This window comes from Lepisma saccharinum, chromosome 9 (genome assembly GCF_977018435.1).
Source record: "Lepisma saccharinum chromosome 9, izLepSacc3.1, whole genome shotgun sequence".
Classification (NCBI taxonomy): domain Eukaryota; kingdom Metazoa; phylum Arthropoda; class Insecta; order Zygentoma; family Lepismatidae; genus Lepisma; species Lepisma saccharinum.
The window spans coordinates 1,889,608-2,033,786 of NC_139237.1; the positions used below are offsets into that span (position 1 = coordinate 1,889,608).

Consider the following 144,179-nt stretch of genomic DNA (forward strand, 5'->3'; position numbering starts at 1 on the left):
TGAGTGGAGTAGTCCTGTAGTTCCTGTGCAGAAAGCAGATTGTAGTCAACTGTCCTGACTACAGCAAAACTGTAAATTCAAAAGTAGATACTTCGCAATATCCACTTCCAACCTATGATGAGCTTTATCGTAAGTTAGGTTCACATAAGTGGTATTGAAAGATTGACTTAGATATCAGCTTTTCGTCAATTGTTAGTTGAAGAGAATTCTTAATGTGAATGAAGAACATTTATATGTGTCCTCGTTGTGAACAAAGGACATTTATATGTGAATAAACATTTGCCTTTTGGAATGAAAATAAGTTCTCACGTATTTCAACAAGCCATGGAAACTACACTTCATGGTATTGATCGAGTGGCATCATTCATTGGCGATATTCTTTTAGGAGCAGATACATTGTACAAACAATGATTGTTACAAACCAGCAGTACTGGTTTTGGAAACATTGATGAAGTACAATGTGAAGGTCAATTTCCAAAAGTCTAAGTTCTTTGTCCATGAAGTTAATATTTTGCAAAGGAAATTCACGGAACATGGAATTTTACCTGCAAATGAACATGTTCAGGCTGTGTTAAAATGTAAGGTACCTGAGAACAAAAAGGAATTGGCAACTTTCATGGGCTTAGTGGAGTATCATACACGATTTTTGTCTAATTTAAGTTCTTCAAGGATACCTAATCTTTATTTATTGCAAAAGAAGTGTGTTGAATGGTTTTGGAATGGAGAATGTGAGAAGGAATTTCAACTAGTTAAAACTAGTTTCTCCACCTGTTTTGGTATCTTTTGACACTTGTGTCATTAGTTTTAGTCACAGATGCAAGAGGCTATGGGATAAGTTGTCAGTAAACAAATGAAATAGAAGGAGTGCTGAAACCTATTCCACGTTTTTTAGCTACTTTTACAGATAGTCAAAACAGCTGTTCCCAAGGTGACAAAGAAAGTTTGGCAGTAGTGGAAGTCATCAAACATTTTCATACTTATTTGGCCAGAAACAAATTTAAAATTCTAACAGATTCTTCAACAGGCAAATCGATATTACATCCTGAAAAAGCTATTCCTCCAATGGTCTATGGGATGGCAGAGGTGACCAATTATGATTATTCTATACATTGCACCTAGAATGTAGGAATGGCTGATGTTTTCTCCACATTACCTGCAGCACATTTATTTTTTGCAAAATGAAAATGAGACATTAATGAGTGAAGAACCTTTAAGAGTTAATGAAATAAATGAAGCAAAGAAACAAGATGAAAAATTGTTACTAACATATGAGTACACAATGATGGATTGGAGGAATATAGCATGTAAAGAACTTAATGGAGAATTTAAAATTTATTCTCAAAATAAAAATATCTCAAATTGCAGTAATGGAATGTTATGCCATGGAGTCCGAATTGTGGTGCCAAAAGAGTTAAGATTGAAGGTTCTACAAGACTTTCACAAATTTCATTCTGGGGTTGTGAGGTGAAAAAAGTATTTTTGATGGCCAAGCATGAACCAGGATATAGAAAATTACGTTCTGTCGTGTGATGTGTGCAGAAGACATTGAAGAGCACAAAATAAACAAGAGTATGTTTCATGGAAACCAGAAAATGAACCTTTGCACAGAATTGATGTACATCATATTTTCTGCTATGGATATAAATTTCTAATTCTCATGAATTAATTTAGTAAATATGTAAATATTTGGCAAGTCATTAATCTAACAGCAGAAAAAACTGTAGAGAAGTTAACCATGCATTTTCCACATTTGGAATACCACATGCCATATGTTCTGATGGTGGCCCTCCATTTGCAAGCAAAGATTTCGTGACACTCACAGAATACAGTTACTGCATAGTCCACCGTACTGACCATGTGCAAACGGAGAAGTTGAAACACATGTGCAAATAATTAAAAGGTACATGACTTCAACAGGGAATGTTCCAAAAGGCAATGTCAACAGACGCAATAATTCAGTGGACAGATTCTTAGAGAGAATGTTATTCTATTACAACAATAAGGTTAATGCAACTATGGGAAGATCACCAAACGAAATTATATTATGATATAAAGTGAACACCAACAAATTAATTAATAATGAAAGAACGAAAGTTATTTATGAGGCAGATATTATGAGGAGGATCGGTAGTTCATTATTATTGCCCAGAGAAGAAGCAATATGAAAAATGAATGATAGCAGGACAATTATCACACTTTATTTCCAAACTTAAAAATTGAAATTACACAAGAAATGTTCATTTTTCATTTTTGAAGCTGCCGATTTCCAGAAGAAATGGGAGGAAATGGGAACGGTGAATGCATGAAATCTTGTGCAGAAGGATTTGGTGGTGAGCATCAAGTTGCTGACATGGACTATACGGAATTGCCTTCTGTGGCTCAATGTAGTATGAACAATGAAGAAATGGGGCAAGGACGTATGCAGAGCCCAGAGGAACCAGGATGTTCAAAAGATTGGTGTAGACAACAGTCCACTGCAGTATCATTTCTGGGTCATTCCATGTCAAATCAACCAATTTTTTAAAAAATGGTAAAAAAAAAAGGTAAAGTGCTCCCCTGTCCATAACACCACACCATGAAGGCGTATGACCATTTCAGAAAAAAAAACATTTTTAGTACATACGTTTGTACATGTTTCTAGATATCAAAACTAATGTTCAAAAAAAAAAAATTTTCTTTAGTTCTCCTGGGGCAGCCATTTTTCCAACATGGCGCATGGCTTTTTTTGCTCATGTGGCAGTATACAGAAACCTTAATATCTCAAAAAACATTAAAGCTAGAGACCTGAAACAAAATTCATTTTGTAGCTAATGAAGTATACTTCCTATGATATTCGGGTATGTTTTGCTTGAAATTGCATCGTAAGTACGAAAATTATGGTGGAAAATGGGGTAACAATAGTTAAAAAATTGCATTTTTAAGTCCGATTTTTTTAATGAAGGGGTTTAGTCTAAGGCTTGATTTTTTTTTCATGTGTAGACCTACCTGCAGGGTGTCTGTACATAAAATATCAGTGTTTAGAAATGCACCCCTTTTTTACTCATGAACCTAACTCTCAATAAAAATCTCAACTTTTAGATTCAACTCGTTTTGGTCAATATGAGGTAATATATGTCACCTAATTTCTGACGTTGCAAAGTAAGGTTAAACTACATTCCATACTTAGAATAATGAAGTCTTTTCTTTTTCTTTTTTAAATTTGGGTTAAATAAAGGCTCAGAAAATATAGCAACATAAGGTTTTAATACTTGACTTACCATAAATTGAAATTACAAGGTATGACAATTGAAAATCTGCGAAATTTAATTGCGAAAGGTTTGATTTCTTAGGTACCCATGACCAGTTGGTATTGTCAGCTCCAAAACTGAGCTTCCCCCATATTTTTATCAATGTACATGCAGCTTAAGATAGGCAGTGGCATGCCCAGGAATTTCGAAAGGGAGGGGAGGGGTGTTACATATATATTTTAGTATACAGCCCTGTTTTCGCCACATTATCCTGCCTTTGACATAATTGTTTATGAAATACTAGGCCAAAGGTATTGGGTTATGACCCCCACAAACCCCTCCTTGGGCACTCCACTGAAAGTGTCAAAGCTGGTAGAATATATTATCTTTTGTTTCCTTTATTTTCCACTTTTTTTTCTTCCAAGGAAAGACATTCGTTGAAATAGATGTGTCATGCACAGCAGAAGATTCAGAGACATGTTTTGATAGGATGTGAGGCAAGCCTGGAATTGATCTGTGCATGTACAATCTCTGCTGTCATTCTTCCTTTGCCTAATATGCCGAGAGTAGTGACTTGTGAATGTTGTTATCTGTGACAGGAAATGGAGTGTTCTGTAATATTTTTAACTGGAGAGGACTGTCATAAATACCCTTTTGGTAAAGTTCCCAAAGACCTAACTAATCTTTACAAAGTCAGTGAAAATGATAAGATTTCTTAGGGTAAGACTACAGGTGTATGGCTTAGAGACAATATGCAAATACCATTAAATATAGCTTTTTATATGGTAAAGTATGTTGTGATCTTCAGAAGTATCACTTAAAGAAAAGGTTAAGTAAAGTAAGGTAAAAAAAGTGTCAAGAAAGCCTTATACCAGTTAAATCAATATGCCTGATATGTTGGAGTAAAAGTTTCATATGTGGAGAAAGTAACTCACTTAAATGCCAGAATTGAAATCATGTCTTTGTGCCAAGGCAAGGAAAGCTAAAGGAAATGCATGAAGTCTGTTCTGTTTTTTATGCATCTCCCATTTCAAAACTGAGGAGGCTGATTGCAGAAAAACAATAAAGTGATCTTGCTGGAAAAACTATTCACATCCTACAAGGAGTGCAAAGGAAACTGGAAAGTTGCTTTTCACTAAGTATTAAAACTGAAGAAAAGGAAAGCAAGTGTGACAATCCTTTGCGTGGCCAGTACAATCATATAATTGAAATTACAAGAAGAAAAATGTAAATGAGCAAAAAACTAATCTTGAAAAGGTCAGAATCATCAGTTTGATTGCTACCACTTGATCAAGAAAACATATGTGATGAACTGAAGGTTTCTGATAATTTACTTAGGAACTTAGTGAAAGAACAAAGAATCCTGCCTGATTTAACAAAGAGAATGAATAGGACACTGGAGCTGACAACACCAACTGGTCATGGGTACCTAATAAATCAAACCTTTTGCAATGAAATTTCGCAAATTTTCAATTGTCATACCTTGTAATTTCAATTTATGGTAAGTCAAGTATTAAAACCTTATGTTACTAAATTTTCGGAGCCTTTATTTAACCCAAATTTAAAAAAGAAAAAGAAAAGACTTCATTATCCTAAGTATGGAATGTAGTTTAACCTTACTTTGCAACGTCAGAAATTACAGGGTCTGTCCTTAAAGTAGTAGGACTGAGTGAATTTAAAAAAAAAATATTGACAGAAATAATACATACGCTTAATATTCTTTGAAATATGATCCTCCTGCAACAACAGACCGCTGCCAGCGGGATTTCCAGTTTGTATACGCTTCCTGGAAGGCAGAAACTGGAATGCTGTTCAGCTGGAAGGACAAGGAAGGACAAGCAAGAAAAGAAAGAAACACCATGGTGGAATGAAAGAACTAGAGAGGCAGTGAAAAACAAAAATGATGGACTTAGAAAATGGTTTAAAGTTAAATCACAAAATGCATGAAAAGAGCACGTGAAAATGAAGAAAGAGGCAAGAACAGTAGTAAAGGAGGAAAGAAGAAAGTGGATGGAAGAAATTCTAGAAGAAGATGTAGATGGGAACAAGAAAGTATTGTATGGATTAGTGAGAGAAAGGAGAAGAGAAAGAGGAGACAGGTGTAAGCTAAGGGATGAAAGGGGAAACATGGTAGAAGAGGATGAAGAAATAAGGAGAATGTGGAGAAATCATTTCGAGAAATTGCTGAACATGAAAAAGTGAAGGAAAAAGAAAACAGGAAGGAAAAGGTGAATCTCACATGGGAAGTTCTGAAGAGAGGTAGAACACTGGAGTAGATTAAGTGCCAGTGGAAATGAGAAGCAGGAGCGATTTGTGTGCAGTGGCTGTTCAGTGTTGAAAACAGTGTAGCAAGAGAGAGAAGTGCCAAGAGATTGGACAATGGGACTAATAGTTCCCATATTCAACAAGGGGAATGTAAAAACTACAGAGGAATAACACTTATGTGCCACTCAGCAAAGGTGTATGAGAAATTATTAGAGAAAAGAACAAGGGAAGTAACAGAGCTCAACATGAGAGAGGAACAGTATGGATTTAGAAGAGGCAGATTAACAGTAGATCTGATAATCAACATAAGGCAAATGCAGGAAAGGTACTATGAGTATGGAAATGATTTGATTATGGCATTCCTAGATATAGAAAAGGTATATGATAGCATGGACAGAACAAAGATTTGGAAGACTCTAAGAGAGAAAGTAGTCTAGGAAGAGATAGTGTGTAGAGTACAGAGTACATACAAGGCCAACCAGAGCTGTGTGAAGACACCAGTAGAAAGAACGGAGTGGTTCAGTATAAGTAATGGAATAAAACAGGAAAGTGCTCTTTTCCCACTGCTCTTTATAATTACAATGGATGCAATTAACAAAGAGGTGGGAAGAAGATAGGAGAGGAGGAGATGAAGGCCCTGTTGTTCACTGATAACTTAGTAATATGGGGGAACAGGGAAGATTTCATTGATTGATTGAATTGCTTCATTTTACTTTGCTTCTTGTGCCACTTTTAGCTAATTTGTGAAGATGAGGATGAGTGATGATATAGGGAACAGGGAAGAAGTAGTACAGAGATAGCTAGCTTGATAGTTGGAATAAGGAAATCACAAGAGTAGGAATGAAATTCAGTGTAGAAAAGAGTGAGGTGCTAATAACAACAAGAAACAGAGCCAGAAATGAACCAAGAATAAAGATGGACACAGAAGAGTTGAGGGTAGTGGAGAGCTTCAAATATCTAAGAGGCATAATAGAGAGAAGTGGAAGAATAAATGAGGAGGTAAACAGAAGAGGACAAATGGGTGGTGGATTGTATCAAAGCATTCAAAGATTAATATGGAACAGGGATGTACGTACCTATGAAATGCAAGAGGTAATATATAACACATACTATGTGCCAATAATTATGTATGGAACAGAGACTTAGACAATGACAGAGAGAGACAAAAGAAAGATGCACACAGTGGAGATGAAATATTTAAGGAGTATAATGGGGAAGACTAGAAGGGATAGAATAAGGAATGACGATATCCAACAAACAATGGGTGTGGTGAAGCTTCAGGACAGGATAGATCAGGCACAGATGAGATGGTTGTGACACATGAAGAGGATGGAATGCAGAAAGACCACCATTAAGAGCTTACAATGCACAAGGAGTGGGATAAGGGCAAGGGGTAGACCAAGATGTCGGTGGAAAGAGCAGATAGCAGGGAGTGTTAGGAGAAAAGGACAAGATTGGAACACCATGAAAAGAGTGGTGAAGACTAGGGAAAGCTGAAACAAAAACCACTTATTTCTTTCTTTGGGTCCCTCTATACACCTGCCAAGTTTCATGGAAATCGGAGGTGGACACAGGGGTCAGATCCTCACTTCAATTTGTCCTCATCTTGACATTTGAGAGGGTTTTTTTCCCCCTAAAGCAGTTTTGTAGCTGAAACAAAAAAACACCTATTTCTTCCTTTGGGCCCCTCTATACACCTGCCATGGAAATCGAAGGGGGGACACAGGGGTCAGATCCCCACTTTAATTTGTCCTCATCTTAACATTTGAGGGGGGCTTGCCCCCTAGAAGAGTTTTTTAGCCAAAACAAAAAACACCTATTTCTTCCTTTGGGCCCCTCTATACACCTGCCAAGTTTCATGCAAATTGGAGGGTGACACTTAGATAACCTCCCTTGTTAGTGCATCTTTCAGTGGGCCAAGGGTGTGCCGCCATCTTGTGTAACTGTTTCCCAGCATCTCATGCATGAGGCAGGCATGCCAGGCCCAACTATGAATAGCTTAGAGATGCCTTCACAAAATAACGAACATACAACAAATTGTTGTCAACAATCACAGTCATATTTAGATTTTTTTACTACTTTTCCAGTTATTTATTGAATGCACCTTGTATAAATCTCTGATATTTTTATTTTTGTGGTCTGTTTCAATTTCGTTAATTTTGCTTTTCAAGTAATCTCTCTTTTTACTTCTAAACATTTAGTGAACTTCTCACTTTATTCTCTTATACAAAATAATTCTTTAAATTTGTATCATCAGTTTATTTAACCACCTAAGTTTAGCTTGCTTTCTTGTTTCTATTAGATCAAGACATTCATTATCAAACCACGGCTTACTTTTTATTGCTTTATCGTATCCTCTACTTTCTTTACCTTCTGATTCTATTGCACTATGTACATGCTCCCAATTCTTATTTACGCCTGTTTCATTTACATTTTCATCATCATTTAAATCCTGCAGAATGTTGAATCTATTTGACAGTTTAATTTGATAATCTTTCTAAATTCTTTCACCAGCAAATTGTCCTGTATTAAATTTAGAACTTTTAGATTTTGTTGCTTATAATTTATCACTGCGAGTCTTTCTCTTAATTTAACTAACTAACTCTCTAGCCTTCTTAAACCCGAAGGTTCATGGCTGCAGCAACACAGGCCTTCCATCTTTCCCTATCTTGAGCAAGTTCTATATACTCTTTTCCATCCCTACCAATTTCCCTTAGGTCCATCTCAACGTTGTCCCTCCATCTTCGTCTTGGCCTTCCTACAGGTCTCTTACCATCAGGTTTCCCAACAAGAATCCTATAAACTCCTCTTTCCTCTCCCATTCATACCACATGGCCTGCCCACCTAAGTCTTCTTGATTTAATGGACATTTCCACTTTGACATGAAAAACGTTTTAAATCCATTCATTTTACAGATAATGACACAAACATGAGATGTGCAAAATATCTCGGCGATATTTGTTTTGGTTCTCGAGAAACACGCCTTCAAACACCGCTGAAATTCACCTACTACGTCACGGATTTGAAAACGTCCTCTCTACAGACAGGAGGTCCTCTGACGTCATCACTTAGAAATGCGTGCAGGCGGGGCTTCTGCTCGTCCCCTCAACTTAGCATGAGCCGCGGAAGCGACAGAAAATTCACTTGTTACTGTGTAAAACAAGTATCTTACAACTTCCAGTGCAAAAATCTGTGCGACATTTCTTGGAGATGAATTAAGCCCTAGCAGTATAGTAGTATTTACTATAATTCAGCCACTCGGTAGAGGGTTTTCCCATTAGGGTGACAAAGCAAACCTTGTAACACAGTAACAGTCAATGGATGAACACGTGAACAGCCTTGTTCATTGCGAATACGTAGGTTGGTTCTGACTGGCAAGAACTTAATGATATAGGAAAGCCTTTTCTGGAATTACAATTATTTTCGTCATAATATTTTCTTCACAATTTTTAAGTGATAATACTTTTAGAACACACTGGTTTACACGCCAATTTCTGCAATATAAGAGGTGATACGGTATAAAAAGGTACAGTGAGTTTTTAAATTTCCTGCAGTAAAGGACAGTTTTCTTCAGTTAATATATATATATTGCAAATTTTTGTATTTATCCTACTTTTACGTCGCTTTTCCGTTCACTTTGTTTAACCGCAACGATGAGAACGCATGGTTAATTTATTATGTATCATCTAACATCACATTTCTTCCTACTTTTGGCTAATCGCTACAATGAAGATGAATAACTACAAGCTGTATTCGAAGTCGGGGTGCAGGAGGACACCCCTTTCCCCACACACACTACCACACACAATCTAAGTATCACCCAACTTGCCATGATAAGAGACGAACTTTTTCTTCTGTCCCATCTCATTTCGAAAACATTCACTTGTCCCATCTCCTTTTATGAGACGAGACGGAAAATGTCTCGTCTCGTGAGCAACACTTTCATTAACAATAGAAGCATCCCCCTAGGTGTCCCCAAAGTCTTGAGCAAACATCCTCCCATGTAACAATTTCCAGTTCAATGAAATGTTACTCACAAGGAAACAGTCATGCCCAGGTCGAGAGTCAAACCTGGAACATGCGACTTCCTCAGATAAATCATGAATTTTGTGTAAAATAATTACAACGCCAGTTCATTCCTGGTAATTCTGAATCTGCAGTTTGGTTTGCATATATAAGCAGGATAATATTTAGTTTTCGAGGGCTGTAACGTCGAAACGAGGAGTCAAAAAAAATATATTGAGAAAGGTTTTTTTTGTATTTATAATGATAAGCCTTTGCATACGTTGTTAATTCTATATTTTTCTAGACTTGAGACGAGAACGAGAATTGCCCTCCCAAACCGAGACGGATGTTTATAAATTGAGACGAGACTGTCAATGAGACATTTACAAATAAACACGGGACAGACATTTACAACTCTCAACGAGAACGAGACCAAGGCTGCCATGTCTCGTCTCGATAGGATCCTTAGTGGTGAAGTTGTGAACCAGCCAATTAATGCGTTCGGGGTAACGAGATGAGGCGGCTTTTTTCGCAGTACAAAATTCAAAATAATTATATCGTACCATTTCAGTATGGGATATTGTTATACACATGGGCGTATATATAGTTCACGGGTAGAGGGATGGATCAACTTTTGGTATGATTAGAGTTGCATTATTTCGTAAGTGAAAATCCAGGACACTGCTGGCCGGAAGCTTGTTGGGGAGCATGGGGGGAGGGGATGTTGGACCCGACAAAGTTGTGTGTTTGTAGTCACGAAGTATTGATACTTTTCTGTTCATCTTGTGTCACTACGTTTTTAAGAACCAAATTCCTTTAATATGATTCGAGGGGGGAAAAATAACTGATTTGACAGTCTCAATGCAGTTTCTTATCGCAGAAATTCCGAAACTATCAGGAAATTGCAGATATTGGTCTGCAGTCCCATCTGGTGTCTGGAATTACGAAATTTCCTTCCCATCCGTATCCCGTCATATACGTCTCTAATTTAAGAGAATGAAATAAGTCCGAAGGAATTTTTTATGAACAAGCGGATAGAACAAGCAAACTGGTAATTTTAATGAACCCGTTGAATCCTACTTAAATAAGTCCATGGTTTTACACATTATTTTCTTGTAATAATTATACATAAACTAAGTATAGATATGTACTGTGCAACTAATGTAATCTTCTCAGTGTATTTTCTCTTATCTGCACAAAAATATTTGATCATAATTTGCGCAACAGAAATGGAACACAAACTGAAATTGCTTTATGAAAAAGAAAGTTAAATAGGCTTTATAAATAAAGTGAAGAATGTGAAAATTCCTATTTTGCACTACATAGGTTACGGTAAATATCGATAAATATAAGTTTAGAAAATATTTTTGAGTGTCTGGTCAGCAACCAATTTTATAAGCAATATTTTTCGCATGGCCTGAGAACACACACGCAGCTGAACCCTTTCATTTATCTTGCACGTGAGCAGCACGGATATTTCATAGAAGAATGATCATTACAAAGCATAGCTTTCCTTTCTCCTATCGCTCCTTCTTCCATTATTTAAATCGGTACAAATTTGTAAAACTGCTGCACGTGTTCGCTCACCGTGGGCTACCCATCCGGCTGGACGCTCGAAGCAGACGACAAACGAGCTTTCCCTAAGGAGTGACGTAGTAACATGGCGGCGGCGTGTTTTCAGCACAACGCTAGCCTAGCAACTTTGGAAGTCTCGTTTCTGCCTTAAACTGGACGCAGAGAAACGCGAGAACTTGCAAGGGTCATTTTTCCAAGGTGTAGTTTTTAAAATTGTTGTAAAAAAAATTGAGTGGAAATGTCCATTATTCTAATAATATCTGGACATGAATACAAATTATGTAGTTCTAAATTATGTAACCTTCTCCACTCACCTGTCTCCTCATCCCTTTTAGGTCCAAAGATTTTCCTAAGGATCTTATTTTCAAATACTCTCAATTTATGTTCCTCTTTCAATGTAAGGGACCAAGTTTCACATCCATATAATACTACAGGCAAAATTACGGTTTTGTATATTTTAACTTTTAGTTTCTTAGATATTAAACGAGAAGACAAAAGTTTATGAAGAGAGAAGTAACATGCATTTCCTGAATTAAGCCTACTTTTTATTTCCTCTTTAATATAATTTTCATATGTTAATATTACTCCTAAGTATTTGAATTTGGAAACTGATTCAAATGAGTTGTTATCAATAATTAGATTTTGATTATTACCTAACACTTGGTTTCGGCCTGTAAGCATATATTTAGTTTTCTCTTTGTTAACTTCCAAACCTATCTCTTTAGCAGTTTTGAAAAATATTTTAGCATTATTCTTAATTGTATTCACATCATCCCCCAGTAAGTCTACATCATCTGCATATGCTAACAACTGAGTCACACCATTTAATTTTAGTCCTTCTTTAGTTTCTTTTACCTTCCTAACAGCATATTCTAAGGCAAAATTAAAGAGCAATGGAGATATGCATCTCCTTGTTTTAACCCATCATGAATTGTAAATTTGTCAGACATATTAATACCCACACGAATTTTACTTTCTGTTTCACTGGTGCATATTTTTATCATACTAACAAGCTTAATAGGTATTCCAAACTCTACTAATATATTATATAATTTATCTCTTTTGACCGAATCATATGCTTTTTTGAAATCAATGATTTTGATTATATTCCCTTTTTTTCAAGTGTCTGTCTGATGTGAAAAATTTGATCTGTAGTTGATCTGTTACGTTTAAATCCACATTGATAATTACCTATAATTTCATTAGCATATGGTGTTAGTCTTGTTAAAAGAATGTTAGACAATATTTTGTATGTTGTTGAGAGTAGAGAAATTCCACGGTAATTATTGCAGTTCATTTTATCACCTTTTTTAAACACAGGAACAATTATGGATTCTTTCCTGTTGAGGGATTTCTTCTTTATTCCATATTAAACAAATTAATTTATGAATTTGACATATTAATGAATTTCCATCATATTTAATTAACTCAGCTGGTATTAAATCAATGCCAGGTGCTTTATTATTCTTTAGCCTTTTAATAGCATCTTTAACTTCAGTCAAGTTAGGTTCTGGAACTAAAGGTTCTGCTGTGTGTACTTCATTTACTTCTGATTTATCTCCTACATGGACATTTAAAAGATCATTAAAGTAGTTCTTCCATCTATTTAGAATATCGCTTGGGTCAGCTAGAAAATTCACGTCTTTATCTTTTATCAAGTTTACTTTAGGTTGCCACCCCTTTCTAAACTCATTTACACCTTTATATAAATCTCTGATATTTTTATTTTTGTTGTTTGTTTCAATTTTGTTAATTTTGCTTTTCAAGTAATATCTTTTTTTTACTTCTAAACGTGCGGTTAACTTCTCGCTTTATTCTATTATAATTGTTTAGATTTGTATCATCAGAGTTATTTAACCACTTAAGTCTAGCCTGATTTCTTATTTCTATTAGATTATGACATTCATTATCAAACCATGGCTTAGTTTTTCTCGGTTTATGGTATCCTATACTTTCTTTAGCTGCTGATTCTTTTGCATTACGTATGTGCTCCCAATTCTTATTTACGTCTATTTCATTTATATTTTCATCATCATTTAAATCCTGCAAAACATCAAATCTATTTGACAGTTTAATTTGGTAATCTTTCTTAATTCTTTCATTAGTAAACTTTCCTGTATCAAATTTTATAACTTTTAGATTTTGTTGCTTATAATTTATCACTGAGAGTCTTTCTCTTAATTTAGCAATTACTAAATAATGGTCACTGGCACAGTCAGCACCTCTATGTGTACGAACGTCAATTATACTAGTATGCCTTCTCTTATCAATGAGAATATGATCTATCTGATTATGAGTTTTACCATCTGGAGAAGACCAGGTATATATATGGATATCTTTATGTTTAAAAGTGGTACTTTTCACAATTAAATTCTTTGAGGTTGCAAAAGTAATCAATCTTATACCATTATCATTACTTAATTCATGAAGACCTTTTTTTACCAATCGTGGGTTTAAATGTCTCTTCTTTGCCAATCTGTGCATTACAGTCACCTAACAGAATTTTCATATCATAATGAGAAAATCATAATTGTTCCTGTTTTTAAAAAAGGTGATAAAATGAACTGCAATAATTACCATGGAATTTCTCTACTCTCAACAACATATAAAATATTATCTAACATTCTTTTAACAAGACTAACCCCATATGCTAATGAAATTATAGGTGATTATCAATGTGGATTTAAACGTAACAGATCAACTACAGATCAAATTTTTTACATCAGACAGACACTTGAGAAAAAGTGGGAATATAATCAAAATGTCCATCAGCTATTCATTGATTTCAAAAAAAGCATATCATTCGGTCAAAAGAGATTAATTATATAATACGTATATTAGTAGAGTTTGGAATACCTAAGAAGCTTGTTAGTATGATAAAAATATGCACCAGTGAAACAGAAAGTAAAATTCGTGTGGGTATTAATATGTCTGACAAATTTACAATTCATGATGGGTTAAAACAAGGAGATGCATTATCTCCATTGCTCTTTAATTTTGCCTTAGAATATGCTGTTAGGAAGGTAAAAGAAACTAAAGAAGGACTAAAATTAAATGGTGTGACTCAGTTGTTAGCATATGCAGATGATGTGAATACAATTAAGAATAATGCTAAAATATTTTTCAAAACTGCTAAAGAGATAGTTTGGAAGTTAACAAAGAGAAAACTAAATATATGCTTACAGGCCGAAACCAAGTGTTAGGTAATAATCAAAATCTAATTATTGATAACAACTCGTTTGAACCAGTTTCCAAATTCAAATACTTAGGAGTAATATTAACAAATGAAAATTATATTAAAGAGGAAATAAAAAGTAGGCTTAATTCAGGAAATGCATGTTACTTCTCTCTTCATAAAATTTTGTCTTCTCGTTTAATATCCAAGAAACTAAAAGTTAAAATATACAAAACAGTAATTTTGCCTGTAGTATTATATGGATGTGAAACTTGGTCCCTTACATTGAAATAGGAACATAAATTGAGAGTATTTGAAAATAAGATCCTTAGGAAAATCTTTGGACCTAAAAGGGATGAGGAGACAGGTGAGTGGAGAAGGTTACATAATTTAGAACTACATAATTTGTATTCATGTCCAGATATTATTAGAATAATTAAATCAAGAAGACTTAGGTGGGCAGGCCATGTGGCACGAATGGGACAGGAAAGAGGAGTTTACAGGATTCTTGTTGGGAAACCTGATGGTAAGAGACCTGTAGGAAGGCCAAGACAAAGATGGAGGCACAACGTGGAGATGGACCTAAGGGAAATCGGTAGGGATGGAAAAGAGTATATAGAACTTGCTCAAGATAGGGAAAGATGGAAGGCCTGTGTTGCTGCAGCCATGAACCTTCGGGTTTAAGAAGGCTAGGGAGTTAGTTAGTTAGTTAATGAGAAAATTTATCAAAGACCTGTTCTAACTCTGTATAAAAATCATCTTTAGTATTATCATCTTTATCTTTAGTTGGTTCATGTATGTTTATTAAAATAATTTTACACCACCTACCCTGTAAAACTTCATATGATATCCTATCATTTATAAATTCTACAGTTTTAAGAGCCGAAATAATTCTATTATTTATAAAAAAAGCCTGTTCTAAAATTATGATTTTCAGTACCACCATAGAAAAAAGTATAATTTTTAGTTTTATAATTCCGTTCTCCTGGCCACCTAACTTCCTGGACAGCTACTACATCTAATTTATACTTAACTATCTCATTAACTGTACACGGAAATGCCCCAGGCCGGTAAAGGCTCAGAACATTCCAGGTGCCTAATTTAATATCCTTATTCCTAATGTACATCTTATCCTTAGTCCAGGGACCTCCCAAAGTAGTCCCCACCCGAAGATCCGAATGGGGGACTATTTTACCTCCGGAATATTTTTACCTTGGGAACATCCATGGCCTTATATTGCTGTTTCTTGACATGTCTTTTTACAGTGCAGAGTTGTCAGCTCTACGCCTAACCCCCAATATGAATGGAGGAACTACTACACAAGACAAACACAAACACATTAGACAGCACAATTACTACACAAGACAAACACAAACACATTAGACAGCACAACTACTACACAAGACACACACAAACACATCACAACTATAACACAATATAAACACAAACACACCACAACTACTACACAATATAAACACAAACAAACTACACACCACAACTATTACACAAAACAAACACAAACAAATTAGACAGCACAACTACTACGCAAGACAAAACAAACATACTAGACAGCACAACTGCTACACAAACATACTAGACAGCACAACTACAACACAAGACACATACATACACACCACCGATACTACACAAGACAAACAGAAACACATTAGACAGCATAACTACTACACAAGATAAATACAAACACACTAGACAGCACAGCTACTACACAAGACACTCCCAACCACACTAGACAGCACAACTACTACACAAGACAAACCCACATACAAGCACACCACAACTACTACACAAGACAAACCCAAACACACTACACAGCACAACTACTGCACAAGACACACAAACACATAACAACCACTACACAAGAAAAAACACAAATGCACAACTACTACTACAGAAGCAGAAATTATGTTTAAATAAAATATTTTCTTCATGTGGTATGCATTTAGTTTTGAAAGATATGAAACGGATAGGGTATTGCTGCCACAACACTTCATTGTAGGAGCGGGTTGAAGGAAGACGTTTTAAAAATTAAATTTTATCCGACAAAAAAAAAAAAAATAAAAGAAATGACGGAAATCATTCAAAGTGTAGATACGAAATTTAAACCAGATATTTCAAAACATATGGCATGTATGTTGTTGAAAAGATAAGAAATGAGTATGCATTGCTGCCACAACACTCTGGGTTGAAGGGAGATGCTCTTTAAAAATTAACCATTATTTCACAAAATAATAGCAGAACTCCTTGAAAATATGTAGAAATAAAGTTTAAAATGAAATATTTCTCCACATGTGGCAAGCATTCAGTGGGAATGATACAAAACGGTAATGTATTGCTGCCACAACACTTCGTTGCAGGAGAGGTTTGAATGTATTCCTGCCACAACACTTTGTTGCAGGAGAGGTTTGAATGTATTGCTGCCACAACACTTCGTTGCAGAAGAGGTTTGAATGAATTGCTGCCACAACAGTTTGTTGTTGAAGTGGTCTGAAGGAAGCCGCTCTTTGTAAATATTAGTTATTCCACAAATTGATTGCATAATTCCTTGAGAAAATCCATTTAAAAGCAGAAATTATGTTTAAATAAAATATTTTCTTCATGTGGCATGCATTTAGTTTTGAAAGATATGAAACGGATAGGGTATTGCTGCCACAACACTTCATTGTAGGAGCGGGTTGAAGGAAGACGTTTTAAAAATTAAATTTTATCCGACAAAAAAAAATAAAAGAAATGACTGAAATCATTGAAAAGTGTAGATATGAAATTTAAACCAGATATTTCAAAACATATGGCATGTATGTTGTTGAAAAGATAAGAAATGAGTATGCATTGCTGCCACAACACTATAGGGTTGAAGGGAGACGCTCTTTAAAAATTAACCATTATTTCACAAAATAATGGCAGAACTCCTTGAAGCTATGTAGAAATAAAGTTTAAAATGAAATATTTCTCCACATGTGGCAAGCATTCAGTGGGAATGATAAGAAACAGTAATGTATTGCTGCCACAACACTTTGTTGCAGGAGAGGTTTGAATGTATTGCTGCCACATGTGGTTAATATTTAAGTATTTTCATATACCAGGTAAGCTTTCCAGCCTGACACAACTAAACATCTCGAAAAGTATGCATCCGATCAAAAAAAAGTTCTGAATGAAACCTGTTCGTCCCCTGGGGGTGGGCGAGGGGCAACTTCAAAATCTCAAATGGGAACCCCCACTTTGTATTGCAGACTCGGACCCTCCAGACAAAAATCCGCAGGTCTTGTCCTAAACGTGTTTGTGGAGTTGTGATAGATGACGCTGTAATCTCAAAAATGAAATATTGCAGAAATGGTAAAAAATGCCCTTTTAATCGCAAAATAACATGAGGCATGTTGAATTTTTATAAGAAACTGCATTTAGCATAACCCAGGAACAAGGATGTGGACGTAGCAGCATTGTGTTCCCATCGGGGTACAATTTACATAAGGGAATCAATTGCTGTTCTAAGGTAACAATAACCTCTAGAATCTACAAAAACCACATCTTTACAACTAAAAGAAATATATGTTTGGACTCGTTATTCTATCTACAATAACGTTATAAAACTAAGATTTTACTCATCCTTCCAGTATGAATAATATAGAACTATTCATACACAAACAAAAGTATTTAAATCACCCAAAAATTAACATCTCTTCCTGCATATACAAAACAGTCACCAGCGCTAGTTTCGCTGACGTCACAATATCTTGGGAGCCTTAGGAATAGGGTTACCGTAAAATAAGGTGGCAGCAAAAAAAAGTTATGACTGTATGCAACAAATGTTTTACCCCCCAGGTGCAAGAAAAGAGTGCACGAATGCTCCTAACGTGTGCAGAATGCATGAAGATCATACTGCTGTCTGTGGAGATAAATTCACATGTCATTGGAAATGATTTTAATTAACGACACCCCAAAACGAGATCCAGTGTCGCATGTGACAGTTGCACAATTACTCCAAAAGTTCCAGAAAGTCAGAATAAGTCACCAACAGGCAAGGATCAGGACATCCCAGAACTTCCACCAACACGTTAAGAGCATTCACGCACTATCCCCTCACACCTGGAAAATGAGCCACCCGTTACATACAGTCATAACTTTTCCCTGAATAAAGATAGATTTAAAAAACCTTCACCATTGTATTTGTCGTAAAATTCTAGACTGATTTGATACATCACCACCTTCCCATATAAAAATTTGGGAGCTTAATTCAATATGGCGAATGTCTGTACTAAAAGTAAGTAATGAAAATATTAGCATTTATTTATTTATTTTACCTAAAGTTTCAGATAAAGTACTGAATGACCACTGTTGCATAATCGATGCATATATTCCCATTGGGTCGTTTTCGACCCATTGTGCACTTCAACATTATTTAGTTAACTGTTTATTTTGTTACTACTTTATCTCTCTTATTTATGAGTTGGAATTAATGTGTATACTATAATTTTCATAATTATTTAAAGTTGATGCTGATTCTTCCAAATGATGACGTCTGCAGTTGGCTTTGAATTGGTGAGCACACTGATTGTGGGGAAAGCTAAAGTACCTTGTCAAAAGAAAATTATGTGCAATTTTAGTTTTTCATACTTTACCAAATTTCTTTTACAATAGGATTCCTAAAGAATGTTAGTTGTTGTTTTAAATTACAGTTTTGTGACATGTGTTCATTATCTCAAACAATTATGTGTTTTCATCAGGTGGGTCGTTTTTGACCCAATGGGAATATCGTTGCTAATAGAGTTTACACATTTTATGTACTGTCCTCTGGAATTCTTCACTTTATTCAACTAAGTTTTTATGTTTGTCAGTGGCATAGCATGGACATTTCGGGTGGGAACGCCAAGTCCAAAGGAAGAGTCGGCCCTTTCTTGCTTAATAATTTATTTATGGTATTAGTCGCCACACATCATTGCATGTTTTAGCTAGAAAATTAGATGCCTCACTATGCCACAGATGTTTTGAACTCTGGTGTTCTATACCTTTTTTTATATCTTTCTGCATGACGCAAGTCATTAAAAACCTACCTGAATCACAAGCGCCTCTGAACAACAGCAGACGTCATTGTTGTGGGCGATCCAACTACTGATTGATTTGGTTTATTGTATTTCGCTTTTCTACCACTTTTGGTTAATTGCAAATATGAATATGAGTGATGATATTGATGAAGGGACACTGACAAAGAACACCCGTCCGTGCTCACGCCAGGATTCGAACCAGGGACCTCTGTCGTCTTGGCGCACTGTGAAAAGCAGAGTGGATGATCCAAATATCGTACACTCACTCTACTGACGTAACAGTGCCGATTAGTAATTCAGACCACTGTTTATTACATCTTGAGAATGCTGATCAACATTTTAAAATAATTTTCTCCAGAGACCATTCGATGTTAAGAGTTTTCAAATGAATGCTAAACATTTCCATTCACACAATATTAAGTAGTTAGATAATAACGAAAAAATACAATAAAAAAATAATAGTTTTGCGGGTTAAGTGGTAGAGCAGCCACAGGCTGAATTTCTACCACGAGGACTTCACCAACTTATTTGACAAAAACTGTGTTGATCTTTTAGTTTCTAATACACATCGCTGTTCGTGCGATACATTATACAATGCAGTGGCCATTAAGAAGCAGTATATTTGAGATTGGTAAAGTTACGTCAGTCAATATTGCGTATTGTAGCATCACATAGCACGAGTTGCATGAGCGCGAAGAGCGAAGAACCGGGTAGGAATTCTGCCGCTGTCGTCTGCTTCAGAAGGCAGGAAGGGTCACATGAACCAATCACGGTAGACCTCTCGTACGCTGGCGTAAGAGAGACCATTTATGCACATGTTGTAGAAATCGAAGCTTTCCCTCCAGAAAGGCAGCAAGGAATATAGAATCCTGTACGCCGAACCTGCTCGGCGTCCGGCCGGGAAAGGCATTGAAAAGAGATGCTAGAACGAGTGTTGAGAGCAGAGCGTTGCAAGCGGATCGCGAAAAATAGCTATTATAATGCCATGAAGGTCAAACATATATGAAATTAGTCACGTTTTACTTTATAATCACAGCATTTAAGCATTTTTGAAATTTTAAATCTGGGAACGTCGGGCGTACGGGCGTACTATAACGCTACGCCACTGATGTTTGTAAGGTTTGCATGCATACTTCATATATTATACCAATTTATGCATTGTACTATTTCCGTAGTCCTGTACTCTGGCCTTGCAGTCTAAGGCATAATGCTTTGGGATCTGGCTACGGGGCACATGCAGGTTCGAGTTTCCTGGGGAAAATCTTTTCTCCTGAGATTTTGGCCTGTGTATGGTACTGGTGGCTACCCACCATCTTGAGGAAATTGGAAAGCTATGAATGACAAGCGTAACCTGATCATTGAAACCTAAAACAACGTCACCCCATAACTGGTTGGATTATCCCCACATCGGGTGAGTGATTGAGTAGGATCAGGGAAGAGTGAAGTTGTCTTTACTGACAGACCTCTGTCGCTAGCTGAGATACTTGATCACTTTGAAGAGGAACCACAACATAGAGGATATACTATTTTTCTTTGTCCTCTTGATGCAGGAGTGTAAACGAATGAAGATATGAGGAGAAGAAGATATACTGACAACTGATACTTTGTCTCGTCTTCCAAACTGACAAGTAGACATTCATCTGCTGCTGGAGGGAGAACAAATTTAGCAATTACTAAATAATGGTCACTGGCACAGTCAGTACCTCTATGTGAACGAACGTCAATTATACTAGTATGCCTTCTTTTATCAACGAGAATATGATCTACTTGATTATGAATTCTACCACCTGGATTTGGTTTGATTTGGTGTTTTAAGTCCACTTTATGCACAGTAAGGCTAATCGGGACTGGACCTACAGTTTAAAGTGGGATCCGAACCACTATGTGCCTCCACCGGGTATCGAACCCGGGACCCCTTGATTACAAGGCAACGACGCTACCACTGCGCCATCGGGGAGGCCCACTCTACCACCTGGAGAAGTCCAGGTTTATTTATTTACATATGGATATCTTAATGTTTAAAAGTGGTACTTTTCACAATTAAATTCTTTGAGGTTGCAAAACTAATTATTCTTATACCATTATTATTACTTGATTCATGAAGACTTTCTTTACCAATATTGTGGTTTAAATGTATCTTCTTTACCAATCTGTGCATTACAATCACCTAACAGAATTTTCATATCATAATGGGAAAATTTGTCAAAAACCTGTTCTAACTCTGCATAGAAATCATCTTTATCTTCCATTGTGAATGGATGTTTATTTAGTATTTGCAACTGTTTAAAAATTTTGTTAGTATTTTTTCGAGCAAGACTGTCTAGATGGTATGAGACTTTTCAAAAGCCATCTTGTCTCATGTCTCACCTCAACAAGGAGAAGAGACAGTCATTCAGTCTTGGCTCAAATTTCAAAAGGCCTGTCCCATATCATGTCTCATTTCGTGAGCAACACTGTAGGTCATGCATATATTTTATTTATTGTAATTGCAGCACAAAAAGCGAAGCTACCTTCCCTCCACCACAAGCAAGTTAATCCATCAGTGGCACCCATGGCCTTGTGCAACGCAACTTCATAAATTCAGGATAAAATTCTTCTTTTTCGAGGGTTTGTAGTGCCGAAATGTGGTGTCAAACACAAATGTTGATAAGAATTTTGTCTTGTGCTCTATACGCTGTGAAAATTTGTGCCTTGACATGCTGTATATGTTTCATATACTACACATTTCCAGGCTCGAAAATATACTGACAATTTGCCATCAAGACTGGACCTTACAACTAGAGGCGCGACCAAGAACATGCCAAATCTTGTCTCATCTTGATACCAGTCTATAGTACAGACGTCAGGATTAGTAATTTTTTTATATTGATCTACCAAACTTAATGCTTATATGATTCCTAAATTTGAATTAAGAATTTACAATGAGTTTGTAGTATACTGAAGAAAATTATTATGACATAGCGAACAATTGATTTAATTGTATTTACTTCTAGAACAACATTTCCTTCCTTTCACTCTAGACAAAGCTACAAAGATAATTGTGGAGCACGAAGCATAACATATGCATCTCAATCAGCTGTGCATTGAGCAAGCCTACCAAAAGGAAAGATCAAGCAGTGAAAGATTTTTTAAGAATTGAGCATGTAATGAAGTGCTTTGGCAAAGTGATGTAAATATTTTCTAAATACGAAGATGAAGTAAATATTTGTTCCAGGATGCTTATTACTTTGGTGTCTTATAGCAATAAATTATATTTATAGATATTATGGTTGCATTTCTGTTTGTGTATTATAGGAAATACTATTTAGTTTCTGTTGCTTACAGTTTGTCTCAAGCGCTGTGAAATCAAAGGTTCCGAGTTAGAACTGTAGTATAAGTTGCCAGGGAGGATTATCAGTGGATCAGGCTCCAATTCGTCTGGTGGCCACGTCAAGACCTATTTTTGTATGTAAAGTGATACAGATACATCTCCAACCCTACTTTGGCCAGTCAGCATACAAACGAGGAGCAGAGTAGCACACGCATTGGGAGAACTGTATGCCCACAACCATTCAGGGTCTGACAGTTGCACGTAAGCAGCACTGAAGGAGTTTTTCATTTTTTCATAAGGTGGAGCCTGGGCCACCACAACATAATCCTCCCTGGAAACCTACATACACAAATAGGTCTTGATGTGGCCACCAGACGAAGTGGAGCCTGGGCCACTGATAATCCTCCCTTGCAACTTCATATACAAGAGGTCCTTGTGACCAGCAGATGAGGTGGAGCCTTGGCCATCAAGAATTATCCTCCAGGGAAACCATTTATTCTCACTCTCTATACAGACACCATACAATTTAGTAGACTACACACTACCCTCAAGACGGAGGCAGATTTTAAAATTAACACAGTGGTTAAAAGTCCAAAACAAAGAATGAATGAATCACCACTGATCAGCTACAGCATTACCAGCTGTGCGTGCGTGTAGTTAAAATGTGGGATATTTTTAGATTTAAAATATGTTATTTATTGTTGTTATGGGGAATTGGAAAAGTGGTCATCGTATTTAAAACTGAATTCACTCCCCCCTCCAAGAGAAATGATTGGCAATTTGTCCCCTCCCTACAGGAATACATTCTGCCTCCACTTAATAGCATAAATACATGAAGACTTCATGTACCAACCAGAAGCATAAATAAAATGCACCTAACTCTTCACATATTATTTTATTCCAATTAATGATCATCAGTCGTATGTACCGTAATTGTTTGCAAGAATTTTTTTTAGCACAAAGTAACTGTCAAAGTAACTTAGAATTATTTTCAAGCATTAGTAACTGTAGCTGAGTTACTTTTTAAAATGAGTACCTGTAACTGTTATTTTTTGAAGGAAGCAAATGAAATTCAGTTACTTTTAAAAAGTAACTTCCCAAAGACTGCTTAAAACAAAAAAAAATGGTTGTTTTGTTTCTTTAAAAAAACACAAACCTTGCCAATACTGATCTACACTTAGGCAACTCACTACAGAAATACCTCAGAGCTCAACCTTCTATCCTTTACTTTATGTGCTACATACAACAGACATGCCTACGTCGTATGACGGTATAGTTCCTATGAGGCATTTTAGAATTAAACATCCTCATCGCAACATTATGTTGTCATAATTTATGCTCAGTTTTCATGAAAATTCTCCTCAACAAATTATGCTTGCCCCTAAATGCCGCATTATCAAGTTCCTCCGTGGGCTGCTAGAGGAATCTACCATGCACTCAGTCCTCCTGCTGGCGTCTGAGACTAACTCTGCCCCCTTTGCTTGTTTTTAAAGTAAAAGACTGTTGTCATGTTCCTTCTAAAAGTGTACATGGTATAAAAATTCATTAAAAATTTAATAAAAAATAATACATGATAAAGAAAATATGTTTTTTTCGACTATAGGCTTATAGCCAAATCTGTACTGAACAAAATTAGCTAAAATTTGTAATTCAAGCATTTGTAGTTCCTGAGATATATTTCATTTGAAACTTTGCAGCATTTTTAATTTCCTGCTGAAATAAAAAATGGTAAATCAGATTCAATGATGTAACATAATTCTAATACAATTACCAACAGTGGATCTTACTTTAAGACCTAACACACACAGGAGATTACTAAGTAGAAATTTCATGCAAAAAATGCAACATTTACATCTACAGTGTTTCAAAGGCAACATATGCTGTTGCAGTAACACTTCCAGAGACAATTTCACCCAGAAAAGACAGTGAACAATCAGGCAAAGCCAGAGTTAGTTCAGTAGCTCATTTGGTAGAGTAATGGCACGATATGAAAGAAACCCAGGTTCAAGTCGTGGTCGAACCTGCATTTTTTGCAGATATTTCTACATAACACTGGATCTGTCTCAAAACACGACAATCTGTCTGCCATCTGCGGATCAGAAGTAACGAAGTGCAATACACCTGCCAAGCAGCGAAGGTTGTTAATTGCGATTGGCAAAACATTATACTGCACTTTCCTCCACCTTCCATCCTGAAATGGAAATAAGACCAATCCACTAGCTGACAGCACTAATGTTAGTCATCTATAAAGGAACCCAAAGTACAAAACAAAAAGGGGCACTTGTGTGGACAAGGTAGGCAAATCGACAATCTTGCCATGCAGGAAAATGTATTGATAGAACTGATTCACATCTCTTTCAACGTCAATCAATGTACAGGGTGATCCAAAAGTCCCATTACCCCTATCTATTTTGCGACGAGGTAAGGTTATGGATCTGAAGTAAATAGAGTATGATAAGAGACAAGACATGTTAGTTGAGGAGGTTACAGAGAACAATTTAGTCCAGAATGTCTGTGTGGACACCATCATTTTTATAACAGAGAATTATGCGTCTCCAGGTATGGTGTGAAATTCGACGCAGCATTGTGCGAGTGATAGTGGCAAATGCATGCTGAACGGCTTCTTTCAGTTCGTTAGATGTGTGGTAACGCGTGCCGGCAACTTGCTGTTTGATGTAACCCCACAATGCTTTATCACACGATGAAAGATCGGGACTTCTGGGAAGCCAGTTCAGATGTGCTGCTAACTGTGGAGAACCACGTCCAATCCATCTGTTACGAAACACTTCATTAAAATATTCTCGCATGATGACACAATGAAAGACAAATTGTGAGAGGTACATCACTATCTGGACACAACTACTACTACCACTTAGAACTACAACCACTACCACAGCACAGACTCACATACCTATGGGGTAATGGGACTTTTGACTCACCATGTAGAACTAAACGTGATGTGTTTAATTTTATGAAAATTGAAACTAAAACCTTAACATTTCAGTCTTCCCAAACTGATCTCACTCTGAAGATTTCAGTTCAGTGAACTGTTAACGGTGCCTTGGCAGTAAATCAGCTCTGAGTGCTAAAGTGAAGTTATGTATAAACAATTCCAGCCTGAACCGAAACTCCTGTACTGACTCCCACAAGAGAAACTTTCCTCTGCTGTTTTAGTTGCTATCCCTGTCAGACACCCCACGCAACAAAATGTAGTTTCTTCTAACATACTGTGCAAGGTCATCGATGTCAATGCTCTTTGTCGCTATCTGCTTACTCATGGCTTCCAAGTCTTGGTGCATTGTCGTAATAGCGTTGTTTTCTGTTTTCCTACATTGCACAAACTCTTCTCTGAGGTTCAGAAGAAACTTGTGATGATCAGCATCACCCTGCTGTGCATGCCTGGAATGCTTCCATATTTCTGCCTATTTTGGTTACTTTTCAGGCAATGCTGGAAGTTAAAAGCCCAAAACAGGAGATATGACAATGTATAGTGGTAGAGGTGAAAGGTAGAGCCTTTTCAAGCACACCATCTGATAAGTGTCAAACATATACAAATACAAAAAAGGTAAAAAGGTTGGCTCCACAGATGTTTTCTTAAGAGTTTGTTGCAAGTTATAAGATTGACATGAAAATCCACATTGGCTGGAATTTCACAATTACTATTCTTTAATTTAGTGAAGCTTCATGGACTATAATGAATAAAATTGGAAACAATACTTTTGAGTATTGGCACTGCATAACTGTGAAAACAGTGTCATACACACTGCAAGTAGGTACAAACCCATAATCATCACATGATCAGGATCATTTGGCCAATTTCTACAAAACCTTGTATTTTAGTCTGACAAGTATCTTGTACTTTATCAAAAATGGTTAAGTGGAAGAATAGGCTCCACAGCTGTATCTTTGGCATGGAAGACATGATGTAATAAAGCAAATAAATCTACGATGTAAAGATTCTTTACAGTAGGCTTGTGACTAATTTGCGAGTGTCCTTTGCTAGCAGACTACCTACCTACTTCCTGAAAAAAAAATCTGTTAAATTGAAAAATTATCAGTAGTATTTTACATATTTGTTACAATTATATGTATGAGGCTTGTCAGGAAAGTAAAAATACAAACAAATTTGCACATTAGTGGAAAAACGTGTACCAAATTTGGTAACACTGGCAGTAACCTTGATCCATACAATGAGGATTGGGAGTGAGTCGTCATTGCTGTGCTGAGTCTTGTGCAAGGAACACGTATTGGAAACGGCAGCGACAGTACCACATCCCATCAGGTGTGAAGTGTGCACCGTGATCATGTTTTTGGCAGACCCAAGGAAAGCATCCATTGGAGATCCATCGCGAAATAGTGACTGTGTACTGCCAGACTTTGAAACATCTTCAACGTGCAATTCAAAACAAATGGAAAGCATGTTGTCATGTGGAATCCGCTTTATTCATGACAACGTCCGGCCCCATTCAGCAAATGTCACCAAGCGTCTGCTCGCACATTTTCAATGGGATGTCCTTGAACATCCACCATACAGACCTGACCTTGCACCAAAAGACTACCATCTGTTCCTGTACCTAAAGAAACATCTTGGTGGAAAACACTTTGACGATGAGGTCAGGGAAGAAGTCACAACTTGGTTCCAGATGCCGGCGGCGGATTTTTACGATTCGGGGATACAAAAACTTGTTCCGCGTTTCAACAAATGTTTGGACATTGGTGACACTTATGTGGAGAAATAGCCTCTGTACCAGTGTAGCTTAAGTTCCGTGCAATACATTTCTTGTATATCTTATTTTTTGTTTGTATCTTTACTTTCCTGAGAAGCCTCGTACAACAAATAAGAAACATTGCATTTAAAGTTCAACACAATAGAAAACATTTTAATCTCAACAATTATTAAACTTTAGATCTGTGAATAACATTACAACTCAGTTGAACATAAATTGTGTGCTTATGTCTTATGTTGATAACATACATGTATCTTCAAATCTTCGTCTGTAAAAAAACCTCTAGAACATAAATTGCACATGTATGGCCTCTCAGCATGCATTTTGGTATGTCTTATTAAACTCGAGTTTTGATTGAATGCCCTGCAACAAATTGGACATGTGTACGGTTTCACTCCGGTATGTATTCTCGAATGTTTTTGAAGATGCCCTTTTAGCATAAATGCTTTGTTGCATGTCGAACATACGAACGGCTTTTCTCCAGTGTGAATTCTTGAATGTTTTCGAAGATGTTCCTTCAGTGTAAATGCTTTGTTACATGTCGAACATACAAATGGTTTTGCTCCAGTGTGAATTCTTGAATGCTTCTGAAGGTGTCCTCTCAGAGTAAATCCCTTGTTGCATGTCGCACATACAAATGGCCTTAACCCAGTGTGCATTTTCAAATGCTTTTGAAGGTGTGGATTCTGTGAAAATGTTTTGTTGCATGTTGGACACACAAATGGTTTCTCTCCGGTGTGAACTCTCGTGTGATTTACGAGCTTAGCTTTGCGACTAAACACTTTGTTGCATTCAGAGCAAGTAAAACGTTTTTTTAAATCTGAAGATCCTGATCTCATAGTCATAGATGGTAAATTATCAGCATACTCAACAGTATTGTCACAAACAGCTGGTAAATCTGTCATGTTCGAGGACTGAATACTTGACTGGGGGTGTTCAATGCTATCCTGAGATTCTTGAAGTCCAACTTCACCTTCCACTAAACCCTGCAGTGAGTACCTGTAAGCAGAAGGTAAGCACATAAATATACTTGATATCAACTTATCTCTATTTCCACATGAAAAATTTGATTTATTACAATGAGGCTTATTTTGACATTTAACATTAGAAACAACAATCATAGTTGGATACATATCAGAGCATGTGTAATGATATACTTGATTGCATGTATAAAATTTTTGTTTTCAATTTGAAGCTTTTGTGTAGCATAATGAAAATGAATTACTGTTTCATAAAGATCTGAAAAATAATTATCTTCGTGAAATGAAACAGGAGGAAATGTGTGTCAACTTTATTATTACACAGAAACCTCTATTAGACAAACTCGCCATTTTGAAAGAATAACCTTCTCCTACATTCAATTAAGCTCAAAACTAAACAGTGTCATTGTAAGTCACAATAAAATATAAATTTTAACTGATTAAGGACTGGTTTTTCAATGTACAATTAAGGTTCAATGTGCAGTTAGGTCGTAACAGGAAGAGTCGGAACAAATTATTTTAACCGCTACTCCTTCTTGCAGTTACCTGCCTAACTGGAAGTTGTGAAGCAATTTGGCTGCCTCATGGTGCCACCGAGGTTTCACATTCGACAACTTCACCAGATTAAACAAGATATGATTCATAAAAAAGTTAAATTGGTATAGAAGTAGACTTGTTTTGTTTGGCACAGCTTACAAATGTCCATGCAAACAGGGAAATTAAGCGGTGTCATAGCGGTTCGGATACCACTTTAAACTGTAGGTCCAGTCCCGATTAGCTTTACAGTGCATAAAGTGAACTTAAAACACCAAATCAATCAATCAATCAATCAATCACTTGGCGAGGTCATGCTGGAGACTTTGTGACCAATGATATCTGGTGTACCAAATACTCCACTCTCCGAGCTGTGATTTGGTGCAGTGTATAGAGGCACCAGATTGTGGAGCATATCACGTTTCATAATACGAGTTAGAGTCCTGGTCCCGGTACATTATTCCGTCATTTTTTTATTACGCGTGTTCCCTTCAATTCATGATTTATTGTTGATTGATTGATTTGCTTTATTTTACTTCACCTTTTGTGCCACTTTCAGCTAATTTGCGAAGATAGGGATGAGTGATGATATGATGAATGAACAGGACACTCACAAACATCCATGCCTAGGCCAGGATACAACCCCAGAACCCCTGGCATTGTAGAACGATGTGCTAAACCACTCTGCCACAGGTTATGCTTTATTGTCAAATGATCTTACCTCAGAAAAATATTACAGTAAATTTTAAAATTATTTTTATTCTCTGTACCTTCATATTTTCAGAAGTTGGCCTACAAAGCATGCTTGCTAAAATGCTTTTTTTTTCTTTCGTTCAACACACATGCATAGAGATGATACAAAGCTTCCAGACAAAAGCCATGTGCAATTTCTACATATTAATAGTGTTTATATCAACAGCCAGGAAATATTAACGTTTCGACTTTCAAGTTCATCACCCTTCTTTTACAAGAAAGTGTCTACACTTGTGCTGCATAACAGCATTTCACATATATGGGATCAACCTTTATAATAAAGCCAAATCTGTAGCTTAAATTTATTTTGTAATCATTCAGAATGGATACATAGCTTTTGTTCCAATTATTTTCAATGCAAAAACATGCTTTGATTGATTGATTGATTTGGTGTTTTAAGTCCACTTTATGCACAGTAAGGCTAATCCAGACTGGACCTACAGTTTAAAGTGGGATCCGAACCACTATGTGCCTCCACCGGGTATCGAACCCAGGACACCTTGATCACAAGGTGATGACGCAACCACTGCACCATCAGGGAGGCCCTAAAAAACATGCTTTTAGTTCTACATTTAAATACCAGGTTGTGTGCCAATATATGCAGTTTGAAACTATACTAAGAGAAGGCGTTCAGATCGATTACCTATATTTCCATGTTTCAGCATTGCCAACATACTATTCCAAAGTGCAGACTTAGGATTGGCTAACTGGCAGTTGCTTTCACATTGAAAAACCTGGTGCTGGTTAAGACTGGCTATTATCTTCAACTGGCAGAAAGTTAACAGAAAGATTAACTGAACATTAAACAACTGGCCCTAATGCTGAGTCATCCATTTGGACTATTCTGCGAAGTATAGTCCATTGAAGTCTTTGGATCTTCTTCAATGTTTAGCCAGTGATGCTGTCTTCATGATAGCAGTTCATTGACTTTGCAAAAAAAGGAATAGAACAAGTGGGAATCAGATAGAGTGATCTCTAGGCTGTAAGATGGGTGGGGTAGGATTTCAAGATCATCCAAGTCCTGGATTACATGGCGGACCCCGTGCAATCTGGAACAGTGGCATTGCCACAATGCACAAAGGCCTTTATTCCATTTACCATTACCGGCTAATGCTAGGTCAGAACACCATACACTTGCTGCAGCTTGTCGGATACAGGAGGTTCCCAGTGACAACTCGTTCACGTGGTGGAATCTCACAGTGAAAAGGAATGAGTAATTTGATTTCAGTCTCGGCAGTGGCGTGGGAGCCACCCCCGCAAAGCGGGAGGCTGCCCAAGGTGAAAGGGCCCCACAATGTGCTCCTGAAATTTTATATAATCGCAGAAATTCCACAGATAGTGTTGCTTATATTAAAAAATCGATTTACGAAAGAGAAATCTGGTTCCTAGTAACATCATATGACGTCGTCTGCTGTAATAAGCAGTGGCGTATTGTCTCAGCCATGGGGGCCCCGGGTAACTTGCTACATGGGTCCTCTCCAAAATGCAGAATTAACTGACTTGCTTGCAGATGTCCATCGATAGGAAAATATCCCTCGTCTCGTATCTTTATAGCTACGCAGTTTGTCGTAAGAGTAGGGTAGTGTGTCAATTGCCCATAGTTATGAATCCAGTAGAATATTATAATTGCCTTATTGCTACACAATAAACATCAAACTTGGTAATTCATGACCTTTTACTGTGATATTTAACATGTAACTTGATACTAAATATTTTCAAAAAGGCCCCAAGCCTTTTCATATTGAAATAAGAGCAGAAATGAATTTCCCACATTGTATGTTTTACTTCAAAGGTGGTAGGAGGTGGAGTACAGGGGCAATTATCCCTTTGCCCTAAAAGCCATTATCCCCTCCTCTGACACACAGGGTAAACGGCATATGAATTAAATGGTAGCGTTAAAATTATGAATAATGAGGTCCAGTAACACCAAAATTAAACATCATGTCTGTGGCAACATTTTCAAAGGGGGGGGGGGGGGAAGGGGAGTTAGTCCTTCCAAGCGGCATTTCATTTAGTGACAAATTTTCAGTGAATAGTGTCTCATCGCCACCATATTATCTATCTCTAAAGACTGGAGTCTGCAGCTATTTCGTCGTAGCTGATTGCAATTGACTTTATGATTGATTAATTAATTAATTAATTTGGTGCTTTAAGTCCACTTTATGCACAGTAAGGCTAATCGGGACTGAACCTACAGTTTGAAGTGGGATCCAAACCACTTGTGCCTCCACCAGGTATCGAACCTGGGACCCCTTGATTACAAGGCATCATGTCGCTTGTCACTTCGTTGGGAACTCTCCCTGTAGTGTGTCGCTTCGGTCGTCTGAGTACCCTTTCTTTAAGGAGGTTTCTGACCAAAGTAACAAGGAGCATGCGAATGCGACATATGAACTTGTGCTGAACGTGTCGCTTGTTAAAGGTTTGCTTTTTGGACCCTCATGCACAATGAATGCTATTTTACAGTCTGGAAGTGTCTGTGTCACTAGTCACAACAGTATGAACATCCCGTGTCATTTGTCCCATTGGTCTGAAAGTTTCCTTACAGTCATGTTGATGGCACTAAGGGAGTTTTGTGGGTTTCCTTTGTCGTTTCCTGCAATCATCAGTTATCATCATCGCCACGATCAGTTTCAAGCGGAAGAAAAGAGACAGTAAATATCAAAAATACAAATGCTTCAGTGTGTATATCTTTAAAAGAAATGATGATGATGATAATAATAACAATAATAATAATGAACCTAATTCATATACAAAAGTTAAGAGTTACCAAGAGCATTCCACGCGTATATTTTCTCCCCTATTATTAATGAAAGTCACGATAACAGGACGTGGCCGACTGTCTAGAATGTCCGTTAATATCTCCACATCCACTGTACCAAATATCAGAGAAATTATGATATTCATAGAAATGCTTCATGTAAAAGAATCACATGTTGTAGCGAAAACTCCATTTACTTCTATTATAAGCAGACAAATACCAAGTAGCGAGAGCGACACCAGCATCCCTAGCAGATCATAATTCAGAGGAAGCGCCTGAGAGCGCTGTAAGTGAATCATGGACCCCAAGTCAAGTACATCTCCAGGATGCACAAGAGGAAGGAACTTTCGGCACATGGAAGGGAAAATCTGCATTTACATTCAAGTACATGATCAGTTATTTAAGATTGATTCTTTATTTTTAGTTCACTTCATGCACATATATGATATCGGGAATAGTATATAGTGTATAGTGGGATCCAAACGTTTGCCTCCACCAGGTACGGAACCTGGAACCCCTTGCTTGCAATGTGAGAACACGTCCAATGCAACCATGGAGACCCATCAGTTTTAAACTTTAGATTCATACAACTGACCAATTGCAAAGTCCTCACTGCGTTATTTGTGCTATTATTCTGGTGTATACATCTTAGCACAAAACATTCCATCCTAATCAACAAACCTATTGAATTATGTAGGTTGTAAATAAAGTCAGGAAAAGGTGATAACACCGTGCATGTGCTATCAGGCAGTGAGCAATATCAGTTTGGGCCCATGTCTATGTGTGGAGTGCCAAAAGTGGTTGGTGCAGCAAGTGCTGTTGTGTATGTATGAGGTTGAAATGAACACCATTTTGTCGTAAAACATGTTTCCCAAGGTAAAACAGTGATTTTGGATCAAAATCCAGGTTTACCTGTGCCAAAAATGCACGAGAATGTGATCAAGACTTGAATGAAACCTGCAGCAACAATACCTAGTTGTAGCTGATTTGTACTTCCCTTTTTGTGCCACTTTTGGGATGAGCGATGATATGATGAAAATTGATTAATGGACACTCACAAACATCCATGCCCAGGTCAGGATTCGAACCCGGGACCAGCACCTAGTCGTAGCTGATGGTTGCACAATGGGTAAGTGCATTTCTTTAGGAGATTATGATGCATCAGTGAGAACAACATGAAGAAAATTGCATCTCCATATTGTCACCATTGTGCAACCATCAGCTACTGCTAGATATTGTTGCTATAGATTTCATTCAAGTCTTGATCACATTCTCGTGCATTTCTGGCACAGGCAAACCTGGATTTTGATACAAAATCACTGTTTTACCATGGGAAACATGTTTTATTACAAAATGGTGTTCATTTCAACCTCATACATACACAACAGCACTTGCTGCACCAACCACTTTGGGCACTCCACACATTGACATGGGCCAAAACTGATATTGCTCACTGTCTGATAGCACATGCACGGTGTTATCACCTTTTCCTGACAGTGTTGCCACTACTTCATTTACAACCCACGTATTTATAAATAGAAGATATGCACTGAAATTAGAAAATAAAATTATTTCCCAAGCTTCAGCCACTTGCATTACACTCGGATGACATTTTATTCAGTATCATTACAGCTAGCTAAATAAAAAAAATCTTATTCTATTGGAGAAGAGTGTACTAAGCCTTCTTTGATTGCTGCTTGTAATGAGGTATTAGGGTAGTCTGTTGAAAGTGAAATGAAAGCCAAGTCACTGATGAATGATGCAGTTGAAAGGTCAATATTTAATATAGCTGTAGATACAGAAATGCAACTCATTGAAAGAATTAAAAAATCGAAATTGTTTGCATTATATCTCGACGAACCTACATATACTCGTATTCAGAGCAAAAGCATTTTACTTATGAGGACTGGTCAGAAAGTAATGCCCCACTTTTTTTTCTTTTTTTTTTTTCAAAAGCAGTGTGCAAATGGAAGGGTAGCAACATTGACATTTAATAAATGTGTGTAAATACATGGTCATCTGACAGATAGTGAAAATGGCATCTGTGAGTGACGCACGTTACAAACAATGAGCTGTAATCGAATTCTAAGTGTACAAACAATGAGCTGTAATCGAATTCTAAGTGGCGGAGAAAGAAAGTGTGGCATACATTCACAAACAGTTGTGTGCTGTGTATCAAGTTCTGTGGTCAACAGGAGCACCGCGGATGATGGGTGCAGAGAGTTCAGGCTTCAGAAAGTGGACAAACGGAACTGCATGATCGGCTGTAATGACACAAGTTGGTACAGGGAAGGAATTCATCCCTTTGTTTCATGCTGGCGTGAAGCCGTAGACGTAGATGGAGATTATGTATAAAAATAACATGCATAAAGAAACATTCAGCTATACCTGCGAGTGATTTTCATACATTTTGAATAAAAACTTTCAGAGAAAAGAATTGTGGGGCATCACTTTCTGAGCATCCCTCGTATTTATTGATAATAATGAAGATGACAATCGCTCGTATTTATTGATAATGATGAAGATGACATTAAGTGTTTCTGAATTACCTACCACTGACATTTTGAAAGTTTCTGATTGGTTTCACTGAACAAACTGGAAAAATTACATTGGAGTATGCACTCATGATGCTGGATGTTCAATAGGAGGAAATAAGGACACAAATTAGACATTACTTAGAAGTGTAGATTGACCAGCCATGTAAGATTGTGTGTTGTGTGTGTGTGTGGCTTGGTGAAGGTTTGAAAAAGATCTTGGAAATCAGGATGAAACATCACAGGAAAAATAAGAACTGCTAAAAATTACTGCATTATATCATTTTACATCTACAAAAAGTGGTTATGTAAACCTTTAAGATATGTCCAACAGGTAGAAATTCAGGTGTGGACATCAAAATTTAGGATGTGGTGGGAATAAGAAGGAAACAATGAAATTTACTTGGTCAATAAAATGATGGAAAGATGGAATCTGGCCTCCAAAAAAAAAACATGAAGTGCCTGAACTGCCCAATGTCCTGCCTCAATCTGTTAAAATTATTAATTACAAGGCTGTTAAAAACAGTGTGTGATGAAATGGGCTGTGATCATTAGAGCTCGGATCTTTTATGTAATATCAAAGTACAAAATATGTACATAAATATGTAACAATAATTGATAAAATATGTACCTAAATATGTGTTATCAAAAGAATATGTAGCTAATATTTGTAGTATCATAGAATATGAAATATTAATAATAATCGAGAACAAAAGCTAGATATTTATTTTATTTGAACATATTCAACGTAATTTTAAAGACATAAGTTGTTCAAATTAAAATGTGTATCAAATTTATAAACTCAAAAAAGTACAGCAATGTGCACATACACTGATAGACAATGAAATACTCCTTTAAATAAAACTAAGTGATCTTTATGTATTCAGATGTGCTGATAACGAATATCGCATCCGTTTTCCTGTATCACCTAAGTTTTTGAAGAACACCCAAATTTTATAGTTTTATGGTTTCAGGTCTCCGCACCCTGCTCCGCTTCCGGCTTAACGTTTGGTTCCTAGCAAATGGATAAGAACTTTTCAGCGACCTTGTGTTTATGACTGGCACTAAATACATAGTGGAGGAAACATCTGGCAGTAGAGAAATTTCATGTTTCTCTGTTAAAATTTGTTCTTTTGTGGGTTAGTCGAGTCTTAACTTCCTTTCCGATAACTTCGCGAGTAGCCTTCGCAAGTAGCCGTATTTCATGTTTGTGTATGTTCGTGAAATTGTGAATGTAATATTGTATAGTGAAGTGAAGTGTAAGTTGTATTTTAACAAAACGATAAGAGCATTCACAATTGTTTTTTTTAAAGAACTATATTATAAGTCAATTAATGAGTTCGCAAATGTGTGAATAACCCGAACTTGTTTTGTTATGTTTGCGGGGAATTTACTCCGAAGTCACAGAGAATGACTATCACTCCTATAGTGAAAAAAGCATATGAGTTGTATTTTGGAAGTAAAGTAGACGAGGGAAAAAGCTGGGCACCAGGTAAAATTTGTTGTAATTATTCGAGAACTCACAAATCAATGCCCTTCAGAAACCCTGTAATATGGACAGAACAGAAAGATTATACTACAGATTGTTACTTCTGTTTAACAAACATAGTGGATATAGTTCTAAATCAAAACATTCTATATTTTATCCTGATGTTCCTTCAGCCAAGAAACCTACGAGTCATGATTTTATACCAATTCCTAAGCCTCCTAAAGAATGGACAGTGGATGAAACAGAACCAAGCAGTGCTTCTCCAGATGATGAACCCGGACCCTCATATTCAAACACCGATCCAAATTTTCCTGATCCAAATATACCTCACTTTATTTCCCAATCCTAACTAAATGATCTAGTTAGACACCTCAGCCTTTCTAAAGTTCAAGCGGAATTATTAGGTTCTCATCTCCGAGGGTGGAATTTATTACAAGATGGTATTAAGGTGTCATATCGGAAATGCCAACAATCACGGACACATTTTCTTTCTGTTAGTAATGAGTTAACTTACTGCAATGATGTAGAAGGCTTTCCGCAAGAACTTGGAAGGAGTCATAACCCAAACGAGTGAAGACTATATTTAGATTCATCTAAGAATAGTTTAAAAGTAGTATTGTTGCATAATGGGAATATATACCCATCAGCACCCCTTGCCTATTCTTCCACCATGAAGGAAACATATGAAAATATGGATACAATATTAAAAGTGATAAATTATGAAAAATATGGTTGGCAGATATGCGGAGACCTTAAAATGATTGGTATACTGTTAGGCATGCAATCTGGGTTTACAAAATTTTGTTGCTTTCTTTGCGAATGGGACAGCCGGGCAGAAGATAAACATTACAACATTGTGGATTGGCCCATACGAAAAAACTCAAGTCTTAGAGGGAAGAGTGTTAGGAATCACCCTCTACTTGAGAAAGACCAGATTTTGTTACCACCGTTGCATATAAGTTAGGGCTGATGAAAAATTTTGTTAAGGCTTTGGATAAACACTGTGAGGGTTTTGGGAACTTGAGAAAAACATTTCCTAAACTCAGTGATAGTAAGTTAAAAGAAGGCATATTTATTGGGCCGCAAATCCGTGAGATCATTCATGATGACAACTTTGTGGAATTGCTAACAGGAAAAAAGAAATGCACATGGTTAACTTTCAGACAAGTATGCTGTAATTTTCTTGGAAATGTGAAAGCTGACAACTACAGGGAACTTGTTGAAGTGTTATCAGCGCATGGGGTGCAATATGTCCTTGAAAATTCAACTTTTTACATTCGCATTTGGACTTTTTCCCCCTTAACTTGGGCACGGTTAGTGACGAATGCAGCGAGAGATTTCACCAGGATATTTCTGTCATGGAGAAACGATATGCAGGAAAATCGGTACAGACCATATTAGCAGACTATAGTTGGAACCTTAAGGAAGAGGTTTCTGGTGGCAGTTACAAACGGCAGAGTTCAAGAAATAAATTTTGAAAATGCGAGTAAAAATGTGTTTTTTTCCTTTTTTTTGCATGAAATTTCTTCATTGAATAGTCAAAATCTGTCCTATATATATTTTTTAATTTTTTTATATTTCATAGTTATTCACTTCAATATTTAAATCTTATTTCATGAGCAAACAAACAAAAATAATTTCAAATTTCGATGTATTATTACAAAGGGAATTAAATTTTTATTAAAAACAAAAAATGAAAATCAAGGGAAAACGATAGGTGATACAGCATTTCTACTTTCAGATTTGGATTCAGCGGGGTCGAATTATAAATAATCACCTATTTTCGTTCAAAGGAGCAAAAAAAAGTTTGAATTTGTTCATCAGTGATATTTAAGAAATGAATTTTGTCAACAATTAATTACTTTTCACATCGCCAATTAATGTAGAATATGTAAATATGTGCGAGAGCTCTTCGTAACTTTCTAAACAAATTGTAAAATAAAGCGCCTACAGAAAGAACAATCGAATGAAGTTACATAGCTACTTTTGTACTTCGTTGTACAAGGGAACATATTGTGTAACTCGCTACATACAGGTAAGTAGCTTTCTTGTCCACCGATGCCAAGTTTCTAGGTGCTTTGCCTACACCTAAAAGCAAAATGAAAATATGTAACCAGAAAGGGGAGGGGAGAGAATCTTCAGCATCTTTCGATAAATAACAGTTCCAGTATTTCTTTTTCTTTCTGGTCATCAGCCTGTCTTTCGACTTGGCAGTCAATTTTAGGTGACCGTAAGCACTATGCATCTCATTGATTATAAAATATGACATCACATGAGCTACAAATTCTCTTCATCATGTTTCAGAAATTGAATATATAGGAAAAAGGATCAAGATAGGAAAAAATTGCCGAAATATGTTGTTTTATGTAAAGTAAATTATCAAATATGTAAAATATGTAATATCCTGTAGTAGGACTTGAAGCTTCACTCACCTGGTCAATAGCCCGAGAGAATCTATTCATGTAATATCCTGGCAAATATGTAAAAATATGTAACATAAAACTTATGCAAAATCATGTCAGTTACATAATTCATTGACATTTTCGTGTTCAAGGTATGTATCTAGAAAGGAATAGAATCCTATACAAATTCCTAGCTCAAGTGATCATCAATATCATCTATTTGGAAGTTCATTGATTGTCCTACAAGAAAGTTTTAAGGCACTATATGAACTGTCCCTGTAATATTTCCCAGATAGGGAACGGGTAGCAAGCTGGCATATGTTTTCTTGTATAAAAGATTTGAATATAAAACTTGAAACTTGAACATGTAGTTGCAACATTAATTAATGCTTGCTACAAGATTAAATGACTCAAACTCTGGATCAATACGGTTGCAGAATGAAACAATGAAATTCGCACAGTCAATAAAGATTTCATATCAGAAATAATTCCTAAAATCTGAATTTTGATCAAATTAGACCATTATTAGAAGTGCACAATCCCAAAAGATAACCCCCCCCCCCCCCCAAGTAAGAAACTCAGATTCACAGACTCGTTCTGTTTGAGTTTTTGTTGATGTCAGGGATTTTGCTGTAATTTACAAAATAGTATTTTAAAAAAGGTACTTTTCCAGTACTCTCTGAAATTTTAGGTATAACCCTTTCTGGATGAGTGATGTGCATGGCCTGTCATTCACTATAAAATTATATTGTGAATGAACGACAGGCTATAATTGCACCACGTTTCTTGTGCATGTGTGTTGTAACCACCTCTTTCAAATTCCAATTGTTAAATGTCGCATTTTCTTTGGTGCGGCATTTTACTTGTACTCCTGTCAAATTGCATTGCACTTTTATTTATACTCTTGAGAATATCATTGAATAATTTACACGCACAATAGGATTCCACTACTGATTTGACATTCAGTGATGATTCAATCCCACATGGATCATTTTTCATTAAATATTCCCATATTATGTATTGAAAATATGTTTTCAGTAACTTTTGTTACAAAGTTTAATTTTTCATTTACTTTCAAAACGTTGTTACAGAAAAAAAGTTCAAAGGAGAGAAAATTTATGTAAAATGTCTGTGGAAAGAGGATGTGTTGTATATTTCAGAGTTAATAAAGGGTTAAATAATAACATTTATACAGGGTAAGTCAAAATGATGGACCCGATTACAGAAATTTATTCTGTCAAATCTAATAAACATATGTTATTGTGAGACATGCGCTTCGAAAGGTTAACTTTCAAAGTTTAGTTTCCACGCAGTGTTTCCACTTTCCACCGCTAGGAGTCAGCAGCGAGCAGGAAAATGGCGTTGACTGGAGAACAGAGATCTTTCTGTGTGCTTGATTATCACGTGAACAAGTCTGTGATTAGTGTGCAACGGCATTTCCGTACCAAATATCGGAGAGAACCACTTACGGGGAAGGCCAGTCATAAGTGGTATGACCATTTCAGAGATTCAGGCTGCATCTGTAAACGAAAATCGACTGGCCGTCTGTCGACTGGAGTAGAGACAGTGGAACGAGTGCGCACATGTTTCATGCGAGTCCACAGAAGTCCACCTACCGGGCAGCGAGAGAACTTCAACTTCCACAGAAAACTGTCTGGCGGGTTCTGCGGAAATGTTTACAAATGAAACCCTACCGCTTGCAACTAGTTCAAGCCTTAAAATACACTTATTTTGCTTTGCGCGCGTCCTTCTGTGATAAAGCAACTTTTTACCTTTCAGGGAAAGTGAACAGCCACAACGCAAGGATTTGGGGAACTGCTAACCCCATAAATTTGTGGAACACGAACGCGATTCTCCCAAAGTGAATGCCTTTTCTGCCATTTCCCATGAAAAGATTTATGGGCACTTTTTCTTCCATGAACGTACCGTGACAGGACTTGTTTTCCTTGATATGCTGCAACTATGGCTCCTTCCACAGCTTGCAGAGGATAGCGCAGATTTCATTCTCCAATTGGATGATGCCCCTGCGCATTACCATGGCAGCATTCGGGACCATCTCAATGGGACATTGGAACAACGTTGGATAGGCCGTGCATCTCCGGAGGATCGACCTCTCCTTCATTGGCCACCTCGTTCCCCCGACTTGACCTCATGTGATTTCTTCATGTGGGGTTTTGTCAAGAATCATGTTTACGTACCACCACTTCCAACAACATTGAATGACCTGCATGCTCGCATCACAGCAGCCATTGTTGACATTGACCGCAAAATGCTACACAAGGTTTGGCAGGAGATAGACTATCAGCTTCATGTGTGCCGTGTTACACGAGGTGCTCACATAGAACACTTATGATTTGTTTGAAAAAAAAAAACTTTGACAGTTTACCTTTCTTAGCACATGTCTCACAATAACATTTGTTTATTATATTTCACAGAATAAATGTCTGAAATCTGGTCCATCATTTTGACTTACCCTGTATAACATATATATGAAAGACATAAAAAAACCTCAGTCTTCTGGGAAAAACTCAGCACTTTCAGGCCCAGGTGGAAAGGGTTAAAATGTTATGTTTCAATCCATCCTAATCAGATTCTCCAAATGGAGATTGATTGATTGAGTTGGTGTTTTAAATCCACTTTGTGCACAGCAAGGCTAATTGGGACTGGACCTACAGTTTAAAGTGGGATCTGAACCACTATGTGCCTCCACCGGATATAGAACCTGGGACCCCTTGATCACAAGGTGACGACCCTACCACTGCACCATCGAGGAAGCCCTTCCAAATGGAGAATCTTATCCAAAAGTGTATCTGGTAGTGACAGATTTTATCAGTGTGATAGTACAAAAACTGGTTCAGCATTCATCAATTCCAAGTTTTTTTGTTCCAGTTTTGGTACAGGTTGGATATTTCACCTTAAGGTGAGGAGATACAGTTACGCACCATGTGTGCATTTATTTGAATATCGTCGAAATGAGCAATGCTACTGAAGAAGAACGTGGGGGTACAAGAGAGTATGAATTACTCCACATGTGGCAGGTTGAGAAGTGTTTTTCAAAGTTCAATATTAAGCTAGATACGGTCTGTAAAAAATATGATGAATAAGAATTTTCGGAATCCTATGTATTCCTTATGGGGAATCAACTTCAACATCAACTTACGTCTAATCAAATGGGAGTTTCGACTTTTCTGCTGGGCAATCACTTCTTCAAACCACCCTCTTCCCGTTGATATCATTTTCTATTCCATCGGAAGTTTGATATTCCCAAGATAACAAATCAAAAAAATACACCCATATGCCCGAAGCATTTCTCCTTGCCTCCTGGCAGGGTTGCAAAACCTGGTGTGCATAAAAGAGCTAAATTTCACTTTAAACTGAGTTAAAACTGACTTTCAAGGAGCTAGATTTACGAAGTGCTTCCTAGAGTAATGTTAGTTGTCAAAGGGGTGGGATGCTGCGATTACTGTTAACTCTAATTTGATGACAATTTATTCTTAGTTTTCCTCATCTAGATCCGGTGGCGTCACCCATCTCATGGTCGTACGAAATCGAAAATAAAGGATTCCCTAATAACAATATTATGCCAATTTTACGTCAACATGGTGCTATAAAAAAAAGTAGCTGGGAATATACGAGGAGATGGGGCGACGCAGCCAATAGGAACAATATCACGTCATGTGCAAAATGTATAATCATGGCAACAGTTGGTCTATGTGGGCGGAACCAGTGATGGTATCATAGTGAGTCCCGATGGCAGGTGCCCCAGTTCACAGGCAAACGAGTGCACGAAAGAGCCAGATCTGGCTCCAAGAGAGCTAAGTTGGCTAAGTTAATCCTTTTTACAGGTAGAGTCATTCCATTATCCATCACCTATGGACCCTGTCTGCCAGTGACATCTCAAAGACAGTTTTAAGATTAGGTGGTTTTCATTTGCTAATGTCATTTATGGCTTCAGTAGAATGAATAATGGGAGGAAGTGGTGTGGAAAGTTTATAAGCTATTGTGCAGGCTCAAATTAAATTAGTGGCATGTTGAATGGACATGCCAGATGCATTTGAGTTTATCCTCTTACAGTCTCTCTGACATGAAGAACATTTTACTTGTTTGAAGAATCTGTATCATCTAATTCTCTTATCCAGAAATAGAGCCAGAAAACACGTTAGAAGAACCAGTTCTTAATGGTGATTTGCACAAATTAGAAGAATCCTTGAAAAGCATTCAGTCAAAGAGTAGAAATTCAAAGCTATGGTTAAACCTGTTGAAGCATACCAACTTCATTCTACAGTTTCTTTTTTCTGAAAGATTCAGAAATTGGGATTTGTTTTATTTTACTTCGCTTTTCTGTCATTTTGGGAAATTGAGATGTGCAACCGTTGCTGGGCACCAAACATATGGAAAAGTTGCTAATTTAAATGTACATGCGGGGACCCAAAGGAAACTGGAATTTTGTAATAACAAACTGTGTATTTATTTTTAGGTGTTACAAATTTCATCTCCTTCAAAGTACTACCCATTTGATGCAACACATCGGTTTAAACGTGTTTTCCACTTTTCGAAGCAGTCCTGAAACTCTTGCAGAGTGATACCTTTTAATGTTTTTGTTTCTTCACCTCTTCCACATGCGCAAAGTGCTTTCCTTTGAGGATTTTTTTTTTAATTTGGGGGAATAAAAAGAAGTCGCACGGAGCGAGATCAGGTGAATGTGGCAGGTGAATAAGCTGGGTCATGGTGTTTTTAGTTAAAAATCGTTTCACACTCAAAGCATTGTTCACTGGCACATTGCCACGGTGAAGCCATCACTTTTCACTTTGCCACAACTTGGGGTGTTTTCGTCTCACTGTGTCATGCAAACGTTTCAGAACTTATAGGTAAAACGCCTGGTTAACAATTTGACCGTTAGAAATGAATTCTGGGTGAACAATGATATCTGCATCAGAAAAAGGAATCAGCATTGACTTAACATGTCGACCTGAGTGAGGTTAGTCTGCAAGTGACAATTCACCAATCCTGAAGTGGGAAAACCATGCACAAACTTGTGTCCTTCCCAGAGCAGCTTCCTTGTAAGCTGTTTCAAGCATTAAAACTGTTCCCTCTGTCATTTTCCCTAACAGAAAAGAGAATTTCACAGCTGCATGTTGTACAAACTTTTCAGCCATCACAAAAATCAACAAACAAGCAAACGGTACTTAACAAAAAAAAATTACGTGGCACCACAACTTCACTCAATGACGTCACATGACAGACTGATCCAAAAGACATCTAGCGGCGGAAGCATGTACAGTAGAACCTCAATTTTATGTTTTTCAGGAGACTAAGCTGAAAAAACTTAAAATGCTGGAAAATGTAAAACCAAGGAACATTTCTTAACAATTTGCTACGTTGGGACCATCAAGGTTGAATGTATAATGCGGGAAAATGTAAAATTGAGGAATGTAAAATCAGGGTTGCATTGTACTACAACAGGCCTGCCGACCAGAGAATGATAGCAGTTTCTATTGGGTTCTCACACGTTGATTGATTGATTTAGTGTTTTAAGTCCACTTTATGCACAGTAAGGCTAATCGGGACTGGACCGACCTAGAGTTTAAAGTAGAATCCGAACCACCAGGTATCGAACCCGGGACCCCTTGATTACAAGGTGACGATGGAGTTCCCACACGTACAAGTAGGCTTGCCAAATTTAAAGAATAAAATTCCGGGAGATTTCTTCACAATCTTCAAACCCTTTATACATTAAAATGTTTTGAAAGACTAATGTTCTGAATATCAGTTGTTATCTGTTTATGCTATTGCTACTATTAATACAAAATTTGAATCTACATGCTTAAAACAATTTAACAACCACAATTTTGTAATTACACAATTACATTCTTCAAAATTAAATACAGTCCAGCCAGGGAAGACAAAACTAGCTGGAAAGGTCTATTACAAATGCAAGAGGGGAAGCAGGTAAATTTACCTGCCAAAGTACCCTACTACTATTATATGAATGGTTTTTTTTTTAAAATTCTGAACCTTCCATAATTTGTAAACATTCAGGGTGACTACTCTGGGACCTTGATAAAGTTCAAGTATAATTCCCGGTTTTCAAGGTGAACTTTCCAGGGTACAAGCAGAAGCTATTTTTCTTCTACTTCAACCTAGACTACTACTGCCTCTTACCACCCACACAAATATATTAACAATATAAAGGGTCTGTGCAATTCCAATGTATCCAAAAATTCTAAATCAGCTCAATTAAACGGTATACATATATTTAAAATATTTAATTTAAGCTGTGGAGTTTACATTTGCCATTTCAGGCAATCAGACATGAAATACATCTACAAACACAAGTCACAAACGTTATGGATGGGGTACACTAATCTTCTAAAAATTGTTAATTGTACAAGAATTTCAAACTCAAATTCATCTAATCATCTTCAAGATATCTTACATCGCAATAATCTTCCGTCTGTCAGATAGATTGTTCTGCAAAGGACACTAACAAAGTAAACAGATCGAGATAATTCTGTTTTATTTCCCATGCAGCTCTCTTTTCTTTCATCGTTAAAAATAAAAAATAAACTGTGAAAAAAAATTGCATCGGTGCATTAATAAATATGTATAAATTCAATGGGATTTGGATTAATGCAAGTTGCAATTTTTCACGTCTACGGAGAAAAATTCAACCAGAATTCACACATAATTTTCAGTCAATAATTCACGCATAATTCCCGGAATTCCCGGTGAGTTGCCACCTGACATATCTCTATTAACTTTTCGGATGATGAAGCTACGTTTGAAACTTCATTTTTGTTTTCAAAGCAAACATTTTTCAGGGAACTCCTTCCTTCTCAAAATGCCATTCCTGCCACAGATCTCCAGATATCAGCCAAGAAACTTGAATCTTTTAAGATGGGTCAACTTGAAGGCAAAAAATTTCGGGATACTATAATGGCAGGGAGCATACCTTCATATTTCTACTCGTAACAACTAATTTGAAGATCGAGTCATGCACCACACATGATTGCAACGTTTAAGTTTACTAAGAAGTATCAAACTCTACATATTTCACTCCGCAAGTGAGTACAAATATTTTCTCCATAAAAATGAAAACTTATCATGCTCTCATGTGCATCTCCGCCATATTTCTACCATCAGGACTATGTGGGGCTTCAAACAAAAGTGCATCATTTCAAGTTTGTAATCAGAGGTATGTGATTGCTGCCATCACCCCTATTTTGACACTGAAGAAGTCCAGTTGGCACATGTGCACTTCTGTCCATGGTTTCGGCTAAGGCAGCCGGACCATACAATAAATTTATTTACACCAAAAATTAAATTTAACAATATCATTTCACATAATTACCAAACAGGATCACTGGAACATTTAATTCCACTGTAACATATTCCAAGCTAAATGGTTTGATTTGGTGTTGTAAGTTCAGTTTATGCACAGTAAGGCTAATCGGGACTGGACCTACAGTTTAAAGTGGTATCCAAAGCACTATGTGCCTCCACCGGGTATCAAACCTGGGATCCCTTGATTACAAGGTGACGATGCTACCACTGCGCCATCGGGGAGGCCTCCAAGCTGATTGAAGTAAAAATGGGTGGAAGGAAATAAAGAAGTATTGCTTCCTTACGTTTTCTGCAGCTCTTGCAAAGACAGTTTGGTGCAACAATGAGTTTCCCAGGATTGTTGGGTTTGTGAATTTAGGAGAGAAGGTAGAAGGTGAGGGTGCAGGGGTTGTCAGGAATGCGGGCGGAGATGGTCGAGTTCGATAGGCCTTCAGGGGAGGCTTTGGAAAGGACAAATTCACGGATTTTGTTAAGGTGTGGGTTAAGAATCAGAGAGCTGGGAGGATGCCTCTGTCACATAGTCGGAGGAATTCATGACTACTGTGGTGGACCCTTTGTCGGCAGGGAAGTCTCTACAAGGGATCGGAGGGCTTTGTGTTGGGCTGGGGTCAGGTAGTGGTAAGAGTAAGTGTTGTCAAGGTAGGAACTGTTGGAAACCTTGGTGATAACGGCAATTATGTATCTTTTGAGGAGGTGGTTGTTGGGAAGGGGAGGGGGATCATGAGAGAAGGGAGCAGAACTGGAGAAGACAGGGGTGTTTGTATCGGAGGCAGGGTGTGGATTCTTGGCCCAAAAATACATCCATCTTTGGATGTCAAATAGTAGCTTGAAATCGTTGAGGGGGCAGCAGGGGAGAAGATGAGACCTTTGAAAAGGCCTCAATTACGGTAGTAGTGAGGTTGCAGTTTGAAAGATTCAAGAAAAAGGTGCAGTCAGTAGGTGATTCTGAGTCAGGAGTGTCAATGGTTTGGGAGGGGTGTTTTGTCGAAGGACTGGTACCCCTCTGTGGTGTGATGGTGGATGAATACGGATGCTGTTGGCAGATAATAAGGGATGTTTTCCTTCTGCAATGTGGTAATAGAAGCAGGGGGAGGGGGCAGGTGTTGGACAATTTTTGTTGGTGTTTCTGGTTGAGTTCGTGGGCAACTGACTGGGCAAGGTGCCAGAGGGTGGTGGCAGTTAGGGATTGGATGGAAATCGAAAGTTCCTGGGCACAGTGGAGCTGGAATTTGTACATGGTTGTACTTCTCTGACAACCCCTGCAGCTCCACCTTCTGCCTTCTCCCCAAAATACACAAACCTAACAACCATTGTGTCCTGCTACAATTCACCCACCGAACGAATATTAACCTTTGCAGACTCCCACCTCCAACACCTTGTCCAAGTCCTGCTCATCTATCTCCGTGACACCAACTACTTCCTTCACATATTTTATGGCACGTCTTTGATTAAAATACATTCAAACTTATATAATTTTAAACTAGGCTACAACTATTATTTAAAATAACTTCTTTAAACTCAATATTTACAAAACTTGCAAGGCAAAAACTTAACAAAATACTACAAAAACCTTTAAAGACTATGTTCAACATTTTTAATATGCCACAATTGCAGTTTTTAAGTTCAAAGTTTCAATTACTCCACGAACTATTTCGGTTTTCACAATTGAGAGATGCATATACTTTACTGGACTATGATATGCGTACATTGTGGCTGTTTCCTTGGCCATTACTTGGTATGGAATGTAGTTTCATCACTAAAATTATCGTGTCCACAAAAGCCAATGAGGCTGCCATCATTTTCAGGAATTTGCAACAAAAGTTACATTATTGGACAGCTGCAGTAGTTGAATTTGGTATGGTTTGAAGAAGCACAAATGTTTATGAAGAATACAGTTTTTACTGGCATATTTATTTCTTGAGAAAATTCCAGATACAGCACAGATGACCATTTTACACTGAAATTGTCAACAATGTAAAAAGATAATGAAAATAAATACATTTTCTTCTGATGGAAGACCGAAAGGCATACTCCGAGGAAAATACATCAATACTTGATGAGAGGTCATTATGTCTGTATGCCTGTAGAAGAGAGATCTTGAATTTCAGGTCTAGGCTTTCTTGTCTAAGACAAGAGATGTGGAGATTAAAAATTGCATGAGGGAATCCTGTAACAAACTATAGCTAGGAAAAGTTAAAGACCGAATGGATTTTTGAGAGCTGAGTGGGACACACCATGGATGGATGGGAGAGCACTATTCTATTATTGGGGAAATGAATAACTTGAAGTATAAGGTTTCAATGAAATGATAAAGTAAACCTTAGAGACACAAGGTCTTTTTAGTGGTACATATAATATGCTCCTCAAATGCGAGCTTTTTGTCAAAAACAATGCCTAGGTCTTTGTGAGAAAATACTGCTTTGATGTTATTGCCAGAGATGGGGGGAGTAACATGACTTTAACAGGTACTTCTTGAGGGAGATAGTGAGAGTCTTGGTGGAAAGACTAAAGAGGTGGATGCAAGCCGATGCTGAAAACTCTCCCTTCCTGCGCATGACGTCATCTGAGTTGCAGAAGAGGACTACGGGATGTCCGCTCACTCTACAGTGAAGCATTTTTCGTGAAACAAATATTTCAACTACACTCAATATAACTTCAAGACAGGCGGAATTTATGAGAATAATTACAGTTAAAGTAAAGAAGTAAAAAACGTGAACATGTGACAAACACCCCTCCCCAGACCACACACAAATGAGAATCAGGATACAGTTCATGCTTCAAACTGTGCCACTGCACATGTCACATGTTCACGTTTTTTTACTTGTTTACTTTAACTGTAATTATCCTCATAAATTCTTAATTTACCCTGTACTGTAAGGTACTGCATCGAGCCAAACATGTGATGTTTTTGGCTATCAATGAAGCTTGTACCAGCGTACAGCCTGAACGGTGCTTGTAATATTGAAAATTCAAGCACTTTACATTGAAACTCACCTATTTCCAACAACTTTTTCATCTTTCCATTTCTCGCTATGTCCACTAGTAACTATGGGATCAGACTTCTGAATCACCCTGTATTCCTAAGAAGGGGGAATGTAAATATCAGCTTCATGTACGTTAATAAAAACAACATTGTGCTTCATTTCTGTTGTGCTTTTACCTTTGAAATATAGTAATTTGTCTATCCAGATAACCTATCCTAACCTAAACCTAAATGTGACATAACCCATTGGCATCTCATTTTTAAATTTTATACAGTTATGGAGGATTAGTGTATACATGAAAACATTTTTTGAAAAAATTAAAATAGCTGTTTTCGAGACAATGGCTAACAAAAATTTCTATAGACTGCCTTGAATTATTTTTTACCCTGACATAAGCATGTCATATCTTGTGTGAAAGAGCCCTTCATGACCTTCCCAATGCCGTCTGAATCACTTCTACAGGTGACCTGATTCCCAAAGTATTTCAATTTCAATTTAACAATATGTTGAAAAAATGGTAAAAATTGCACAGTTTGCAACACTGTAATTTTGGAAATACAAAAGATATGGGTCTGCAACTTAGCATATTTTCCTGCCTCAGGAATAGCAAATTTCAAATCAATCAAAATATGTGAGGTTTGTGGCGAATACTATCATATTTGCCGTTCCGCTTCAAATTATCTAAACAAACTGCTACCCGATGTACAAAATTTTCTAAATAAATATTTGAAGCGTATGATTTTTAGGAAGCTGCTACCTTAGTATTATTTCGCCCAGCTCAATATTGTACCCTGAACTACGTGGATCGATATGGCTTGCTCGCAGGAGACAAAGAACTCAATGCCCGAGTGCACAAATCCGGGTTAACGCAATCTTATTGAGAAATGGGGGAATCGTCTAGTTCCTCTTCCCAACAAAATTATGTACGCCCAAAAGAACCCAGATACACGTTCTCATTCACATTAGATTTTTCTACGTCGATGGCTTATTTACAGAACAGGACTAACTTTAGTATTTTTTGATTCATTAAAAGTTATACTCAAATTTAACAACCTTTTATTCATGAATAGTTTTTGTTATGTAAAACAAGAACAGTGACTTGACCAGTAGAAACAAAGTTCAAATTCTTAAATACCCTGAAAAGAACAATTCAATGAACACATTCTTAACGGAGTCAACAAAGTTCCCAATTTACCCGCTAGTGGACCTCAATTATAATTTACACTCTCCCGTTCCCTTATTTTTTGTAGTTTTCTTATTTTTGTTCTTTTCTATACTGCCTATAATAAACAGATATCTATTCTCCCAAAATTTAGCTTCTATGCATTCACGCACTCACTTTCCCTCTCAATTCTTCATTCAAGGAATTCATAAGTATTAAAAACTAATATATATATATACACTCACACACACACACACACACACACTCATTTGAAATACTTTTCCAACAAACATACTTACACCACTAAGATATTGCCGAAAGAAGTCACAGATTGATTTATTGTAAAAATGTTACGTGATATTCAGCCGGTTCGGAGTAGACACACAGAAGAAAAAAATAATTTATCATTGATTGATTTTTTTTAGCAAAAAACAATTATTTAAAGTTACTCATGAATCTAGAACAAATATTAAATCTCTTGACAGCAAACATCTCGTGTTAGTGAGTTACAAAAAAAACCTGAATTATACAAAAGCCCCCATTGACCCCTTTCCTTCCCCGTTACGTAACATTGCAGAATCCAGATTGATTCGGAAGATACGAGGGTCAGTATTTATATTTTCAGCCTAACAATGAAAAAAACACGAATTTGGCATTGAAAACTGCTTTATTCTTTTTCGAAGTATTCTCCTTTATGGTCAATACACTTTTGCATTCGTTCGAACAATTTGTCAAAGCAGTTTTTCCAATCTTCTTGAGACACCACCATAATATGTTTTTTGAACGCAACAACGGCGTCTTCCGCAGACGAAAATCGTTGTCGACGCAATTTATTTAATTGGGTGCCAAATCAAGACTGTACGGTGGATGACCCATCAATTCGATATTTTGACTGTTCATAAAGTCGGTTGTTAGACGAGATGTGTGACAGCTGGCATTGTCTTGATGAAGAATGATCCGACGGCGTTTGTTTGTTTTCCATATTTGACCGAAGACCTCTGGCAAAAAAATTGTTGTGTACCATTCAGAGTTGACCGTTCTACGTTCCTCTAAAGGCACAGTTGCCACATGACCAGTTTTCCTGGAAAAACAGGCGACCATTTGTTTCGATGTGCTTCGAGCACGAACAACTTTTGTTGGATTGGGTTCATCTTGAAACACCCATACAGTCGACTGCTGTTTACGTTCCGGCTCATATGCATATATCCATGATTCGTCACCTGTTACAATCTTATATGCGTCTTTTGAAGCACCACGATTGTATTTATTGAGCATTTGTTTGCACCAATTGACGCGAGCGTCTTTTTGAGTTTTTGTCAAATTGTGTGGGATCCAACGAGAACATACCTTTCTCACAGCTAAATGATCATGTAATATTTTATATATGCTGGTGGAACTAATGCCTATGGTTGCCTCAATCTCACAGTATGTCACATGACGATCTTGCAGTATTAGGTTTTGCACAGCATCAATGTTTTCTTGAACAACAACTGATTTTGGACGATCTTCGCGAATCTTGTCGGTGAGCGAATGGCGGCCACGATAAAATTCGTTATACCAGCGTTTCACAGTGGCAAAGGATGGGGCTTCATCGCCAAATGTGGAAGTAAGTTGATCGATGCACTCTTGTCTGGATAATCCACGTCGGAAATCGTAAAAAATCATCGCACGAAAATGTTCACGAGTTAATTCCATTTTATTGTTGTCGCGCAATCTCCAAGGCAACATAAACAACACAAATCAAGCTATTGACAAAACATTTGAAGTACGTTATGGTCAATAATGCCAGACGATTCCGTGCAAAAGTCAAATCGCGCCTAACTTCAATCAGTGTTGCCAAGGCTCAAAATATAAATAGTGGCCCTCGTATGGCAGCTCAAACGTATAACGTCAGCTAAATGCCATGCCACTTACGCAACGAAGGGGAGGTAAAAGATCAGGCACTTGTTGCACGAACTAGTTGATATACCTGAAGTCTCTCCGCTCCAGCTGGCGTCTAATCCTGGTCTGTACTTGGTCTCTACTCTACCGGTACTGTACTGTGTGTGTCTCGTTCACTGAGTTCCCAGCGCTGCCCGATCGACAAGAAAATTTATGCATGCGCAGAGTTACCTCTCGGGGAAGCAAAAATATGTCTATCGAGAAGACTGCGCAACTTGATAATGTTACGTAATAATCAGTGACTTATTTCGGCGAGTGGAATACTTCACTCTCGTATATCAAGAGATGAGTGAAGCTGTGATGGAATGATATTTATATAATATATATATCAACCGTCACAGGTTGAAAAGTACCTCTCTTCATTGGTTGATTTCACATGGAATGACCCTGTAGTAATCAAATGTCATCAAATGGTCCACAATACGAACAATATGTAAGCTGTCCCCTGAAAATCAAGTTTGCAAGTGACGACATCTAAAAAGTCTGTAGTACGCAGACCCTTCCCAATATTCTAACACTGTCTATGGTTTTGCAGTTGAAAATCACGTTTAAAATTTTGAAGCGAAACTTTACAGAGGATTCAGGTATTTGCAGACAAGGGATAAATGAAATTCAGCTTTCCTGTTACATTATCACTAGGGCTCGGTAGTTGAAGACCTATAAATTGACAAAAAAAAGAGACCTAAAAATATAAAAAAAAAGGACCTAAAAACGGAAAAAAGGACGTATAAATGTGATCCAAATTAATTAATAACTTCAGTTTTAATTACATATTTAATGTATATGGTCGTATACACCGTGCTGAAAGCTTCAAAACAAGAGAAAGTTGCCACTTACAGCGCGACCTTCTAGACAAGTTACGGTTGAAGGACCTTGTACCGTACCTGCTTCAGTCATCCCAAAATGTTTTTCTCTCGTTTCAGGGATGGTTCAAATATATATATTTCTTTCTTTTTTTTATTTCTTTACTACAGAAAGGATGTTTAAGAGGTGATGAACTGATGATGATTCGAATTGAGAATGGGCAGTAAACACGTAGTCGAAAGAAGGTGAAGTTGCAAAAGAAAGTGGTTAAGACCTAAAAAAAAAAAAGGCTAAAAAAGGGCCAATAAGCCAAGAAACGCCGAAAAAGGCAAAAAAAGGACAAATAAAATCCACTTTTTTTGGCCTACAATGACCCAAAATGAACATATATTATTCCGAGCCCTAATTATCACTTTCATTGAAGTAGATAATTCTCTTGTCTGTATTAAGAAAACACTGTCGTCTAAGCATTTGTTTGTGTGTGAGTGTGGCAGGGGATGCTTTGAAGATTTACACATAATCATTTGGCACCCCAAGTACCGAGGTCAAGCACGTCACTGCTTGATACTCTGTTTCAGCAGTGGTTGGCGATACATACTGAGTAGATGGGAAATGATAATCCTGGGCTGAGATGCGCCATTCGTAATCAGAGGATGGATAGTTCAAGGCAGAGGGAAGGAAATCCCCTCTGCAAATTACACTCTGCACCCACCTTCTGTTCTATTCTGCAGTGAAACATAATTTGACCTTCCTTTAGTTTTACTGCTACACCACAAGAAAGTTCTGTGATGGATTTTCTCATTTTTATGCAGTTTCCCTTTCCAATTATTTTGTCATGTCGTTTGAGAGAGCTGATGACTGGCTCTGGGGGAGCATATCCCCCTCTAGCTCCTACCTAACTATGCCCATGTCTGTAAAAAGAAACAAGGTTTTTGTTACAACTTTGGTGAATCGGTGTGATATTAGCTTATTTCCAAGCATAGGGAAAGACACCTTCCGAGGAGAATGCAGAAGAGATGACACAGTGATTTTTCTGTTTTCCTGAGTGTGATTGACTGATTGATTTATTTTATTTTACTTCGCTTCTTGTGCCACTTATGGCTAATTTACGAAAATAGGGGTGAGTGATGACATGATGAAATTGATGAATGGACACTAACAAACTTCCATGTACAGGATGGGATTTGAATCAGGGACCCCTGGCATCATAGCGGAATGTGCTAACCACTCCACCGCAGGTGCCGGCTCTGTTTTCCTGAGGAATATGATGTTGAAATTCTTCAGTTCCAAGGTGGCTACTCTAGGACCATAATAAAATTTAAGTATAATTCCCGGTTTTCAAGGCGAACTTTATAAAATTCAAGAGCAGAAGCAGGTGTTTTCTATAATTTCAAACTAAGGTTTTACCTCTTCTCACCACCCACACACATATACACACACAAATACTTATATTAATAATATAAATGGACTGTGCAATTGCAATGAATCCAAAAATTCCAATTCAATTCAATTGAACAGTACATACAGGGTGTTATTTTAATGGCACCCACGGACCTCGGAAACGTACAGAGGACATCAAAACAAACAACTTTTCTCAGTAACATTTTTCTCGTTGGTGCATCATTTCGGGGCTACAGTCGTTCAAAAAAGGACGTCTTGCCACCTGAATGCTGGCAACCACACACAACATTTTATTGCATTTGTGACGTCATATCCCGTCGTGAAGAGATGCGTTCCAGGGTTGCCAGGAACACACATATTCTGTGAAAAATGACATAGGTACAATCAGCCACATTATGTACCGTAACACGTTCTGTAACTTAACAGGAAGTAAACAAACAATATGAAAAATGGAAGAAAGAAAACAGAATTCAAGTGGAAGTGGTCATATCGAATTTTGTCTTAGCTTACATGTCAAATATTTGCAAATCTAGTTACCAAGTTGGCATCTACAATTTAGTCTATCCACTTTATCCTTCTGATATTAGTTGTCTGTGACACTGAACAGATGACAAAATAGAAATGAAAGAACAAAATTCCAAAGGTAAGCAACACGTAATATAATGTATATTCAGGGCATTATGAAACAAGTGGCAAAAATGGTTGAAAATACAGATGTATAAGTAGTAGTAAAACAAACTCTCCGACGACTGTGTTTATGTACGCACCCGATACACATGTAATAGTTTGCAACTGTGAACAGGTCAGTATATTCGCTACGCTACTGATTCATCATTAGATTGTTACTCTGGTAGTACATGTTCTAACCGTAATGTAACAACGTGAACCTCAGATACTTCCGTTATCAGCACAAAAGTACCACAAGGCATCTGGACACAAACCTGTAGATATCATCCTTGCAACGAGATTTGCAAGTATTTGACATGTAGCTGGGTGTAAACAGCCACATGTAAGCTCCAAGTCCAATAAAATTTATTGTTGTTAATATTTGACATGTAGGCTGAGACAAAATCCGATATTGACACTTCATTTTGAATACATTTTTACCATTTCTCATATTGTTGGTTCACTTCCCCCTTCCCCTGAGATGACTGCTGATCTTCTGGCTGGTAGGCTATGATGTTCGGTCTACTAGACGCTTTCTCGCTTCGTTTTACAGCTAATAATATGGTTGGTAGTTTGTCATTTTTCACAAAATTTGTGTGTTCCTTGCAGCCCTGCCGGGCACTGTTTTACAGCAGAAAATGACGTCACAGATACGATAAAATGTTGTGTGTGGTTGCCAGTATTCAGGTGGCAAATCTGCCTTTCTTGAACAGCTGGTCATCTATCACACATGGTAATTTCAGCAGCATATCCAGTTCTGTAGCCGCATGTGCAACTGATTTCTTTGGGCTATGCAGAAAACTTGTGCAAACATGTTACACATCATCTTCTGAGATGGGCAACCAGTTAATTTGCACTTACACAAGCAACCTGTTTCACTCAACTGTTTATTTTACACACAAACTGGTTGTCAGAAGCAGAGTCCTTAACAAATTTCGAAATGAACTGCCTGTTGCATGGTGATTGTGGACTTCATTGCATGGAATTTCAACATGCAAAACGACTTCTTGACAAGTGTGGCAGCCATTTTCACAAATGCACTACTACACTAGTTCCACTTAGCAGCAGGCATGTGAGCTAGGATGTGAGCAGATAAAAAACGATTTCAGTTCCTGTTTTGACTGGTTATGTTTTGTTGCGGTAAGTGCAGCATTCTTCTTGTAATAAATTACCCTAACCCCAAAGAACATCGTGAAACACACTGTATAAATATCTTGGATGTGAATGTGATAAATGTTTTGTCAACAAGTTGATGTCCTTCTGCAACTTTCCCTGTTGTCACGGAGTAGTTGGATGAAGTTGCGATTACGCGATTAGAATGGCCACCACAAATTCCGGACCTAAATCCGATAGAGCACGTCTGGGATCAACTGAAACAACATATCAGAAACCGCACAATAGTTCCAGAAACAATTGAAGAGCTAAGACGTTCTATTCAAGAAGAATGGGAGCAATTGGACCAAGAAGTGATTGCCAACCTTATTCAAAGTATGCCACGGCGGTTACAAGTTGTAATTGATGGCAGTGGAGGTAACTCCCGCTACTAGGCAGCTTATATATACCCCACCAGTACCAGTTAACATTAAAAAAAAATATTGCTAAGATTTTTTTTCATATTTTTTTTGGTAGTTTTCTGTAACTTTCATTTATGTTCTAATTTAACTTATTAACAATAAATTTTAATTTGCTTTCTGATGAATATATTTGATTAAGTTGGTGTTTTAAGTCCAATTTATGCACAGTAAGGCTAATTAGGACTGGACCTACAGTTTAAAGTGGAATCCGAACCACTATGTGCCTCCACCGGATATCGAACCCAGGACTCCTTGATTACAAGGCGACGACGCTACCACTGCGTCATCGGAGAGGCCCTCTGTTGAACATATTCAGGTTTTCTTATTTCCAATAATTTCTGCAACATTTGGTTAGCCTTCGAATCAGAATTTATGCGTTATCACGAAAAATGTGAGTGTCCGGGTTTTTTTGTCCAGCAGTGCATAAATATAGATTTTCCAATTAGTACTAATTTGATTTTTTTTGGTGTTCAAAATGCAGCATGCCAATTAAAATCAGGACTTATCAAATTAACTGGTTGTCCTGATGATCCTGGCCTGGAGAAACGACAAGATTTCATTCGATCCAGTAATTGGCAATTAATTTAAACCTAATTTTACATTTGGAAAGAATGTGAAGTAAAATAAATCTCATATAGATCTACTGGTGTTCTCATTGGCAAGCATTCTTAGAGGAGGAGGAACAGACTGGTCTTATGTTTGGCGACGTGATTCAAACACGTGTTCTCGGGTCACCATCCAGGTTAATTTGGCATTAGCTTCCAACATTTAGAGTGCATACATTTCTCTCATATTCAGGAATATAAAAATGGAGACTAGTGTACGGTTGGGTAACACAGCATCACCGAGGGACACAGAATTTTATTTGCTGACACCAAAATAATAGCCAAATGTGCCGGTTACTGGGACCGACAGGTAAAGGAAGCCACAGCCATTTCACGGGAAAGCACCAATCTCACCAGGGATGTGGGACTCCAGCACAGTCATGCCTGGAATCCATTCCTCCACAAAAACATGGCACGAGCCAATGAGAACACCAGGATCCAGAGCGAGCCAATAGGAAGACAGCATCCAAACTCCACCCCATCATAATTGTGTATTTAACCCCACACTGGTCTCATTCCCTGAAGATGAGAGCGATGTATGCGCTCGAAACATTGGAAGCTAACGCCCATTTAATCTGGCTGGCAACCTAAGAACACCTGTTTGAATCACGTCGCCCAGAAAGCTATAATTCCTATTTTTTAACATGCCAAGTTACTTTGTGTTTCATTCAATTCACTCATTTATTCAATTTATTTAGAACTCTCACAAAAATACATGAAAAAAAAAGTCATGCACCATCTTCAATGTATCATCTGCTAAGATATATAGTTTAATCAATTTAGGTTGATTATTTTATGACAAACAGTGCAAATTTTATTTTTTGGTATTGTTGAAAATCAAATATAGATTTGCCATGGCATTTCATTGCCTGTTTCTATTCACAAAGGAAGCCACTTCTAGTATATTTTAAAATGTATTTACTTCAATCTCCTGGTTGTTATTCTCAACTACCCATGTAGCCACAGACACTGAAATCAACAGAGTTTGTTACATCCCAGAAGTGTCCATACTGTACCCAGTTTACAGCCATATCTAGGCAGTGGTCAAGTAAAAAAGGAGGACACAATTCTCTGATTTTTGAAAAGATGTCAGTACTGATAGTTGACATTCATGAAAATGGATGACACCAAAGGGGATTTTTGTCATTCTTCTTATAAATTAAAAAAATTTTAATTTTTTAAAAAAATTATTTTCATTCATCGTCAGATATGTATTATTTCAGAATGCAATGCTCAGAAATGCATGAAGTAAAAGCATGAATATCATGACTAGTGTTGGACAATATATTGTCCAGATGATATATCATGATATTGAGAAAATATAGTCCAGGCGATATACCGTCATGATATTTTGGCAATATATATTATGTCAGCAATATACCGTCATGATATTTAGTGATATGTATCATGTTGGCAATATATCATCACAATATTTTAGAAATATATATCATGTCAGCAATATATCATCACAATATTTGGCGATATTTATCATGGAGACGATATGTCGCCAATATCACGACATGGAAAAAATAAAAAAAATATCATATTGTATCATCTGTGACAATATTTTCTTGACGATATATTGCGATATCAAATTTCCGATACAGTTTATCCCTAATTGTAACACAGGGAAGGAGTGAACCAGTAATTGGATTCCACCAAAAGAACACACACAAGTTTTCATAAATTTCACAATTTCTAAGTATGAACATCTACTCTGGTTATTATTAAGCAGCACTGTTTCTTAAATTTCTTGTAGTCTTTCCACTCTAAATCTTTCTTTCTTATTTTGTGCTATTATGTGCCAAGTAAGCTGAAAATGTATAACAAACATGAATAATTTGGAATCTAGTTCACTGTAGTACTACTGAAATAAAAATGCATTTAAATTACTGAGAATTAGTACAGTTAGTAAGTTTTCCAAATGGGGGGTTGGGGGTGGGGAGTTAATGGCATCTTTTGAAACATTAGATTTATACACATACACACAAACATACACACACATATCAAGGTATGTGCATGTACATATTTAACCATGAACTTACCATTCACTATGTATGACATAAGGAAAACATGTTTGTGTTTAATTCCCTTCAACTTTGTTAAATATCTTATACTTCTATGCATGATATATTAGTGTTTAATCGAGAGAATTTTGTTCCAATTATAGACTGTATGAAATTCTGTTAAATAATGGAAGATATACGTTTTTTAAAGTGCAAAAGGGTTTTCAAAAAAACCTGTTATAAATTTAGGACAATATCAATAGAAGTGCAATGCAAAGAAGGTGAGTCACTTCATCTTCATACCATATGAGTCTAAAGCAATGAGAAATGTAAGAGAGAATTTATGGTTTGTCACTTTACAGTTAGCCCCTTTTTTGTAATGATGTGATTGGAGAATGACCTTTAATAGAAAAAAGAAACATCAACGGATGAAATTCAAATCCCGACCTCTGTGTACCCACATGTACATCTGTATGGGCACATTATTATCAATATATATATATATCATTTTCTTATACATTTATTAGTATCCAACATTCAGCACAACTCCAAGTCCCCATCAGTTCCAGGGAAGCCAAGCAAAGGTCATTTGCCTTGCCCCCCTTTCAGAGCCCACAAAAGGGGATGGCTATATTTGTTCAGTTTCTCTCCCAGAAACCCCTTTGTCATCCCAATGTCCAAAATTTTCCATTCTTCCCTACAACCAACCCCCTCCTTCACGTCAGCCAATAGAAACTGAACATGTATAAAACCCAAACCAAACTGTGGATTTTGGTGGTTAAGTGAAAAGTCTGTTGTGGAGAAGTTGCGCTGAAAGTCTGTTTTAAAACATGGTACGGAAGAGTGCTTGCTAGAAAGGTTGTACTGAACAGTCTGTGTTAAAGGATGGTACTGTGTCTAGAAATTGTACAGAACAGTCGGTGCTAATAAGTTGTGCAAAACGAGTCAGTGTCCATCAGTGCTCAGAGTACAGCATATAACATGTGAGTCATGTTCAACGGGATAGTTTTCGTTACGAAACAAACATACAACTTTTACATACAAAAGTATGCATGTAACTGGTCAGTGTCCAGAACTCAGGTGGAAGGAAGTGTCTCCCCACGTCATCCAAGGGCAGTCTGTTTGACACCTGAGTTTGCAGCAGACTGTGTCACGGGGCCAGTGTGAGAAGATGAACATCGGTCCGAGTTCTATACTGCAGTGACCGACACCACGGACATTTGGGACATCCAGGTTCCCTAACGGCCGACAATGGAGTTTATCAGTGGACAGTACCAGTACATCGGAGTAAGTGACCGAAATCAAAATCAAGTGGTGGACTTAACACTCTCACAATAGGAAGACATATGTAGCAAATCTTAGTGTAGATACATGATCACACAATTACAGTAGTTTAACAATCAGAATCTCTATCTCTATAATTTCACATACAACACCCTCCTTTTCCATCATTTCAATATTATTTTCTATTTCTTTATGTGCACCGTGCAGGTATGGTCGGTCATCGAACCCCGGAAGACTTGGTCCCCAACTGCCTATTGTTCGGCTTCAACCAAGCGAACCAGGGGTGAAAGAGCTAGCTTGTACGGCCACATCTAGCTTAGCAACTCATAAGTACATTCCTCAAAGCATATAATATTTTTTTATATATTATACAGGGTGTATCAAAAAGAATCATCCGATTTAAAAATTCTATATTTAGGAAACCAATGGACATAGAACCTTGCAGTAAGTTGTAGAATACATGCTGGAATATAACGTTTTGCTTGCAATAAGGTTTACTTTGTTGCAGGTAGGTGCCACTGGTGCAGCTCACTCTTTAGTCCGCGTCAGGATGGCAACCCAGCAACCGGCAGCATTCTGCGTGCAACGTCGAATACTGTGAGCAGTAGGTGGTGCAGCACCGTATTTACGACGAAACTCACGCTGCACAACTGTAACTGACCACATTTGTTGAAGTGGAGAATGCAGAAAACTTTCGGTTGTTGGGATGCCATCTTGAAGCGGACTAAAGAGTGAGCAGCACCAGGCACCCGTTCCGAAAGTCACACGAGTTGAACGCGTTAAACGAGTTATGGTAAATGGCCATCCCATAAGTGCTCTCGTGCATTTCGTTATGCTGTCCCAAAAGTCGCTTTAAGTGCTTCTCGTGCAAGAACGAGATTCACCAAACGCACGGGCCAGAAGACTGGTTTTGTTCGGTGTGAATCGTCTGCTGCGTGCAGGCAACGTGCATGCATGATGGCTTTAAACTGTATATGAAGCCAGTGTCAGCAGTAGAGTTTATTTCTGCCATAAGGACATGCCTTCCGCTCGACGCCACGAGGATGCTGCGCCTGCGCTTTCGTCTAGAGCGTCCCATAAGTCTGGAAAGTAACTCGTTTCACCAGGTTGACGAGCCAAGTTACTCTCGTTAAATTCGTTTCGTTAAGACTTTCGGAACGTACCTACTTGCAACAACGTAAAACGTATTGTAAGTGAAACTTCATATTCCAACATGTATTTTACAACTTACTGCAAGGTTCTATGTCCATTGGTTTCCTAAATATAGAACTTTTAAATCGGATGATTCTTTTTGATACACGGTGTATTATATTGGAATTACCTCAACCAAGGGAAGCACTTCCATCCCTCCCCTGGCTTTTCAATACTGCAAGGGACGTGAGGAGGGGTCCAGTAGTTGAAAGTCGTAGGAAAGTATGGGAAATGCAAGAGAAGGCCAGTACTTTGCTTAGATAGTGCCCAAGGAAGGAACTAGCAATACTTGCAAACGTCCAATGTGAATTTAATTACAAAATGTGAAAAACCTTTGGCCCATCTCAACATGCAAGTAACTGAATATTATGAATTTACTAAGGTTCTGCTGAGGGAAAATTCAAAACAGAAAATCACTCATTCTTCCTTCTGTGGAAACAAAACTATCCACTTACCTTCTTTCATCTTCAACTTCAATCTTCACTTCAACAATGCCATTGTCATCATCTTCGAATGCTCTAGTGTCAAACTTTGCATCATCATCACTGGCATCCAAACGCATACTTCCATCCTGCCTACAAGGACTCTTTCCAGCACCAGGATTCAAGAGGTGATCGAAGGGTCTACCAATGGCTACCAATGGCTCAATGACGTTAATTTGTTCCTCAGTTTTCTCACTTTTGCCAAATATTGAGCTTTCTGGCTTCAACTCGTCACCGATTGTGTCTTCATATAGAGGAACGTCTTGGGGTTCAGTTTTAATTGTGCAACTAACGAAGTCAGGAGTCGGCTCTGGTGGTGGAGGCGAATAAAATTCATCATGATGTGGCTGTTTGCGGTCTACTTTCGCATGTAGTGAGGATAAGGCACTCGAAGCCTGGAAAAACAATTCCCGTGTAAATGAGAAGGTTCTCATATTCAAGCAAAATAATAATAATAATAATAATAATAATCTACAGTTGGAACTGGGTGGGGATAAAATACTTTTTGGAAAACAAACACAAAAATCTTTCTCTATGGCTCTTAAAATTTTCAGCTGCTGCTCTCTCAAATCAGTGAGCCCACACTAGTATACAATGATAGACATAATTTAATTTGGTTCTACAGTTTTAATTTTTCTCTCTAAAACAAAATGTGCTTTTTTGCTGAATGTTAAGTCAAGCTTCCAGCATGTAATTTGTAGTTAGACATAAAACACACACATGGAACACATCACTGTGTGTTGCATGAAGATTTATCTGTTTTTAGATCATTCTTTGCAAAGTGTATGTTCCAGCCTGGTTGGTTGTTATTTCTAAAAGTTCTAATGTTTTGAATGTTGTTGCCTTGATATAGTGGCAGTTCAAAATAAGCCTACATTTATTAAAATTTATTTTTGTTTATGAATTATGTGCATTTCAGTTTCAGTGCACAGGATATTTTTTTTGCTATTTCAAAGCTTTGTTTGTCTTGTGTAGTATCGGTGGTGTGTATGTACGGTATGTGTCTTGTGTTGTAGTTGTGCTCTCTAGTATGTTTGTGTAGTAGTTGTGCTGTCTAGTATGTTTGTTTTGTCTTGCATAGTAGTTGTGCTGTCTAATTTGTTTGTGTTTGTCTTGTGTAGTAGTTGTGGTGTGTAGTTTGTTTGTGTTTATACCGTGTAGTAGTTGTGGTGTGTTTGTGTTTATATTGTGTTATAGTTGTAATGTGTTTGTGTGTGTCTTGTGTAGTAGTTGTGCTGTCTAATGTGTTTGTGTTCGTCTTGTGTAGTAATTGTGCTGTCTAATGTGTTTGTGTTTGTCTTGTGTAGTAGTTCCTCCATTCATATCCGGGGTTAGGCGTAGAGCTGACAACTCTGCACTGTAAAAAGACATGTCAAGAAACAGCAATATAAGGCCATGGATGTTCCCAAGGTAAAATATTCCGGAGGTAAAATAGTCAACCGTTCGGATCTCTGGGTGGGGACTACTTTGGGAGGTCCCTGGACTAAGGATAAGATCTACATTAGGAATAAGGATATTAAATTAGGCACCTGGAATGTTCTGAGCCTTTGCCGGCCTGGGGCATTTCAGTGTACAGTTAATGAGATAGTTAAGCATAAATTAGATGTAGTAGCTGTCCAGGAAGTTAGGTGGCCAGGAGAAGGGAATTGTAAAACTAAAAATTATACTTTTTTCTATGGTGGTACTGAAAATCATCATTTTGGAACAGGCTTTTTCATAAATAATAGAATTATCTCGGCTCTTAAAACAGTAGAATTTATTAATGATAGGATATCATATGCAGTTTTACAGGGTAGGTGGTGTAAAATTATTTTAATAAACATACATGCACCAACGGAAGATAAAGATGATAATACTAAAGATGATTTATATACAGAGTTAGAACAGGTCTTTGATAAATTTTCTCAGTATGATATGAAAATTCTGTTAGGTGACTGTAATGCACAGATTGGCAAAGAAGAGACATTTAAACCCACGATTGGTAAAGAAAGTCTTCATGAATTAAGTAATGATAATGGTATAAGATTGATTACTTTTGCAACCTCAAAGAATTTAATTGTGAAAAGTACCACTTTTAAACATCAAGATATCCATATATATACATGGTCTTCTCCAGATGGTAAAACTCATAATCAGATAGATCATATTCTCATTGATAAGAGAAGGCATACTAGTATAATTGACGTTCGTACACATAGAGGTGCTGACTGTGCCAGTGACCATTATTTAGCAATTGCTAAATTAAGAGAAAGACTCTCAGTGATAAATCATAAGCAACAAAATCTAAAAGTTATAAAATTTGATACAGGAAAGTTTACTGATGAAAGAATTAAGAAAGATTACGAAATTAAACTGTCAAATAGATTTGATGTTTTGCAGGATTTAAATGATGATGAAAATATAAATGAAACAGACGTAAATAAGAATTGGGAGCACATACGTAATGCAATAGAATCAGCAGCTAAAGAAAGTATAGGATACCATAAACTGAGAAAAAGTAAGCCATGGTTTGATAATGAATGTCATAATCTAATAAAAGGTAAAAGGTAAAGTGTTCCCCTGTGCTTATCACCACGCCATGAAGGCGTATAGGGGGTATGAGGGTAACGCCCCACACTTTCTTGATCCGGTCGTGAGTGGGGGTGATGTGATCAGCATCACATCCCTGACTGCCTTTACCCCCCAGGGTTTCCCAAAGGTACACATGTTATTCGATGCTGGGTAGGCGCCGGGGCCGCTTCCATCGTTAGAGAAGTTCCTGGATTTGGACCGGCCGGGGATCGAACCCGGGACCTTTAGCATGGTACTCAGACGAGTTACCGACTGAGCCACCGCGGCCACATCATAATCTAATAGAAATAAGAAATCAGGCTAGACTTAGGTGGTTAAATAACTCTGATGATACAAATCTAAACAATTATAATAGAATAAAGCGAGAAGTTAACTGCACATTTAGAAGTAAAAAAAGAGATTACTTGAAAAGCAAAATTAACGAAATTGAAACAAACAGCAAATAAAAAAAATATCAGAGATTTATATAAAGGTGTAAATGAGTTTAGAAAGGGGTGGCAACCTAATGTAAACTTGATAAAAGATAAAGATGGTCAGTTTCTAGCTGACCCAAGCAATATTCCAAATAGATGGAAGAACTACTTTAATGACCTTTTAAATGTCCATGTAGGAGATAAATCAGAAGTGAATGAAGAACACACAGCATAACCTTTAGTTCCAGAACCTAACTTGACTGAAGTTAAAGATGCTATTAAAAGGCTAAAGAATAACAAAGCACCTGGCATTGATTTAATACTGTAGTTCCGTTTCTAGGATCTTACAGATACGACGACGCATATATTAACAATAACAACTATTTATTACTGCCAAAACGGTAAGATACAAAATTGTACAAATTTCTATGACGTCTTCACCTCGAGACCGCCATTCTACCGGTACCCACAGACTCTTCAATCCCGCGTAAAGTGAGCATAGTTGCCAGTCTGCAACATTCCCCCCTTTGCGAACATTACACGCTAACTATAGTATTTCTACTCTTACACATACACTAGCTAATACTAAATTATTTTACATGTATATGCCCTTACATATTTTCTCCATTTTTGATTTAGTCACATTTTTAGTTAGTATATCAGCTTCTAGATTTTCTGAATTTACATGTTGAAGATACACATTCCCATTTGCTACATCCAGTTTTACAAAATTATATTTTCTATTTATATGTTTAGTTCTTGCCTTTACATTGTTACTTGAGATCCAATCAACTGCTGATTTACTATCAGTTTTAACAATCACTGGTCTATTTACAAAATTTCCAACATCTAATTCTGATATTAAACTTATGACCCATTTTATATCACACAAACCTTCACATAATGCAATCAATTCTGCCTCACAAGTAGACAAAGCAACCAAATTCTGTAATTTGCTTTTCCAGCTGATGACTGAGTTTCCAACCTTGACAAGATAGCCAGTACGAGATTTTGCTTCTACTGCTGTACTCCAACTTGCATCCGTGCATAATTCAAGCTTACCACCTTCACTTGAAAAATTTAATGCATAATTGCACGTACCTTTCAAATATCTATATACTCTTTTTACTGCTGCTAGATGTATTTCCCTTGGATCTTTACTATACCTTGACAATTGACTCACACAAAAAGCTATATCTGGTCTTGACCCTACAGATAAATACATAAGTGAGCCTAACATTTGTAAGTACTTTGTTTTATCAACTGGTTTTGACTCTTCAAAATTATGCAAATCTTGGTTCAAATCACCTGGTGTTTTCACTGGATTACAATCATGAAGTTCATACTTCTTTAATATTTTTGAAATATAACCCTTTTGTGACAACTGATAACCTTCTTCAGTTACAATTATATCCATACCCAAAAATGAACTTGAATTACAAAATATTTCTGAATTATTTGCATTATCTTATCTATGCTTTCATTATTTGGACCTACTACCAAAAAGTCATCAACATATACTCCTATGTACAAAAGTTCTTTTTCTGTCAGTTTATAAATACAAGGATCACTTTCCAGTCTTTTGAAACCTATTTTGGTGAGAACTTCGTTCAGTTTCTCATTCCAACAAAGACCTGATTGTGGTAACCCATACAAACTTCTTTGTAATTTACAAACTTTGTTTTTATGCCTATCTTCCATGAACCCTTCTGGTTGTTCCATGTATATTTCTTCCCTTAAATTACCATATAAATATGCAGTTTTTACATCATAGAGTTTTACTTTCATTTTGTAATGTGTTCCCACAGTTAACAATACACGTACTGATTCCATTCTTATTACTGGTGAAAACGAACTCTCATAATCAAGGCCTTCTCTCTGTCCGCAACCAACTGCCACCAATCTTGCTTTTCTTTTGTATATTGTCCCATCCATGTTCTCCTTTGTACTAAATACCCATTTGCTTCTTACAACCTTCATGTTCTCCTCTCTGGGAACTAATGTCCAAACATTATGTGATTCCAATGCTTGCATCTCTTCGTTCATTGCAATCTTCCAATTTTCACTGTACGCTGAACTCATAGCTTCATCGAAGGTTTGTGGTATGTGTGCCACCATCCTTGTGCAAAATTTGTTTGTTCTCTTGCTTTTATCGTCTCAGATCTTTTCACACCTAGACTTTTAAGTTGATCTTCATTTCTTTTCAAATTTTCTGTGTGTCTTGATTTTAACACTTCGTTTGTTTCTCCTTTCTTCCGTCCACTTCTTTTGGCTCCACTGTCTTCTATGGTTAACTCATCTGTTTGTATTTCTTCTGGTAGATCTTCAGGTGTTAAGTCAAGAAATATGTCCGGTCCTCTTTCTTCTACCTTCGATTCATGCAAATGGACATTGCTGTTGTCATATTGCTTACTTTCCCTGTCTTCATCATGTTTATACTTCAAGTTGTTGAATTCTAGTTGCTCTTCCAAATTACAATTCATCAGTAAGCCTCCACAGTTTCTTTCATCGAACACAACACTTCTAGCTTCATGTATTTGTTTCGTTTTGGGGTTGTACAGCCTGTATGCTTTCCTTTTTCTGGAATACCCAACAAATATTTCCTTTTCTCCCTTTGGTTGAAATTTGCTTCTACACTTCTTCGGAATGTATCTGTATGCCACACATCCATATACTTTCATATGTTTTACTGTAGGCTTCCTTCCCGTCCATTTTTCCATTGCAGTTTTTGTGCCACCATCCTTGGTAGGTATACAATTTTTGATGTACGCTGCCGTTGCAACCGCTTCAGCCCAAAATTCTATGGGTAACCTTGCATCAATTAACACTGTTCTTCCCATATCTAGTAGTGACCTGTTTGCTCTCTCAGCAATACCATTACTTTGTGGACTGTATGGAACAGTTAACTGGTGATCAATACCTTCTTTGTTAAACAACTCTTGAAATTGACTGTTAACAAACTCAGTACCATTGTCTGACCTTACACTTTTTATACAATTGTTAGCTTCCTTTTCATATTGGCTTTTAAATTTTACAAAGTAATCAAAAGCTTCATCTTTAGTTTTGAGAAAATATACAAACACCCTTCTACTGTAAGTATCTACAATAACATACATGTATTTAGCACCCCCCAATGACTCTTTTTCTACAGGTCCACATAAATCCATGTGTATCAAATCTAGTGGTTTCTCACATACATCATTGCATTGATTAAAAGGAAGTTGTACAATTTTTCCTTTTGTACATGCATCACACAATTCTAATTTTTCTGAAGTTTGCTTAAAATCTAAATCTCTTACCATATCACTGTCCTTCATTTTATTTAAATATTTTTCATTCAAGTGACCTAATCTTCTGTGCCACATGTATTTTTCATTGTTTACATTAGTTTCCATACTTAAGCATGCATCCTTACAATGACTTACATCTGATCTTACATAAGTTTGTAACGTGTACATACGATTCTTTTCCTGTGCTTCTGCCACTAACATGCCATTTTTGTCAATTATCCTTGCACTATTTTTGGAAAACAACACTTCATTATCATGATTCACCAAACCTCTAACTGACAATAAATTCAAACGCAAATCAGGTACATATCCATCATAAATACACACATCGTGAAGTTGGCCATCACTTGTGACTGTTGATACCTTAATGTCACCTTGCACTTTGGCCTCCATCGATTTTCCTTCCTCCGCAAGTTGCACTTCACTTTGCACTTCTCTTCTATTTATCAGCCAGTCTTCTTTATTTGTCATGTGAGATGTACAACCAGAATCTATACACCATACCTGCACTTCTCTTCTGTCTTCCTGCATGTCGTATACACTGTAAGCAGCTTCCATGTTGTCTTCGCATGTGAATCCCGTCTGTTTCATTTTTCCCTTCGGTGTTTTAGAAGGTGTAGATGCAGAGGTAGACGTAGAAGGTCTCCTAGCTTGAGCTTTCCCACCTTCTTTATTGTGCCAACATTCTTTCGAAAAATGTCCTACTTTTCCACACGTCCAGCATCTTCGCACAGCTTCTTTGTTCTTCCAATACTTCTTATCCCGTGCCTTGTATGCCTGTTCGGATTTTTCATTGTAGTCCATTTTATGCAACCTAACCTCTTCTTCTTTTAAGGTATCTTGCACTTCTTCACTGGTCGCACCCCTTTGTGCTCGTAATACTGCTGCGACATTTTCATACTTTTGATGAACACCCCCTACAATATGATACACTACTTCTCGTGTCGTAATTGGTTGACCCAATGCAGCACTTTTTGACATTATGTTTCGTGCTCTCAAAACATATTCGTCAACACTTTCCTTCTCACCCATTTTTATGTTCTTCATTTCCACACCTATATCTATTATTTTGTCCTGTGTGTTTCCCGTGTGAATGCGTTTAAGTTCATCCCACACTGTTTTTGCACATGTCTCGTTAATGAACAGTCCAGCCTGGTCGGGCGATAAAGTAACAACTATGACACCAAAAGCTTCGTCATTTTTCTTTTCCCAAACAATTCTAGCTTTTTCTTCTGTTGGTTCATCATTCAATATTGCGTCCTTGTACAATCCCTTACTTCACAGCACTGCACTTACCTTTAGTGCCCAGACATGATAGTTGCCATTGTTCAGTAATTCTATCTTACTCACGTCTGCCATTCTGCTAACCACGAGGCTGCTACCACTGTAGTTCCGTTTCTAGGATCTTACAGATACGACGACGCATATATTAACAATAACAACTATTTATTACTGCCAAAACGGTAAGATACAAAATTGTACAAATTTCTATGACGTCTTCACCTCGAGACCGCCCTTCTACCGGTACCCACAGACTCTTCAATCCCGCGTAAAGTGAGCATAGTTGCCAGTCTGCTGAGTTAATTAAATATGGTGGAAATTCATTAACATGTCAAATTCATAAATTAATTTGTTTAATATGGAATAAAGAAGAAATCCCTCAACAGTGGAAAGAATCCATAATTGTTCCTGTGTTTAAAAAAGGTGATAAAATGAACTGCAATAATTACCGTGGAATTTCTCTACTCTCAACAACATATAAAATATTATCTAACATTCTTTTAACAAGACTTACATCACATGCTAATGAAATTATAGGTGATTATCAATGTGGATTTAAACGTAACAGATCAACTACAGATCAAATTTTTCACATCAGACAGACACTTGAAAAAAAGTGGGAATATAATCAAAATGTCCATCAGCTATTCACTGATTTCAAAAAAGCATATGATTCGGTCAAAAGAGATAAATTATATAATATATTAGTAGAGTTTGGAATACCTAAGAAGCTTGTTAGTATGATAAAAATATGCACCAGTGAAACAAAGTAAAATTCGTGTGGGTATTAATATGTCTGACAAATTTACAATTCATGATGGGTTAAAACAAGGAGATGCATTATCTCCATTGCTCTTTAATTTTGCCTTAGAATATGCTGTTAGGAAGGTAAAAGAAACTAAAGAAGGACTAAAATTAAATTGTGTGACTCAGTTGTTAGCATATGCAGATGATGTAGACTTACTGGGGGATGATGTGAATACAATTAAGAATAATGCTAAAATATTTTTCAAAACTGCTAAAGAGATAGGTTTGGAAGTTAACAAAGAGAAAACTAAATATATGCTTACAGGCCGAAACCAAGTGTTAGGTAATAATCAAAATCTAATTATTGATAACAACTCGTTTGAACCAATTTCCAAATTCAAATACTTAGGAGTAATATTATCAAATGAAAATTATATTAAAGAGGAAATAAAAAGTAGGCTTAATTCAGGAAATGCATGTTACTTCTCTCTTCATAAACTTTTGTCTTCTTGTTTAATATCTAAGAAACTAAAAGTTAAAATATACAAAACAGTAATTTTGCCTGTAGTATTATATGGGTGTGAAACTTGGTCCCTTACATTGAAAGAGGAACATAAATTGCGATTATTTGAAAATAAGATCCTTAAGAAAATATTTGTAGCTAAAAGGGATGAGGAGACTGGTGAGTGGAGAAGGTTACATAATTTAGAACTACATAATTTGTATTCATGTCCAGATATTATTAGAATAATTAAATCAAGAAGACTTAGGTGGGCAGGCCATGTGGCACGAATGGGAGAGGAAAGAGGAGTTTACAGGATTCTTGTTGGGAAACCTGATGGTAAGAGACCTGTAGGAAGGCCAAGACAAAGATGGAGGGACAACGTTGAGATGGACCTAAGGGAAATCGGTAGGGATGGAAAAGAGTATATAGATCTTGCTAAAGATAGGGAAAGATGGAAGGCCTGTGTTGCTGCAGCCATGAACCTTCGGGTTTAAGAAGGCTAGAGAGTTAGTTAGTTAGGTATTTCAAAGCTTTACAAGAATTCTTACTTTTACTCATATATATATCTATGATCGAAGCCGTTGTTGTTAACCAAATATGGGATAAGATTTAAGTATCATGTAAGTGATTGGAATTACACAATCCGACAATTAAGTAATGAGACCGTCGTTACCAGATGGAAAGGAAACAACATAATTGAACACTGCCTGTTTATTACTCAAGTACATCCCTTCTGCATCAACACAGCAATCGGCACGGTTGGCCAATGATCAATACGACATCTGCAAGTTTTCATGTGGTATGACTTGAAGATTGGATGTCACAACCTGTTGGATGGTCCTGTGTTCATTAAAAGTGGATAATTTCAGCAACAGCTTCACTTTCGGGAACAGGAAATAATCACAGGGGGATAAATGTGAAGAGTAAAGAGGAAGAAAATGCACAATATCATTCATAACAGATCTGGTTCTGGCCTGGATAAAAACAATCACATCCCTTCCCATCTTAAATAAATATATTTTAACAACGGCCAGCAGGAGGCTACTTCAATATGAGACATCCCATTCGGTTGGTCCGCCTCTAGTATATTTTGAATTATATAAATTGTTTAATTGTTATGTCCTAATATTAATGACATAAACGGAAATAAACATCTCAAGATTGGAACCTCATAATAAATATATTAAAACTTGTAACAAGGTGGATTACATGATTAAACTTAAATCATCCATAAGAAATAAAAACAAGATGCATAATCGTTGCTATGCACAGACTATGTACATTGGCCATAACTGCTAGTTCACCACATACAATAATGTATTTTATAATATATATCAATCTTCTCCCCTTCTAGAGAAAACAAACTTATGAGGGGTAAAACACTCTTGGCCTTTTTACTCTTTGAGATTTCCTTCTTACAAAATCACTTCCTCCCTTTGAAGACAAACTTGTTCCTGTACCAAGTCTGCTCGCTTCCTTCGAATATGATCTACTTTCTTGCTTCGGAGACGAACTGTGAGCATTGTGTTGTTCACTGTCGCTTAGTTCCTGCCGATGCATTTCATTTTTAATCGGAGGATATAAATATGCATGATATGCACTATCGTCATATTCCTTGGGTATTTCTGACTGATTTGAATCTCCTCCTGTTTCATGAAGAATCTTTAAAAATGAATAGTGTACATTTCTGTATCTGCCACTTTCTACATCTCTTACTTTATACACAGCAAAACTGCATCTTTCAATAATCTCTCCTTTCCGATATATCTTTCTTTCAGGGCAGTAATAATATACTTTATTTCCAATTGAAAATTTCTCACATTCATAATGAACATTTTTAGTGTCATCTTTAATGATTATATTACTTGCAGTGTTGTAAGAAAACATTAATGAACTTGGAGATGTTCCAGTTGATGGCAATGGAGTGTTGTTATGCCAGTGTATTACTGTACGCAGTAGTGATTCTACTTCAGTATTCAATTTTCTAACATCCCCTTTTGGAAAATCTCCTATGAGGGTTAGATACCTTTTCACGGTACTGACTGTTCTCTCAGCCAACCCGTTTCCCGAAGGTTTATATGGGCAGGAATGCTTTAGTTCAATGCCCAACCTTTGGCAGAACATCTTAAATTGTTCACTTGCAAAGGGTTGTCCATTATCTGAGACTAACTCTTTTGGAGAACCAAGTATGTAAAATTGGCTTTCTAAATGTCTAATTGCTTTCTGAGCCATTAAATTAGAACATTGCCAAACATTCAAAAATTTCCTGTGAGCATCAACACACAACAGGAATAAATAACCATTGAAATAGAAATGATCGACATGTACACGTTCCATGGGTTGTGATGCCGGTGTCCATGATGTAAATTGTCGTTTTGCTGGAGCTCTTGCATTCGTCTGACAAGCATCACATTTTGCAACAAAACTTTCAATGTCAGAAGTCATTTTAGGCCACCAAACTAAATCTCTGCAAATCTGTTTTAATCTCACTACGCCACTGTGCAGACCATGAATTTGAGTGAGAAACTTGCATCGCAGTGTCTCTGGCAATACAATTCTATTTCCCCACATCAACAATCCATCTTCTGTTGACAGTTCCAGACGTTTCTTCCATAAAGCTACTGCTTCCTCATTGATTTGTGGATCAATTCCTCTTGGCCAACCATTCTTAACGTAAATTGTTATTTTAGACAACAAACTATCGCTTTTTGTATGCTCCTTGATCTCAGATATGCATAATGGTTGTAACTTTTGTTCTAGATCTGCATATGCTGTCAAAACTAAATCTGATTGCAATTCTTCAGGTAGTGGTAATCTTGACAAAGCGTCTGCTATTGGAACCTTCTTAGAATACACTATTTCGTAATTCAGAGATGCCATGAATATTTTCCACCTCTGCCAACGTGCATTATGTTGCATTGGCACTGGTGTATTCGAATCAAGCAATGATTTCGCAGTCGTTGAATCAGTGTATATTGTAAATTTTTGACCTGCCAGATATAAGTAAAAATGTTTCACAAATGAAACAATGGCTAATGCCTCTCTTTCTCCCTGACAGTAATTCTTCTGAGCAGGTGAAAGTGTAGCTGAAAAACACGCCACTGTTCGATGTTCGCCATTTATCTTGTGCCCTAATCGTCCTCCAACACCGTAGCAAGAACTATCCGTTTCTAGAATTATTTCTTTTGAAGGATCAAAAGGAATTATAGCAGGTGTCTGAACAATCTTATCTTTAACAGCCTTCAATTCCGATATACATTGATTAGACCACAACCATTTTTCGCCTTTCCTCAGAAGTCGATATAGGTGTGGTATTGTAGATGACAAGTTGTGTAGAAAACGACTTTGAAATGCAACCATCCCTAAAAAACTTTGTAGTTGAACCTTATCCTTTGGCTCTGGACTTTCTAAAATAGCACGCACATGCTTTTCAGTTGGTGTGATTCCATTTGCCGTGAAACGTCTTCCTAAGTAAATCACTTCTTGCACTAGGAATTCAGATTGACTTAAATTGACTTTAACATTATAATCTTTAAAGCGCTCCAGAACTTGTTTTGTTCTTAGGAAACATTCTTGTAGACTATCTCCAGAAATGATAACATCATCAATAAATGCTGCAACTCTTTCCAATCCTGTTAAAATTGAATCAATTACCTGTTGGAAAAGCTGAGACGAAACATTTGTTCCAAATGGTAAACGTTGCATTCTGTACAAGTGAGAATCATAATTTAAACACAATATGTTTTGTGAGTCTGGATGCAAACTAACTTGTAAAAATGCTGAACGTAAATCAAGCCTGGTGTAGTACTTTCCTATTTTAACTTTTTGTAAAATATCAGGAAAGTCTGGTAGAGGATACACTACACCATCGGTTTGAAAATTGACCGTCTTCGAGTAATCTACACAGATACGTATAGAATTATTTGATTTCTTAACTGGCACAATAGGACTTGCCCATTCTGAATGTTCTATAGGTGCTATAATATTCTGCTTACACATATTATCTATTTCTTCTTTTATTTGATCTCATAATGAATATGCTATTCTGTACGCTTTCCTGAACACAGACCTAGCATTCTTCGGTAAAGGTATTGATACCTTGAAATCTTTAATGGGTGTACTAATATCCTCATTAAACAATTCTGCAAAAGATGTCAGTAATTGTGAACGACAGTCTTCAATGTTGATTTGTTTTACATTACTTGAATTATGTACGTCGGCTTTATGTTTGTTCAGAATCATGACTTTGCTAGTTTGCCCTTGCACATTTGATGTTCGTGAACATTCACCCACGTCATCAATCTTCTGTACATGTACCTTTGGAGTATCCATTATGCCTGAACGCTGAATTTTCGAACAAGCATATGGTAGCGAATCTTTTGATTCTAGACCTAAGCATGCATGTGTAGAATCTCCCTTTTGAACATAATCAGTTTCAGGAAACCCATTTAGAAGTTTGCTGCGCCAATCACCAAATAATATATTCATTCCAACTCTGCCAATTAATATATTTGTATTAATCTTATCGCCAACAACAAAAGGCATCATGTACATTTTGCCATGATAGTAAAGTTTTAAGTTTAATTGGCCTAAGAAACACAATCTTTCACCTGATATCGACGTATATGAATTTAATAGCGGGCTCAGTGTGAAGTTGCCAATAAGATTAGTTAACAAATCTTTTGAAATGAAATTAGCAAAACTACCAGAATCGACAATAGCTTCTAATGATTGGTCTTGTATTATAATATCAATGTACAAAGGTAAACGTTCATTTCGCAATGAAATCTGATCAGCTGCATGTTGCAAATTAGAAATAGATTTGTTTGCCTTCTTATTGTATATTTGTTGCGTGTTTGTAGTTAAAAAAGTATACGTACTATCTTCTTGCATAGAGAATAAGCTATGTTGAGAATTGCATTCTCCATAAACATTACCTTTGGTATCCAAATTACTGTTCCTCATTTCACAATTTCCTTTATACATACTAGATAAATTGAATGCAGGTTCCTTCCATTGTTTATTTCTTTCAAAACATGCAGCCAAAAAATGTCCTTTCTTCTTACAGAAACTGCAAATAGCATTGAATGCAGGACAGTTCTCTTTGAATGTACAACCTAACCTTGCACAGCGCTTACATTTTATATCATTTGCCTGATTTTGTCGTGATACAAATTTTTGGCTAAATGCAGTATGGGGTTTAGATTGTGGCATGTCTTTGTATGCATTATTTGTTCCGAATCTTGATTCTCTTGTAGCTTGTTGAATCTTTGAAAAATGAGCTTTAGTGAACGAATTGTTTGTACCGAATCTACGTGAGCCTTGTATTTGTTTATTTTCACCTACCAAAAATGCATTTTGATTGACTTTATTTTTATTTGTGCGTATTATCTCATGTTGGAGTACTACATCACAAACCTTTTCGAATGTGTTGGGCATGTCTGACAGTAATCTATCTTTTAGTATACTATCGGGTAGTCCAAACACAAGTTTTTCTTTAAGACGAGTGTCTAATTCATCTGTTGTAAACTCACAAGTTATTGCAGCAACTTTTAAACGATTTAGGTACGATGTAGCTGTCTCACCTTGCTCTTGCTTTATTTGCATAAAAGCGAATCGTTGAATCCATTTATTTACCTGCGGTGCATATATTTTTCGCAATGTATCAAAGAGTTCCTCCAAGGTGCAATCTTGTGGATCCTTTGGACTTAATCTGTGTTCCAGCTCTTGATATGGTAAACTACCGATTACAGAAATAAGAGTAAACACTCATTTCCTTTCTTGTATATCGTTAGCCTCAACAAAAGCCTTGAATCTTTTAATATACGAATTTATATCCTGGCTTGGGTCATAAGCCTCAAATGTAGGTATAAAACTTATGTGTTTTTCCATACTGGCTCACTTGGACTTAATTACTATAATTCTACTTACAGTAGTAATTATTTATCTTCTTTAATCCTCGTCGCCATTTTGTTATGTCCTAATATTAATGACATAAACAGAAATAAACATCTCAAGATTGGAACCTCATAATAAATATATTAAAACTTGTAACAAGGTGGATTACATGATTAAACTTAAATCATCCATAAGAAATAAAAACAAGATGCATAATCGTTGCTATGCACAGACTATGTACATTGGCCATAACTGCTAGTTCACCACATACAATAATGTATTTTATAATATATATCATTAATTATGTTCAATCAGCATGTTATGATATTAGTTTTAGCTTCGTGTGTGTTCGGAAATGTTCGACTGACTTATGAAGCTGGCTCGAGCATTCTCTATAAATACGGTGCATGCACCGCAATCTTGGCAGTTGCTCATCATATGTATTTGAATTAATTTTATTTTGGGTGCGTCAGCACTGAGGTTATTTTGCACCTGCCACACTATACTGGGTCCAGCCCCTTATCATAACAAAAGTAAAAGCATGTTTGAAAACTAAAATTTCCTTACCTTGGTTAAAAGCGGAGGCTAAAAAGTGCACTCAGCACAAATAAGGACAAAACACAGGACGACACAGAATTATACTGGCCACGGGGCCAGTCGGCAGAGCCTCGTTAGTCTGCATTCCAGGCTGTACTACGTGGAAGTGGGGTTGACTATTGGGTGCACTACGTGGAAGGAGCACACCTTACACCCCGTTCATCATATGTAGTAGGGTGGCTGCTCTGTGGGTCTCTATTAACCTCAGGATGAGGTTGGGCCCCGAGCTGTTGGTCATCGATGTTGCCGTTGGGGAACAGTGTATGTGAAATTGGAATTTCTCTCTATTTGTTTCAATTTCTTTTTAGTTTATTGTCTTATATTATTTGATGACATAGTAGATGCACATCATTCTCCGCAATGTGGCTGCTCTGTGGGCCTTGTTTAGTTTAGCCGCTCGCCACTGTGTTGCCGAAGAGAACTGTGTGTGTTCCGTTACACGTCTTTTTACATTATTTTGTCTCTTTATTATTATTTATGCTTTCCTTAACATCGCTCTCTGCAACATGGATGCTCTGTGGGTTTTGTTTTAACTTCAGACAAAATTGGGCTCAAGCCATTTGACCATAGTGTTGCTGTGGGAGAGCTGTGAATGTGCTTTTAATTTGGTGTCTGTAGTTCATGACTTCCCTATTCCATTATGTACCTTTCTCTCCACGTAACGGCGGTTTTGCTAGTTTTGGGTCTCTACATTCCGGGGTTCGACCCAGACACTACCACTAGTGTTGCAGTGACAGACACATAGCCTTTTGTTTCGTTGCTTCCTTTTTATTATCACCTGTGTTCTTTCAGTAGACATTTGCCTCGTTTATTGGCGATGGGTAGACCTGTTTTCAGGTTTGTATAGTTACCCGTTTGTTTGCTGTAAAATTGAGAACACACTCCGAGATTCGAACTCGCGACCTACAATCACGCCAGTTACGCTAACATCCTATTTCAGTAATAACCTTAGTAATTTTAAAAGCTCGAACAGAAAAGTGAAACTTTTGTAACGCAAACATTTATAAAGATTAATATGTAATTTGGACTTTTATTTCGAAAGATTATGCAAGGCACTGTTTTAAATAAAAGAATGTTAATCTTGGAACAGATAGATAACTGTGAATTTGACTTGCATTGTTGTCAAGCTCTGGATGAGATGAGAAGCACATTGTTACACATCATTGTTGTCGTAGCAAGATAGATAGATGGAAATAAAAGCAGATGTCCTTATCTTTAATATACATATCTTTCCATTGTTGTCATTTTCTTTTAATCAATCCATTGTTGTTTCATGTGTCTTGCCTTTTAAAAGAAATAGCATCTTTCAAGCTTAAAGATGTGTGTTCAAAAAGCAATGAAAGTGATGAATATTGTCAATTTCGACGTTATTTCGTACTTTAAAACCCTTCATGATCTGGCTTTCGTACATTCTTACATTGAAGTTTTCGTAAAACAACATTACCAATTTAGAATTACACGCCCTTGTGCATATATGACTTTGTACTCACACACATGGTTTTTCAATCACCCGTTCCTGAGATGGCGTCACGGAAGGTTACAAATAGAAAGAGTCTCTACCTGCTCAACCACCGGCTGGCTTTTGGTGTCTAAAAAGAAAATATATGGGACAATGAGAGTAAAAAGAGGCGCATCCTGAAGTAAAGGGGAAATTAATAATGGTGGCTCGTTGAAGGTTCCCTTTCAGAAAGGATGACGCGTTGATGTCTTTGGCACTGCCCGCTTTTTCACATTTGTTTTTATTTTATTGAGAGATTTGGATTGAAAGCACGTCTGACTACCATGCTAAAGGTCACGGGTTTCATCCCCGGCCGGTCCAAATCCAGGAATTATTATTATTATTATTAGTAGTAGTAGTGGTGGTGGTGGTGGTGGTGGTGGTAGTAGTAGTAGTAGCAGCAGCAGCACAGCCTAGATTGTTGTCTGCACTGAATTGCAATTAAAAGATACATTATCAATTACAAATAGTAATAATTAGAGCCTGGAAGTTCAGGCATTTATTTTCGTTAAAATAGGCAGGCAAAAAAGGCATTTATAATGTGGAAAATAGGCACTAAAAATGAAAAAAGGCAAAATAAAGCGAAAAAAGGCACATTTGGAAGTCACTTACTTTTATCTATAATCTCTGGCAAAATGTTAAAATCTTCATTGGGAAGAGCATTTCAATTTTCTCCGTTTTGATTACACATAACTACAAGCTGTTTTTTAAGTTCTCAACATTCATTGATAGTCGTCTGTCAGAGAGAATGCTTTTCATAATAGAACATGATCTTTCTACTTCGACAGAAGTTATTGGAGCATACATAAAACAAGCTAATGCAGCTGGACTCATTTTGGTAACAGCATTTTCACCTTTTAGAATATCACAAATTGTTTTCAATTGTTTCAAGTCCTTATTTGCACTCACTACCCGTTTGCACTTTTCCACAACAGCTGACCCCTTTTCTCCTGGCATTTCCATCATCTGCTGCATAGATTCCTCAAAGATTTTCATGGATGCTACAAGAGTCTCACCTCTTTTTTCTAGCTTTGTAATTGTCTCTGGCAATGCACAATAATGTGCAAAAATAAATGACAGTTCATTCTTCAGTTCTGAATAGCACAGGAGTATTTCACTTCACGAATTGAAGCCGCTTCATTTTCTGGAAGAGCATCGATCACCTCACTGATTTTTTCAAGGTTGTTAGCATAATATACATCTGCTGATATCCAGGTTCCCCATCTCGTCAAGACTGGTAAAAAGGTAAAGTGTTCCCCTGTGCATAGCACCACGCCATGAAGGCGTATAGGGGGTGTGGGGGTAACGCCCCACACTTTCTTGATCCGGTCGTGACTGGGGGTGATGTGATCAGCATCACGCCCCTGACCGTCAAGACTGGTTGCGGAGGTAAACTAAGCTCAGGCGCAACTTCCTGAAATTTTCGGGTTCGAGAGGGAGATTTCAGAAATATCTTCTTTGTGTTCGAAATCAACCTCTCCACACCAGCAGTCAATCATGCACTAGGAAATGTTAACCGAAAGGCAATATCCTAACTGAGCATGAAATACTTTTTTCTCACACTTTTCTCCTTCAGCAATGTTGAAACATGCGTGAGTTCAATATTACTTAAATAAAGCGAAAATTATTATCATAATAAACTGAAGAAAAATAAATGCCAACATATTTTTTTTAAAAAATGGTCAAATTTCATTGAAAAAGGCAAAAAAAAAGGCATTATAATTAAAAATAGGCAGTGGGGTCCCAAATAGGCAAAATGAAAAGGCTTCTAAAACATTCGAAACAACATAAAAAACGTATATCCGGAAAAATTTTATCAATATATGCAGTAGATAAAAAGAGGCATTTTGCCAAACTTCCGGGCTCTAGTAATAATAAACAAACATCATTGATTAAGGAGGCAATGTTGGGTGCCCAAGCACTCATAAAAGAACATCAAATGAAGAAAAATGGCAGACAGGACTGAAAACAAAAAAAGGCACACGGTCGCATGGTCACTTATGAAAATCCTGGACACGTATCTGACTAACTAAAATGAATTAAAAATCTAATAAAAAAATGAAATTTATAAATATTCATCATTCTTGAAATTTAAGGAGCCATAGTTGTCTAGTGGGTGGGGTGTCTGACTGTCAAGTGGGAGACCTGGGTTTGATTCCCAGGGTGAATAATAGGTGATCTAAGATTAGAATAAAGTGGCTCTGGGTTTCACCCAGCCTCAATTAAGTGGGTACCTGGTGGCAAACCTGGGGGGTAAAGGTGGCCAGAACATGTTGTTTATCACATCACCTCCAAAATAGCAAACAATGATAGAATGTGTGTGGCCTATATGTGGCACATGACATGGTGTAAAGTACAACTATACTTTTCTTTTTACCTTGAAATGTAAAAATACATTTTGCATTTTTGACTAACATAATGATAACCTAGTAGTGAAACTGGTATGTCAACATGTACTTGGTGCATAGTGATGCAAATTTTGGAAGCAAAATTACATAGAATTTTGGTTGCTACAACCTTAGTGACAATGAAGTTCGACCAGTCACAAATATAGGAGTGCGTTGTGAAAGAAGGAGAACACATGCATATGCTGAACATATTTTATTCAGCAGGCTACATGGAACAAAGGAAAGCATAAAGTTCCGCTGCAACGCAGCAATGTATGGTGTCCACACAAAATAAAACATTTTCGTCCATCTACACGTGACATTGAAGTTCGACCACTGTTAGAGGGGATCCTGTTTACCATGGTGTGACGCCGCCCCGTCGGCGAATAACTGTGGCAATGCATCGGGGTATGCTGCGGACGAGTCGTTCAAGGTATTCCACATCGATGCGGTGCCATTCCTCCTGCAGGCAGGCAATAAAAGCAGCCACTGTCGTGGGTCCCCTCTGTTGCACACGTCGCTTAAGAACACACCACACATTCTCAATGGGCGAGAGGTCGGGACTCGATGGTGGCCATGGCAGAGTTCGCACGTGATGGCGAGTCAACCATTCTCTTGTCAGCCACGCTGTATGAGGCCTGGCATTGTCGTGTTGAAAGATGAGACGCCGGCTGTGGAACAGGTGCCTTCGCACTGTGGGAAGATGCCGCTCCAGTATGCGTGTATAGGCGTGTGCATTCACAATGCCCTCACAGACGCGTAGTGGGCCAACCCCAGATGCCGTCATGCATCCCCATACCACCACTGACGCAGGTTTCTGTACCCGACGTGCATAACATTTTGCTTCATTCTGTTCCTCCTTCCGACAAATGACTGTTTCCCGTATTTTCCCGTACACAACATTGAAAATGGATTCGTCCGTCCACAAAACCCTGTTCCACTGCCGAAATGTCCATCCCCGGTACATTCGTGCCCACCGTAGTCGATTGCCTTTGTTCAAAATGGAAAGGAAGGGTTTACGTTTCGCCTTGTATACTCGGTAACCACATCGCTGTAGTTAACGGCGAATGGTTCTGGTTGACACTTCAATGTGAAAGCGTTCTCGAGTCCACAGTCGTAATTCGGCCACAGAAACATGATTGTTGGTCTGGATATAGCACCTAAATATCCGTAGGTCACGCACGCTCAGCAGGCCTTTTCGACTGGGGACCTTACCTGGCTCTGTAGTACCCGTATTTTGGTGGTGTTTGATGATGCAGTGGACGGTTGACTTGGGTAAGTTCAGTTGGCGCCCTATTTCCCGTTCACTGAGTCCATCCCGTTGCAACTCCACCACTCTTCTCCTCACGGTGTTGTCAATAGGTTTGCCCCTGGCCATGGTGATGATACACTGCGGTTCCTCGGTGCACAGCACGCGCTTATATACAGCGGACTCCCTTATCGTGTCCGTGACGTCATGCTTCCGTCGAATGTGCCACTATCTGGAACTTTCCGTATGGGTCTGGTGCCTGGTCGAAGTTCAATGTCACGCGTATAGTTCCCCGTTTTCGTTCTTTACGTGACATTGGGTGCAACATGCTGGGATCACGATTCTTGCCTGCTCACACACCTCCTCTTACACACATGCGTCACTTCTGCAAGTCACCCATTCCACCACCTATGCCTCTGTGCATTTAATCACGTATTCCTTTCTGGTCGAACTTCATTGTCACCAAGGTTGTATTTACCAAAGTTTCTGAACATCTCTGAAGATATGAAAATTAAAGCAACACCCCCCCCCCCCCCCAACTTCTGATATGGTGTAAATTTACAGCGGAAGTCAAGTTAGTGCTTGAGACATATATTGGGCATTTGGTGATATCATTCCCCAGCTGGTACTCGATTTGCAATAATATGAAGTAAGACTGTGATAAAAAAAAAAAGTAGGTGGTAAACATTGTGCACCACCATGGATAAGGTGTTCTGACACAAGTAAAGTAAGCCTATGCTGGAAAGAGTTGAACAAAGTTAGCTTATGAACTTTTTTTTCATTATTCATTTCAATCAGCGGCGAAGTGCATGTTCAAGCAATTTGCTGCTTATTGCATTGGCTGTGAAATTCTTGAGAAATTTTGTTTTGGTTGGTAGCAGTACCAGAGAAATTATGAAATTCAAGTGTAATTCGAGTTTTCTTTTCATAAATATCTTGCACATTTTGAATCAAAGATTTGTGCTTGTTGGTTCCAGAAAGATTGTAATAATGACTATATACACATCGTGTATATATACATACAAGGCCTGTTAAAAAAGAAACCAAACTCCTTTTGTAAATAATTCTTGAAGCTTTCCTGGCAGCGAATGCTGAAGAGGTTTTCTTGGGCAATCAGCCAGGTGATTTCCGGATAGGCATCCGAGCTTTCGAGAGCTCACGTCACTCTCATCATCTGGGATTGAAGTCTCGAAAGCTCGGATGCCTATCCAGAAATTGCCTGGCTGATTGGCAAAGAAAAACTCTTCCTTTTGTAAAGTTTGAATGTACATTCGTTGAAGAGAACCAACAGTTGTGGTGTCTATAGGTCTATTTATAAAGTTATTAACTTGGCCAGTTTCAAAGCTGTTGCTAACCACAGTAACACAACAGATAGTGTTGAGTGCCTGGGGATTTTCAGTTACCCTACCATGAAGAAACTGGAAGAGCAGTGAGTATGTGTGAATCACATGTTACATGAAGCCTATGGCAAGGAATGTTTCGGTCGAACACAGTGTTACGAATGGTACAGACATTTCAGATAGGGTCGAACATCCATCAAGGACAACAACTGAGTAGCTGTGTAGTAGTAGTAGTAGTAGTGATGTTGATCGTGTTCTTCGACTGGCAGGGGATCGTCCATTCGGAATTTGTGTCGCATGGTTCCACAGTGAATGTAGAATTCTACATTAATGTCATTTATTTATTTATTTATTTATTAATGCCTTGTTTTAAATGGCGGAGTTAAGGCCGTACAAAGCCTTTTCTTCCACTCAATTATACATTTAAAATTATACATTATTATATTATACACAAAGTACACTAAGTCATTTCACATAGGTCCACACACACACATTATACTCATACACACAAGTCTTAAAGCCCTGAATATAACACACAAAATACAAAATATATAATACACAAAAAACTAAATATGGAATAAAAGAATGCAAAATTTAAAATTGTATTTAAGTAACTGCAAGGTATTTTAAGAATTCGTTCACTTGCACATGCTTTTTAGTCTGCTTGACAGGGGAAGATCTACCGACTACTCTGAAGAGAGTGGCGAACACGTCTGCTAAAGGAACTGACGGAGCTTACTGCTCTAGTGCTTTCTGGCAGCTGATTCCATAGTCTTACAGCCGATACGGAGAAAGAGTTGGAGAAGAAATTTGATCTGTGGACGGGGATAGAGAGAACTGAGGAGCTGCGAGATTTGGTGTCACGATCGTGAAATTCGTGAAGAAATTGGAAGCGAGAGAGGAGATAGGAAGGTGACTTGAGGTTGAGAACTTTGTAAAGTAAAATCAGAGTGTGCAGTGTTCGTCTTTCTTGCATACATAGCCACCCCAATTTCAGAAAATAAGGTGATAGGTGGTCCCAATGTTTTAAATTATAAATGTATCGTACGCAGGCATTTTGAACACTCTGCAGACGTCTAGCTGACTCACCTGTTATGCCGGAATACGCTACGTCACAATAATCTAAATGGCATAAAACTAGGGACTGACATAGTTTGGCCTTGATGTAGGTGGGGAGGAACTTGCCCATGCGTCTTATAGAATACAGAGATGCAAAAACTTTTCTACACGCCGAACTTGTGTGATGTGACCATGATAAATTTCCGTCTAATACAATTCCCAGATCTTTAACAGTTTGGTTAAATGGAATGCAAATAGAATCTACAAGAATGGAAGGCTGAATGTTAAGATCTACGTAACGTTTCAGTTTATCGGAAGCAATCAAAATTGCTTGTGTTTTATTAGGGCCAATATACATGCCATTGTCTAGCGACCAGTTAACAATCCTCTCTATATCTTCATTAACCTTGAAAATGCCATCACTTAACATTACTGGTGGTGCAGAATAGTACAACTGGAGGTCATCGGCATACATGTGATAACGGCAGTGTTTCAAGATATTTGGCAGGTCATTAATGTATAAAGAAAATAATAAAGGGCCGAGTACGCTTCCTTGCGGAACGCCACAAGTGATCTCAGATAGCGCCGAGCACTTGCCATCATAAACCACCCTTTGTTTACGTTCAGTTAAGTAGGATTTGACCCAGTCGGTTGCAGAGGTGGTGAAATTAAAAAATGATTTTAGCTTGGAAATGAGAATATGATGGTCGAGTGACTGGAAAGCTTTTGTGTAGTCCAATAAAACTAAAACTGTCGCCTGTCTGCAGTCCATAGCTTGTCTGACGTCGTCGGTTATGTGAGTCATGGCGGTGCTAGTGCTGTGATTAGGTCTAAATCCCGACTGAAACGGAGCCAGAACTTCATTGTATGTTGGCTGATTTGGTCGTGAGCAATGTATTCTAATGCTTTCGATAGCGCGGGAAGAGGAGATTGTCAATGGAAGTGGCGGGGTCAGTCTTGGCGAGAGGAAGGACGTGTGCTATTTTCCACTTATCTGGAAAAATACCAGAGCGCAGAGAAACTTTAAAAATGTCAGTGACGTATGGCAATAAATGAGGTAAAATCAGCTTTATTAGTCGCAATGGGAGGTTGTCGGCTCCTTCAGAACCAGATTTGATCCGACCGATTGCAGTTGCAACTTGGAACTCATAGACTGGGTTAAAATTGAACTCTATCATTTCTGTTTTGTGGTTTGCTATAGCTCTAATAGTAACATTTTTAGCATCATTATTCATTGAATTAGAGAGAGAGAAATGTGTATTTAATTCATTAAGGGACGAAACACGAGTAGGATCTACGTTACGTTTCATTCCTAGCCCTAGATTTCTTAAGTTATTCCACAACATTCGGGGCTGCCTTGCATATTTAATAATTCGTAAGAAAGCCTCCTCTTTGCGTTGCGCACGGCCTGATTACATCAATTTCTCAACACGCGGTAGTTATTAAAACTATTTAAAGTATTTGGAGATTTGAGGCGCTTGTCAGATTTAAACCTGCGGTGAGCCGTAGTGCCAGAATGCTGTCGGTCATCCAGGGGGAAGCAGGCCGCGTGATGCGTTTTTTCTTTAGTGGAGCATATTTGTCGAAAAGGTGTAAGATTAGACTATTTAATTCATTAAGCTTATCGTTAATATTAGTGAAGCTGTTCATTGAATTCCATGGGGTTCTTGTAGCATCTTCGTTTAGTGAAGCGGGGTTAATTTTCTTTAATTCGCGGTATTCAATTATGTTTGGTTTGGATTTCGGAACATTGAGGGAGTAAGCAACGTAAATAAGGTAGTGGAACGAGAGACCGCAGGCGCCGTGTGGAAGGTAGGATCGAGCTTCAAAATATTTAGATTGTAAGAAGAGATAGCAGCGCGGAATTTATTTACTTCAGGTTTGTCAGTTTCTAAATGAAAGTTCAGATCGCCCAGTAATAATACATGCGAGTACATGGGAATGAGTTTAGCCAGTTCCTCTTCACAATTTACAAAGCACGTTCCAGGTGGACGGTACGCAACAGCCAGCAGTAGCTTCTGTTTGTTGATGGTAAGTTCCAGGAAAAGATATTCTGTCATTCGTGCGTAGTTACCGTCAGATTTAGCCACAACCACCGCAGTAATATCTTCCCTTATCAGTGCCATCACCCCGCCACCTCGTTTCCCCAACCTGTCGTTTCGGAAGACGTTGTAGCCTCGCAAGGAGACAATCTTGGAGGGTGTGAGGGGATTAAGCCGTCTCCGATACAAGAATGCAGTGGAGATTAAGGGAGGAGAAAATAGCTTTGAAGCTATCGAGGTGCGCTTCGATGCTCTGTGCATTCACGTGTGACACCAACAGTGAGTTCGGACAAGTCTTCAGCTCGTTTCCGAGAATTTCGGCTGTGCTGACCGCGGGGGGCGGAGTGCCAGGGCAATTAGCAGAGCGACGACCCTCTTCAGAATTTCGTGATTAATGCAATGATTAAGAGAAAAGGAGCAGTGTAATAAGCCACAGATGTGGCAAAACAAGTCCTAGATGATTCATCATGATAATGCACATGCTCATTCCTTGCTCGTTGTCTGGGAGTTTTTCGCAAAGCACCAGACACATGTTGTTCCACAACCAGCCTACTTTCTTGATTTGGCACCAGTAGACTTCTTCCTCTTCCCAAAATTGAAATCAACCCTCGCAGATCACAGATTCCATACAATAGAAGAAATGAAGGAGAATTTGCTAGGACACTTAAAAAAAAGCTGGGAGCAGTGTGTGCACAGTAGAGGGGAGTATTTTGAAACACACAGGTTCAAATAGCTGCTGAATATTACCATTTTCTCAATTTTGTAAAAGTTTGGTTTCTTTTTTAACAGCGCTTGTGATTGTGTGTGTGTGTAATTTCTTACAGTACAGGGTGGTTCATAAGTAAGAAAACAACAGTCAAAAACATTGATGGATGTGAAACAGGAATAAAACAGACCCAATCATGAGACAGGGAGGGGGGACACCGGATAATGTATGTGACGAAAACGGTGGTCATCTTGGATTCAACTTCAGTATTTTAAGTGGGAAGGTGGGCATGTGAAAATGAATTTCAACATTGGTATGATTAATTTATCATCATCATCTATCGCTGTTTCCTGCCTCTGTCTTTAATCCCTAACCTGTTTAACCTTTTGAGACCCAAGGCCTTTTTCACATGTAAGCCTCTCTGTCCCGAGCCGATTTTTGAGCAAAATGCAGAGTTTCAATTAAATGAGTGTAGATCGAAGACTAATTGCCCTAGAGAGATGAGTGATATACCGTTGTATGCGGAATGAACCAGAGATTCAGACTATATGAAATTTATGCAAATTCGGCATATATGTGGTGGGGGGAAGGAGCTAACTCCCAAATTCCAAAATTTCGGGAAAAAAAATTTGGTTTCCCCACCCTCCCCCCAAGAAAAAAGTACATGACAGTGTCGACATGCACATGGAAATGATCGCTGACATGTAAGGAACACAAAAATATTTTCATTATTATCATATGACCAATGTAACTTGAGTTGTACCCCCAAAAGGAATGGTCAGCACGCCACTGATTCAAGTTTCAAAATGCAGCGGTACCTTGAAATGACTATAGCTCAGAAACTAAATGCCCTAGAGATATGAAAGATATACCGTTGTACGCAGAATGAATCACAGATTTAGACGATATATAATTTATGCACGTTCGGCGTATATATGGAGGGGGAAAGGGGGGAAATCCCCTGAAAATACTTTTTTAAAAAATGGAGTTTCGACCCCCCCCCTCCCCCCCTGAAAAAAAGGATATGAAAAGTTCAAAATGCACATAGAAATTATCGCTGGCATGTAAGAAACACAAAAATATTTGCATCATTGTCGTATGACCAATGTAACTTGAGTTGTACCCCCGAAAGGAATGGCCACTGATTCAAGCTTCAAAATGCAGCGGTACGTTGAAATGACTATAGCTCATAAACTAAATGCCCTAGAGATATGAAAGATATACCGTTGTACGCAGAATGAATCACAGATTCAGACGATATATAATTTATGCACATTCGGCGTACATACGGAGGGGGAAAGGGGGGAAATCCCCTCAAAAATACTTTTCTTAAAAAAATGGTGTTTCCCCCCACCCCCGAAAAAAAAGTCAAAACGCACAAAATGCAAAATTTATGCAAATTTGGCGTATATATGGAGGGGAAAGGGAGAAAATCCCCAAAAATTATTTTAAAAAATTGTCACTTCACCCAAAAAATGTCCTCGCACTTTGGCACAAAACGACACCTACGCACAACATTCACGGACGAAAAGCTAGTGCAGTAAAAAATGAGCACCAATTCTTGCAGCTGCTTGAAATTCTATTTTTAGACAATGCAGGGTAACCCCTGTCGCAACTTGTGGACACTTGTGCTAAAAAAACAAAGGTTTCCTTCAGTGCGCTTCGAAATTCAATTCTCACAACGCAGATTCAGCAACCAGTCTTCCCCCACCCCCACCCCCTCACGGAAAACTTTCATTTTGACATCGGATACTGATAAACAAGCTTCCTTCGAAAGCAGTTCACAGGCGGGAGTGAAAAGCATTGCTTTAGAACAACAAAGCCGGTCTTCCTTTGTCGGCAAAAAGTTGACCTTGAAAAGAGACGCAAAAGAGAAGTCCCTTTTCCCACCTTTCCCCCTCCATTTTCATGAAGACAAAAAAAATGCAAAAAAACAATTCTGTTAAATACATGTGTTAGGAACAATATAAAAATATCGAAATTCTAGCCAAAAATAGAAAAGTTATAACGTAAAAATTACGACCTTCACACAGCATCTCGATCGAGACGCTTGGGACAGTGAGGGTTACATTTCGGTATCTCAATTGAGATGCTTGGAAAGGTTAAGACAAACTTTGTCGGCATCGGCTCTGAAGGGCATTATTTTGAACCCTGCTTGTCTCATTCCAAGTGGCTTCTGAGACGATGAAATTAATGCAAGAAGAACGTGTCGAGATTGTCATGCTGTTGGGGACAATTTCAACCAACGTCATCTTGACAGAAAACCGATCACAAGCAGTGCTATGGTGATAAACCGAAAACGGGACGACGGATACAGATGAAGCAATTTCAACCGCTGTTCTCACATCATTTGCAGAGAGTCCTCAACATAGCACACATCTGACGCCCGGGGTCCCAAGTTCGAATTCCGGCCTGGGCATGGATGTTTGTGTCCATTTTCATCAATTTCATCATATTATCACTCATCACCATCTTCACAATTAGCCAAAAGTGGCAGAAAAGTGAAGTAAAATAAACCAAATCAATCAATCAATCATTTCACCCATCAACTGTCACAGGAATGTAGAATCAGTGATGAAGCTAACTTCTTTGTCATTGGGGAGGTAAACCAAGAAAACCACAGACACTGATAAGACACAAACACACACTGGCTAGACCCATCCAAAATGGTTGCCTTCTTTATTGAGGGTACATTGAATTAGAAGCTTACCTCCAATTGCCAGATCATGTTTTTCCATCATTGTTGTCTGAAGACGAACATTTCCAAACTTTTTCCAGCATAATGGTGCTCCACCCATTGTGCCAACATTGTCAGGGATTACTTGCATACGCAGTTTGCTTGAGATTCGTGATAGGGAACCTGTGGAATGGTCGCCAAGATCCCCTGATCTCACACCATTAGATTTTTTATTTGTGGGGGCATTTAACGGCAATTGTTTACACCATGCAGATACAGGATCTTCACCATCTGAAACAGCACATTGTGGATGCTTGTGCTGGCCTTCAGCCTGATGTGTTGATCAAGGTTCAGTGAGAGTGGGTGCAAAGTGTGGATCTAACATTGGCAGTTGGTAGACAGCACATAGAACATGTGTTACATGAACGTGGCAGTCTGCACCTTGTAACAAACAGGTTTAGGATTAAAGTTACACAAAAATGAATAATACCAACGTGTTTCTCTTTCAATTCTAGCCCATTTTCATATATGGCATGCCCACCTTTTCATTTAAAATAATGAAGATGGCAGATTTCAAGATGGCCCCTATTTTGGTCACATGCATTATCCAGTGTCATGTTTGGGTCTGTTTCATTCCTGTTTCACCTTGCATAAATGTTTTAGACAGCTATTTCCATACTTATGTACCTGTACCTGTACAAATCCAAGGTGGGCAATGACAACATGGTACAAATTCATTGTTAATCAAGTAATGAGACATGTCAGTAGGTTCAATTTGGTCATTATTACATTCTTTGTGAAAATAAAAGCAATATTTATGCACACTTCCTTTAAATGGATAATGAAATACTATTTATTTTAAGGTAATTAAAAAAAATACATGAAATTTGATTTTTAACCCATTTTTCACAGCAAATTTTCACATTGATGAAATTACTTCAACTTCTCATTAGATTACTGTTAGAGGCACTGATAATGCAAAACTAATCTTTGTTTTAATATACAGGGGGACCATATCACGAATTGTAACATACATTGGATTTTATTTTTATTCTAAGGATATTTCTTTCACTTATGTACAATATACATACAGCGTGTTGTTTTTCCTTATAAGTAAAGCCCGGATTTATATGTAATTACATATTTTTTCCTTTATATGTACAAGCGTGGAATTAAAATATATTGCCGAATTACGTCAGTAGAGATGTCACAGTGAAGTTTTATATTACATATTTTTACATATTTTACTAAATGTTACATATTCCTAAGATATGAAATTTTTTTACATAAAACAGTCCTTAAGAGGAAAATCCAATGAACTTTTGGCTTACTAGTTAAAAAAGTATCTTCTCACTTCCCCTCCCCATTTCCAGGTCTAAAAAAATATAGTAACTTAAAAGTGCGATTTGCCTTCGTTGTACGTACATAGCAGTTCGTTGATTCGCCGCATCGTAACAATTACATCAAGATTCGACAGTGTTTCAGTTTCCAGTTTGTAACATGGAGCAGCAAGCAACACACAGCGAACGAAGAGAACCAACAATGGAAGGTGGCAAGTACAATGCTAAGAGGCATTTCTCCTTTCATCCTTACATTGTTGTGATGGTTTTGATTTTTGCAGCCGGCGGCGACAAATCTTGAATGAAGTATTGTTAACTCAACCGTAGAATTTCGTATATATATTTCGTCGCCTTTTCAGCTTGCCTCAGCATTTCAACAGTGTTTTAGCTGTAGAAAGCTGGAATGGCTCCGCCTACCTCCTCGTTATCTCAAAAGTTGTGATCTTGGATAGCAGTCGATGATGCATTTACTACGGATGGTAAAGTTATTTTTTGTCGAGTGTGCGATAAAAAAGTTGGGTGCACTATGAAGTCTCAATTAGATCAACATGTTCGCACTTCACTTCATGTGAAAAACAAACAACTACGGAGTGAAAAGAAGCAAGTTTTACTAACCCAGATGCAAGAGGATTCTTCATTCAGTGTGTTTTACAAGGAAATGTGCGAAGCAATGATTGCAGCAAACATCCCTTGGTATAAAATTCAAGCACCGAAGTTCCGGGATTTTCTGGAAAAATATTGTGGCCGTAAACTTCCTGACGAGTCAACCCTTCGAAAGCGATATCTACCACATTCATACAAAGAAACTTTAGAATCAATTAGGGCAGAAGTAGGCAGTTCCTATGTGTGGATTTCCATCGACGAAACAACTGATGCTTTGGGACGGTATGTAAGTAATTTCATTGTTGGAACGCTAATTGCTGATTCTCCATCTACACCACATCTCATTGCATGCAAAGTTCTAGAGCGTACTAATCATTCCACCATAGCACGATTTGTGAATGACAGTCTTAAATTGTTGTATCCGGATGGCGTACAAGAAGAGAGAGTTCTTCTCATGTTCACAGACAGTGCGTCATACATGTTAAAAGCTGCTACGGCACTTAAAGTGTTTTATCCTAACTTGATCCACTTTACTTGCTTGGCACATGCTCTCCAACGCATTGCTGAGGAGGTGAGAGGCAATTTCCCGGAAGTCAACCAACTTATTTCTTCCACGAAAAAGGTGTTTCTGAAGGCACCACAACGTGTACAAGTTTACAAGGAACAATTGCCAGGTGTACCACTTCCTCCGGAACCTATTCTTACTAGATGGGGCACTTGGATCCGGGCAATTAAGTTTTACAACGAATATTTTGAAGAAGTGAAATCTGTGCTTGACTCATTTTCGGCGGACTCAGCTGTATCGGTACGCACTGCTCAAAATCTCTTCAAGGACACCAAACTTGCTTGCGATATGGCATACATAAACAGCAATTTTGGTTGGATTGATACAAGCATAAAAAAACTTGAAACTGTTGGGCTTCCTCTCCTGGAAGCCATGGATATATATATATGAGGATGCAAGAAAGAAACTGTCTGCTGTTGGAGGAGATGTGGGAGAGAAAGCTCGACGAATATTTGACGCAGTGACTGAAAGAAACCCAGGTTACGTCAGCTTATTTACAGTGAGCCGCATTCTCAATGGTGAAAAAGTTAACACTCCCAATGATATTTCTCCCGACCACATTCACCTTCTGAAGTACGCTCCGGTTACTTCTTGTGACGTGGAGAGAAGTTTCTCTGCGTACAAGAACATATTATCTGATCGGCGACAAACATTTACTTCTGAACATTTGGAAATGTACCTGGTAACATATTGTAAGTTAAATAATTAAATACAGTGCCTGCCCCAAGATCAAAGGTAACCTGAATTTTTGTAAGTGCTTTTTGAATGAAAAATTTGGGCAACGAAAATTTACTACTGAACATTTTGAATGGTACCTGGTGACATTGTATATTAAATATTTAATATATTCAAATTGTGGTTAATATTTTTGCTCTATAAGAACATAAAAAATACTTAATGTAAGCATTGTAATATTGTAACTTCAAATTTTGTAAGTCTTTTTGAAATAAACATATTCCTTTGTGAGGAAAAAATGTAACAAAAATAGGAAGTAACGTTTGGAATAAATATTTATAGTACATATTTCATTATGAATTTACATATTTTTTACATATTTCAGACATTTTTATTACATATTTATGTACATATTTTAGGGGTTGATATTACATAAAAATCCGGGCTTTACTTATAAGCTTGATCCTCTCCATTTGCACATGAATGCTAACTGCAAAGTCACTGTTGTTCTATTGTTCTTTACTGCTGTTGGTCATGGCGAATGCTTTTTTTCATAGTAAACAACTGCTGCTTTGCAACCATTACTTATGTTTGCCGACAGAATTAGTAAACAAGTGAGAGCAACTTGGAAGGTTGAAAATCGATTGTTGTAATGAAGCATAAAAAATGACTTTCAGTTAATAGAAGAAAAAGAGGGAACCAGGTTTGGTGGATTGGGTTATTAAAGAACCAGGAAAGAAGAGTCCTTATTGAGAGAACGTGGAGCACGGCGGTGTGTGGCTTTTGTGCATGGAAACAGCATTTGTAAAGCTGATTGCAGGACTCCATACGATAGATACAGTAATTTTGCTACTCTTTTGCGTGTTGGTTAACAAATAAATGAGCATTATCTCATTCAGCCTGGTGTTAACTCAATAGGAGTCCCTTTCAAGAAGTGATCCTGTATCTTGGTGGCTGTGCTGTGACTAGTTCTCAATCAAAAAAAGGGAAGGAGGACTCACACGGCTGAGGGTAGCATCGAGTGATTCCAGATGTCTGGCGTCCAATGGTAAATGTAAGGTGCCTTCGTGTGGTTGTGAAACTCCACCATCACCGAGGGAAGGTAACCATTTTTACTTTCTTCTCCTCTTCGGGAAATGTATGCCCATCTCTGTTGGAGGAATGGATGGATATGCTCCTCAGCCGTCGGTGGATCCTTCATTAATTTTTTGGAGTGTACATGTGCTGCGTGTTGTCACATCAAGAGGATCAACGGGAAGATTATTGCATTACTTATTATGAGTACTCGGACTTTTGAAAGTTTAATTCATAGTATTGAATCAATAACTAAATCCTGTTTGATCTTTGTAACATGACATTATGTTGGTACTTGTAATTGGGGAAGTCTTGTAGTTTAATAGCAGTACTGTTACTAATGATTTGGTTTTGAGGATCCTCTTTACATTACATAGCTATATTTTGTAATAAGTGGCGTCATGTAAATTGTGTGTCCATCGAGTTTCACACACTGTAATCAGTGAGGAAAGATTTCTTCAAATTTTAACGTTCAAACATTATTTTCATTAAAACTTTAGTTGTTCACTATCCGTTGTCGGATTATTTTGTTTCCTAAATTATCCAACATTGATGGTTAAGATTAGTGCATGACAATTGATTAACTAATAGTGGTGACAACTGCCTGAATATAACGAGGGGTCCAAAAAAATGTACTCACTGTTTGTAATGCAATAATTTCGAAACAAACAGACTTACATGTACTAATCTCATGTGGGCGTGTAGTGCAACTGTTTAATTTGTCGCGGGTAGGTGGCACTGGCAATTTGCGCCGCACATGCATGAGTGTTGGAGCGATCATGCCAGTACAGTAGAAGACAGTTGAGAAGCAACAATGGCTGCGGTACGGTTATCATTTGTGGAACAGAAGGCAGTATTGAAATGGTTCTGGAAGTACGAGAACATTCAAGAGGTTCAACGGCAGTGGCAGAATGAGTTTGGAATACGGCCTCCAACACGTCGAAGAATAGCCGATATTCGTGATAAGTTCGAATCCGACGAAACTGTTCATGATGTGAACAAGGCAATATCCGACCGACCACGAACAGCTACAAGTCCAGAGTCCAGTGCTGCGGTGTTGCAACATTTCACCCAATCACCACAAAAATCAGTGAACCAGGGAGCGTTCAAAACTTGGGTGAGCCGGTCCAGCGTAAGACACATTCTGAAGGGTGCACAGTGGAAAGTGTACATTCCAAGACTGCTAGACGCAATCAACGAGGACGATCCGGATCGTAGGGTCGAATACTGTGAATGGTTTGAGCACATGGTTCGCGAGGATGGGGAATTTGCAGGGACAGTTGTGTGGTCTGACAAGGTGCAATTCGAACTTAACGGTACTGTGAACCACCACAATTGTGTCTATTGGTTGCCCGTCAATCCTCACGTTTATGTGGAGAAGGCAGTGAATCTACCGGGGCTTAACATGTGGTGTGGTCTGTCATCGCATGGTTTGATTGGTCCCTTCTTCTTCGAGGGTACCGTAACCAGTGAGGTGTATCTTGAAATGCTTCAGTCAAGGATTTTGAATGCCATCTGAACCCTGTTTGGCGATGAAATGTTTTACCTGCAGCAAGATGGAGCCCCGCCTCACTACCATCGCGATGTCAGGTCGTACCTGGATGACACTCTACCCGGATGGTGGATACGCAAAAAAATGTTAGCCTTCTACAGAATGGGGCACTTAATTGCAATTTTTATTCTTTACAACAATAGTAACATCACACATTATGAGCACAATTATAGTTTTAAGTAGACTTCTACAGATTTTTGCTGAACGGAAAAGACAAACATTGAATCTTGAATTACATTTGGATGCAATTCATGTGAAGACAGTCACAACGAACGCACATGCCCAGGGCAAGATTCGAACTCAGGACCCCTGGCATTGTAGCATGCTGTGCTAACCTTTCCACCAATGGAGTGTGTATATGTACAATACATAGTATTTGTGTATTATACTTCTTTAGGAATGCAGCATGAATGTGGTAAAACAGATTCCTAGATAGAATGATTTCTCTCTAGCCTTTTACACTGACATTGCATATATGGTACATTTCTAAATATACCATAAATGCTCCAAAAAATCAAACCAGGGGCGATTTCCTTCCAGGGGAGTTTCTAGCAGGATATGTGACAAACACAATCACATGAAACACATGTTTTCAAATATGGCAGTGTTGCCAGGTAAAAATATTATCAGAAACATGACATCAACCAAATAAATTACTACTTTTTGTTGTGCAATTATAAAACCACATGAACAATTATGGTGCTGCTTAAAGCAAAGTAATCAAGAATGGGATCTTTGACATTAATACAACAAAATTTACAAAATTTATCACACTAATATGATTTGATTTTAAAGATCTTTTTCCAGGTATTGCATATCTGTAACGTTAGCAAAAAAAAGGCTCAAGGCTACCATATACTTTCGTTAATAATATCTTGTCTTGGTTCAAATTGGAACGCACACCATACTAGAATGAAATGCAAGACCCTTAACTACAATGTGTAACAGTACTTGTACAGCCACAGGCATTTCTGGTGTGTAATGATGCCATTGACAGCCAATGGGTCTGTTACAACACAGAAATGTACGAGACTGTACGCTCAATGGCAAACATAATGGTAGGCAAATTGTCCACCGGTATTTTCATTACTTTTTCCCCTACATCTTGTGTTGTTTTAAGGAATGAAACTATGCTGCTTCCAAGCAGACACTGCCCTCTGCTTATTGATGTCACTATTTCAATTCATTATCATCATATTGTGTAATACAGACTGAATGAAAATGGTAGTGGACAATTCGCCTACTGTTTCTTTTGCCGTTGGGTGTACAACACAAAAGCATATAGTAACCATCTGGTTACACACTTCGTGGATGTGAAGTGTTTAGTGCAACAGAATAATTAAAAATGGCCAGCACGACAGCTTTTTGAGACTTCTACTGTTCTGTATTATTTCGGTTCCAAATGAATAGATGATGACATGCATGTGAAACTGAGACTTTGCAGAATAACAGAATACATTTGGATGTGTACTCAATGCAATCACCCTCTGTACTAATGTACTTATGCCAGCAGCATAGAAACATTTGCCAGTACACTGGAGACATGATCAGACTGCTTGCTTCATCCATTCATCACTGCTGAAATGCTGGCATACAAGGAATCCCTTTCAGGGTTCTTTTGGAATTAGGTTGTGAATGTAACAGGGTGTATGGCAGTAACTCCCAGTCAAGTTCCTGTAGTGTGCAAATCATGTGGTGAGTTGCATGAGGGCACACACTGTCATGCAGCAAAATAACACCTTCAGTGGTCAAACCAGGCCATTTCCGTGATTGTGTTCAAACATCCAACAAAAAGATGTAAAAGTTAATGACATGTTATCCACTGATTTTCAGGAATCAGACATTTCACTGACTGAATGTTCATGGGCACAACTGCTGTAGGCTCCAAGCCAAGGTTGACTTACAATTGTGCATAGCCTGTTGTCTCTACACGGTTTTCAACATTCGGAAGCTTTACATCATCTTACTGTGAATTTCACTCAGTTTTACACCTTCATTTAGAAGATATTTCATCACCTCATCTGTTCCATGTTTGCACTCACAGGCTTGTTTGCCATCTTGTTTAACAAGTGACAGTCACTGCTCGCAACATTAGTGCTCCATGCAATAGCAGTAGATGTTTGTCTGTTACAAGTAATACGTCTTATATGCATCCGAGTGTGTTCTGTTATTCTGAAGAACTGAAAGTTCCAGTTTGACTTGAACGACCCATATATATGTTAAATTATCACAATTCTATCAGCATGTAATTGAAAAGTTTCCACATGCCACTTGGAATAGGGAATAAAAGTCTAATAAAATACCTTTCATGCCTTATAGCACATCCTGCAGTGCTTAAATGGTAGATACATTATGCTTACTTTACATTTGCCCCCAGCTAAGATGTAGTTTGTGAGAAGCCTCTCCGATTCATGGCACATGTCTCGGAAGTCCTGGAAGTTATCCAATTTGTCCATGCACGATATGCACACGAACTTCGGTAGCGAGTCGTCTTGTGTAACCTGCAGAAATACAGAAGCAATCAGTATTAAGTAAGAAAAAATGCATGGTAATTATGCATACAATAAGAACAAGCAACAAAAACATAATCTCCATCCAGCATTTGGTATCCAATCTTCATGTCATACAGTGCATGCCACTTAAGGCTTGTCTTAAGCCTTCTCATATGATATGATATGATGATATGATTTTTTGCATCCAAGGACTACAATTTTGTACAAGTACGTACATCTGTAGCATAGGACATGTACAATAGAAATACATGATAATAAAGTTTGGTAATTTTAACATAAGATACACACATACAAATTGGTGCACTATAACCCTTGCATATAAAGATATTATACTTGACAATTTCAGTTTGATGTGCAACAGCAAGCTCTGCATGTATGGTAACTAACCATACCTTTTAACCAGTGGCGGTCCCTCCATGGAACAGAGGGAACAGGCTGTTCCCTTCAACTTATCTCCCTTTTTTAGCTATTTAAATTATCTATAACATAATAAGAACACTTCTTTCTTCCGAAATCAACACGCCCAAGAAAAACTTTCACCGTTACTGGACGTTTGTTTACTTCACCTACCCTCATCGTCCCACTCTCTGCTGTCTGACGCAGGGTATTTCTGACAACGAGCGAAGGTGCCACCTACCACTACCACAGAAGCTGCACTCTCTAGCTGTTCAGGGTTGGTTGGCATTTTGCCTGATTTTTTCTTTTAAACCAACCTGGGTGGGTTTGTCAGGATTCTTTCAGATAAAACCCAGTTTTATTTTTCAGGTTATGTTTAAAAATAAAATATTTTTTTTCCTGGTAATAATGTATCATAACATTCAATTTGAATTGCTCTATACCCTGTCCCAGGCATCTCTGGAGCAGGTGAACAAAAACAAGTCTGCGCAAGTAATGACATTGGACGGTTCCACCAATGAGCATGTGAGATGGAACTGGGGTGGTAAGCGACTGCAGCAGCGTGTACTGCTTTGTTCTGCCCACTCTATTTCCTCCCCTTCTCAGAAGCTATGCACGGCCTTGCTCCAGAGATAGGTGGATGATACAGATGACTGTGTAAAACACTATTTAACATTTCTGTTAACATATTCTGTTGTAGCCGGGCCCCGTGGTAGAGTGGTTAGCACATCATGCTACGACGCCAGGGGTCCTGGGTTCGAATCCCGGCCTGGGCATGGATGTTTGTGAGTGTCCATTCATCAAGTTCGTGTTATCACTCATCCACATCTTCGAAAATTAGCCAAAAGTGGCACAAAAATCAAAGTAAAATAAAGCAAATCAAAGAATCAACCATCCAATATTCTGTTGGAAAATATTTGTCTAACAGTTTGATTCTACTGTTCCTGGATGGCATAACAGTTAATTTTGTTGCTTTGTGATCAGTGTCAGGGTTGTATTCCCTGAAGAGGCAGATACTTTGGTGTATCCAAAATGGTGGGGGTACAAAATGTGAAATTTCTGACAGTCAACAATGGTACTCCATACTGGCACCATATTACAAGTGAGGGCTAATAACATTTTATTCTAACAAGAGAAATGCCCACGATGGTTTGAATCCCAGCATGGGTATTTTTTGTGTGTCCCTTCATCAATTTCATCATATCATCTCTCATTTTCATATTCGCGATTAGCCAAATGTGACAGAAAAGAGAAGTAAAATAAACCCAATCAATCAAACAAGAGAAATGCATATGTTTGTGTTTGTATGCATACATACTTGCATGCATTATTATGAACAGAACACAATTTTGAGTAGTTATGATGAACACATTAACAAGTAACATAAGAAATCAACTTGAATTGTGCTGAAACCAATCCTCCCAGAAAAAGAAGCAATGTCTAACTTTTTACAGGGAGACTTTTATCAATCAGGTTTCTTACTTTCTTCCCCCTGAAACAATACTCAAATTTAACCATGTTCAAACATGTATTTTACAAGATGCAGTGCATATTTAGGAAATGCTATTAGTGAATTTTCCATTCTGAATGTCAGTTTATGAAACAAATGATTTAATGAATGCAGTTTTGTGCCTCTATTGGGATGAATTATGCTAAAGCTACAAACACATTTTTTATCTCATTTCCTTGCAAGCTGCCATAGATCATTAAATAATCTCACATTAATATGCAACACAATGTTTTAAATCTTCTTCGATACAGTTTGTTTACAGTTTATCACAGTTGTGTTTTCCCATTATTTTTCTGGATGTTTCAAGCATAAATACTTCCTCCGTGTATTAACACATTCGGGTCTGGCCTCATAATACAGCATTTTTACCTCTGGTCTGCAGTTTTTGGTTGTTTTTAAAAAAATCATAGAAAAAATATTTTTAATTTGTTTTTATTTACCACATATTTCTTAAATCTACAAAACTTCATCTTTTCAATGAACAAAAATTTGTTAAATTTTCTTTTCATTTTCAGACATTTTGTAATATTTTTTCAGCAATGTTTTGTGAAGAAAAAAAATACAATATTGTAACAAATGTTAATATAGAGATATTTTAAGTTCGTAATCTGGAAATTTCAATAACTAACTACATAAACTATCAATACATGTTTTGAATCTTGCATAAGAATACTTCTTATGTGCACATAACAAAAAATAATTACAACTAACTAACTAACTAACTCTCTAGCCTTCTTAAACCCGAAGGTTCATGGCTGCAGCAACACAGGCCTTCCATCTGTTCCTATCTTGAGCAAGTTCTATATACTCTTTTCCATCCCTACTGATTTCCTTTAGGTCCATCTCAACGTTGTCCCTCCATCTTCGTCTTGGCCTTCCTACAGGTCTCTTACCATCATGTTTCCCAACAAGAATCCTATAAACTCCTCTTTCCTCTCCCATTCGTGCCACATGTCCTGCCCACCTAAGTCTTCTTGATTTAATTATTCTAATAATATCTGGACATGAGTACAAATTATGTAGTTCTAAATTATGTAACCTTCTCCACTCACCTGTCTCCTCATCCCTTTTAGGTCCAAAGATTTTCCTAAGGATTTTATTTTCAAATACTCTCAATTTATGTTCTCTTTCAATGTAAGGGACCAAGTTTCACACCCATATAATACTACAGGCAAAATTACTGTTTTGTATATTTTAACTTTTAGTTTCTTAGATATTAAACGAGAAGACAAAAGTTTATGAAGAGAGAAGTAACATGCATTTCCTGAATTAAGCCTACTTTTTATTTCCTCTTTAATATAATTTTCATTTGTTAATATTACTCCTAAGTATTTGAATTTGGAAACTGGTTCAAACGAGTTGTTATCAATAATTAGATTTTGATTATTACCTAACACTTGGTTTCGGCCTGTAAGCATATATTTAGTTTTCTCTTTGTTAACTTCCAAACCTATCTCTTTAGCAGTTTTGAAAAATATTTTAGCATTATTCTTAATTGTATTCACATCATCCCCCAGTAAGTCTACATCATCTGCATATGCTAACAACTGAGTCACACCATTTAATTTTAATCCTTCTTTAGTTTCTTTTACCTTCCTTACAGCATATTCTAAGGCAAAATTAAAGAGCAATGGAGATAATGCATCTCCTTGTTTTAACCCATCATGTATTGTAAATTTGTCAGACATATTATTACCCACACGAATTTTACTTTCTGTTTCACTGGTGCATATTTTTATCATACTAACAAGCTTCTTAGGTATTCCAAACTCTACTAATATATTATATAATTTATCTCTTTTGACCGAATCATATGCTTTTTTGAAATCAATGAATAGCTGATGGACATTTTGATTATATTCCCACTTTTTTTCAAGTGTCTGTCTGATGTGAAAAATTTGATCTGTAGTTGATCTGTTACGTTTAAATCCACATTGATAATCACCTATAATTTCATTAGCATATGGGGTTAGTCTTGTTAAAAGAATGTTAGACAATATTTTGTATGTTGTTGAGAGTAGAGAAATTCCACGGTAATTATTGCAGTTCATTTTATCACCTTTCTTAAACACAGGAACAATTATGGATTCTTTCCACTGTTGAGGGATTTCTTCTTTATTCCATATTAAACAAATTAATTTATGAATTTGACATATTAATGAATTTCCACCATATTTAATTAACTCAGCTGGTATTAAATCAATGCCAGGTGCTTTGTTATTCTTTAGCCTTTTAATAGCATCTTTAACTTCCGTCAAGTTAGGTTCTGGAACTAAAGGTTCTGCTGTGTGGACTTCATTTACTTCTGATTTATCTCCTACATGGACATTTAAAAGGTCATTAAAGTAGTTCTTCCATCTATTTAGAATATCGCATGGGTAAGCTAGAAAATCACCGTCTTTATCTTTTATCAAGTTTACTTTAGGTTGCCACCCCTTTCTAAATTCATTTACACCTTTATATAAATCTCTGATATTTTTATTTTTGCTGTTTGTTTCAATTTCGTCAATTTTGCTTTTCAAGTAATCTCTTTTTTTACTTCTAAACGTGCGGTTAACTTCTCGCTTTATTCTATTATAATTGCTTAGATTTGTATCATCCGAGTTATTTAACCATCTAAGTCTAGCCTGATTTCTTATTTCTATTAGATTATGACATTCATTATCAAACCACGGCTTACTTTTTCTTGGTTTATGGTATCCTATACTTTCTTTAGCTGCTGATTCTATTGCATTACGTATGTGCTCCCAATTCTTATTTACGTCTGTTTCATTTATATTTTCATCATCATTTAAATCCTGCAAAACATCAAATCTATTTGACAGTTTAATTTGGTAATCTTTCTTAATTCTTTCATCAACAAACTTTCCTGTATCAAATTTTATAACTTTTAGATTTTGTTGCTTATGATTTATCACTGAGAGTCTTTCTCTTAATTTAACAATTACTAAATAATGGTCACTGGCACAGTCAGCACCTCTATGTGTACGAACGTCAATTATACTAGTATGCCTTCTCTTATCAATGAGAATATGATCTATCTGATTATGAGTTTTACCATCTGGAGAAGACCAGGTATATTTATGGATATCTTTATGTTTAAAAGTGGTACTTTTCACAATTAAATTCTTTGAGGTTGCAAAAGTAATCAATCTTATACCATTATCATTACTTAATTCATGAAGACTTTCTTTACCAATCGTGGGTTTAAATGTCTCTTCTTTGCCAATCTGTGCATTACAGTCACCTAACAGAATTTTCATATCATACTGAGAAAATTTATCAAAGACCTGTTCTAACTCTGTATAAAAATCATCATTATTATTATCATCTTTATCTTCCGTTGGTGCATGTATGTTTATTAAAATAATTTTACACCACCTACCCTGTAAAACTGCATATGATATCCTATCATTAATAAATTCTACTGTTTTAAGAGCCGAGATAATTCTATTATTTATGAAAAAGCCTGTTCCAAAATTATGATTTTCAGGTGCACATAACAAAAAATAATTACAAATTACAAGTAATTATCTTTTGTATGAAAAAGTGGCTGCAGGACAGGACCAGACGATGCATCAGTTGGTTCTGCATCATCTGTAAAAATTAAACAAATAAATAAATAAACTAATTAAATAAAATAAATTTTCATTTTACATACACTATACAAAATAATAAATGGAAAAACTAAAAATACATCAGTGCATGTAGGAGAATCAAGCAAGAGGCAAGATGAATAGACCCAAAAACATTACCTCTTCTCACTTCATTCATAAAATAATAGAGTTTGCAACACTGTTTATATTGTCGACAATAATTATTACGAATATAACCTACCTTCAAAATCTTCAAATTCATCTGCAACATCAAAATAGTAGCTAACTTCAAACTCTGAGGCGGAATACTCTATGCAGTCTGGACCTAACGACGCCATTCTAAACAATGCACAGTACATCAACCCGACAACAAACAGTCGCAGGTGCGAGATAAAAATAGGACATGAGTCACCTAGCGGTCGGAATTTCAACAGAGGGGCTTGAATGAACACGCGCATGAGACGAAGTACGAGCATAGCCCGTTGTTCAATCGGAAAAGGGATTGCATACCGCAAGATGGGCTATGCCCGTCGTTCGTCCACATTGACTTTAAGTGCAGAGCAGGCTATGCCCGTCGTGAGACCCCAATGTGTTAACCATGCCAAATTATAAGTTTGCCATATTTAATTGTCTGGCTGATTTGTCCAAATGGAATATCTTATACATCCTCCAAAATAACTTGCTGCTATGAAAATGGCAATTCCCATGGTCTAAAACATTAGTGACCCACAATTTGGTCCCAAAATCTCCCCAAACATGCATTATATTTCAAAATATTTATTGTCAAACTATAGCTTGAGTGATGCCATAACATTCTTAAAAAAGTTTTGTTTCTTAACTTCCAAAAATGTAGTTTAGGCATTTGAAAGTGTCATCAGAATTTTGAATCTAGCTCAGCATAGGAAAAAATCAAATTTTCATCTACAATCTTGAACAAATGCAAAACAAAATTATTCCTGAGACGTATCCAGTTGTGATTAATTTCAGTTTCAGCTAAAAACTTCTAAATTTGCTCCAGATATCATGGTCTCAAAATTGGTGACTTACCCCCAGTAATTTTGGTTTCTCTCCCTATGAATGAAAGAAAGGTATGGTTAAGGTAAAAGCCAATAGATGGCACTGATCACATGTTACATCATTCAGTTTGCCGGTTGGAGGTAAGAATCCTGAACCAAGCAACTCCACTTCTAGCTGGCCCACGTTCAAAATCATAATCCAACAGGGCACTCGGCGTGACGGGAGAGGTCAACAGGGGACTTAAGATGCACGTAGTGGTGATGGTTTAATTTCTTTTCTTTCGTAGATAATTAGTTTAATATTACTTTATTTAATTTTGTAGAGTTGTTCGTAGTATTATATTAATTTGCTTGCTGATCTTTACCGAGTGATCGCCATTACAGACAAATAGAAAAAAAGGGGGGGGGATTTAACATAGAAATATTCTTTTCAGCAATCAGGTACAACATGGATGAATAATGATACCAATTAAATAGTTAGCAAAAGGAGAGAAATTCAATTATTAGTTAGGGATAACTAGTGAAAATTATCTTATATATATATTAATGTTATTCTTGAGGTCATAATTGTTAACGACAGTTTATGTGTATATATATAATATTAAATTTTGTTAAATAAACTGTCATCCATTCCTGTTTATATTCTAGTAATTAAAACACTTCATGTAATATGTACCAAGTACCAATGGGGGTCTAATATGCAGGTTCATAGCTATCTTTCGTCGGTCAATCGGAAGGGTATCTTTAATCCCAATTAAAAACAAATAATCTTAAATCCGAACCAGAGCAAGAAAGAAAGGACTAAAAGAGTTTATATTAATGCCATAACATTGCTGAGGCCTTGGTTTCTTAAAACTACGAAAATCTAACCTAGTCAAATATCAGCATAATTTAAAGCTCTCGCAAGACATGTTAAACCAGTCTGTCATCTACTATCTTTAAACATAGTGACCATTTTTTTTCTCAAATGCAATGCGAGACCAATTCTTCAAGTTATCTTGCAACTATAAAAATTGTAACTGATTTTACAATCACACCTCTCCTACACAATGAAATATTATTTTAAAAGTTTTACCGCAAAATTGTGGGCCAATGGTATGTTGTACTCTGAAAATGTATTCTAAACAGTTTTGGGAAGAAAAAAAAAATGTAGAGCATAACATAGAGCCTCCATGGGGAAAATCAGTTTTTCATCCACCATCTTGAAACACTTTGCCAAATTTTGCTCACAAGTTTCATAGCTGCAGAAATAATTTTACCTAAATGATCTAAATTTACAACAGTTATCAAGGCTGCTACATAGATGACTTATCTCTCTCTGCCCATCCACCCTAACTCATGCACCATATTTTGATAATTTTATTGTCAAATTATACAGCAAGTACACATAATGGTAAGACACTACTTTACGTCCTTTTCCTAAGGAATATGTGTTATATATCGTTGAAAAGCTTATTGTATAAGGAATTCAACAAAGTAAATCCCAAAGCAAGGAAAAATTACCTTAAGTAAGTAAGTGCTCCCCTGTGCATAGCACCATGCCATGAAGGCGTATAGGGGGTGTGGGGGTAACGCCCCACACTTTCTTGATCCGGTCGTGAGTGGGGGTGATGTGATCAGCATCACGCCCCTGACCGCCTTTACCCCCCAGGGTTTCCCCCAGGTACCCATGTTATTCGACGCTGGGTGGGCACCGGAGCCGCTTCCAAAAATTACCTGGAGGAGGAAATCGATAAAAACCGATGTTGTCCGGATATGCGTAATTGAACGTACTGAGCAAATTTTTCGATGATGAAGCCCTTATTTAGGGGTGAAATGAGTGCTAATGGAACCTAACCTAACAGGCCTAACCTAACCTTGTAGGTATACCTCGTGAATGGTTCGTGGAGCTATCGTGAATGGTATGTGGGGCTACCCATGCATAGTTTTTGGAGCTAACGTGCATGGTTCGTGGGGCTACCTGTGAATGGTTTGTGGGGCTAGCCGTGCATGGTTTTTGGGGCTAACGTGAATGGTTCGTGGGGCTACCTGTGAATGGTTAGTGGGGCTATCGTGAACATAAAGTGTAAAAAGAAAAAGGTACTTACCCAAAGAGATGCCGGCTGTCTGCAAGCACAGTTTTGAATGATGCACTAAATTATTACTGGGGATAAACATATTTTACACTATCTACAAGTTTTCGGAACCTGTTCCTTTTCATGCACCATACACACGCAGAACGCACCGAGAATGCAAAGAAGCAATCACCACGCAGAATGCAAACGAGCAAAGCACACGCATTCACAATGCGGACACAAATACGAGCCTGCAGTGTTGTTAACTCCCATCGGTTACCACCAAAAGGCAATAAGGACGTAAAGCAGAGTCTAGCCGCATAATTAAATCGGAAAACTCTTTAAATTATTTTTCTAATTTCTCATCATAATGGGTTGCTTGACCATGCAAGATAAATGTTATTTAGGTATGGTTAGGAGCTCTATACCCATGTAAGTCAAGTACCTTCATGATCTACCACAATTTCAGTTTATTATTTTCTTTTCCTTACTTTTTTTAAGGATGTAGGCAACTCAAGTAAATTCAGCGTATATGTACACTTTCATATTTTGATCATTTTTGACATTTTCAAACCTTTGAATCGACTATAATTTTGAGCTTTGTGCATGAAGCATGGCAGACAACCCATTGTGATGAGAAATGAGAAGAATCATTTAAAGAGTGTTCTGATTTAATTATGCCACAAGTTACAACATTTCATTAAACTATATTCAATCCTCCATTGTAATGCTTAAACAGGCAAACATTTCTTGTATCAATTGATCATCACAGTTGAAACTATGACCATGGTTTCTCCCACATAAGGAAGTGACTGATGACCAAAGTGCTACCACATTTCAAAACAATAAGCTTTGTTCAAGTATGCTGCATCAATCAATGCAAACGTTTAATCTAAAGAAAAAAAAAAGTATAATTACTTTTTTTTCTTTATTTCTGTTGAAAGTCCATTTCAAGGATGGTTTGAGGAAAATAGCCTGAAAAAAAAAAACACTATGACTTGCAGGCCTACTACATTCATCATTTCTAGCATTATAAGCTCTGCTAAGCCTTTTCTTTACAAGTTTTCCCAAAAATGTTGACAATTGTAGAACCTCACAAGTATTTAAAGCAATAATTTAAATTTTCTGAAAAAAAAATACACCTTTTTACTGGGTTCTTTTGAGTTGGGTTTTTCTGAAGAAAAAAAACACATGGGGAAAACTGGGCTGGGCCCACCCGGTCTAAACACCTGAAAACCTGCCAGAAAAAAGGTGCAAATGCCTCTGTGATTTCACGGGATTACTGTAGATAGGTTACCTAGTGCTTTCCTGCCCATTATTGCAAGGGTAAACAAAATAATTTTAAATATTATAAAAGGCCGCACTGAGTGCCACCATGTGGGTTACAGAGGGTTAACGAGAAAATCAAAATAAAATGAATTAATTTTAATTTAATTAGCCTACTTCAAATGTAAGGTAAAAAAGAAAAAAAGTAAAGTGCTCCCCTGTGCTTAGCACCACGCCATGAAGGCGTATACAGGGTGTGGTGGTAATGCCCACACTTTCTTGATCCGGTCGTGAGTGGGGGTGATGTGATCAGCATCACGCCCCTGACAACCTTTACCCTCCAGGGTATCCCCCAGGTACCCTTGTTATTCGACGCTGGGTGGCCCCAGGGCCGCTAAAAAAATTAAGAATTTGTAGTTTGTGATAACGACTTATTTTATTTTCTTGTTGGAATCAGGTCCTAATTAAGGGGCTGCTTGGTGTTGTGTAATGAGCACACAATTGATGGGTCAGAGGGAAGTCAACGCTTGTCAAGCTGCAGAAAAATTAAATTTTAATTGCACAACGTTACTTGTCATGTAAATGAAAAGGTGTGCAAACATATGCTTTGACAAACGGAAGCGTCATAGATGATAGAAAACATGTTATTAAAAGTCCAGCAAGCATAGCAGCAACATGGCAGGACATGGCACCCCTACCCGGCTTATCACAGAAAATGTACTTACTTTTGTGTCTTTTTTTAAAATTTATTATTATTATTATTTCTCCTGACTCTTCAAGTGTAGTAATAACACTTTTGGTTAAGGCCTCGGTCCAAGTATCTAGGAAATTAGGAGTACACGAAATTTGTTGTAAAGCTCATGTGCCTTTTGATTGATTTGGCGTTATGAGTACACTTTATGCACAGTAAGGCTAATCGCGACTGGACCTACAGTTTAAAGTGGGATCAGAATCACTATGAGCATCCACCAGGTATCGCTTGATTACAAGGCAACGATGCTACCACTGTGCCATAGGGGAAGCCTTCATGTGCTTTTTGTATCAAAAAGGTAACACTTTCGTATAGCGGAAACAGATTTCTTACTTTGGTGTGATTTTACAATACCGGACCCTTCTGCAATTTCATCCATATTTAGCACATTCAATGATTTTGGGCTCCTAATCACGAATCTGCAGATAATATTTGGCGGTGACGTTTAGAATTTTTTAAAAAAAGAGGGTCCATGATCGCAACCCACAATGCACGATTGCTCATTATTTACCGGAAGATTTTGTTTCTAGTACTGAAAAAAAGAAATGGAATTTCTATCCTACTTCTTATACTCACAAAATATGTAGTCCCGATGAAGCATCCAAGGTTAACATGTGGGGGTAACATGTTGAAATTGTTATTTGACGTATAGAAGTTGTGAAATAAGCTTTTCAATTACTGCGATCGTTCTCCGTATACAATAATGGAAACCAAGTATGTTGCGAATCACTTCACGCAAGAATGGTGGAAGTTAGTAAACTGCGTGGTGTGAGGAAGATGGCGACTTTGAAGGTAGGAAATAAAGTTATTTCTTTCGTAAGATTTTCTTAGTAAATTTTAGTTGCGTACATATTCATAATACACGCCATTTGTTCATATTTCGTATATTCAATATTTTAGGACACCTGATCACGATTTTGTAGTTATAATTTGTCCCTCAAGTGCTACGAAACTGAGATTTTTTTAGGTTGCCCCACACACCATTCACGCATAGCCCCATAAACCATTCACAGTAAGGTTAGGTTAGGTTTGGTTTGGCAAACATAGTTACAATTTGGGGTCGTAATTTTGTTCTTTAAATATTGGAACATTTTTTTATGGTGCTGCACACACCATTCAGCATAGCCCCAAACATCATTCATGCAGAGTGCGAAATTTCTGGTCGCCAGGTCACCATTGGCGATTAAATGTTTGGGACTGGCGACTAAAATTTTGTTGTTTCAAATGTGTGTCAAACAAGCCCGAACATCTCAATCCAACGTCCTTACATGGTTTTGGAAAGCAAACCGATTGACACTGCAGAAAGTATGTGTGCATCGTGCACCACGCGGACTTGAGGTGGGAAGTGGAGCAGAAAGTAGCCCAGCCGAGGCTACTTGCTTGTGCACAGAAAAACCCTGTTTTCACAGTTGTGGACTGCTCTCGCGCACGCCAGTGTACAGTCTTTGTTGACAAATGAATGCGATAAATGCACTTGTGAACGTTGGTTGATGTGGTAGTAACGTTCGTTCTGTTTACCTCATTTTTTTTGGTTTGGTGGTAGTTGCCTGTGAGTGAAGTGGTTCCAGGGAAATACATACATCAGCCTTCTGATTGATGGATGTGTATGTTCAATACGTGGATGCAAAGGATTGGTCACATCAAGGAGGACATTTTAGGAGTAATAGAGCTTCCAAATTCTACTTCTGCTGGTTACTTCACAGCCATAACTGATTATTTAGATAAGGCAATAGGTTCAAATAAATACATTGTAGGCTTGGGTACTGCAGCAAATATGGTCGGGCACAAATCAGGATTGGCTGTGCAAATGAAAGCTATTTGTAATAAAATGATAAACATTCACTGCCTTGCATACCATTTGCAGTTAGCTGTGCATGGGGTGAAGTTGAATATCTTAGAGAATTTGATTCCGTGATTAGGAATATTTTTCAGTGTTATCATGGCTCTGCTATAAGACTTCACCTCTTGAGAGAAACGGTAGATCTAACTTCTAAGTTATAGGAGAAGAAAAACTGAGTGATATCCACACTACTAGGTGGTTAGCCAGCAAAGAAAGTGCTGTAAGATCTTTCTTGCAATCATGGAAAGCTGTTGTGACCCATCTTGAACAGGTGGCCCATGCAAAAGACAATGATGGCGCTAAAGTTAAGGGTTTGCTGAAAAGTTTGAAGCAACTTAAATTTGTTAAGCTTCTGTACTTCCTTTTAGATTTCTATTGAACCCTTTAAGTGTGGCACTACAAAATAAGAATCCTTTGATTGCATCTCTGAAAATAAGAATTGAACACTGGATGACCTAGAATCTAATGTTGGACCAAGCAAACAAGATTTCTTGGACCATGTATCCATTCCAGGGAAGATCAGGGATGTGCTGCTCACAAACATTCAAAATGGAGAGCAAGAGATTCAGACTGTTAGAGGAAACTTAATTAACAATGCGAAGGTGTACATCACAGAAAGCTTGCAATCTATATCAACAGATGTCATTGCATCTCTGCATGTTTTCGACACCTTGGGTTGACCTCCCAAAGAAAATATTATTCAGTTTGGGATAGAAGAAATAAAGAAGCTCTACATGTACTTGAAACCGAGCCTTTATAATGAAAAAATGGATGTTCTGTTAGCAGAGTGGACAGAATACAAACTTTTGTTTCCTTCTCTGACTTTGAATCAGATGCTGGAGAAGATTCACAGTGAGGAGTGTTCACCAAGGTTCCCCACTTTGCTACAGATTTTGACACTTTGTGCTGTTCTACCAGTGAGCACAGCTTCATGTGAGAGAGGTTTAAGCTGTCACAACAAACTCAAGACTACTTACAGGAACTTTCTGAAGACTGAGACACTGGATGATTTGCTCCGAGTATCCGTAAATGGACCCTACCTATCATAGTTTGACCCAGCAGCTCTGCTTGATAAGTGGTACTTCAGTGCAGAACGACAGCGTTACACAAACATTAATTCCTAAGGTATGTTCTTTTTAATAATTGCTCATATTTTTATTATTTATCAATATAAAATAGTGGTGACCGAAGATTTTTAGTCCGGCGACTGACTTCAAACTTGAAATTTCATACCCTGATTCATGCTTAGCCCCAAACACCATTCACGCAAACCCCCTTTCCCCAAACCATTCATGGTAAGGTAAGGTTAGGTTAGGCAAACAGTTACAATTTGGGGTCGTAATTTCGTTCTTTCAGTATTGGAAACACGTAAATAATGAGCAATCGTGCATTGTAGGTTGCGATAATAGACCCCCTTATTTTGCAAATTCAACAAGTGAGCGCCAAATTTTAACTTCAGATTTGTGATTTGGAGCCCTAAATTAGTGAGTATGCGAAATATGAACGAAATTGGAGAAGGGTCCGGTATTGTAAAATCACTCCATTACTTTTTACATAAGAAAGTACTTACGCAAATCATTTTCTTTAGCGTTGTTCGGTAAACTTTCCGTATCCGGAAAATGCCTGAAACTCGCTTCTTATATCACTTTCCATATTCCTACTTACGTATTCTGCAATGAGAAACATTGCTGAAGATGGCATTTCGCTTTTTTCATGGAAATAAACTATATTTTCGACATATGACGTAAGTTTCGTTAGTGTTTTTTCCCTTCGGTAACATGCTAAATGGTGGTCACAGTTTCACTACCGTAGTCGGCATGCAGTGTTTCCACCTCAATTAACCCAAAAATACATACGTAGCCCCATAAACAATTGACGCATAGCCCCATGAACCATTTCCGGTAAGGTTAGGTTAAGTTGGGGTACTAGTTTACTATTGTTTGGACAGATTTCTTCATTTTTACAGAAGAAACTACTTACTGTAATAAGTTCCTGTAGCATTGTCTAACATCGGGAAGGTATGATACGAGAATTTTTTAGTTTAAATTTCCCACCGATTCCGGGGACGGATAGCCCCAAAAACTATTCATGGATAGCGCCACGAAACATTATAATTTTCTTCGTAAAACTATGCAAAAAAGTTTATATATAAAAAAAATGATCAGATGAGCTTTCTTCACGGGTATTCCTTGGGTTCCGAAGGTTGAAACACTGCATAACGAATGAAAATCGACAAACCAAGCACAACGCGCGATTATGTAGGAGAGTGTACATGCCATATTGTGTTTTTCCTGGCAAGTGAAAAGACTACAAGAAAGAAGTACTCGTCATGTGAAAAATTGCAATTACTTTCATGAAAAAAACGTCAATACACCTTAAGGAATGTTCCGCGAAGCCAATAGGTAAGTACGAATGTCAAAAATTCACAGGTAACGATTCCGAATCTATTATGATTTTGTTCAAATTCTCCTAGCAGGAAGACTAATTATCATAGAATTTTGGCAATCACGAAATTTGAACCTTCCTTAAAGTAATGAGTACTTCTTTGTAGCTAATCAGTGGTGATTTATTCATTCTAGTTTTTTGGACTTTTAACCTTGGAGCCTAGGCCACCAAGAATAATCCTCCTAGGCAACCATTTATGTGACCTAACGACTACACGCTACCCTGAAGACGGAGGCAGGTTCAGCCTCCGAAACGTAGGCAAATATCTTTATTAAAAAAATAACAGTGGTTAAAAGTCCAAAAAACTAGAATAATGAGTACTGTTTGGATTTCGAAAAAAAAAGTTATTTATGTTGAAAAAAAAAAACAACTTAAAAATTACCTTACACAAGCATTAGTGCTTCCCATGGACAATGTATTTTCCATTCAAAAGCGACTACAAGTATCGTAGACTAGTGGGAATTAATGTAGAAGTAAATTGGAACCTTAGTAGAATGCATGGTAACAGTTTCATGCATCGGAGACACATTTCTTCAATTTTACACAAGAAACTACTTATGGAAAAGAGTTTCTCAAAGGTTTACAACCTTCGTCGATATATATTCTTCCTAAAACTTCATCGTACAATGCAGCAGAACAATTTGCGTGATTGAACGTACTGAGGACATTTTTCGATGATGAAGCACATATTTAGGGGTGAAATTAAGTGCTAATGGAACCTAACCTAACAGGCCTAACCTAACCTCATAGGCATACCTCGTTCCCGTGAATGATTAGTGACAGAAAGTGTAAAAAAAAAACTAACTTACCCTACGGATGCCGGAGCGCCGGCTGCGGGCAAGAAGGATGTGTCATGGAATAAATACGTGAAAGATGCTGCGAAGGTAAGTTAATCTCTAACGTAACCTGGCTAACTTTGCATGTTTCGTGACTTGAAAGTATAATTTCAAAAATCCAATAATTCGTGGAACATAGGAATTTTCATGCACAATAGAGTTGGAAACACTGATATTCGAAAACAAAAGAAGCGTTATTATTCGCAAAGCAAGCAATATCGCACCGTGACGTGCTTTCCGTAGCATTCAGGAAAATGGCTTATGTTAGCAGAAAATGTGTTTGTTTTCATGCAAAAAGCATAATAGCACCTTCGACTATGTTCCGCAATACATAATTGGTAAGTACTAACCACGAGAAACACAAAATATCCGATTTAAATGTGTCTCCGATCTATGAAACTGTTAATGAATGCATTTAGGGACTTTATTTTAATTGTAAGAAAACCAAACCTGGCCTGCCTAACCTAACTACGAAAGCATATATTAAACAAAATCTTAAGTAATCTGCGAAAATTCCACAGTATGTGTTATCAGAAGTAAATCGAAAGAGAACCATGTTAAAATTGCATTAGTAGCATGATGAAATCGCAATAAAACAAATGGAACTTGGGCATCGTTTTTTTCTCACCTCCTGCAGATTGTGAAAATCCATCCATTTAATCTGTGAAAAGAATTACAAAAACAACAAAAAATCGATGAGAGACTGCCCCCTGTCTTGACCCGAGACGAGTTGGTGCTTAAATTTAATATTTGATTTGGCATTTCTCGTAAATATATTACTTACACTCAGCGATACACAATTTAGTATTTTTCCTGGTATATCTCTCTGCCGTCCTTCATCTTGATAGATATCTACTTTCAGCCATGACTTCTTCAAACAAAGCCTGCATAGTGTTTGATAATCATCCGCAATTTGTTGTTGTCTCGATTTTGTAGTCATTTTTGACACGGAATCCTTCATGTAAAAGGCTCTTCCCAATACTCCAGACTTCCAACTGTATCTTTACGTAACAGTGTTCTCAGACAAAAAAAAGTATTGTTTGTAACAATTCTGAAACACATATTATTTTTCATTTAAATAGAAAGGCTGCTAAAGGCGACGTACATTAAGTTAATTAAAGTCAACATCGAAATTTTTGACATTTCTCAAGCGCAAGGAAAATAGAGGAAACAACTGTAAATAAACTTTCTTCTTTCTTCTGGCCCTATCATGCAAATAAACCACGAAATTTCAGACGTGGATTCATCCTAGATTGAAATGGCATGTTCAGAACGCACCAACAAATGATAGTACACTTGTCCTCCAGCCTTAAAATATAGTGAAATTAATTAAAAACTTGACACATTTTTTAAAATGAATTTAGAAACAATTCAGAATTACATCGCGCCTTTACTTAAGGTGGATAATTTGTCACATAACACCACAGTTTTGTCTTTTGTTTTTAGTGCACACTGCCTGGTGTTCATGACTTTTACCAGCGTTACCAAACGGCTGTTGATTCCTACTCATAGATAAAATAACCAATGGCTCCTACCACAGAGTAAACAGAGTAATGCCATGAACTTTGACGATGGTAGAACCAGCGAGTTGTGTCATCACCAATATACAGGCATAGAAAAGTTAGGTAATAGAAGTGGAAGCTACATTTAAACCTCACTGCGCTTGGAAATTGCAGTTCCGTCGGTGGTCAATAGATGGCGCGACCGTCTTCTTTTGCTGCTCGCAGTAAATAGTCATTGTCCCACTCGAGTTTCCTTCACCACAGAAAGGACGGGGGTGGGTTGTGAAACAGGTTTTCTGAAAACGAGGGGGTGCGAAATCTTGAAGATTGATGTTTTTTTGGGGGGGCAAGAAGAGTGTGGGCTACACAGACATACACAAACTATACATATATATTATGTATGTGCATGAAAATTAGAGGATAGTAGAGTTAAACAGGTTATATTTTTTTCAAATTTTCTACCAAGCAACTGAGAAGAAAGAGCCTATATGATTAATATTTATAATGTTATTAAATATAAAAGTATATTACTAAATATGTAAAAATACATTAGTATTAAATACATATAAGGGAATTTATTTGATGTTTTTTATGTATCAGATATTTATAATTGCCTTCTCGATTGCGCAGTGAATAAGTTTTCGCCTTGTAATCAAGGAGTCCCGTGTTCGATACCTGGTGGCGGCACATAGTGGTTCGGATCCCACATTAAACTATCGTTTGATTTACTTGTTACTGATTTTTAGTTTTGTTTATTATGTATAGGTTTTCTACCTACCTGTGGGTGATCGCGGCGATAGGGTTGAAATAAAACATTACCTCTTATGCTTTTAGAATCGGTTTGGATGGAAGGGGAAGGGTCCGTGGTATTCGCATTAAGGGGGTTCTAAAGCCATGTTAAAGCATAGGCCCAAATTTCAAAATATAATCGTACAACTAATATAGATTCGGTAAGGAAGAAATTTTCCGATATAAAAGATTGTTTTATTCACTAGAACTTGTGATTCTTATAATTTTGTTACGATTGAAGGTTAATCAGTAAATAACAGAAAATGAAAGGTCTCCGTCATGTTCAAACTTCTGCGTAAAGATGGCGCTGAGGTGGTAGTTTTGTCAATACCGGTACATATTTTTTCTTTTATGACTTGTATGGAAGATTTCATGGTGAAACAAAGATCACATTTTCTTCCCGCAAGCATCTGAAATTCTATGTGAAAAAATGAAAACATTTCGTACCTTCAGAGAGTAGTGTTTATCATTAAAATTTTTGAAGTGGCGTTTCGTCGCAATTTAGTCCGTGGTGCAGATTTTAACCAACACTGTTGCCGAGATTTCACTCCGTGCTTTCTAACGATATGATGAATGCGAATGATTCGAAATTGTGAAAGTTAAACCAAGTTACCAGAGAATAACGAATCCCAGTAAATGTTGGAAGAAAGAAACATCGGAAAAAGTGAAAGGTAAGTCTTATATTTAAATGCTTGTTGCTTAATACATCAAAAGCAAAACGTTTGCAATATGCAAGAGTGATGCAGAATGTATGATTTATTTATATGTTGAGGAAATACCTTCCGATATAATTTCTGTGAGAATATCACTTCAACGTCTCTACCTATACAACGCAGCACGCATTTTTCCTTACAAACGAAGTTCATAATTCTTTGAAAATTGTAAAATCAGAAGAGAATGTTATATTAAATTAGCCATAATGCAGATATTACAGTTTTGTGATTATTTCTAGAGCATGAAATACCTTGATATAGATTATATTCTGGCATTAAATCGATATTGCACAAAATGCTCTACTATCGTTCCTGTGAGATTATTTTCGTATTTTACTGGTGCTATTCAAATGTACGTAGATCGGAATTTGTATTACAAATCAGTCGTTTATTATAGTTTCACTTTGCCCTTGTACAAGGTTGGAATGAGTAGTTTCTGACCTGTTTTGAACAAGATTTTTCTCTTCTATGTTTTTGAAACTTGAACACAGTTCATAAAGCTCGCAAATGTTACATGCATTAAGTAGGTTAAGCTGTTAGGTTGGATTGGAATAGATTTAATGTGAGATTCCCGAATTTTGTGCAAGATCTGGACAACGTTCTGTTATCTTCTTTGACAGAATCAGGTCAGAAAACCGGTTTCGTAAGCTGTATAAAACACTTCGGTTTTCTCGTTCTTTCATAATTTTGAACGCCTTGTAATGGTAGTGCAGCATTTCCAATAAGTTCAAGCTATATGTATTTAAAGTGTAAAAGTACACCCTAACAGCTAGAAGAGAAAAGTCCTAACAGTCTACCAAACAATAGTTTGCGTGTTTAATGAGAATTTACAAATTAGTATAGATTAGTAAAGATACATATTCACATATTTTACAAGTGCAAGGTCAATCATTTATTTGTGGCTAAGATTGATTGATTTTCAGAGAAATCATAATTTTCCAGATTATGTTACGAATGTTTGATTCAATAACCTACTGAAGTCCAAGTCATATTCATAGGCGTGCGCACGGGGGGGGGGGGGGTTTAGGACGTTCGCAGATTTTTTCCACATAAAGACAAGCAAGATATTTTTCCGTGGGGCATAGTACCCCGATAATAGTGCTGCCCCCTCAAAAACACCACTTGAATTTGAAATTATCGCATACTTGCGTCCCTCCATTACATAATAATTAATGTAAATTACTATGACTGAAATCAAATTATACGTGTGAATTATATACTTTTAGGTTGATATTCGTTTTCGAAGAGGAAGGTGTGGTAATCCTTGACCCCCTTCCAGACGTTTCATGCCCCTACATTATTATACTTTCAACTAGAAATTTAGTTTAGAGGAATCTTATGACTTATTAAACGATATTATTGGAGAAAATGAAGTATTTCAAGCCGATGAAAATTCAAAGCAACTACGGGGAAGGGGTTGCAGTGGCGCAACCACAAGGGGGCAGAGGGGCATTGCCTCATCCCAACCTTGGACGGAAATCAATTTTAGGAGGGCAAACATTGAAGTAAGAGAAAGTAAAACTGGCAGAAATTAAGAGTAGCTGGACAATAGGATACTCAAAATGGAATTAGTTTTCACGTCTTTCTATCATCAATTTTTCCAAACGGCCAGGAGCACTTGTAGGGTGGCACAGAGGGGCAATTGCCCCCTCGACTTCAAATTTTATATACAAACAAAAATACATTTCGTAAAATTTTCTTGCTCGGTTCGCTCGCAATATCTCCTTTTCTTACAGTCTTGTCAAGTTCATAGTCATAGCTTAGGGGACGGCGGGAGTTGTCCCTGGACGCTGAAGAATCTGAATGAGAAAATTTTTAAAAGAGAACGCATGGCGTCCCGTGATTATTTTTGCGCCATATTAAATCAATACTCTTTTCACTTTGCAAAAATTTGGATCGTGAAATTTTCTTGCTCGCTTTGCTCGCTATTTATTTTCTGTAGTGCATTGTAAATTACTAGAGACAGTGTAAGAACAATTAAGTACTTCAGACAGTTTGGTTTGTTATGGGGTAGATGAATTGATTATGTAATGTATATAAATAATATGTCATATATATACACACACACACACATATAGCCATCAATGCAATAGAACTAAAACAGTGAGATAAAGTGAAGTTTTTCTTTCCCGACTAAACTTTCAAGGCTTTTGCCTCCCCCCCCCCCCTAATCAGAGAGTCTGCGCACCCTATGGTCATATTTAACATGCACTGTAAAGATAGATTTGAGTCACTGAAGTGAGCTGATACCGTGAATCAAACCTTTCATAATTCTGTTATAAAAGGACCACTTCGTTAACCATTATGATGCAGTTTAGATCAATTATATTCACATCCACTTACACAACATCTCCAAGTTGTTTTCATTTTATTATTAACTCAACTTGTCTGTGGTTGTAAGAATGTAATGAAAATGATTTTTTTCATCTTTGTTAAGTTCATAGTCTCCTACACCATGTTAACAATATTTTTATTTGCTCCTTTTTCAGATGAACATTTGAGAATCTATTTGATGTGTCTTCTAAGAATACCTTGAAGTTTGTAAAAAGGACAACAGATTTGACTAACAATGGCAGCCTAATACCGTGGAAGTTTGTGGATATGCTTCTATGGAATCAAAATCGTCTGTCTGGATTGTTTGAACTGTACACAATTTGCAGATACATGGTTGAATGGTGATGGTCTACAAGATATCAAGAGTCCAAAATATAATCAAGAAATGATGTTGCAAGACTTCTTAATATCTGGTTGCAAGTAGTCAGCAATTGGGAAATGTATATTTGAGATACTCAAAATAATGGGTATAACTTGTTTGTCTTGTCTGTCAAGTTATAGCACACATTCCTTGAAATTTTTGTTAGTTCCAATTTTGAAGGGTATTTGCCCAAAATCTTAGGATATTCATTGCTTTCTGAATGGGATGATGATTTCAAGACAGCAAGAAGCATACGCATCTATGAGAGAACGACAAAATGTTTTGCAGGATGGACAAGAAGGAGAATGAAGTTACATTGAAAGAAAAATGTTAATGTGAATTTATACGTATATCCCGAATATATAGTTTTAGTAATCCCTTCATGCACTGATTTTTGAATGATTTGAATTTTATTCTAATGGTAATTATTACCATATTGTATCTTAGAAAACTTCTCTCACAATTCTTATCTGAGTAATGCTGAACTCTAAGATATCGACAGTGTTTGGAAAGTTACTTTTCAAAAGTAATTCAAAGTTAATCACTTGAGAAATTAATTCAGTTATAATTACTGTAGCTTTAAAACGTATCTAATTTAGTTACTATTACAATTACTTTATTCTAGATTAGTTATATCTTGTAAGACATGGTTCAGAACATGAAATGCAAGCGCACTATTAATTTCATCACAGATGACCACCAACCAACAACTTAGCATTAAGTTTCACATATAATTGAGGACTAAAATTGGTAAACGTTGTAAGTGCCAAAAGCCAAAGTGTTGGGAAATCGCATCGTTCCGCACATCAGCCCGTAAGAACGTGCACACTAGTGACCTCTTTACACGCCCTTTGTACTATTTAGAGGGCTACCAGCCACATTTCACGTTTATCACATTATAAAGCATGGCACATTTCACAGCTTAACGTGGAAAACGGTGTTTGAATTTTTGTGGCACGTACAGCGTTTACCAATTTTAGTCTTCAATTATAACTGCTGGTCTCCGTGTTGGAGTGGTTAGAACAGCGCGTTACGACGCTAGGAGTCTGTGGTTCGAATCCCGGCATGGGTATTCTTTGTATGTGATCCTTCATAAGTTTCATCATTTATCACTCGTTCTCATCTTTGCGATTAGACAAAAATGGCAGAAAAGCGTAGTAAAATAAACAAAATCAATCAACCATATAATTATAACTAAGTTATTATATTTTATATGTAAATACAGAGGCAATAAAATCCACATCTTTTACTTAAAGATGAAAAAATAATATTTTATTGTATTTTTGTTGAGCAAACAATATATTATTCAGAATTACTGTTGAACTGCGGTATACCAATGAGGATTGTTGAAGATTATATAGCCTAATGTCAAAAATATTCTAATTAAAATACACTCGGAATATATACATTCTGGTTCTTGGCAATCAATAAGATTGTTCAAGTAGTCTCACGATTTCAATAATCACTAATTCATCCATTTTTTCAGGCGAGGATATGATTCAACAAATTGCAAAAATGGAACAGAAGAAATAGTAATTGCACACTTCTGTTCAGATCAATTGGTACATACTTCAACTGTTCGACCCTATAAAGAGTGACACTTTATGTGAACAGGAGTGTACAACTAATTTTGAACTTAGTTACTAGTTGGGTGGAAAAATAACTGAAGTTCAGGTACTAATTTCATAAAGTAAGTAGTTTACAGTTAATGTTACTCGAAAATGTTACTGTTACTTCCAAAGACAGCTGCAGAACAAACCAGTATAATTCGTGAAGAACTGTGAAACAGGACTTTGGACATTGTGCGGAGGCAACGTGTGAAAAATTGTACTTAAGTATTATGAAACGAAAAAACAATCACTCTGTTGCTCGTTTACCTTTATTCCTGGTTTTCAAATAAAGGCCTCCCCGATGGCGTGGTGGTAACGTCGTCGCCTTGTAGCTACTCAAGAGGTTTCTTTACATGGTGGAGGCGCATTTTACAGTGGTTCGGATCCCACTTTAAACTGTAGGTCCAGTCCTGATTAGCCTATCTGTGCATAAAAAGGACTTAAAACATCAATTCAAGGTTTGTCAAATAAATAATTTTCTTAAAGTATGGTAATTTGAGCTTTAATTTTCATTGTAACACTGTTAAGACTGATTTCCATGTCATTAAAATGTTGACAAAGGAAAGCTTTTATAGTATAAAAAAATACACATAAAAACGTAACGTTTCCACCCTCTAACAGGATCTTCTTCAGACGAATATTCACAATTGACAATAAGCAAAGATTATTTGGTCTTATCGTCATCCTGAGAAAATGGAACACTTTTTTATATCAATTGGAATTCTTTAAGAAAAATACATTAAGAAAATAAAATTTACGGCCTTGTGGAAAAATTAAGATTAATACTTTTAAGCATTTTTCAACAATGTTTATAATTGAAAATATTGAAAACATGTTTTATCTTTAATTTCATTTTACTAATACAGGGTGCGGAAAATAATATTATCTTCCAAATGGCGTTTCAACAATGAAAGCACGGTGCGTTGCGTTGCGTTCTACCCAAGAATATTTTCAACGGTCGCTCCATACACAAGAAAAGAACTTCGCTGGAGCAAGCGAACGAAAGCAAGTCTCTGCGCACGTAGTGGCGCGAGACGGCTCTACCAATGAACACGTGAGAGGGAACGGGATTGCGTGGAACGGCGGAAAGCTGCTGTAGTTACCAGCTTTCGTAGCATCGTGTACTGCTTCGCTCTGCCCACTCTATCCCCCCTTCTCTGCCGTTATGTGCAGCCTTGCTGCAGCAGAGATAGTTGGGACAGAGTATAAAGTCTCCAATCAAAGGTAGAAAGTACTGTCATACAAAATGAAGTGTAGGCACGTATCCAGAAATTCCTTTCGGTGGGGGGGGGGGGCAATATATTTTAAGGGGTATAGATAGAACTTCACAAGTTTATATTTAAGGCCAGTGGCGCCCTTTTGGTGGCAAAAAGGGGAGGAGGGGGCAAGGAAAGTTTACTCTCTCTTGGTAGACAAGGCCTAGCATTAAGAGGCCATAGTGCGGAGGCAAAAAAAAATGGGGAGCAACTGTTCCCTAAATAGTAGCCACCGTTTAAGGCTGTAATTTTTATCACAACGTGTTTGTCCGTTTCTCCTCATCAAGCATCGAAACATATTTGGCGTCTTTGAGTGTCTTCACGAAGCTGTTACACAATGGATGGACAATCCACTCGACGATGTGAGACTCAAACTGTGGGCTGCGAACTGGACGCACACAGTTCTCGAATAGTTCTCCCTGATTCCAGCCTGAACACCACTAATGTGTCTTGTTTTCCCATGTATGCAGCTCTTATAAAAGCTGAAACCCACTAAACTGTTCATATTCAGGCGTAAGCACTCTCAAATGTTCAAAATTGTCCGTCACAACTTCCGCAGTCTTGTCATATATCGGCACGAAACAAAGGAAGTCTTCTCGAACACAGCTGGATCGAGAAACAATTAATGCACAGTGAAAACCCTTCCGTTCCCAACACATCTAATGTTTCGACTTCCAATATGATAAAATGCTCACTCGTTTATCTCCAGTGGCGTGATGGGGTTCATAACCCTCCTTTGGCCCAGTATTTCTAAAAAAATGAACGTCAAAGGCAGACAAAGATGGCAAAATGAGGACTGACTACCGAAAAAAGTATACGTAACCCTCCCCCCCCCCCCCGGCCTTTCGAAAATCCTAGGTATGCTACTAGAGCAACGGCACGACATGCCAGAGACCCTGGTTCGGGTTCTGTCAGAGCCTGAAAATTCTGCTAAAAGATCTACATATGCAACATCTTCTTGCTTTCTCTTCTCGACATTCGTATAATTTTCGGCTGTCCCTTTGTAGTGGTTAAGTGTTTGAGTGTGTATCGAACCCAGTTGGCTTAAATAAAAGTCATTTTTATCCCATGAAAGTCTCGGACTGCATACACGAAATTTGGCTCGGGCACAAATAAAATTACAGTTGATCTGTGCAACTTATTTATGTCTTAATAAACCGCCCCAATATCCGGTACTCCTGAAATATTCACTTTAGACCTTCGATCTCTTCGGCTCATGCCCGAACTAGCACTACACTGAGTCTCCTAGAGTTCCACAGACGTCCATATCTTCAACTTTGGACACGAACTAGAAGTAGACTTCGGTAGTTTACGGGAAATTGTGTCACTAGTCCTCTTCATTTTCGAATTACTAACATATTCTGTTGTACTGATCAACCGGGAAATTGAAGCCGGGTATTTATGTCTTCATTATATTCTAGAATGTTCCGCAGATAAAACGTTTCATTAATATTACCAGTAGTTCGACTTCACCTCTTATTTAAGAAGGTTTCCTTTCCCGCTTTCCAAATAATAAATAACACAAAGAATCGTCCTACTCGTGGCACGCTTTGTTGTGCAGCTTCCAAATGATGACAAATCTTTACACAATGATCGCTCTCGCTGCGACAACAACAATGAAAGCGCAAGAAACGTTTATGTGCAATATTGTCAATAAAAGGGTTATAGAACATTCTCCGCCTTGCCTCGATAATTACTCTCCTTAAATTATCGTCACATTATTCATGAAGCCAAAAAACTAATTTATCCAGTGTAAACTGATAGATTTCTTACGGGGGCTCAACATTCTGATCTCCACCTTGGATGCTATTATCAATAAAATGGTTATGGAACATTCTCTATCTTGTCCCGATAATTATTTCTCTCCTTAAATTATCGTCGCATCTTTCAAGAAACCAAAAACCTAATTTATCTAGTGTAAACTGAAAGGTTTCCCTTGGAAGGGGCTCGACCCTGCCCCCTGATCCCCATCTTGGATACATGCTATTATCAATAACAGGGTTATAGAATATTTTCTGTCTTGCCTAGATAATTATTACTCTCCTTAAATTATCGTCACATTATTCAAGAAGCCAAAAACCTACTTTATCTAGTGTAAACTGAAACATTTCCTGGGGGAGTCGAACCCCCTTATCCCCACCTTGGACACGTGCTATTATCAATTACAGGGTTGTAGAAAAATTTACCTTGCCTCGATAATTATTTCTCTCTTTAAATTTTCGTCACATTATTTTATTTCACACACACAAGAAACCAAAAAGCCTCATTTTATCTAGTGTAAACCGAAAACTTTCGGGGGGGGGGGGGGGGGTACGTGCCTAAGTCAACGCAGCATTTGCTTCAAACGAATTCACAAAATGTTTTCAATTATTTCAATTACTGTTCTGACTTGGTCCGTTTCGTGTTTGAATTAACTACACTTATTATTGTATTTTCTTCTCTGCGTTCTGAATATTAAAGTAAATACTGAACATAAAACAACGGTTTTTATATTAATATTTAACTACACTTATTATTGCATTTTCTTCTCTGCGTTCTAAATATCAAAACAAATACTTAATATAAAACAACGGATTTTATATTAATATTTCGACTATTACTACCTTCCACTGATGATATATTGCTTATTTCTGTAATAAGAACATATAACTAAAATCTCATGATTATCAATTTCCATGATTTACTACTATTTTTTAATCCACTAACTCACCTCTAACCAATATGACGTCATCTCACATCGAGTACCCTAATCGACCAACCTGTATGTATCTACCTTGGTTATATTTACGCGGAGATCTGGCAACATTGCCCTCTGTTGCCATGGCAAACGGTGCTGCCATCTGTTATCGAAAAATTACCACGAAATTGCCTTTAGTATGACCTTAAATTCAAAATTAAAATAAAATAACAGTTCGTGACCATCATTGATACGGTGCAATCGTTGCGTGAACACATTCGACGTAATCACTACATCAGATGCTATATCTGGATCGGTTTTGTACGCATTGCTCTTTCGTTTACGAACGAAATGCAAATATAATTGAGAATGTAGGTTTTCTCTAGGGACATTGAAACACAAGAGTGAATAACATGAAACTATTGGCACGCAACGGAGAAGTTTCATTGATTTGTCCAATTTTTTTAGAACAAAGTACCCTGAACCACCACTGCAAGTAAACCCATCAAGAAGCAAGGTAAGTTAAAAATAACCTAAACAAAATTGTTACCTGTATTCCTTACAAGAGGAACAGTTAAGTTTTAATGAAAAGTTATTAATGATGTGTAGTCCTTGATTGAATTGATTGAATTAAAAGTTTTGGGTGCGTCGGCACTTAAGGCTCCTTCATACATTGACGAAAACGCGCAGTGCAGACGTTCCGTTTTAAACAGATTTTTCAGTTACGAGCAAAGATAGGACCTCGGGGTTTGTTTTCTATCCTTCAGAAAATATGGCTGCGTGATTCCTACAAAGCAGAAATTTGAAAAAAGACCCTGCTTAATAAGTAAATTGGGCATAAAAATGGGGAAAACCGTAATTTTCACATGCAATTATCTCGTTAACCACACAAGCTTATGGAAAACTGTTTTGTTGGGGACGTGCAATGTTCATTGTACTTGACATTAACATCATCACTGTAGAAGTCAGTTTTCCTATTTTGAGACTGTTTGAGGAAAACGAAACCCTTGCAATACGTAAAAGTGTCCCTGCACTGTGGCGACACCTCGTGCAGATAGTTAGAAGCGTTCTAAACCCCACCCACAGTAGAACGCGGAGGGATACAACAAAATAGCTCGTGAAGACAAAACACGATCGCAAGTGGCAGGGAAGTGTGCATGCGTCAACTGGACGTGTTCAATTGCAAAATATGGGTGACGGCAGAAAGTGTGTTTGGCGTAAGATGTGGGCTCCGAGAAAATCGTCTGCTGCAGAAACAACAATGAAGTTTCAAGCGCTACAAAATCGCCGGCAAAATAACTACACAGACGTTCACGTATTGTGGAAGGGTTCAGAATGAATAATACCTATCCGTTTATTTATCGCTTTCCATTAGACGTTTACATTGTACGTACGTAAACCAGTAACGTTATTTTGAGTAATTCAATTAAATCTGTCTCCTTGGCAAATATTACGCTATAATACATAGAACAAGTTTGCTGGGGGTCCGGACCCTCCCCGAAAGGACTATGCAGTACTAAAATTAAATAATGTAAATATACTCCTTTAGCAATTTTTTCATATTCGATGGATAATTTCCTCTGAACGCGTATTGGAATGGAAGGATTATAACTATAAATATAATACGGCTTTGAAGTATAGCACCTGAAATACTTATCAAGTACTACTATTTTTACTCTGAATATATTGGAAGGCAATGATTAGGATTGACATCATACGGCTTTGAAAGACATAAAGTATTTATTTAGGGCAAACGAAAAGATTACCAAGTAATAAAATAATAACAATACTCGTTTAGCATTAGTGAATTTATTGGATGGCAGAATTTTATATTGGGATCGTACGGCTTTGAATGATATTAGAAAGAAGGTTTATGCATACTACAACTCATAACAATATGTATACAATATTAATCAGAAACTTCACTGTATCTAACATTTATTTCGTTATGCAATAGTATTCAATTCTTCTTCTATTTTACATTAATTTAATTGCGAGGCACTTGTTCTTATGTAAATGTTTCTACTTTTAACTACAGGTAAACTACAGAATGAATATACACTGTTTGCCTCTTTACCTAGTCACGTAATAATAATATATTAATTTATATATTGATATTAGTATTACTTTAATTCAATTAAAATATTATTATTATTATTATTTGTAGACATTTCGTTCATACCCCCCCCCCCCGAAACATTTCTGGATATGCCACTGATTGTGCAGAATTTTCTTTGTTCCACTTCGAAACGGTTTATTACGAGGTGTAAGAGCTATCACGAACACAACACAGCGAGCGAAAATAAAACTACACAAACAAACGCACCCAGATGAAATATCACAGCATTCGATGACCAGATATTTGTTGACCAAAAAGAGTATAGTCTATAGGTTGAAGGTGTGCATGCACAAAACAAAAAGAAAACTAAAATAAGGGTGGCTATTTGTTATTGCTTCTATTATAGCCCCTATAAAATAGGCCTACACTCTACAGTTTTAAATTTTATGGGTCCAATGTAATTAGCTAATTTCAAATACTTTCTCACCAATGACAACATCGTTCATACTTCTGGGATGATTTTGCTTTCTTGAGTATGTTTAAGTCGTCCTTTATTGCCAGTCCAAACTCTTCACAGGTCATGTCCACATTGAATTTCACTTCCATTACTTGTTCGAGTGTTGACACCAGGAGTGTACTTTTTTCCTCTCGCAGTCGCCAATAAGTTTTAATAACACTGAAGAGTCTTTCACAACCAACATCTGTACCAGGCAGAGTAAACAAGAATTTTATAAGAGGCACAATCACTTTTAAATTTGACCCAGCCTGTACTAAATCTTTGAACACTGACCTCCACCTCCACATCATTGATTCTTTTCTTTCCCCCCAATCTTCAAGATGTTTTTCAACGGCTTTTGAAATTACACAGTAAGTTTAAAAAATGTCATTATTAGGGCTGAGCCGATACCGATGCCGATGTATCGGTATCGGAAAGTATCGGTTGGGATTCAGCTACCGATACCAGCCGATACTTTCCGGCATTTTGGTCTTTCACGGGGTCAGCAAAAATCCCGTGCGACTTCTTGACAGTCTTACTTATCCTGAAAATTATGCAAAATTAAAACTTCCTTTTTATTTTACACTATCGGTGGGAATTGATAAGAGAATCGGTTCAAAATGGTATCGGCTCAGCCCTAATCATTATCATTAAATTCCAATGAATTTGAAATATGTTTTGCTTGTTGATGGAATATGAAAATGACTCTTGAAATTGTTCATAGGAAAGTCTTGAGTCAAGGAGTAAATACTTCAGTTTGTTGACATCTTGACGTTTTCCGTTCTGTGGATTTTAAGGCATTTTTACGCGTAAAATAATGAATGAAATTAAATAGCAAGGAAAAGAGTATATTTGGGGATTTTTGCAAATTGAAAAGAGTATAGAGTATATGAACCTCTAAAAGAGTATAATACTCTTAAAAAGAGTATGTTTGGTCTGGTCTGGTCAATGAACCTGTTGTGATCACTGACTGGGCAAGCTGAAGAAATGTTTAATTCGTGCTCTGTTTTAAACTAATTAGTGTCACATCCAGCGAAAATATAAACAGTTCATATTACTAGATTACTATTGTTAATAAATGTTATAATAAAAATAATGTATTGCCGGTCCCCGTGGCGGAGTGGTTAGCACATCGCGCTACGACGCCAGGGGTCCCGGGTTGGAATCCTGGCCTGGGCATGGTTGTATGTGAGTGTTCATTCATCAATTTCATCATATCACCACTCATCACCATCTTCGCAAATTAGCCAAAAGTGGAACAAAAGGCGAAGCAAATCAATCAATCAATCAAAAAACAATGTATTGTTTTTATTACTATAAATACTAAAATCTAAACAAACTTGAAACACCTCGCGACAAAATTCTGCGTAAGCCAATTATAGTTACAAAAATTGTAATTTCTATTTAGGAACTGTAGGTACAAAATAGGAACAGTTTTCGGTTTTCCTTTCATTGCTCTTTATGGAAGATTAAAAAGAGAAAGAGAAAAAGAGAGAGAGAGAGAGAGAGAGAGAGAGAAAGTGCCTATTCCCCTTCCTGCCTCTCCCACATAATGATATAGCCAATATTCAAGACATGAAAGCGCGGCTGTGATTACTATCTTCCATTTCATAAATGTTTTAAGAATCTTTTGTCATCAAATTACGGTTTTACTATCCATGAAAAATTCGTTACGTGTTAAAAGAACGATAATTCATGTTTGTTTTCTTCGCTCGCCTCGCGCCAGATGGTCAACTGCTTCACAACAAACACATTTCGTCCTTCCTCACTTGCAAGCGATTGTGTTTGTTTCCCCTCAGGTACCCCACCCCACCCCAACTGCTCTCCCGTCAGCCGCGAACAGTAAACAACGAATGACTACCTTCAACGATCTCATATGAAGATCTGTTTCCATGTGTAGGTAATCTTTTATACTTTTTTAAAATCATTTCGCTGTTTCTTTAACATAACTTGTGTAGGTTCGTTAGGGACTATTTACTGCGTCGGAGCTCTACGAGGCAGTAGAAGCTGAGACCCAAGAGAGCTGTGAAGACTGCCAATCTCGTGACGTACTCTGTTACGTCAGAGATACGTACAGAGTAAGCCACGCAAAAACCAACCCATATGACCCTCCTTTTTTCTTCTTCTTCCTCAGATTCGACTTTCGTCAAATGTATGAAGGAGCCTTAAGGCCATTTTGCATCCTTCAAGGTATGAGGGGAAATATCCCCTTATCTAAAATTCTGACTTAAAAATGTTAAAACAAGGGGTGTAAAAATAATTTGGAAAAAATAAAAGTGCAAGGTTGTAAAGAGACCTGCACAAGACAAACACAACACATTAAAAATTAATAATATACGAAGAGCTTCCTCACAGACAGTGAAACAGACCAGATCTTCTCAAAAATCTAAAAACATTTGATAAAACACTGTTGTCATTGGCTAACAGGGATGACAAACGGCTGGAAAGATTAATAGCCTGTCTGAGGAAAGCAAAATCGCCACATTCAATAAGAATATCCCGAATTCTAAGAACGACATTACAAACACGACGCATCGGAGGATCCAGTCCTTGCAGCAAGTGACCATCCGTTAGGCGGCTGTATCCAATACGCAGTCGGGTAAAAATAACTTCTTCTCGACGAGAGGGCGGGACGAGGACCATCATGCATCTTCGGTGGACTTAATAGCGTGAAGCTTGTTCCCCGATACCGCATACCACTCTTCCTGCCAAGCGTCAAGAATGCAACAACGAAACAAATTCTGCAGGTCGCTAGCTGGCGGAGGGTGGGCGAGAACGTCGCCGTCTGCATCAACAGCCTTGAAGGCAGCATCGGTTGCTTCGTTCTCCTGTATGTCCACGTGACTAAGGACCCAGCAGAAGCGGACATTTGATATGCACTCGTGTATACCCCGTCCCATCTAACTGTGGAGCAAGGCCGCGCATAGCGTCAGAGAAGCGAGGGAAATCTATTGGCCAAAGCAAAGCAGCAGACACTGATGGGAAGGCTGGTAACTTCAGTCGCTTCCCCCCACTCCTCGCAATTCCGTTCTTCTCACGTTTTCATTGGTGGAGCCGTCTCGCGTCACTACTTGCGTAGAGACTTGTTTTCGTTTGACTGCTCCACAGTTAGCTGGGACGGAGTATATATGTATATGTATAATTTACTCAGCTATCGAGTCGGTAGCACGTCTCACTGCCAACAGGAACCCTGTTTGACTCCAGGTTTTAGTGATTTCATTAATGCCCTTCCACATATCGGTTCTCGGGTTTACCCAACCTGAAGAGCCTTCCCGATGGCGCAGTGGTAGCGTCGTCGCCTTGTAAACAAAGGGTCCTGGGTTCGATACCCGGTGGAGGCACATAGTGGTTCGGATCCCACTTTAAACTGTCGGCCCAGTCCCGATTAGCTTTACTGTGCATAAAGTGGACTTAAAACACCAAAACAATCAATTACCCAACCTGAAGTAACCGGGTAATTGTAGGCAACTTCAAGGGTAAAGGCGACTAGAGCATGGTGCTGATCACATCACCTTCACAAATGGCAGAGGTTCTGAATCTATGGTGTCCTCTACAGTGTCTCCCTCCCTTCCATGCGTGGGATAGAAGGGAGGGTATGCACGTGTGCGTGACCTTCCTCCTTTGGTTTCTACGAAATATAATTAGTGAATTAACAGTGCCAAGGAACTGGAAAAGGTTTCGCTGGAACAAAATCCCCGAAGAGAGAATTCCGATTTATTTGAGTCACTGAGAAATGACGTACGTATCCTATACCTAATGATGCTGGAGAATATTTACGATTCTTCGTTTTCAAACTCAAAACAGAGAAATTTTCCTGGGGGTTTGAAAAATTAGTGAACCTGGTTTTGATCTACTTATTTTATAACAGAGGCACGTTTCTCAAAAACTGGGGTGATTTGCAATGCCTTGGAAAAGGTATACTTAGAGCCAAAATGACCATATTTTTGTCCTTTTATAAAAATTGTGTGGGGTGTTAGGGCGTAGTTGTGGATAAATCACTGGGGCCGAGACAATACAACTTTATGTTCCATAATCCGAAAGTTGCAGAAAAGCGATGCTACATACAGAACTCAAAGTGTGTCAACTGACACACAAAAGTGCATAATTGTTTTGACTCCAACGGCACATTAAAAATGCATCAAACCGAAAGATCCACCTAAATGCATCAAAATAAATGTGTCAAATGATTCACTGAAATGCATAAAACTGGATGATGCACCTAAATGCGTCAAAATAAATGTGTCAAATGACACATTTAAGTGGATATTTTGTTTGAAACACCAAAACGTGTCGTTGGAGTCGAAAAATTTAATGCACTTTTAGTGTGTAGAGTGACACGTTTAAATGCGTTAGGGTGACACGTTTAAATGCGTCAATTTTTTTCCTTTTCTTGCTCATAGGAGTTTCATACCTGCAAGGGAAAAGTTCCAATACATGTCTCCACTGTGAAAGTATTTCACTTTTTCGTACACTTTCTTGAAGCACTTCACATTTAATGTGCTTTAGAAGTGTTGGAATTGCTGAAAAAGTTATGGAAAAGAGTATTGTCAATATTAAATATTCTACAAGTGTGTAAAGTGCATTCTGGAAATTACTTTTTATCATTTATGGTACATTCCATTCATACATTTAGAACATGCTGAGAATACTTCTTAGTACACAATGAGAGAATTCATGATTAGGTAATGGAAATTTCTAGGTGGAGGGATGCTTAGGTCTAGTGTAAATTTCTCTACTGCAGAGGAATGTGGAGTGGGTGTTAGTATCCTCCTACTTAAGACTACTGACTTGAAGCTGCACTTAAATAAATAAAGGGCTTCTCTTGTTCATATACACACACACTTTTCCCTTTCAAAGTGGTATCTTGTGAGTTTATAGTTATATGTGCAAATATTAAATTGAATACATAAAAATAACACTTTCAGGACATTCTGAAAATAACTTGTGCACAAAATGAGAGATGATAATCATTTTTAAGGTGAGAAAAAGAAGTAAATTGATTTTCCTTCCCATTTAATCTACATGTTTATGTCTTACCGTGTACATGCAGATTAACAATCACAGAAAAATCGAAAAATTTCAATTATGAACAAAAATTAAGTGATGCAGGAGTAAAAAGCATTGTCGAGAAACTTAGGTGCAATTCATACTATCAAATTATATAGAAGATCCTGAGACAGAACATTTATTGTTTGACACAGATACACTGGTGTTTAATGCACATCCTTTTTTTAAATCCTTAAACTTCTCACATAAGATAGATGACTTGAGGCAAAAGTCTGTATTTGTGGCCTAATAGTATGTACTCGTCAACTGCCAACAAGTGCGTAGATAAATGTTTGTAAAGTGGCACATTGCACTTTCTACCATCCAGCTACCAGGACAACTTTCCTCCCACTAATAGTGCCAGCCAGATAAGGTGCTTCATTTTCAAAATCTTCTGTTAGCAAATGCAGATACTTCCTGAAAATAAATTAATGAAGTACTCATAATTAATAAATAAACCCCAGCAGTAACCAAAGTAGAAGAATGAACCAATGCAGAAACTGGGGTTGGTGCAGATATAGCTGCCGGCAATCATGCAGAAAATGGAATTTGTGCACTCTTTGTTATTCCAGCAATAATAATAAATCTAGTAATTAATATTATATCAAAATCAGAAACTAATCATAATCATTAATATTTCCAACAACCCTAGGAGATCCGGAAAATTTTACCCCAGCAAATCCACTAGTAACTCCCGTACACATTCAACCAGAGTGATACTTTCTATTTGCATATGCCATTCTATGATCAATTCCAAATAAACTTGGGGGAGTGGTAGCACTAGTATTATCTATTATAATTTTATTTATTAATGTTTCTTGAATTTTATTACAAAACATCACATTTCAATTCACACTGGGAAAACATTACCACATGTAGGTGGTGTAAATATAATAGCAATAACAATTTTGTACTGTAAAGGAGACATATTCTGTTATATGATTATGCTTATAGGCCAAAACGATGTGACATAATACTTTACACAACACACATAGGTTAAACAAAAACTTTCTCATGGATAACATGTTCAAATCAATTTCCAAATCCAGCCAGTTACGAACAAAATTAGCAATTGAAAAGCACAAACAGAAAACAAATAGAATATTCAATTTTGTTCATAAACGTTTATCTTCTTAAATATATAAAAATTTGATTTAAAAAATACAAGACACTATTTTTTCTGTTGTATCATATAATATGAATGTGAAACAGTGGGCACTTTATCACAGAGGAATATGACATGGAGCTTTGAAAATAAAATAAATAGGGACTTATGTGGGACGAAAACAGATTAAAACAAGCAGAACTGGAAAGATTACATAGTTTTGAATGGTGTAATTTGTATACGAATTACAATCAGGAACCCTTTATGACTCTTCTCTCTCTTCCCTCCACATAAGAAGGATAAGAAAGTAAAGCGAGAGAGAGAGAGAGAGAGAGAGAGACCCACTTAAACCTTTAAAGATAGTGAAATAATGAAATAAATAATTCCTCTCTCAAATAGACACATTTCTCCTTCCTCTCTCGCAATCTATCTCTCTCTCTCTCTCTCTCTCTCTCTCCTTCTTGGAGAGAATGAGAAAGGAAAGAAATGCAGTGAGAGGCTGGTAGAGAGAGAGAAAGGGAAGATGAGAGATAGAGATGACACACACACACATTTCTTTATCTTTCTGAAAGAGACTCTCTCAACCTGGGTATATGTATCTTGAAGAGAAGAAGAATGACAGAAATGCAGTGAGAGACAGAAGGTGAGAGAGAGATATAGGAGAAGAGGGAAGGAAAGAAATGAGAGAGGGGAGGAGTCTCCCTCTCTCTCTCTCTCTCTCTGACAAAGTGTGAGAGGGGGAATTGAAATAACAGGTGGAAAAATAGAAAGTGGAAAAAAATAAGAAAGAATGAAGGAAAAAGAAATGAAGGGAGAACAGATACCTTTCCTCCTGTACCACTTTTCATGACTAAATATCATTGTAATAATTAAATTTCCAAGTCTTTGATGGGTAGCTTGATGTGCTAAAAACTTGTATGTTAATAGAAAAAAGATATATTAAAAGCCATTCATCGCGTATCTCAAGCAATTAATAAAATGAAAGAGAAAATACATGACTGAATCTTGTGTTGGCCATTATGTATATGTAGTTACTTAAAATTATTTATTATTTGCATTTAAAAGAAAAAAATATTTTCAGGGTGTATCCTGAATTTTCCATATGAGGGTGTAAGTTTGTATTTAGGGGTGGTAGGGTATACGTATTTATAGCCAAAATGACCTTATGACTTCGAAATGCATATTCCACATCTCATTAAGATAATAGACATCGTGCTGGAGACACATTTGAAATGAAGCATAAAAGGGAGTAATAAAATATATACAATAGAAGAAGCAAGATATAGTTATTGCACATTAAGCAGTCAAAAAGCAAAATTAAACAGGAAATTGACATGATATCCTTATTTATAACGCCTATAAGTACAGAAATAATTTTCCACAAAAGAACTCCACCACTGAAACAAATTTAACATCAACTCTTTGGATTTTGTATACAAATAAGGAACACATATAGTATAATTTACATGCACACATACAGAGAGCGAGATTACATATATGTTATCATTTATCAGGATTGTCAAAGGGGGGGTAGATATATGTATTTTTATTAATAAGCCCTCAATTTGCCATCTTTTCTGCCTTTGGTGTTATTTTGTTAGGAATACCGGGCCAAAGAGGTGGTTATGATCCCCACCAACCCCTCTTGCGCATGCCACTGGATGTTATGTCAACCAGTTTAATTAATAAGCCTATAATCTATCTAATGTTGAAGCGAAGGAAAAAATATTCTGAAGACATTTTCAAATGTATTCAACATTGAAATATACTATGTATACTTGTTAACTTGCAAGTCTTAATTTAAAAAATGAGCAACACTTGCACCATGGTAAATTTTCTGTGGAAAGTGAGATTTTCTTAGCACTGATTGGTTCGGAAATGTAATTTTTCATGTGTCGGATAACAATATGTCACACACACCTACCTTTTGCTTGCTTTGTTGGTGGGTATCAACAACAACCACAGAATAGTCCCTCTTCAGTCCGTTAATATGCTTGACGTTCCTCTGCACAAGAAAGTAAAGTAAAGTAAAGTGTTCCCCTGTGCATAGCACCACGCCATGAAGGCGTATAGGGGGTGTGGGGGTAACGCCCTACACTTTCTTGATCCGGTCGTGAGTGGGGTGATCAGCATCACGCCCCTGACCGCCTTTACCCCCCAGGTACCCATGTTATTCGACGCTGGGTGGGCGCCGGGGCCGCTTCCATCGTTAGAAAAGTTCCCGGATTTGAACCGGCCGGGGATCGAACCCGGGACCTTTAGCATGGTAGTCAGACGCGTTACCGACTGAGCCACCGCGGCCACAATAGCTTCTGAATATTTCTCTCTTGTCTTCATGACAGGAACAAGTGCCTTAAATTAAAAAAGATAAACTTTGCATGAGACATTTACTTGGGATAAGCAGAAAAACAAAATACTAGTTGAGTATCATTTTAATGGCACAGTTAAAATTAATGAACAACAAACAAGTAGCATTCAAAAATAAAATTTCAATCCTAATTACTAAGATGAGTGAAATATCACATTTTAAAATTCTTCTGTTGTATGAAATAATGTAGTATGGAATATTAATTCGACATTATACATTGTCTAGTTCATAAAACTACACTTATTAAAGCATTAGACAATGGATAATATCCAGTTAAAATTGAATGCTAATGTAGAACCCAGTGGCGTCCCAAGGACAAAGTTGCTTTATGGGGATCATAAACCCCCCTTTTGCTCCAGTACTCTTAAAAAATAACGTCAGAGGCACGAAAAGATGGCAAAGTGAGGTCTAACTATTAAAGAAAGTATACGTAAGCCCCTTCACACTTTTGAAAATCCTGGGCACACCACTGGTAGAACCAGGGCCTCCCCGATGGCGGAGTGGTAGCGTCGTCGCCTTGTAATCAAGGGGTCCCGGGTTCGATACCCGGTGGAGGCACATGGTGGTTCGGATTCTACTTTAAACTGTAGGTCCAGTCCCGATTAGCCTTACTGTGCATAAAGTGGACTTAAAACAATAAATCAACCAACCAACCAACCACTGGTAGAACCATTACCTCTAACATTCAGGGATATTAAAATATTATTTCTGAACTTTCGTAAATAAGGTTAAGATATTCTAGATTTTTATTGTATGTACGCTTACTCCATTTTCATAGAAGATAGAACAAAATTCAGTTTGTGTAAATTCGATGTTGTTTGTGATTGGTGCAGGCGACCATGGGAACCAGCAGATTGCTTTTTTTTTCTATACCTTTCTCTCGCTCGTTTCCCTATTTATGCCCCCCGCTCTCTCGCTTCCCTATTTCTCTCTCTCCCATGTCTCTTATCTTTCATTTCTCCTCACCCTCTCCTCTCTGCCCCGGTTTTGTATCCCCCCACTTCTTTGGTGTATGTCTGAGTATCGCTTATTTATTTCACTTTATCTTTCACTTGTGATTCTCTTCTTATGACGACATGCGAGCATGATGTCAATATGTCTACATGCCATCACACTCATAAGAAATAAGTGCCTTAAGGGAGATAAAAGAAGCGGCAGAGAATGTGAGAAAGGGAGATAATTGAAAAGGCAAACAGAGTGAAGGAAAGAGAAGAGAATGACAAGTGAGAGACAGATAAAGAAATAGAGGAGCGAGGAGCGCGCGCACACACACACACACACGGGGGGGGGGGGAGGAGGGGAAGGCAATTGTTTTTTTTGTTGTTTTTTAATCCACTTTATGTACAGTCACGGACAGTTTTGGGTTGTAATGAATGCATTGGCTTTCAATGGAATCATTACAACCCAGCAGTGTCCGTGACTGTACATATAGCGTGATCGGAACTGTGCCTACAGTTTACGGTAGGATCCTAACCACTATGCAAATAGAGAAGCGAGAGAGAGAGGTAAATAAGATAAATAGAGAAGCGAAGAGAAATAGAGGAACAAGAGAAAGAGAAAGGAATAGAGAAACGAACGAAATAGAGAGAATGAAAGAGAGATAGAGAGAAAGAAGTGAAAAAGAGCAAAGAGAAATAGAAAAAACAGAGAAAGAAATAGAGGAGCGAGGGAGGAAGAGATATATATATAAGTAACGCAGGCAGAAAGAGAGACAGAAGGAAGAGGAATAGTGAAATAATATTAGTGGAGAGAAAGAATAAAGAAGAAACAGACGAAAATATGAGGATAAATGTAGAAGAAGATCCGAAACTAGAAATATACAAGAAAAGAAATACACAAAAGAAAAGTGGGAGAGGAATGAGAAGGCAATTTTTCCTTATTACAATAGCGGGTGTCAAGTGAAATCCCGTATATCCTTCACGACACTGGGGTTGTCCTCAATTGCAAAAATAAATTATGAAATAGGCAGATAACAAAAGCAAAGAAACATTGAATTTACGCCTAAGACTTATAGTTTTTGCAACTTTAGATGACAGTGACAACGAAGTTTAGTGTGAAACTATTGTGCTATGTTAAATATTGGGTCCTGAAGCTGTTCTCCCATTTTAGTTCAATCGTTTGAGCTGAACACGTGCTTTCTTTTACTCAAGCGTTTCGAAGGCAGTGAAATCAGAACTTCAATGGAAAAAGAAAACCATAAAATAAAATTGTACAATCTGCATAGATACTTACTTTTGTTACTCCGAAAATCTGTAGTTCTTCTCTCCTTGTGAAATCTGCATACAACTACACAAAACACTCGAAAACAAAGCGTATGTATCACAATCTCACAAGACGCCATGTCAACTAAGAAAACAGAATGCTTGCTTCTGGTGGTCGGTCACGTGGTGAAAGTTGTCCTCAGTGCATAGCGTCAGCCAGCGCCCCTCAAGAATTTCCGTTACAGTGATGAGTCAGTCACCTAGGGGTTGTTTACAAAGAATTTTCCAAATCGGGCGGGTGGAAGGGGGAGGGGTTTGGAGTAATAGTAAATAAGTTGGGGGTGTTACTGACATGTTAGGGAGGTCATGGTGCAAGTGTATGCACCAAAAATCTTCTATGTCTTTATTTGATTTTTGTTATTAGCGTCGCTTTTCTTACACTTTTCGCTAATCCCGACAATGGAGATGAGTGATGATATGATAAAATTGAAGAGACACGCACAAAAAAGAATCCCCAGTCCGAGGTTCGAATTCGAGATCCCTGACGTCTTAACGCGTTGTAATAATCTCTCTGCCTCGGAGCAGATTAAAGTGTCTTCCATATCTGTATGTCGTGAAAAAGTACAAAGAGCCAAAAAACTGTATGGAAAGAAGCAAAGCTAATCTAGTTTCTACCTAAATAACGTACACAAGTCTCAACTTGTTAACAAATCCAAAGTATTTTCAATTTCAATCTTATGATTTGTAAAATAATAACAACCATCACCTTTATTCTGTCACCTTTCTATTTATGAACATGTCAGAATATTTTGAGTATTTTTTATAAAGAATTCAAGAACAAATCAATTTGAAGAGTACCGGAACGTGTCCTTCCAGATCAATAATAAAAGTGAAATTTTAAGATTCTATGACTGGAGAGCAAGATGTGACCCCTCCCCTTTCCCCCGAGGAAAAAATACTGCTCACACCCTTACAATGCTGTGATGAGTTCAATTTATTTACAGTGCCGAAACAATGCATCAAAAATGCATTATTAGTGACTTGTACATGCACGAGTGGCACCAATTTTTAAATTTAAGTTAGGAAATATAATTTAGTTACTTCAAATATATTTACTTTTGTTCTTGATACTTTATATCTTTTACTTCGATCAATTTGGGAGTTGATGAATTCAAAATGCATTTCATATTTTCGTAAGATCAAAATATATTTTCTGTATAAGGTAAGTAAAATCACCGAAGAATTGCTTAGTATGAATTATGCATACAAATGAATAACTTGAAAAATATGCATTTAGATGCATAAAATCCCATCGGACGGGCAATTGACACACTAAGGCGCATCAAAAGACACACTCCACAGTCGATATTCCATTTGATGCAGTAAAGTGCATCAAACCCGGAGACAATTTCCAATAATCCAAGATTACACGTTTAGATGTGTCATTTGATGCACTAAAAATGCATCAAATTCGCTTTGATGCACTTCGAGTTCTCTGTGTACATACCAAAATGTAAATACAAACGAGAGAGAAAATTTACTACCCTGCATAAGTTAAAATTAATTGATCCATGTCCAGGAAAGAAGCATTAACAAGACGCTAGGAAATACACAATAAGCACGCACACACCCTTACTTTCTTAGTCACGTTGGAAGCAGATTCCTTTCATTTGTGAAGTTTTATTCCAGTATTAGTATTGCTTTCACTTGTTACTATGTAATATGTTCCATTCATTTACAATTCGTTTTCGTACCATGCCTTTTTTTATTTATGCCGCTGCCACCCTGAAAGGAAGACGAGCTGGCTGCACACGGCGACAACAGGCAGGTCAGTTTCGCATTCCTCAGCTTCACAGTCTTCTGAGCTCCCAAATGTAGAAATCGTAGGCAAACCGGATTTCCGAGGAAATCTGAATTTCGGTGGCAATCAAGATTTCGCAGGAGAAACGGATCACGGAGGCAAAAGTTAGGACGAAGACAAAATGGATTCGTGGGGAAAACAGATATTTCGGAGAGAAAGCTGATTTGCAAGGGAAGGTGGATTTCGGAGGGAAAACGATTTTCACATTTATCAAGATCTATTTCCAATCTATTTACCATTGTATGTAATCGTTTACTTGTAATTTAAATACATCATTCTTGCAAGTAGAATCTCTAATCATTTCCATCTTAGAACAATTCAAGTCCAGAGTTCTGTCTCAAAAATGTGACGTCCTGAAGTCGTTACGATATTGCATGGATTTTTGGACACTATATACGTATGGTTCGTGTAGATATAGATTTTCACGAACAATTCTTAATATACATAAAGCAGGAATTCTCTAACGTAGCTAATAATACAAGAAATGTATTATTTGCAAACTTTCTACGTGTTCTTACTTTACGTTCTTTTGAAAAATAGTTTTGTAACAAAACAAATGTAAAATTTAGTTGTAAACTATGAGATACGTGTTTATTGATGTGTGGAAATAAATGTAATTTAGAAAAAGGAGTTAGGCGAAAAGCCATACGTTCGAGGTCAATTTTTCCAATTATTGGTGGACAATTTGAATAGCTTTCGCATTAGTCCTATTATATGCACACACATGGCATTCAGATGATTGTGAACATGTTTTAAGGTGATATGTCAGGGAAACTTTAATATAAGCGAAAGCATAAGATGCACCACCAGTTAAATAATTTATTTTCATCTAAAGAGCAGTGTTCGGAAAGTAAGTTGCTTTTAAAAAGGTAACTAGTTACAGTTACAGTTTCTTGCTTAAAAAAGTACTCCGTAACAGTTACCTGTAATTCAAAAGTAACTGTAAGTTACTTTTACAGTTACTCTATGTTGAAAATTTCCTTGCAACCAAATTACACAAATCGATCATTAATTGTAATAAAATATTTTGTGAAGACTTACATGGGTTTTACTTATGTTACTGGTACATAATATAAGTCTTCATATATTTATATTTATTACAAAATAAAGTGCTGTCCTGTCCTTTGCGCCACTCCATGAAGGCATATAGGGGTGTGGAGTTAGGGCCCCACATTTTCTTTATCACGGCCGAAGGTGTAGGTGATGCGATCAACAACACGCCCCTAGCCGCCTTTACCCCCCAGAGTCTCCTCCATGTACTCACTTTAGACAATGCTGGTGGGTGCCGGAACCACTTCAACAGGTGGAAAAAAATCCGGTTCATCCCACCAATGATCGAACCCGAGTCTCTCGCATGGTAGTCAGACACCATAACGATTTTTTTGAAGGAATATTCCTATGCGGTAGGATCCCCCGTTATTCACATATTCCCAATTTTCACGTACGTTAATTTCTCTGTTTTCTGTATTCTCATTGGGACAAACGCAAACATCCATGTCCGAACCGAACTAGAACCCGGGACCCCTGGCATATAAATGGTTTGGATTGATTTGGCGTTTTAAGTCCATTTTATGCACAGTAAGACTAATCGGGACTGGACCTACAGTTTAAAGTGTGATCCGAACCACTATGTGCCTCTACCGGGTATCGAACCCGGAACCCCTTGATTCTCTGGCATATAGTGCGCTGTGATAACCACTCCGCCATGGAGTTCGACTGAACAGGTGTGATTCACATTTATGTTTAAATTACATTTAGGTTTATTATGGTTGTTGTACTTATGGAATGTCCATTGGAGGGGGTTCTAGAAACTGTATAGAAACAGCATGATTTTATACCATCTTCAATACCGGCTCCTCATTCGCTGCTCACGTATGTGTGTCTTTGTGTCCGCTAAAGGGATGCAGGGGGATCATCTCGACAATTTACAGGGGTCGAACAATATTTCCGTTTTACTAGTCTTTTATCTTCAAAATAAGCTTTGTACAAAACATGTTTTTTTTTAAAATATGGGACATCATTTCTTTAATAGTTGATGAAAAATTGCTGATTTAAGTTTGTATTCTGACAAAAAAAAAGTTTAAGGTCACTTTACGATCAGATCAGCTTCTGTGACTAGGCCTATAGATTAAAGTGAAATTTCACAGTCCCACCAGAAAACCTATTGAATGGAAGGATATAAGCAATACACACAAGAACTATCTCTGAGGCTCAATACTGTATAATTTCATAATTCATTTTTGTTTTGGAACTGATCAAGAGAATGAATTCAATATAGATTCTTCTGTATTTTAGTAACGATATTTGTTTGTTAATGCTACTTGAGAACGTATGCTGAAACCAAACAATATTTCTAACAAAAAATACAATCTTTCAACTGGCCTCGTGTTTTAATTGAGTGGTGTCGAAAGATTATGTGTGAGCTTCTAAACATTATCCACTTACAAAGTCTCACTGTATAGGCTTGTATAAGGTGTGCTTCTGTGCTTAGAGAAAGAGAGATATCGCTCACATAGAATATATTCTAACAAGGCTGTTGCGTTTAAAGGGTGTGTCAGAAATAAATAAATTTGTTGTACAATTTCAAGTGTTTATGAACCAGATAATGATAATATATGAGGGTCACTATTTATATTTTGAGCCTAACAATGAAAAAACAGGAATTTGGCATTGAAAACTGCTTTATTATTTTTCGAAGTATTCTCCTTTATGGTCAATACACTTTTGCATTCGTTCGAACCATTTGTCAAAGCAGTTTTTTTAATCTTCTTGAGACACCTCCATAATATGGTTTTTGAACGCATCAACGGCGTCTTCCGCCGACGAAAATCGTTGTCCACGCAATTTATTCTTGACATTCGGGAACAAGAAGATGTCATTGGGTGCCAAATCAGGACTGTACGGCGGATGACACATCAATTCGATTTTTTGACTGTTCATAAAGTCGGTTGTTAGACGAGATGTGTGACAGCTGACATTGTCTTGATGAAGAATGATCCGACGGCGTTTGTTTGTTTTCCGTATTTGACCGAAGACCTCTGGCAAACAAATTGCTGTGTACCATTCAGAGTTGACCGTTCTACGTTCCTCTAAAGGCACAGTTGCCACATGACCAGTTTTCCCGAAAAAACAGGCGACCATTTGTTTCGATGTGCTTCGAGAGCGAACAACTTTTGTTGGATTGGGTTCATCTTGAAACACCCATACAGTCGACTGCTGTTTACGTTCCGGCTCATATGCATATATCCATGATTCGTCACCTATTACAATCTTA

At 37.4% G+C, this 144,179-nt stretch overlaps 1 protein-coding gene across 2 annotated transcripts; it reads right to left on the reverse strand.

Moving 5' to 3' along the window:
* Positions 1-27,488: 27,488 nt before the first annotated feature.
* LOC145992588 (uncharacterized) lies at positions 27,489-115,859 on the reverse strand. 2 transcript variants are annotated; one of them, XR_014442171.1, is made up of 5 exons: positions 115,312-115,859; positions 98,665-98,805; positions 62,209-62,630; positions 49,130-49,215; positions 28,272-28,340 (listed from the first exon to the last, which is right to left on the reverse strand). XR_014442171.1 is itself a non-coding variant. In XM_083128943.1 (4 exons), exons 1-4 carry the CDS (start codon positions 115,486-115,488, stop codon positions 27,566-27,568), a joined length of 1,515 nt encoding a protein of 504 aa, XP_082985069.1. In that variant the 5' UTR covers positions 115,489-115,857; the 3' UTR covers positions 27,489-27,565. The 2 variants fall into 2 exon arrangements, 1 of the variants encoding a protein (XP_082985069.1); XM_083128943.1 differs by lacking the exon at positions 49,130-49,215 and having other exon boundaries at positions 27,489-28,340; positions 115,312-115,857.
* Between the last annotated feature and the right edge of the window lie 28,320 nt (positions 115,860-144,179).

What these genes read in the sequence shown, in the direction of transcription:
- LOC145992588 (XM_083128943.1), bottom strand. Translation starts at nt 115,488, where the DNA reads ATGAAGGATTCCGTGTCAAAAATGACTACAAAATCGAGACAACAACAA. An exon ending in TAAATTGTGTATCGCTGAGT is followed by an intron (nt 98,806 to 115,311) that starts GTAAGTAATATA and finishes GTATTTCTGCAG; the next exon opens with GTTACACAAGACGACTCGCT. An exon ending in TAGCTGGGGGCAAATGTAAA is followed by an intron (nt 62,631 to 98,664) that starts GTAAGCATAATG and finishes TTGTTTTTCCAG; the next exon opens with GCTTCGAGTGCCTTATCCTC.